General features: G+C 41.5%; 3 protein-coding genes and 1 pseudogene across 8 annotated transcripts; 2 read left to right on the forward strand and 2 right to left on the reverse strand.

Moving 5' to 3' along the window:
* Positions 1-52,617: 52,617 nt before the first annotated feature.
* LOC132496117 (thymosin beta-4-like) lies at positions 52,618-52,761 on the reverse strand (annotated as a pseudogene).
* A 6,908-nt stretch (positions 52,762-59,669) lies between these two features.
* NFE2L3 (NFE2 like bZIP transcription factor 3) lies at positions 59,670-88,922 on the forward strand. Its single transcript, XM_060107721.1, has 4 exons — positions 59,670-60,251; positions 81,719-81,883; positions 86,869-86,952; positions 87,669-88,922. The coding sequence occupies exons 1-4, from the start codon at positions 59,670-59,672 to the stop codon at positions 88,920-88,922; spliced, it is 2,085 nt and encodes a 694-aa protein (XP_059963704.1).
* Positions 88,923-93,450: 4,528 nt separating this feature from the next.
* On the reverse strand, positions 93,451-103,624 carry HNRNPA2B1 (heterogeneous nuclear ribonucleoprotein A2/B1). Of its 4 annotated transcripts, XR_009533403.1 has the most exons (14): positions 103,409-103,623; positions 100,626-100,661; positions 100,418-100,528; positions 100,104-100,250; positions 99,577-99,787; positions 99,321-99,422; positions 99,166-99,246; positions 98,392-98,454; positions 96,992-97,111; positions 96,625-96,747; positions 95,852-95,934; positions 94,770-95,695; positions 94,339-94,474; positions 93,451-93,787 (listed from the first exon to the last, which is right to left on the reverse strand). XR_009533403.1 is itself a non-coding variant. In XM_060108734.1 (12 exons), the coding sequence occupies exons 1-11, from the start codon at positions 103,412-103,414 to the stop codon at positions 95,873-95,875; spliced, it is 1,062 nt and encodes a 353-aa protein (XP_059964717.1). In that variant the 5' UTR covers positions 103,415-103,624; the 3' UTR covers positions 93,451-93,787; positions 95,852-95,872. The 4 variants fall into 4 exon arrangements, 1 of the variants encoding a protein (XP_059964717.1); XR_009533404.1 differs by lacking the exon at positions 94,770-95,695 and having other exon boundaries at positions 103,409-103,624; XR_009533405.1 differs by lacking the exon at positions 100,626-100,661 and having other exon boundaries at positions 103,409-103,622.
* A 717-nt stretch (positions 103,625-104,341) lies between these two features.
* Positions 104,342-115,022, forward strand: CBX3 (chromobox 3). 3 transcript variants are annotated; one of them, XM_060108736.1, is made up of 6 exons: positions 104,342-104,401; positions 105,872-105,923; positions 108,832-108,974; positions 110,402-110,564; positions 113,251-113,345; positions 113,695-115,022. In XM_060108736.1, the coding sequence occupies exons 2-6, from the start codon at positions 105,900-105,902 to the stop codon at positions 113,819-113,821; spliced, it is 552 nt and encodes a 183-aa protein (XP_059964719.1). In that variant the 5' UTR covers positions 104,342-104,401; positions 105,872-105,899; the 3' UTR covers positions 113,822-115,022. The 3 variants fall into 3 exon arrangements, with proteins under 3 accessions (XP_059964719.1, XP_059964718.1, XP_059964720.1); XM_060108735.1 differs by lacking the exon at positions 104,342-104,401 and adding an exon at positions 104,580-104,689; XM_060108737.1 differs by lacking the exon at positions 104,342-104,401 and adding an exon at positions 105,755-105,773.
* Positions 115,023-143,677: the final 28,655 nt, after the last annotated feature.

Consider the following 143,677-nt stretch of genomic DNA (forward strand, 5'->3'; position numbering starts at 1 on the left):
TAGTAGTTTGTATCTGCTGATCCCAAACTCCTAATTTATCCCTCCCCCACCCCCTTACCTCTTTGGTAGCCATAAGTTTGTTTTCCATGGCTGTGCCAACTCTTTCTCTTTTGCCTGACCTTTGAAGGTTACCAAATTTCTATTCCCCATCCCCCCTTACTACCACATTTGCTGGGATGCAACATAATTCACCTTGGCAGATCCAAAATCATCCATTCCCTATATCCCTCTTAAAGACACTTCCACCTCCTGTGCCTAGGGTTGCCATATGCTCAGGATTTTCCAGTACAACCCCAGTGTGGAATCTCTCTTCCATCAGTCTTGTGAACTCACTCATATTTTCCATACTACCCCAATTTGGGGTTCTGAAAACATGGTCCATACTCATTCCAAAAGAGGCCAGAGCAATTTTCCCATACAAAGAAAAGGGATGGATTTACAGAACCTCATCACAGTTCCCTGCTATTCCCTAGGGTGGATATTGAAAAGCCCACTTTGTGAACCCAGCTGGTCAGAAAATCAAACCAAGAAACCAGAGTATTTAATTTACTGAGGTGTGAACTGGAGCATAATGAGTTACTTGGTGCTTTTCGGTTACCCACAGACAGAGCCGGCCTCAGCAGACAAGGCATCATCCCTCGCCAGTAGCTCCTCTGTGAGCAATGGAATATTGCACCAGCTGACTTTTCTTTTCCATCAAATGGGGCCAACATGGCTGTTATAAGACATAATTGCTATTTACAGAGAACCTCAGCAACTTCGATGAAAGGTGTCAGAGCTGGGTAAAGCATGTCCAAGACGAGCTACCAGTTTGATTAGTGGAGCCCAAGGAGGAAAACTATACCCCATGTCATCTGAGAATTATCCTGCCTGCTGGGAGAAGCAAGGTTTCACTTTACAGAGGACTTGCAGGGATTTTTTGTTCTCATTTGAATAGTGTTTACAATCCTTGAATTTCACTCCAGGTCTGAGGTTAGAGGAAATCCTCCAACACAAAGGGAAATCCAACTCATTAGAACCATAAGGCATTCAAATCATTCTTTCCATGTAGCCAAGCACAGAGTAAGTGCTCAGTAAATATTTACTACATGGTCCAATAAATTATTTACTCAAATTTGTCCTAACATCCATGAAACAGGTCCCTAGAACCAGCTTGGCGTAACAGTTTCAAATCACAAAACGATGAAGAATCCTATGAAATTACATGATTATTTTGAATTATAGAAAATGTTCATGCTCCATTAAGAATAATTTAGAGAGCCACACATGTATTCCTTCAGGCTGAAGACGGCGTGCAAACAACAACAAGCTGATACGTGGTTCAGATTATATTTGTGTCTAGAGACGCTGAGTCATGGGACAGATGTTTAAACAAATCCATCCAAACTTACACATCCTCATGAGTGCAAACCTGAGGAGTCTACCCTCTTCTTCCAACAACAACACCATTGCTCAAAGCATTTAAAAGTTCCTCTTTAGAGGGGCTTCCCTGGTGGCGCAGTGGTTGAGGGTCCGCCTGCCGATGCAGGGGACACGGGTTCGTGCCCCGGTCCGGGAAGATCCCACATGCCGCAGAGCGGCTGGGCCCGCAAGCCATGGTTGCTGAGCCTGTGCGTCCGGAGCCTGTGCTCCGCAATGGGAGAGGCCACAACAGTGAGAGGCCCGTGTACCGCAAAAAAAAAAAAAAAAAAAAAAAAAAAAAGTTCCTCTTTAGAAACTTTATATGGAGCCTGAGGCCTAGTCTTTTTAATATCTGTTACTGTGACAAATCTTCATATTTGGAGGGTAAATGTGATTCTTTTAGACAGGTAAAAGGCATTAGGAACGGATGGGTGATTGAGTATTCTAGGTTTAAAGCCAAAAGGAGGATGTGATTACCATGTAACGACAAATTTCTAACGTAGCTGATAAACTGGCCCTAAAAGCAGATCACAAGGAGCAGGTCCAGAAGTGGTTTCTGAGTGTTGATTTAGTCAGTCTACTGACTTCCAGAGAGGGGACAAAACCAGAACAAAGAACACATCAAAAGTGTCATTACACCAAATACCCATGTGTTAGGATTTATCATTTACCATGAGCTTCAGCATAACAGACCCTCCTTCACCCTTCTTAACTCCCCCGTCCCAGGTCTCAGTACAGGTCCGTGATGTGTACAGCCTCAAAAAGCATCTAGGATGTATAATGTTGATACCATTTTTTGTAACGTTCTACAATTAGTAAAGTATATTTTTAAATACATAACAATGAAAATGTATCAGTAGTCCTCAATTTTGGCAAGTCCCTCTAGCAGTTAAGCAAGTCCCTCCAAATCCACAAGAGCTTCAAGGTAAAGTATGTAATTTAGAGATAAAGGTGGCAACTCAGTATCAGGAACAGGGATGTGATCTTTCAACTAGGTTATGTAGGCGTGAGTGAAACCTCTGTATCCCACACAAATGCTAAGCCAACAGAACAAAAGAGGAAAACAGGAAGTTAAAATACCACAAGAAATGTAAAACCCTAATTCCAAATTATCTTTGTTACTATCATTAGAGTCATCATTTCTTTTTTTTTTCCTAATATTTATTTATTTATTTATTTGGCTGCACCAGGTCTTAGCTGTGGCATGGAGGATCTTTCAGTTGCAGCATGCAGGATCTAGTTCCCTGACTATGGATCGAACCTGGGTCCCCTGCATTGGGAGCTTGGAGTCTTAACCACTGGACCACCAGGGAAGTTCCGAGTCATCATTTCTTAACAGTTCTTACCTCCCATCCTTTTCACCCAGACATCATTGTGGCATCAAATATCTACAACCTACAAGATACCTGTGAGCAACCAGAAGAACTTCTAGGCCACCAACACTCCCCGAGGACAATTTTGGAAACTATTGGAGGTGAGGATTTAAGTAGTGTTTTCTGGTGGCACCAGGTAGAGTGGTGCACATGGGAAAGTCTATGGCACTGGGTTAGTATTACCTTGAAGAGGCAAGTCATTCCCCAGTGGTTGTCAAAATACATACCAAAGATCAAAATAATAGCTCTCTTCGTGCATATAGCCGTTTGCACATGGAAGTTAAATGGCACCCATTCCTTTTCCATGAGTGATAGGACATAAATGTCTCCTACTGTGACTAACCGTCCCCGTTTGCCCGAAACTGTTCTGGTTTTAGCACTGGAAGTCTCACATCCCAAGAAATCCCTCAATTCCAGGCAAATTAGAGCAAATCATTGATCACAGGAAATAGGTGCCCATCTGAGGCCATAAGATATATTACAGCTGCCCATGAGGAATGGAAGATAGTTCTCCTGACATCATCTGTTAGGTCATCTCGTCTATTTGGCTGGTGCTCACCTCCAAAAACTAATCTTCCCAAGCTTGTGACCTAGCAGGTTAAGAGAAGAAAACGAAGGCAAGTTCCAGGCCCCAACTTCACCGTGATGCCTGGGCCATACCGCACTTGCCACCCTGGGCCTCAGAGCCATCAAGTGTAACTAAGGAACTTACACATCATAGTTTTCAAACACCAGACGATAATTTGATTTTCATGGGTCATGAAATCAATTTATTGGATTACAAACAGCATTTTTTTTCTTTTCTGGAACTATTATTTTTTTTAACTTTATTGAAGTATAGTTGATTTACAGTGTTGTGTTAATTTCTTCTGTACAGCAAAGTGACTCAGTTATACATAAATATATTCTTTTTCATATTCTTTTCCATTATGGCTTGTCACAGGATATTGAATATAGTTCCCTGTGCTATACTGTAGGACCTTGTTGTTTATCCATCCTATATGTAATAGTTTGCCTCTAGTAATCCCAAACTCCCATTCCTTCCCTCCCCCACCCCCTCCCCCTTGGCAACCACAAGTATGTCCTCTATGTCTGTGAGTCTGTTTTTGTTTTGTAGATATGTTGATTTGTATTGTATTTTAGATTCCACATATAAGTGATATCATATGGTATTTGTCTTTCTCTTTCTGACTTATTCACTTAGTATGATAATCTCTAGGTCCATCCATGTTGCTGCAAATGGCATTATTTCATTCTTTTTGATGGCTGCATAGTATTCCATTGTATATATGTACTATATCTTCTTTATCCATTCATCTGTCAATGGACAGATTGTTTCCATGTCTTGGCTATTATAAATACTATAAACCTAGGGGTGCATGTATCTTTCTGAATTATACTTTTGTCTGGGTATATGCCCAGGAGTGGGATTGCTGGATCATATGGCAACTTTATTTTTAGTTTTTTGAGGAACCTCCATACTGTTGTCCATAGTGGCTGCACCAATTTACATTCCCACCAGCAGTGTAAGATGGTTCCCTTTTCCCCACACCTTCTCCAGCATTTACTTGTAGACTTTTTAATGATGGCCATTCTGACCAGTGTGAGGTGGTACCTCATTGTAGTTTTGAGTTGCATTTCTATAATAATTAATGATGTTGAACATCTTTTCATGTGCCTATTGGCCATCTGTATGTCTTCTTTGGAGGAATGTCTATTTAGGTCTTCTGCACATTTTTCAATTGGGTTGTTTGTTTTTTTATTGTTGAGTTGTATGAACTGTTTGTATATTTTGTAAATTAAGCCCTTGTCCATCACATCATTTGCAAATATTTTCTCCCATTCCGTAGATTGTCTTTTCATTTTATGGTTTATGTCTTCCTTTGCTGTGCAAAAGCTTGTAAGTTTGACTAGGTCCCATTTGTTTATTTTTGTTTTTATTTCTGTTGCCTTGGGAGACTGACCTAAGAAAACATCAGTACGATTTATGTCAGAGAATGTTTTGCCTGTGATCTCTTCTAGGAGTTTTATGGTACGAACAGCACTTTTAATTTTTTTTTAATAAAACAGAACAAAACAAGTATTGGGTTGGCCAAAAAGATCATTTGGGTTTTTCGTAAGATGTTACAGAAAAACACGAACAAACTTGTTGGCCAATGCAATAGAAACTACTAGAGGACATTGCACATGGCAAGGAAGTGTTGTTTGTAAAGCATGTTTCAGTTATCTATGTCCATGTCTACCAGGTCTCAGTGTCGAATTTATTGCTTGATGTGGGTTGCAGGCAAACATTTAAAGCCAACAGATTAGATCATCTCCAACTTTCCTGCTGGCTCTAGAATTTTGCAGTCCTACAGAAGTCATTTTTTTAAAAAGTGTATACATATTTTATTGGATCTCATTTTCTTTTTTTTCACAACTCATTTTTTTAATATTATTTTACAATCTACTTTTTTAATTTTTAATTTATTTATTTTTATTTTTGGCTGCGTTGGGTCTTTGTTGCTTCTTGCGGGCTTTCTCTAGTTGTGGCGAGCAGGGGCTACTCTTCGTTGTGGTGTATGGGCTTCTCATTACGGCAGCTCCTCTTGTTGCAGAGCACGGGCTCTAGGTGCGCAGGCTTCAGTAGTTGTGGCACATGGGCTCAGTAGTTGTGGCTCGCGGGCTTAGTTGCTCTGCGGCATGTGGAATCTTCCCGGACCAGGGCTTGAACCCATGTCCCCTGCATTGGCAGGCTGATCCTTAACCACTGCGCCACCAGGGAAGCCCCAGAAGTCATTTTTGTAAGTGGTTTTTCTCTTTTATTATTGTAAAAGATCGTAGAATAAAAGTTATTGTTGCCCTATTCATAGCACCCAGCATGGGACCTTACACTTAGTTCACTCCCAATAAATGTTTCTTATATTCCAGCACACTCAACAGGAACACACTCCAACATGAACTTTGGTGCTATCTTTCATCTCTAACAGAAGCGGAAGTCCCAGAGCTGGGTGATTGTACCAACCAGCAGGCAAATAGCCTCTTGAATATCATTGCCTTTCAGCTTGAGAGAATTCAGAGAGCTCCATAAATGCCACAACCATGCTGGCAGCAGCCTCTGCAGATGCAGACTTTGACACTGAGATACAGTCCTGGTTTCGGGAACAATCTGGTTCAATTTCTAGAGGGATGAGCACTCTAGCAAGGGAAGAGGGGGTGGGAAATGGGGAACAGCTACATTCTAGAATCAACAACAGGTGCGCACTAACTACACATCAGCAATCACTTCTAGGAGCATGAAATGTGACAGGTACCTGCAAACTGCTAAGGAAAAGAACAAGTATAATGTTATGGATTGTCACTTTGCAATAGCAGGATATAGAAAGCGTGAAAGTTAGTAATTTTTACATCAGCAATCACAATTAGGGAACCATTTTGTTTTCTAGTCCCCCCTACAAAAAAAAAAAAAAAAAAAGCTGTGCCAGAATTTTTACATAATTAGGGCTTCAAGTAAAAATTTCGGCCTCCTGAAAGAAAAATGTCATTTCCTTTTAAATCACATTTCTTTCCGCAGTTAATTCTGATGTTAGTTGAAAAGACGGAAATAGAGGAGGTCCAGTCTTTAAAAAATTAGGAAGTGATATTTCTTTTCTAAAAAGCAAGAATGGATCAGAAATTAAAACTTAACATTTTACTCTGAAGTCTAAACATAGGCTACATCAGGAGCACGGCTGGTCATGGGATAAGCTCCTCAAATGAGGCGCCTGAGACCCTGGGGCCACGCCCCACACAGGTGAGGGCAGTCCATCTGAGTAAGAGCAATAAAGTAATACGGAGTGTGCTGACGGAGGTTGGGAGTCGTCCATTCAGGTAGGGAGGGACCCACAGAATAGACACAGGTGAGATGCACTGGCTCAGGGTGGCAGGCAGGTGGGCTGAGCTAGTCAGGACTTGTGGTCCTGTCCACAACAAGGCATATGGACAGGACACACATGCCCAGGGTCCCAGGAAAGGCAGCCAGATCTCAGGACGTTTGGAATTGCCACAGCTGAGAACTGACCACTCTTCTTTCTACTGTCTGTCCTTTTGATTATGTTCCTCAAATCTAGGCATAAATTAAACAACTTCAAAATTAATCCAACAAATCTACAGAACTGGCACCGAAGTTCCTCATCCCAGCTCGTCTCTCCCAGCAACACACACCTCCAGCCCAAGCAGAATGGTGTCCTTGAGTCACTTATCCAATGGGCCGTGGCTGAAGAGGGAACAGAACCCGTGGGACTGGCGTGGCTCCTTAGCCAGCGGGGCTCAGGACAGGCAAGTTCCCCAAACCTGAGAGGCTCCTGCTGCTTCAGGAAATTCCATCCCAGAGGAACAAAGAGACAAATAGCAGCACAGATTCTGGCACAGGGGAACAATACAGGTAGCCAGTGAATAAAACCAGGGCACAAGAGGGAGGCTTAATTACAGGAAAAAGACAGCAGTAGCCCAGTGTGGGGCGAACAGTGAGGGGAGGACTGGGGACATGGTTGAACAATCACCTCTTGCAGAGACAGCCCCAGAGCCCAATCAGTAAAGATTGGCTGGTTGTTTAATTAACTCAGGAGCTTATTTAGCTAAACCAGGTCTGCCTGTGCCTTCAAGGAACTGGCCCGCCCACATCAGAATCACGTGGGAGCCTGTTTAAAATGCAGATACCAGGCTCCAGAAGAGCCAGACGGAATCCTGAGCTCTAGGGTTGGGCCCAGGAATCACCCTTTGGGCTGCACTGCTGTGGATGTGGGCCGTCTTGACATTCTTCAGAAACTGTTGCATCCTGTATCCTGTTTGCAGGGAACGTCAGGTTAAAATGAATACTTCTCCAGTTGAACAAAATAGAGGCACTGACAGTCTTCATATAAAGGTATCTTGTGTGGTTTGTCCGCTGTTCAGTGAGATGTGGTCCATGAGTGGAGGTTCTCTCACTCCCTACCTGCACCCTGGACGAGTTTTCTCAGACTCTGTCTTACACACGGGCCCCAGCTGCAGGGCTAGCAGTCCCAGTTTCTGCCGTAATCCCAACAGCAGGATCTCAGCCCCACCTTCTACCCATGGTGGCTGATAATTAGGTCATCCTTTCCAGACCTGACATCCTGGGCCCAACCAGCCCAGCTCCTACTTGTTCCCTGAAGATGCCCCAAGCCAGAGTGCCAGAAGTGAGCCCTGTGGGTCCACTGATCTCTAAGTCCCAGCATCTTACCCACCTTGCCATATCGACCCAGACCACAGCAATGGCTATTGCCTTCATTTCCCTTACTAGTCTCTTTTCCTCAATCAGACAAATATTTATTGAGTACTCACTGTATACCAGGCACTGAGTAACCAAAGTGAGAAAGTCCTTGGACTCCCAAGACTCTTCAGTTCTCCAAATGAGTGTTGGTTGTGGTGGTTTTTCAATTTTCTGTTTTCATTTTGATAATCTTTTTTTAATTGATATTCTGCCATATAGAGTTTATATTTATATTCGTAAATATATTCTCATCAAGTGAACGCCAAATGTTACCATGTTATGATGAACAATGAAGGATCCAAAATAATTTGAATAATCTAAATAGTTAGAATGCCAAGTGTTTTGGTGTCCAAACTGAAAGCAAGCTTGTAGTAGTGAGAACCACATTCTCATTCTGTTCATAGAGTCTATTTTGCACCTACGAGCTTGTAAAAGTTCATTTATTGTGAATGTAGCAGTAAATGAACAATGAAGAACTTTGCTGTTCCTCACTGTGGCAATAATGCGATTAGACATTCACTTAATGCAGATTTCCAGGACGTGGCAGTGCTAACCTTACTTATGAATGAATGAGATGATTCCACAGAGTTATCAAGTGGCATTTCATTAAAATTGACATTTCAGGAATGCTCAAGGGTAGAATTTTAATTAACTGTGAGGTCTAATTATTCTGCACTAGCACATAAGGCCTGGTTAACTGGCATTCTCTGCTTTAGCATTGAACCCAAAGGCCAAAATAAATACAGACCTGGACCTCAGACCACATGTTCCTACTGTTAAACCCAGCACAACCAGTTAGTTTCAGAACAATAGCAGCATCTGTTATGTTAAATGACCATGGCTTACTTGAATAATATTGGTTTTGCAGATGTGTTTGTGCTTCACTCATACATGGGCTCTTTTTTTGTGATAATATAATAGCTAGTACTTATGGAGAGCTTACTGCAGGCCAGGCACTGTGCTGAGCACTTTACATGGATTAGCTCATTTAAGCCTCACAACAACTCTGAGATGGGTCCTATTACCCACATTTTACCAATAAGTTAACTGAGGCACAGAGAGATTGACTTGCCTAAGGTTACCACCAAGGAAATGGTGGCTCTTGGATTTGAATCCAAGTGGGTCTGGCTCCAGAGCCTGTGTTCTTAACCACAGCAGTGTACTGTTTTATAATTACATCATAGAGGGACTAGCATGGCATGGAACATACAGTTGACCCTTGAACAATGTTGGGATTAGGGGCACCAACCCCCTGCAGAGTCGAAAATCCACTTATAACTTTATAGTCAGCCCTCTGTAGATTCAACCAACCTCTGCTCATGTCCTAAATAGTAATAAATGCTGAAGTGAGTATTTATTGAAAAATATCTGTATAGTGGGCCAGCACAGTTCAAACCCATGTTGTTCAAGGATCACCCATATATATTACATACATAAATAGAAATATGGAATTATGTAAACACTGTGTGCAAAAGTTTACATAGCTTCGTATTTTTACATACTTAGTAGTTACAATAAAAACCATTTAATCCAATACTCAACTTCTGAGAATTTCTTTTCTTATTGAGGAATAATTGACATATAACATATATCACTTGCAGGTATACAACATGATTCGTTATTTGTATATATTGCAAAATGGTCACCACAATAAGTCTAGTTAACATAGAATTTCCTTCTTGATTGGCAAAAAGAAAAAAAAAAAAGGTCTATAGTCTATCCAAGTGAAAGAAATCCTGGTCTAGTGGTTTCTGCTCAGGGTAACTGGCATCCAGCCTAAATCTCAGTGGTGACTTTGCATGAGGAAGGGGCTCTGATACCTAGCTTAGTTCTGCAAGTCCCCCTGTTCCCCACATGTCCCTCTCCTCACACTCCGGCCCCTAGTCCTCCCCAGGGAGGTCCTGCTGTGCACAGACCCCTGAACTCATCTACTTACCCAAGTCCCAAACATTCCCAGTGCCTCGACTCCTGTGAAGGATTCTGCTCTTAGGTCAGATCTCCTGGTGTAGATGGAAGCCGGAGTCACAGCTGACTTGGCAGTCTTTGAACCCAATGTGTTGCTCAGCCCAGCCCTGCCCCAACCACTTCTGCAGTGCCGGTGAGTCCCCCCACTGTCCCCCACAGCTGACCCCTGACTGTGGGTTGTCTAGCAGGATCAGCTTCCTCACCCTCCTTCTCTCCTTCCTGCCACGTTCACAATGCTGTAGTCCAGGTGCTTCTCCTCTGGCTCAGTCGAAGCCTCAACCGCATCTGCTATTGCACCCCTGAAGTCTCCAGCTCACCAGGCCACTCTTACAAAAGTGAATTACGGGGCTTCCCTGGTGGCGCAGTGGTTGAGAGTCCGCCTGCCGATGCAGGGGACACGGGTTCGTGCCCCGATCCCGGAAGATCCCACATGCCGCGGAGCGGCTGGGCCCGTGAGCCGTGGCCGCTGAGCCTGCGCGTCCGGAGCCTGTGCTCCGCAACGGGAGAGGCCACAGCAGTGAGAGGCCCGCGTACAGCAAAAAAAAAAAAAAAAAGTGAATTACGCTATTAGAACTGCCTTTTAAGGGAGTCAGGAAGAGGCAAGCAATAAAAGCTTCTGTTCTGCTGAAGGGCCCATGAATTACCATCCTCCCTCTTTGCAATACAGAAGATATGAAGCATAATTACAAGTTAATGAAACTACTTTTTTCATGTGACCTGAGAATTATGAAATTACAGAGATGAAAGTGTCCTCAAAGTTAGATCATTCGGTTACAAGTTACACACTTGTTTACAAATGCAAGCACTTTTACTAGCAGCCATCGTTTCAAACTTAAACCTTGGTGATCTTCATGTACTTGGGTAGAGTCCTATTCACTGTCCAGTCCCCAACTTCCTGAGTGACGAGAGGTGGGCACAGTAATAGCCAAGTGCCATCCTGGTCCCTGGGTCACAGCTGTGGGACTGAGTGCTTGAAGTCAGCAGTCCTTGTGATGGTCCAGTGGTCCGCCTTCCTGATGGTGGCAGAAAAGGCAGCTCCCTGGCAGGCCAGTTTGGAAGTGTGTACCAGAAGCCATTCCTGCAGCTTGGAGCCTGCTGCTCTAGCCTTTCATTGATTTTCATGTTCCTAATTCCATGCATCAAATTCCTTTTCTGCTTCAAATATGCAGAGTGGTTCTTGTTTCCTGACAAGAGCTCTGTCTGATACACTTGCATTGATTCATGTAACAACCCTGTGAGGAAAGTACTATTACCCCCTGCTTACAACCTGACGAAACTGAGGCATAAGGGGGTTTATTAGCTTAGAAAGTGGCAGAGCTGGGTTTCTCACTCAACCTAGCTCCACAAACCATACTCTGAAGGCTACACTGCTTCCTCCATATGCTACTTTAAGTAGTGGGAATTAACGGTGCCTCACTGGACTTGAATTGATTTCCTGACCTGATGTCATTTCACTCATGATCCAAACTCCCAGAAGAGTCTGATTGGCCCACTTGGGTCTCAGATCCTGCCTCCCTACCACCCTTGATTGACAGTGGGCAGAGGAGGAGGGTAGATTCCCCCCCAAAAGCGAGTCTGGTGGTGAGACAGGTCACCTGCAAGTGATAAGTGAACAGCAGGACCAGTCATGCTGGTATAAACTATAACCATAGTGGCAGCTTTGGAAGCTCCAAAGGGGAATCCTTCCTTAATGGGATTTCATGCTCAGAGTTGTGCCTAGCCTTGCTGTGCCAGAAACTCAATTCATTTGCTTGGAAATGCCAATAAGAAGTCCTCCCTGACTTGCTGTCTTAAATGTCTTATCTATGTGTGACCTTGAGCCTGGGAACTTCCCTTCTCTGTATTGGGCATTAAAAGGAAACAAGAAAATATATTTCCTCTTTTCATGTCAGGATTTCAAAAACAATTCACTTTGCCATCTCTTTTTAATTTTTAAATAAAATATACTGATGTAATATGAATATTAAAAAGATGTTTGAGGAAAACCCATCACTTTACCAAATTGCTCTACCAAAACTACTTTATCAATTTATTCCTCCTTTTATTTTTGCAAAGTTAAAATCATATTCTATATGTGATCTGTTTGTCTGCTCTCTTCACTTATCATTATGGCAGGCATTTTCCCATTTCAAGTTTCATAATCATATAATTTTTGCAAAAGTGTATGTCATCATATTGTTGGCCCTAACTTAGTAATTCATTTTCCTTTTGTTAATTCAGGTTGCAAGAGCCCCTGTTAGCACAAAGCCAAAGAAGCTTCCATTTGCTATTAAGAATGGAATTGGGAATTCTATTTGGAGGACAGTTACTATAAAAGCTCTACATGACTCCCCGAGAGTGAGGCCAACTCAGCTGGAATAGGCACCCACTGCAGAGGGCTTAGGGGCTTGTGGAAAATTCCAGAAGCTGGAGCTCCATCCTAGAACTGGGACTAAGGTAAGAGGAGAGAGGTGCCCACCTCACATGCAAAAACAAAACAAAACAACAACTAAAAAGCACAAAAACAAAAACCTCTACATGACAAATTTGACCCATAATGAGTTATGTTTAATATTGCTTATCCTTCGCCTTTTAGTTACTAGCATTTAAACCTTTTACATGAACAAGAATTTTTTTCTTTTTTTTTTTTTTTTTTTTGGCCACACTGCATGGCTTGCGAGATCTTAGTTCCCCAACCAGGGATTGAACCCCGGCCTGTGGACTACCAGGGAACTCCCTTTTTTTATTTTAAAATAACTTTAATCATTACTTTTTTGTTATTGTTTTTTTCAATGAAAAAGGAATAATGCTTATGGGTTTTTTTTAAATTGAAACACAGAGCATATTATCTCAGATCCCCAAACATGTATCCTTCATCAAAAGCAGACATATCTAATAGTTCCTTCCACATCCTTCCAGAATTTTCCTTTGTATATACATGCATATTGATATGTGCATGTCCTTTTTTCTTGTTTACACGAATGAGGACACACACTATATTGTGCTTGCTGGTTTTACTTGATTTCAGACGGCAGATTGACCCATCTTGGCATATATAATCTACTTCATTATTTTTTTAAGAGGTAATTCATTTTCCACTATATGAAAGTGGTATAATATATTTAAACATTTCCCCATTGAGAGACATTTTCACAGTTTCTAGATTTTTGTTTTTGTGTTGTATGACAAGCAATGTTGTCACAACATTTTTTTGATAGATTCAGGGCAATCAGAAGTCTTAAATTTCCTGGGCAATCTTAATTTAATATAAAAAATTATTTTTAATAAATAATTTATATAGATTCCTGAAAGGCATTTGATAAAACCTAACATTTTATGTCCAATTTTTAAAATTCTCAGTAAAGAAAATAAAGTTTCAAAATTTTCATATTTAATAAGGAAATAATAGAAGTTTTCCCATTAGAGACAGGAAAAAGACAAAGACACCCACTCTCCCCATTATGGTTTAGTATTGCTCTAGAATTAGTAGTCATTGCAAAAGAAAGAAATAGAGGTATTAAAACTGGAAATAGGGCTTCCCTGGTGGTGCAGTGGTTGGGAGTCCGCCTGCCGATGCAGGGGACACGGGTTCGTGCCCCGGTCCGGGAAGATCCCACGTGCCGCGGAGTGGCTAGCCCCGTGAGCCATGGCCGCTGAGCCTGCGCGTCCGGAGCCTGTGCTCCGCAACCGGAGAGGCCACAACAGTGAGAGGCCCAGGTACCGCAAAAAGAAAAAAAAAACAAAACTGGAAATAAGAAGGTAAAATTATCCTTATCTGGGATGATGAACTATATAACTGGAAAAACACAGAAACAGAAAATCAACAGAAAAACTATTACAGACAATAAGAGCATTCAGTAAGGTGACTCTCATATGCTCTCGGTGACTGGTAAACTGGCACAACCCCCGGAGGCGAGGGGGCGGCAGTTTGGACCATTTCTAGTAGATACATTTATTTTCACGAAATCCTTGATCAAATAGATGGATGAGCTTTGTTCTGTAAAGAAAAGCCTATTGATCGACAGGAGGGGGAAAGAAACAACACTAGCTATTTTAGTGTTTTTGTTGTCACGGTTGTGCTTGCTCTTGTTGTGTGTGTGTTTTTTTTTAAGTGTATAATTCAGGAGTTTTTATTCACAGGGTTGTGCAGACATCACCACTATATAATTCCAGCACATTTCTTTTTTTTTTTAATACAGCAGGTTCTTATTAGTCATCAACTTTATACACATCAGTGTATACATGTCAATCCAATCTCCCAATTCATCACACCACCACCACCACCACCCCTGCTGCTTTCCCCGCCTTGGTGTCCATACGTTTGTTCTCTACATCTGTGTCTCAATTTCTGCCCTGCAAACCGGTTCATCTGTACCATTTTTCTAGGTTCCACATATATGTGTTAATATACGGTATTTGTTTTTCTCTTTCTGACTTACTTCACTCTGTATGACAGTCTCTAGGTCCATCCACATCTCTACAAATGACCCAGTTTTGTTCCTTTTTATGTCTGAGTAATACTCCATTGTATATATGTACCACATCTTCTTTATTCATTCGTCTGTCGATGGGCATCTAGGTTGCTTCCATGTCCTGGCTATTGTAAATAGAGCTGCAGTGAACATTGGGGTGCGTGACTCTTTTTGAATTATGGTTTTCTCTGGGTATATGCCCAGTAGTGGGATTGTTGGGTCATATGTTAATTCTATTTTTCATTTTTAAAGGAACCTCCATACTGTTTTCCATAGTGGCTGTATCAGTTTACATTCCCACCAACAGTGCAAGAGGGTTTCCTTTTATCCACACCCTCTCCAGCATTTATTGTTTGTAGATTTTCTGATGATGCCCATTCTAACTGGTGTGAGGTAATACCTCATTTGATTTGCATTTCTCTAATAATTAGTGATGTTGAGTAGCTTTTCATATGCTTCTTGCCCATCTGTTTGTCTTCTTTGGAGAAAAGTCTATTTAGGTCTTCTGCCCATTTTTGGATTGGGTTGTTTGTTTTTTTAATATTGAGATGCATGAGCTGTTTATATATTTTGGAGATTAATCCTTTGTCCGTTGATTCATTTGCAAATATTTTCTCTGATTCTGAGGCTTGTCTTTTCATCTTCTTTATGGTTTCCTTTGCTGTGCAAAAGCTTTGAAGTTTCATTAGGTCCCATTTGTTTATTTTTGTTTTTATTTCCATGACTCTAGGAGGTGGATCAAAAAAGATCCTACTGTGATTTATGTCAAAGAGTGTTCCTCCTACGTTTTCCTCTAAGAGTTTTATAGTGTCCGGTCTTACATTTAGGTCTCTAATCCATTTTGAGTTTATTTTTGTGTATGGTGTTAGGGAGTGTTCTAATTTCATTCTTCTACATGTAGCTGTCCAGTTTTCCCAGCACCACTTATTGAAGAGACTGTCTTTTCTCCATTGTATATCCTTGCCTCCTTTGTCATAGATTAGTTGACCATAGGTGCATGGGTTTATCTCTGTGCTTTCTATCTTGTTCCATTGATCTATATTTCTGTTTTAGTGCCAGTACCATATTGTCTTGATTACTGTAGCTGTGTACTATAGTCTAAAGTCAGGGAGTCTGATTCCTCCAGCTCTGTTTTTTTCCCTCAAGACTGCTTTGGCTATTTGGGGTCTTTAATGTCACCACACAAATTTTAAGATTTTTTGTTCTACTTCTGTAAAAAATGCCATTGGTAATTTGATAGGGATTGCATTGAATCTGTAGATTGCTTTGGGTAGTATAGTCATTTTCACAATATTGATTCTTCCAGTCCAAGAACATGGTATATCTCTCCATCTGTTAGTATCATCTTTACTTTCTTTCATCAGTGTCTTATAGTTTTCTGCATATAGGTCTTTTGTCTCCCTAGGAAGGTTTATTCCTAGGTATTTTATTCTTTTTGTTGCAATGGTAAATGGGAGTGTTTCCTTCATTTCTCTTTCAGATTTTTCATCATTAGTGTATAGGAATGCAAGAGATTTCTGTGCATTAATTTTGTATCCTGCAACTTCACCAAATTCATTCATTAGCTCTAGTAGTTTTCTGGTGGCATCTTTAGGATTCCCGATGTATAGTATCATGTCATCTGCAAACAATGACAGTTTTACTTCTTCTTTTGCAATTTGTATTCCTTTTATTTCTTTTTCTTCTCTGAGTGCCGTGGCTGGAACTTCCAAAACTCTGTTGTACAATAGTGGTGAGAGTGGACATCCTTGTCTTCTTCCTGATCTTAGAGGAAATGCTTTCAACTTTTCACCATTGAGAATGATGTTTGCTGTGGGTGTGCCGTATATGGCCTTTATTATGTTGGTAGGCTCCCTCTATGCCCACTTTCTGGAGAGTTTTTATCATAAATAGGCATTGAATTTTGTCAAAAGCTTTTTCTGCATCTATTGAGATGATCATATGGTTTTTATTCTTCAATTTGTTAATATGGTGTATCACATTGATTGATTTGCATATATTAAAGAATCCTCGCATCCCTGGGATAAATCCCACTTGATCATGGTGTATGATCCTTGTAATATGTTGTTGGATTCTGTTTGCTAGTATTTTGTTGAGGACTTTTGCATCTATATTCATCAGTGATATTTGTCTGTAATTTTCTTCTTTTGTAGTGTTTTTGTCTGGTTTTGGTATCAGGGTGATGATGCCGTCATAGGATGAGTTTGGGAGTGTTCCTTCCTCTGCAATTTTTTGGAAGAGTTTGAGAAAGATGGGTGTTAGCTCTTCTCTAAATGTTTGATAGAATTCACCTGTGAAGCCATCTGGTCCTGGACTTCTGTTTGTTGGAAGATGATTTTTTTTGTGTGTGTGTGGTATGCGGGCCTCTCACTGTTGTGGCCTCTCCCGTTGCGGAGCACAGGCTCCGGACGTGCAGGCTCAGCAGTCATGGCTCACGGGCCCAGCCGCTACGCGGCACGTGGGATCCTCCCGGACCGGGGCACGAACCCGTGTCCCCCTCATTGGCAGGCAGACTCTCAACCACTGCGCCACCAGGGAAACCCTGTTGGAAGATTTTTAATCACAGTTTCAATTTCATTACTTGTGCTTGGTCTGTTCATATTTTCTGTTTCTTCCTGGTTCAGTCTTGGAAGGTTATACCTTTCTAAGAATTTGTCCATTTCTTCCAGGTTGTCCATTTTATTGGCATAGAGCTGCTTATAGTAGTCTCTTAGGATGCTTTGTATTTCTGCGGTGTCTGTTTTAACTTCTCCTTTTTCATTTCTAATTTTATTGATTTGAGTCCTCTCCCTCTTTTTCTTGATGAGTCTGGCTAATGGTTTATCAATTTTGTTTATCTTGTCAAAGAACCAGCTTTTACTTTTATTGATCTTTTCTATTGTTTTCTTTGTTTCTATTTCAATTATTTCTACTCTGATCTTTATGATTTCTTTCCTTCTGCTAACTTTGGGTTCTTCTTTCTCTAGTTCCTTCAGGTGCAAGGGTAGATTGTTTATTTGAGATTTTTCTTGTTTCCTGAGGTAGGCTTGTATAGCTATAAACTTCTCTTGTAGAACTGCTTTTGCTGCATCCCATAGTTTTTGGATTGTCATGTTTTCATTGTCATTTGTATCTAGGTATTTTTTTATTTCCTCTTTGATTTCTTCAGTGATATCTTGGTTAGTTAGTAACATATTGTTTAGCCTCCATGTGTTCGTGTTTTTTACGTTTTTTTCCCTGTAACTGATTTCTAATTTCATGGCGTTGTGATCAGAAAAGATGTTTGTTATGATTTCAACTTTCTTAAATTTACTGAGGCTTGATTCGTGACCAAGATGTGATCTATCCTGGAGAATATTCCATGCACACTTGAGAAGAAAGTGTAATCTGCTGTTTTTGGATGGAATGTCCTATAAGTATCAATTAAATCTATCTGGTCTGTTGTCTCATTTAAAGCTTATGTTTCCTTATTAATTTTCTGTTTGGATGATCTGTCCATTGGTGTAAGTGAGGTGTTAAAGTCCACCACTATTATTATGTTACTGTCGATTTCCTCTTTTAAAGCTGTTAGCAGTTGCCTTATGTATTGAGGTGCTCCTATGTTGGGTGCATCTATATTTATAATTGTTATATTTTCTTCTTGGATTGATCCCTTGATCATAATGTAGTGTCCTTCCTTGTCTCTTGTAACATTCTTTACTTTAAAGTCTATTTGATCTGATATGAGAATTGCTACTCCAGCTTTCTTTTGATTTCCATTTGTATGGAATGTCTTTTTCCATCCCCTCACTTTCCATCTGTATGTGTCCCTAGGTCTGAAGTGGGTCTCTTGTAGACAGCATATATATGGGTCTTGTTTTTGTATCCATTCAGCAAGCCTGTGTATTTTGGTTGGAGCATTTAATCCATTCATGTTTAAGGTAATTATCAATATGTATGTTCCTATGACCATTTTCTTAATTGTTTTTGGGTTTGGTTTTGTAGGCCCTTTTCTTCTATTCTGTTTCCCACTTAGAGAAATTCCTTTAGCATTTGTTGTAGAGCTGGTTTGGTGGTACTGAATTCTCTTAGCTTTTTCTTGTCTGTAAAGCTTTTGATTCCTCCATCGAATCTGAATGAGATCCTTGCCAGGTAGAATAATCTTGGTTGTAGGTTCTTCCCTTTCATCAGTTTAAGTATATCATGCCACTTATTTCTGGCTTGTAGAGTTTCTGCTGAGAAATCAGCTGTTAACCTTATGGGGATTCCCTTGTATGTCATTTGTCGTTTTTCCCTTGCTGCTATCAATAATTTTTCTTTGTCTTTAATTTTTGCCAATTTCATTACTATGTGTCTTGGCGTGTTTCTCCTTGGGTTAATCCTGTATGGGACTCTCTGCACTTCCTGGACTTGGGTGGCTATTTCCTTTCCCATGTTAGGGAAGTTTTCGACTATAATCTCTTCAAATATTTTCTTGGGTCCTTTCTCTCTCTCTTCTCCTTCTGGGACCCCTATAATGCGAATGTTGTTGTGTTTAATGTTGTCTCAGAGGTCTCTTAGGCTGTCTTCATTTCTTTGCGTTCTTTTTTCTTTATTCTGTTCTGCAGCAGTGAATTCCACCATTCTGTCTTCCAAGTCACTTATCCATTCTTGTGCCTCAATTATTCTGCTATTGATTCCTTCTAGTGTATTTTTCATTTCAGTTATTGTATTGTTCATCTCTGTTTGTTCTTTAATTCTTGTAGGGCTTTGTTAAACATTTCTTGCATCTTCTCAATCTTCACCTCCATTCTTTTTCCGAGGTCCTGGATCATCTTCACTATCATTATTCTGAATTCTTCTTCTGGAAGGTTTCCTATCTCTACTTCATTTAGTTCTTTTTCTGGGGTTTTATCTTGTTCCTTCATCTGGTACATAGCCCTCTGCCTTTTCATCTCGTCTCTCTTTCTGTGAATGTGGTTTTTGTTCCACAGGCTGCAGGATCGTAGCTCTTCTTGCTTCTGCTGTCTGCCCTCTGGTGGATGAGTCTCTCCAAGAGGCTTTTGCAAGTTTCCTGATTGGAGGGACTGGTGGTGGGTAGAGCTGGCTGTTGCTCTTGTGGGCAGAGATCAGTACAACTTTAATCCACTTGTCTGCTGATGGGTGGGGCTGGGTTCCCTCCCTGTTGATTGTTTGGCCTGAGGTGGCCCAACACTGGAGCCTACCTGGGTTCTTTATTGGGGCTAATGGCGGACTCTAGGAGGGCTCAGACCAAGGAGTACTTCCCAGAACTTCTGCTGCCAGTGTCCTTGTCCTCTCAGTGAGACGGAGCCACCCCCTGCCTCTGCAGGAGACCCTCCAACACCAGCAGGTAGGTCTGCTTCAGTCTCTTACGGGGTCACTGCTCCTTTCCCTGCGTCCCGATGTGCACACTACTTTGTGTGTGCCCTCTAAGAGTGGAGTCTCTGTTTCCTCCAGTCCTGTTGAAGTCCTGCAATCAAATCCCACTAGCCTTCAAATTCTGACTCTCTAGGAATTCCTCCTCCCTTTGCTGGATGCCCAGGTTCGGAAGCCTGACGTGGGGCTCAGAACCTTCACTCCAGTGGGTGGACTTCTGTGATATAAGTGTTCTCCAGATTGTGAGTTACCCACCCAGCAGTTATGGGATTTGATTTTACTGTGATTGCGCCCCTATTACTGTCTCATTGTGGCTTCTCCTTTGTCTTTGGATATGGGGTATCCTTTTTGGTGAGTTCCAGTGTCTTCCTGTCGATGATTGTCCAGCAGCTAGTTGTGATTCTGGTGTTCTTGAAAGAGGGAGTGAGAGCACATCTTTCTACTCCACCATCTTGAGCCAATCTCTTCTTGTCGTGTTTTAATTTTTTTTTTTTTTTTTTTTGGCTGTGTTGGGTGTTCATTGCTGTGCATGGGCTTTCTCTAGTTGCGGCGAGCAGGGGCTACTCTTCGTTGCAGTGTGCAGGCTTCTCACTGTGGTGGCTTCTCTTGTTGTGGAGCACAGGCTCTAGATGTGCAGGCTTCAGTAGTTGTGGCACATGGGCTCAGTAGTTGTGGCTCACAGACTCTAGAGTGCAGGCTCAGTAGTTGTGGCTCACGGGTTTAGTTGCTCCATGGCATGTGGGATCTTACCGGACGAGGGATCGAACCTGTGTCCCCTGCATTGGCAGGTGGATTCTTAACCACTGCGCCACCAGGGAAGCCCTTTTTTTTTAAATTGAGATTTAATTGAGTGTTTTAGTCTGGAGAGCTTTGAAATGGTCTGACTGTGTCTCTACTCATCAAGTGACTTTACAGGTCAGTATTCTTCAAGTCCTGTGTCCAGGTACCAATTCACATCACTGAACATGGTGAATTCCCCTGGCACATAACCTGGGACCCACCTAGCTTTCCCGAGGATCTTTAGGGATACAGTGTAATGGAGCAACACTGACCCAAAGAGCTTAATCCAGCAGGAGGGAGAGAGAGAGCCCATGAGGTGGCTGTTCCACTGGTTTGGGCTGCCTTCTCACCCACACTCGCTACTGCCAGTGACAACATGGCTCCACTCTGAACCTCATTCACCTCCCTTATCCTCCTCCTCTGAAGTTCACTTCTAATATACTGAGGGGTGCTTGAGTAATTCCAGTGAACGGGAAAATGCAAAGAAATAAGAACGTGTGCTACCAGCAGAAAATTCTACATAAAGTCAGTAACATTTTAACCTTAAAATTACCCAAGACTAAACTGTATTGAACAATTCCCAAACCCTAGTTCATCAAGAGGGGCCTGGCTACTGCCCCTGAATCACTGGGGAGCATCTTTAAATGGAAGAATGTCCCAGCCGCACCCCCAGAAATTCTGATTCACTGGCTCTGGGGTGAGACCTGGGAATCTCTATTTTTAAGATATTCCCCAAGGGACTTTCGTGGCGGCGCAGTGGTTAAGAATCCGCCTGCCAATGCAGGGGACATGGGTTTGATCCCTGGTCCGGGAAGATCCCACATGCCGCGGAGCAACTAAGCCCATGCACCACAACTACTGAGCCTGCGCATTAGAGCCTGTGAGCCACAACTACTGAGCCTGCGAGCCACAACTACTGAAGCCTGCACACCTAGAGTCCATGCTCTGCAACGAGAAGCCACTGCAGTGAGAAGCCTGCACACCACAATGAAGAGTAGCTTCCGCTCACCGCAACTAGAGAAAACCCACGCGCAGCAACAAAGACCCAACGCAGCCAAAAAAAAAAAAAAAAGTTAGAAGATACTCCCCAAGAGGGGCTTCCCTCGTAGTTCAGTGACTAAGACTCCACACTCCCAATGCAGGGGGCCCAGGTTCCATCCCTGGTCAGGGAACTAGATCCCATATGCCACAACTAAGAATTCGCCTGCCAGAAGTAAAGATCCCGCATGCAGCAACGAAAATCCCATGTGCCGCAACTAAGACCTGGCACAGCCAAATAACTACATAAAAATGAATATTAAAAAAAGAAAAGATATTCCTCAAGATAATTCTGATGGGCAGTCAGGCTTGGAAAACACAGGCATAAATTATTCAGTTACACACAGATTATTGTGAACCATGTAACAGTCTAATAAACTTGGATGTGACCCTTTGGGCGAAAAAAAAGTCCCAGGAAAAATTGCCATCATAAAAGAATTAAATTAATCCTCAAGAGTGAGTAAATTAATCCCAGTAAACAGATTACAGTCACTGCATTAAGTAAAAATTTTGTCTGCCTAATCAATAATGAAATAAGCAGAGAAAGGACATTTTAAAGCCTGCAGGAGACGACATAATTCAAACAGTAGCCTAGATCTGATAAATATTTTATAGACAATCAATTTTATTTCATTCTACTTGAGAAATGCATAAGGGCCTACGTTCCTGTTTGGCAACATCAGGTTTTTTGAATTGAATTGGAAGCATACAAGGTTGGTTAAACTGATGGGAATTTCTCCCTCAAGGTGAGTATTAGCAACCTCTTAACCAAAAACACCAGGGCACGTTTTCTCCCCGGGGTAAGCCACTTCATGTGGTCTTCCGGCTCTGGCTCCCATGCGCAGTTCTGCGAGTCTCTTTTGCTGAGTCTTGGTCCTGTGAAACGTCCGGCTCTCCAGAAAAGGCTACGTCTGTGGATCTCGGGTGCAGGCAGGACGGAGTTCAGGTCCTTCTCAATTTCCTCCTGCAGAAAACCTTGCAAAACCTCAGGTTCTTCTCTTTCATCAACTCATCAAGACCACAACAAAAACTATCTGCAGACAGTAGGTGAGTTTATGAAAAACGCATCCATGCAGTGTGGATGTTTTTCATGGTTTTTTTTTTCTCCCATCCTAAATTGCGAAAGATTTTTTGTAAAGGATAAAATCAAGTCAGCCTAGAAAACCTGGATTTGACCAACTTATAGAGGGATTCATACAAACAAGGAATCTAGACTGAAAATTAGGCGTTTGGGGGTCTCAGTTTCGGGACAGGGCAGACCAACTTCACGCGAAAATGTACTAAAGAAACTGGGAGCTGTCCAGAGAAACTGGTTGTCAGAGATAAGACCAAGATTTTTCTTCTAAGAGAAACAGCGACTTTAAAACGTTTTCCCCATTTCCCTGACCCATTTCACCCCGGGCTCCTTACACTGGGTTTTTCATTTGGCGTCAGGATGTAGTGAGAACCTCCGCGGGATTTAACTGGCATGCCACAACCGGCCTCTAGAGGGCGCAGTGCATTAAAGACCTTGGGCTTCCCGGGAAGAAAGGGAAGGGTGTTGGGGATGAAAGATCAAGCCCCCAGACCCGAGGTTCGGCCCCTGAAAGCCACTCTTTTGGAGAGAGTGTCTCAAGAAGAGAGAAAACTAAGATACAGAAAATTTGAAATCTGTGTGCTTTATTTCAAGACAAAAGAGAAAGAGAAAGAGAAAGACACCTGCATGGGGTGTGTCCTGCCACTGCCCCCCGCCCAGCCCCTTGGAACAGTGGTCACGTTCAGTGCAGACTGTCCACTGCTGGCTGAGAGCACTGTTGCTTGAAAAGAGTGTCCTTCTGGGTTTTTTTTGTTTTTTTTTTTTTTCGGCACACGGGCCTCTCACTGCCGTGACCTCTCCCGCTGCGGAGCACAGGCTCCGGACGCGCAGGCTCAGCGGCCATGGCTCACGGGCCCAGCCGCTCCGCGGCATGTGGGACCCTCCCGTACCGGGACACGAACCCGCATTGGCAGGCGGACTCCCAACCACTGCGCCACCAGGGAAGCCCTGTCCTTCTGTTTTGGGGTGGAAAGAGAAGGGTCTCTGAGCAGGCTCTATCTCGGAGTGGGGCCACAGAGGGGCAGTGACACCGACATGACAGCCGACCTGCCCGGGGAATTGTTCTCGGGACCCGCAGCTGACGATGAGGCAGGGGAAGGGGGAATGGAAAAGAAAGAGAAATTCTTGAGACTCCTCTAAAGAAGAATTTGCAATCAAAGACAAAAAAAGGGAAAAAGTTTAAGATGCTAAATCTACAAGGTTTTTCAAAGGGTGTCCTCAAGCATCAGAATCTTCTCTGGAGCTTGTTAAAAATACGGAGCCCAGGGAACACCTACTGAGCCTTGGGAATGGCCAGGGAGTCTAAATTATTTTTTACAGTCCGAGAAGTTTATTAGGAATGTTTTTATTCAGTTATTAAGTGTTTATAGATTGTGTCACAAATGGACCTACCACCTGCTGATCCTCTCCCCTGTTTTTTTAATTGAATTATAGTAGATTTATAATATTGTGTTAGTTTCAGGTGTACAGCAAAGTGATTCAGTTATTTTTTCTGATTATATTCCATTATAGGTTATTACAAGATATTGAATACTTCCCTGTGCTATGCAATAAATCCTTGTTGCTTTTCTATTTTATATATAATAGTGTATATCTGTTAATCCCATACTCCTTATTTATCCCTCCCCCACCTTCCCTCTCCCCTTTGGTAACCATAAGTTTGTTTTCTATGTCCATGAGTCTGTTTCTGTTTTGTATATAAATTGATTTGTATTATTTTTTAGATTCCACATATAAGTGATATAGTATATTATTTGTCTTTCTCTGACTGATTTACTTAGTATGGTATTCTCTAGGTCCATCCATGTTGCTGCAAATGGCAATATTTCATTCTTTTTATGGCTGAGTAATAGTCCATATATACATATATGTACCACATCTTCCTAAAGCAACCATCTGTTGATAGACACTGGGTGGTTTCCATGTCATGGCTATTGTAAATAGTGTTACTGTGAACACTGGGGTGCACGCATCTTTTCAAATTAGAGTTTTTGTTTTTTCCAGATATATACCCAGGAGTAGGATTGCTAGATCATATGGTAGGTCTCTTCTTGGTTTTTTAAAGAACCTCCATGCTGTTTTTCATAGTGGCTGCATCACTTTACATTCTCACCAATGGTATATGAGGGTTCCCTTTTCTCCACATCCTCTCCAGCATTTATTATCTGTAGACTTTTTGATGAAAGCCTTTCTGACCGGTGTGGGTGATACCTCACTGTGGTTTTGATTTGCATTTCTCTGATGATTAGCAATGTTGAGCATCTTTTCATGTGCCTATTGGCCTTCTGTATGTCTTTGTAAAAATGTCTATTTAGGTCTTCTGCCCATTTTTCGATTGGGTTGTTTGGTTTTTTTGATATTGAGTTGTATGAGCTGTTTGCATATGTTGGATATTAACCACTTGTCAGTCACATTGTTTGCAAATATTTTCTCCTATTCTGTAGGTTGTCTTTTTGTTTTTGGATGGTTTCCTTTGCTATGCAAAAGCTTTTAACTTTGATTAGGTTCCGTTTGTTTATTTTTGCTTTTATTTCTTTTGCCTTGGGCGACTGATCTAAGAAAATATTGCTACAATTTATGTCAGAGAATGTTTTACCTGTGTTCTCTTCTAGGAGTTTTATAGTGTCATGTCTTATATTTAGGTCTTTAAGCCACTTTGAGTTTATTCTTGAACGTGGTGTGAGGGAATGTTCTAATTTCATTGATTTACATGTGGCTGTCCAGCTTTCCCAACATCATTTGCTGAAGAGACTGTCTTTCCCATTGTATATTCTTGCCTCCTTTGTCATAGATTAATTGATCCTAGATGTGTGGGTTTATTTGGGGCTCTCTATTCTATTTCATTGATCCATATGTCTGTTTTTGTGCTGATATCACACTGTTTTGATTACTGTATCTTTGTATTATAGTCTGAAGTCTGGAAGAGTTATACCTCCAGCTTTGTTCTCTTTCCTCAGGATTGCTTTGGCAATTCTGGGTCTTTTGTGGTCTTTGTGATTTTTCTTGTTTCTTGAGGAAGGTCTGTATCACTGTGAACTTCCCTCTTAGAACTGCTTTTGCTGCAAACCATAGATTTTGTAAGGTGGTGTTTTCATTTTCATTTGTCTTGAGGTATTTTCTGATTTCTTTGGTTTCACTGCTGACCTGTTGGTTTCTTTTAGTAGCATGTTGTTTAGTCTCCACATGTTTGCTCTTTTTTCATTTTTCTTTCTGTGGTTGATTTCCAATTTCATTCCATTGTGGTCAGAAAAAATGCTTGAAATAATTTCTGCCCTCTTAAATTTGTTGAGGCTTATTTTGTGACCTAGTATGTGGTCTATCCTAGAGAATGTTCCATGAGCAATTGAAAAGAATGTGTATTCTGTGTTTTTTGAATGTAGTGTCTTGTAGATATCAATTAATTCCAACTGGTTTATTGTGTCTTTTAGGACCTCTGTTGCCTTGTTGATTTTCTGTATGGATGATCTGTCCATTGATATTAGTGGGGTGTTAAAGTCTCCTATTGTTATTGTATCATTGTCAATTTCTCCCTTTATGTCTGTTAGTATTCGTTTTATATATTTAGGTGCTCCTATATTGGGTGTATATATGTTAACGAGTGTAATATCCTCTTCTAGTATTGATCGCTTTATCATTATATAATGCCTTCTTTGTCTTTCTTTATGGCCTTTGTTTTAAAGTCTATTTTGTCTGATATGAGTTTTGCTACTCCCACTTTCTTGTCATTTCCATTTGCATGAAATATATTTTTCTATGCGTTTACTTTCAGTCTGTGCGTAACTTTTGCCCTGAAGTGAGTCTCTTATAGGCAACATATTGTAGGTTCTTGTTTTTTTATCCAATCTGCCACTCTGTGTCTTTTGATTGGAGCATTTAGTCCATTGACATTTAAAGTAATTATTGATAGGTATATACTTACTGCCATTTTAATCCTTGTTTTCCAGTTGTTTTTGTAGTTCTTCTTTGTTCATTTCTTCTTCTTCTTCTTGTGATTTGATGATTTTCTTTTGTATACTTGAGTTCCTTTCTTTTTTGGTTTTTGTGAATCTATTGTATGTTTTTCATTTGTGTTTACCATAGATTTCAAGTATGTTGACCCATAACTATATCTACTTGCTTTAAATGGATAGTCATTTAAGTTCAGACACATTCTAAAAGATCTACATTTTATACTCCCCTCTCCTACATTTTGTGATTTTGACATCCTATTTTACATCTTCATGCTTATCCTTTTACTGTTTATTGTGGTTATAACCTCTTTTATAATTTTAATTATTTTTTAATCTTGGTACTGGCTTATTTAAGTGAGTGATCTTCAATACTTTCATATATTGCCTTTTCTATTGTGATTTTCCCTATAGAGTCTTGCTTCTTCCCTTTTTTTTTTTTTAGGACTGATTTGTAGGTTTAATGAGATTATATCAACATACTTTATAATCTACAAAGCATAAATTTATATGATAGCTACTTTGTGTTGAGCATCCTCAAATTCTACTACCCTACAATTCTAGGAATAGTAGTGGAAGCTTTACATATATAATTAATAGTATCTCTTAATCCTCAACACAACCCCCCACTGTTGTTATGATTATATTCAATATATAAATCAGTTAATACTCAGCTCAGAGAGGTTGGTTGGATTGGTTTGCTAAGGTCAAACAAATAGAAAGGGGAAGAGAGTTAGGATTCAACTTAATATTACTTCCAAATAGAGGCCTTCCTTTCCTTTTAGCATAGCGCTAGGAAAACATCTTATGTACTTAAGAATAGCGGGTGTGATTAAGAAAAAGGGGAGGGCTTCCCTGGTGGCGCAGTGGTTGAGAGTCCGCCTGCCGATGCAGGGGACACGGGTTTGTGCCCTGGTCCGGGAAGATCCCACATGCCGCGGAGCAGCTGGGCCCGTGAGCCATGGCCGCTGAGCCTGTGCGTCCGGAGCCTGTGCTCCGCAACGGGAGAGGCCACAGCAGTGAGAGGCCCGCATACCGATTAAAAAAAAAAAAAAAAAAAAAAAAAAAGAAAAAGGGGAAATGGGGTTGGGGGAGGGTGGGTGGGGGTTGGGGGAAGAACCACTGAATAACCTGCCCCTAGAGCAAAGGTAACAAAGAAAACACCCTGATAAAATTTGTGCCTGCATTTTACAACAGACCACCTGAAAATCCCTGGACTTCATAATACATTGTGTTTTTATATCAAATATAAGGTGCAAAGTAAAAAATAGATGTTTTTGAAGCTAGAAGAGCCATCCCAGCCAGATCCAAACTTAGTTATCACGCACATACACAAATCAAAAATGACATGAAACAGGAACAAACGGACTTCCTTTGCTTTCAGAAAAGCCAAGAAGCAAAGAAAATTCTTTTTAGAAATTCAGAAAAAAAATTTTTTTCATAGTAGCTAATATGCCTTCCTTAGGCATTAAGACACATTTCTGTTCATAACCTTGATATAGCCATATTTTTAGTCTTTATAAAAATCAAGTCTCCCAGTAAAAATGGTATTTTACCACACTAATCTTTAAATTCCATCACTGAAAATGTAATACACACCAATTTCTAACCTCTTGGAACATTCTGCAAAATGGATTTTAGTCAGTGGAATGAATAATTGCTCAGAAAAGCAGCACTGCCTCAACTGTGGTACGATTTGGTAGGCAATATTCTTGTTTTCCAGTAAAAAGGAGATCTCATAAGCAGAAACACTGGACTCCTTGTGGTTCCATCGATCGAGAGAACGTTTCTGAGCAGCTTCTAAGCAAACATTTCTTAACAGGTTGATCACAGATCTGGGGTCTTCACTCCTCATAATGACACTGCCAGATACAATCACGTTAGCTCCTGCCTCTGTGCATTTATGGATGGTGTCAAGACCTACTCCACCATCAACCTCAATGTCCAGAGACGGTAACTGGGTCCTCAACCAGTGAACCTTTGGCATCATATCTTCCATGAATTTCTGCCCTCCAAACCCAGGTTCCACTGTCATAACCAAGGCCATATCTATCTGATGAGCCCATGGTGCCAAATATTCAACTGTAGTTCCTGGTTTGATAGCAAGGCCAACCTTCATTCCATTCTCCCGAATGTCTTTGATCAAAGCCCCCAGGTTCTCAGTAGCCTAGAGATGAAAAGTATATTGATTGGCTCCTGCTACAGCCATTGGTTTTACCCACTGTTCTGGCCTGGACACCATCATGTGCATGTCAAAGAAAGGGTCCTGGCCTAGCTGCTTTCGGAGGCTTTCTACCACAGGGTGACCAAAGGTGATGTAGGGAACAAAATGCATCCAGGTGCAGATAATCGGCCCCAGCGTCCAGCATCCGGAGGCACTGGGCCCCTAGACTGGCCAGGTCGCTCTTGAGGATGGACAGGCCAATCTTGCAGCCAGATGCCCCTCTTTCCTATTTAGAGAAGACCCTTCAATATTTCTTTTAGTGTAGATTTAGTATTGCTGAATTCTTTTAGTTTTTGCTTGTCTGAGAAACTCTTTACCTCTCCTTCTATTCTAAATGCTAATCTTGATGGGTAGAATATCCTAGGTTGCAGGTTTTTTGAATATATCATGCCACTCCCTTCTGGCCTGCAAAGTTTCTGCAGAGAAATGAACTGATAGCCTTATGGGGGTTCCCTTGTAACTGACTCTTTGTTTTTCTCTTGCTGTCTTTAGAATCCTCTCTTTAATATTTGCCATTTTAATTATAATATTTCTTGGTCTTTTGGGGTTCATCTTGTTTGGGACTCTCTGTGCTTCCTGTACCTGGATATCTGTTTCCTTCTTTAGGTTTGAGGAGTTTTCAGCCATAATTTCTTCAAATACATTTTTTGATCCCCTTCTCTCTCTCTTCTCCTTCTGGAACCCCTATTATGCATAGGTTGGCATGTTTTATATTATCCCATAGATCTTATATGTTGCTTTCTTTCTTTTTTTTTTTAATTTGTCTTTCTGTCTGCTGTTCTGATTGGGTGATTTGCATTATCCTATCTTCCAGATCACTTATTCATTCTTCTGTGTCATTTAGTCTGCTATTCATTGCTTCTAGATTGGTTTTTATCTCAGCAATGGAATTGCCTATTTTTTATTGGTTCATGTTTATAGTTTCTAGTTCCTGTTACAGTGATCTGTGTTTCTATTGATAATCTTTCTTAATTCAGTTAGCATTTTTATTACCACCTTTTTGAACTTGGGGTCTAGTAGACAGATGAGCTCTGTTTCATAATTTGTTCTTTCAGAGGATTTCTCTTGTTCTTTTGATTGGGTGTAGTTCCTCTGCCTTTTCATTTTACTTAACTTTCTCTGTCTCTATGAATTTAAGAGAAACAGTTATCTACTGTGGTCTTGAAGGGGTGTTTTTATGTGAGAACATCCCTGTGTAGACTACGTATGTCCCGTGTTTCATGCAAGGGCTGGTTTCGGTACGGACACCAGTCACGTCTTTCCTCAGGGTGTGCTAGCTGTTATCCCCTGGACGGGGGTGTCGTAGGTGTTGTAGTATCTAGAGCCTGTGCAGGATATGAGATGGGGCTTCCTCTCTTGCCACCCTGGCAGGGGTGGGGTCTGCCCCCCCACCAGTTGTTGGATTAGAAGCCCTGAGGGCTGGGTTCAGTCAGGATCCATTGCCCTTGAGTGTGAGCCCTGCCTCAAAGGAGGTGTTGCTGAAGCAAGTGAGGACCTATGCACTGCCTACACAGGCAGCTGCAGTTCCGCTCAGAAGCTGCCCAAGGTCACAACCCTTTCTCTGTTGTGTTTGTCCCAGATCTAGTACAAGGCTCTGGTGTGGAGTAGCCTGGGGCTGGGGGTTGGGGCGTAGTGGCTGCAGGAACTGAGGTGGCTGTGCTGCCCCCTGGGATCTGGGCTGCCTCTGTGGCAAACTTCTCCCAGGATGCATCTGCCCCAGACATAGCACTAAGCAGCGGTGTGGAGTGGGCGGAGCCAGGGCTCTCTGGCTGGGAGAGAACCCATGCAGACTCCTGAGCACACTGACAATGGCCATCACTGCAGAGGGAGTCTAAATTTTTAACAGGCTCCTGGAGGGTCTCTGATATACACTGCAATTTGAGAACTGTTGAATTGTACTTGTTCCAGAAAAACTCCTCACAAGCATCTGTATTTCCCTTCTTGCAAATATAACTCTTTGTCCCATCTGCTCTAAATGGCAAACAGTATTCACCGTTAGCTTGTAAAAATACTTCACATACGTCTTGGAAAATCTTTTAATCACTTTACTTTCTTTTCTCTGAGCACTTCTCTTTATCTTTGAGCTTTGGAGTGCCAAACTGAGGTCAGTCCTAAATACTTTTTTTTTTTTTTTTTCTTCTTTTTGCGGTATGCGGGCCTCTCACTGCTGTGGCCTCTCCCGTTGCAGAGCACAGGCTCCGGATGCGCAGGCCCAGCGGCCATGGCTCACGGGCCCAGCCGCTCCGCGGCATATGGGATCCTCCCAGATCGGGGCACGAACCCGTATCCCCTGCATCGGCAGGCGGACTCTCAACCACTGCGCCACCAGGGAGGCCCCTAAATACTTTTTTGACCAACATTAACATCAAAAGGACTTCACTGTAATCCAGCTCATCTAAGCCATTTTCACCATTTATCTTCAGCCCAGTATTACCAAGGAGCTGGTCAGTGGATTGAGAACAGTTTATCACACTGACAAAAATCAGGGTTCACTGAGCCACCAGACATGTTTGGGGGCCACAGGCACTCAACTTCTTCTCCTGCCTGTTCCCTGGGAAAGGTGGACATGAGGAATCCCTAAGTCTTTGGGCAGTGAGGGGGGCCCAGGCACTTGCCCCTGACCTAGGGAAAAGCTTTCGCATCTCATGCCTTTTCCTCTGAAGTTCAGCCTGCCTGGAATGGCCATCCCCACTAGCCGTGCCCATAAACTCCTATCCACCCTTCAAGTCCCAGCTCAGAAATGTGTAGTGATAATAAAAACAATCATCATAAATCAGGTTTCCCTCTTCTGTTCTATCCTAGCATGCTATAATTTCCCTTTATAGCACTCATCAAATCTGTAATGATATATTTCTGTGAATATTTTATAAGCATATGTGTATCCTGGTTGACCAAAAGCTACATGAGAGCAAAGACCATTTGCCTTCTCACACTTGTACTTATAGCCTATTACCATGTCTGGCACATAGTAGGTACTCAGTTAATATTATTGGATGAATGAATTGATAGGTGTACATTTATTGAGTACTTCCACTGTGTCAGGCCCTGGGCTAAGTGCTCCTGATATATGGTTTGTTTTAATCTTCCCAGCAACCTTCTGAGGTAAGTATTATTATTACCTCTGTTGAATACATAGGAAGTTGAGGCTCAATGATGTCTTGAGAATTTTGCAGGGTCACACAGCTAATAAGGAGAAGTGGGATTCGATAATAAATTTGTGTACCTCTAGACCTCAGCTCATTTGAAATGGTCATCCCCCTGTTACCTTCTTGGACACCCAAATACTAGTTAGTTGTTTCTTCACTGTTTTTTTCTCATATCATGTCAGCTATTCCTCTATTACCACACTTACCACGTTACATCATCGGGATTTAAATATGTGTCTCTTTGAGCTCCATGAGTGCATGGACTTTATTCAACCAGCAGGCCAATTCCAACCACCTCGTCCATAGCCAGGTGCAATTACAATGTCAGACAGTAAGTGCCCAATTAACCCAGGATCAGTCTCTCTCAATACCTTATTGTCCCCTCCTGATAAAGAGAACAGATGCTATTAACATAGGTTGACAAAGTAACCAAATGAACAAACAGCTCAGAGGCAGACCAACCATATATGGAAACTTGACATATGAGATAGTAGCTATGGGAAATGGATGGAGCCAGGACACTTGGTTATCCACATAAAAAGGAGTGAAGGGCTTCCCTGGTGGTGCAGTGGTTAAGAATCCGCCTACCAATGCAGGGGACACGAGTTCGAGCCCTGGTCCGAGAAGATCACGCTGCGGAGCAACTAAGCCTGTGCGCCACAACTACTGAGCCTGCGAGCCACAACCACTGAAGCCCACATGCCTAGAGCCCGTGCTCCTCAACAAGAGAAACCACCGCAATAAGAAGCCTGCACACCGCAATGAAGAGTAGACCTTGCTCACTGCAACTAGAGAAAGCCTGTGCACAGCAACAAAGACCCAATACAGCCAAAAATAAAATAAAGCAATTTTAAAAAAAGAGTAAAATTAGATTTCTATCATACACCATACACAAAAATTAATTCTTAATGGATTAAAGACTTCCATATGAAAAACAAAACTTACAAACATGTAAAATGAGTAATTGCAGTGGTAATTAGGGAAATAAAAATTAAGACCGTGATAAAATAATCATTTTAAAACCACTAAATTTGCCAAAATTAAGAAATCTGATAATAGTGTTGGCAAAGATTTGGGTCACTGCTGGTAGGGGTGTGTGTGTGTGTGTGTATGTGTATAATTTTAGAAAAAAGTTTGGCAATATCTAATAAATTGTTATAGTTATACTATAGCATATGCAGTAAAAAAAAAATGATCATGTGCAGTTCCTGTGGAAAACAGCATAACAGTTCCTCAAAACATGGTGTTACCATATGATCCAGCAATTCCACTTGTGGGTATATACCCCACGGAAGTGAAAGCAGGGACTTGAGCAAATATTTGTACAGCCATGTTCATAGCAGCATTATTCACAAGAGTCAAAAGTGGAAGCAGTCCAAGCATGCATCAATGGACAAACAGATGGACAAAATGCTGTGTGTATATATATATATATATATATATATATATATATATATATACAATGGAATATTATTATCTCTTTTAAGACCATTGGTTAATTGATGCCAGCTAGTGCTGGATCTCCAGGGTGGTGAAAGTTCTGGAAACTCTGAAAGGGAGGAAAGGCTGAATGAGGTGGGATGCTGGTCTAGAAAATGCTCATGGGCTCTTTGGACAGTCTAGTTTAAAAGCACAGCTAGTACTCTTTGCTTGGCTGAAGCACTATTCTCTTCTCTCCAGGAAGTTCATTCTCTTTGATTAAGTGAGCCACCTCACGAAGGATCCAGATCCACAGAATCAGCCTGAAAAAGGAAAAGCCAAGTTGGAAGACACATGAGACCTAACTTCAGGTATTATAGACGTCTTATAAAACCTGTTTATAAAACCTTATTATAAAACCTGTCTTATAGACATGCATTCACTCTGGGCCATTCAGAGAGGAAGCTGGGTATTTAGAGGCCACGGGGAAACCATGTAAGCTTAGATCTGGGCAAGCATCCATGAGGTAGGCTGCCTGTGAGGTCCTGGGCAAGGTCAACCATATAGGCTGTCAGAGGTTCCAGGACTGGAGGCTGGGGAAAAGAGAGAAGATGACGGCTAAGGTCCTCTCTCACTCTGTGACGATAATTCAAATGCATCCAAATGTTAGACACCCCACCTGCCAGTAACAGCGCTCAGTCCTAGAACCACTCAGTCGACATTTATTTTGAGTTGAATTTTCTCTCTAATTGTTCCGTAACCCATTCTGATCTTAACATGAACCATCCTAGCCCTTTGAACAAAATCTGTGCTCCCTGGAGAATTAAAACTGCTGCCAAGGCTTAGGTTTTACTATTTATAAAGCAAGCCGTGCATTTCACTAATAAAAAGCTGCTTCAAGCAGATGCATACATTTTTTTTTCTATGTTCCAGAAAGGTCATTGTTTGCTGCCTCTTCTATAAACGAGTCTACCATCTTTTCACGGTTTTCTCCCACATGCATTTATAAAGCACTACCATATTCTGCCAACAAAAGTTCTGGAAGCTCACAAGATACTGAACTTGAAGATTTATATAAACAGCCACAGGCAGGTGTTTTTTTTGTTTGTTTGTTTTTTGTGGTACGCGGGCCTCTCACTGTTGTGGCCTCTCCTGTTGCGGAGCACAGGCTCCGGAGGTGCAGGCTCCATGGCCATGGCTCACGGGCCTAGCCGCCCCGCGGCATGTGGGATCTTCCCGAACCGGGGCACGAACCCACGTCCCCTGCATCGGCAGGCGGACTCTCAACCACTGCGCCACCAGGGAAGCCCCAGGCAGGTCTTTTTTGATACTGTCCAAGACACAGTAATGAAGAGGGGATCACAAATAAGTCAGCTAAGTACAGTCACTTTAAAACCACGGATGGAAACGAGAGGCCACTGCAAGGTTTTGATCGATGCTGATGCCAACTTGAACACCGTGAGAAATGTGATGCCGATGTCTTTTCCATCTGGCAGTTTCTTTTCTTAGCAGTAGTTAAATCAGTGAAAATTGAATATAGTCATGCAAGTTGCTCACATTATTTTAGCAGCAATCATGAAACCCAAACCCCATTGATACACTTTGAAAATCTACAACTGACAAATTTTTAAATGTCAGGTCCATGCTAGTTTATTTTGCAGGCTACTCCAGGGAAGCCAGGCATCAGCCCAAGTCTTTCCTGCAGGCAGGAGGAAGGCTTCTCCTCCAGAGCTGCAGGCAGAGCCCACTGGGCTCTGTGTCCCTTTCCTGGCACCATCTGGGTGGTGTCACCGTGAAATTTTCTGTGTGTGCTTCCAGCACTGGCATCCTGTCAAATCCTGGCCCAGTACTTCAAGTATGTATACGTATAGCTGATTCATTTTGTTATACAGCAGAAACTAACACAACATTGTAAACCAATAATACTCCAATAAAGATGTTAAAATTAAAAAAAGAAAAAATACTTCAAGCATGTGCTGAGTCAGAACAGGTGCAGGAATTAAGTAACCGCTTTGTACCCACATTTACATATTGCAGCTCGTGAGCAAGTTGGCTCAGGTGTGCTTCCTCCTTTCTTTGGCCATTGGTTTCCCCTGCCCAGGATCAGTTGGCTGCCAGGCATGACCTGAAGGGTTACTTCATCACTGTCATTTGATGAGTTACTGACAGCATGTTTGAAGTTGTCCTTTCATTCTTGTGAGGCCACTTCTTTCTGTTGTGGAATCACTTCTCCCCTCAGAACATACAAACCTACACTACCTACACGTGCCCCTGAACCTGTGTCTGGAGACCCTCAGGAAAGGGAAGCAATCATGACTTTGGTCTTAGGAACATCTCACTACCTTCCTCCTCACCCAGAGTGTGAAGCCAGGGAGAGAAGCAGAGGCCACCTTTAGAGACGGAGTAGGGAAAGTAAGGAGCTGACTCAGACTCACAAAGAACTTAGCAGTGAATAGTGCAGACTTCAGCACCTCGTGCTGAGTGGGCAGTGACAAATCTGGACCTACTTTTTAAAGTTAATAGTGATTATGAAATAGGGGCCGGCTCTCAGTGTGACACAGGGACTGAGGCTGCTGCTGACGAGGGAACATCAAAGCAGTGTATGGGGAACCTAGATGCCAGTGAGGTTTGCCCTTAATACTCCAAGCTGCCGTGTGACCCCAAAACAGAAAGGTTTGAACCAAGGGCTGGGGTCCACCGAACTGGTCCAGAGGTGGTGCTGAGAGAAGACAGAAGGACACAAGTGGAGGTGAGAGGTGGGAAGACCTAGATGCCCAACGTCCAGGATGCTTTCATGCCCAAACACAGGGCTGAGGACACGACCTAGAGAGGAAATGGCACAGGTAAGAAAAAGAGGCGGGAGGGTGCTGGCAAAGTTAGAGAGTAAGGTGGTCGCATTGATATTCTTAGAAAACAATGTTTAAACAAAACCAAATATATATTTCTGGACCCTGAAGTGGAAAGGAAGATCCTTCCAAAACAAAAATGGGAGTGGGTAACATCAGGAGGCAAAAGGGCTGTTAAAAGCAGTGACTTGGTCTAGTTTTAGCTAATTATATACTGAGATGAAACAGATCCCACGTCACCATGGGGGGATGGAGCTGGAGCCCCCACCGGGCTGGCTGTTGGGGACCTGGTTCTGAAAGCTGGGCCAGTGAACACGCAGAGCCCCCTGGAGCCGGTGCCGACAGGCCAGGTAGCAGGGGACATGGGGACACGGAAGCCTCTGGACACTGTGACGTGTGGACAGCCAGCTCTACTTGCCTGGCAGTTTCCGGGCACTGCCCCCTACCCACCTTCACCAGGCTATTATCAAGAGAAAGGAAGACTGTGTTCAGTGATCCTAGGGAAAGTTTTCCCTTTTCTCATGCAGAAAATAAAAAGGAAAACCAAGCTGAGTCATCAGGAAAAAGAATTATAACCTGATACTAAGTTTAGTTGAAACTTTTGTGACTGTTCTAAAGAGAACAGGTGAGAGACACATGGGAACCACTGGAGAAGGAGGCCAGGAGGGGAACTCAGGTAACCTAGGGACAGGGATGTGAACATGGCCATGACCCCCTCTTTCCTAGGGAGACAGGAGCAAACTGTGATCTGGGCCTGTTGGCACGGAACGGGGCTCTGCAACCTTCCCTGTTCCAAAAACGGTGGGGTGTCTGGTGAGTTCAAGATCCAGCTCTCCCCTCCCTGGCTTGCCCACAGGCAGAGTCCCTTCCCTCTCTCCTTTGCTCCTGCCCACCTGCCCTGGAGCCCCCCTCCTACCCACTGCTTACCCAGCACCCCAACAGCTCTCAGTGCCCAGCAGCTCACAGATCTGTCCTCTAAGCCCACCATTTAATCATAACAGGTAAATCTCAACACTTTACTAGGTGCCAGGCACAGTTCTAAGTGCTTTTGCATATCTTAACTCCTTTAATCTTCATAAACAACCCTATAAGGTAGGTATTACTTTTATTCCTCCCTGGGAAGATGGGGGCACAGAGAGGTGGAGTGACTTGCCAAGGTCACACAACTAGTGAGCCACAGAGCTAGGATTTGAACCCTGGAAGTCTGGCACTGACATCTGTGCTCTTAACCGCTCCATTATCCTGCCTCTCAATGCCAGCCTGTCCTAGGATGCTGGATGTTAGGTTGTATAAGTTAATTTTTAGGTTAGGCCAGTGAGGCCTCCTGCAAGCATACTCGGCCCTGCTTAGCTCCTGAGCCCATCAGGACCAAGGCAGATGACTTCCAGGGTGCTGGCACCCTGCCCAACTCTGGCCAGGCCCCTTCCCCTGTATCCCCAGCAAATCTCTGACCTGGAACGACGCTATACTCCGGCTGACCTTCATTACCGCCTCTACCTAGAAGCCCCAGTTACAACACACACTTCACAGAGCTGGGTCCTCTCTTTAACAGTGAAGTGGCCCAGGGTTTCCACTTTCCCTGCACTGGATTGCTCACTACTCTTCCTCCTACCAGCCTCCTCCCACTCCCCACAAGCCCCTGCTACCCTGCTGAGCCCACCTAAATGGCGAGGGCAGGCACCACCTTTGTGCCATGCTTCTGGCCTCGAAGGTGCAGATCACAGCATTTTACATGGCTGCTTGACTGGTTAAAAACTTTAAAAAACAAACTAGTAAGTGAAATGCATTAAAGTGGCCACGGGAAAGGAATTCTGTCAAATCCCTGACCTTAGAAAGTCAACCAAGGAGTCTGCTAGACCCTCTCTCCACGTGACCTCTGTGTTTAGCATTATCTAACCACGCCGACGTGGGGGTGGTGGGACAGAGCCCCCAGCAGTGTGACCCAGGGAAACATGAAGGGGGACCTCGGCATGGTTTGGGGGCCGTGCAGAGTAAAGCAATGAAGAGCAGAGAGGAATGATAAGCAGCTCTGGCTTACACATCAGTATGGTGCTTCTCTAAGGTTTATCACAGGTGTCCATCAAACACTTAAGATTGAGGTGATGGGTGAAATTGATATTTGCTTCTTTTAAATATATTTATTTATGTATTTATTTGGCTGTGCCGGGTCTTAGTTGCGGCATGCGAACTCTTAGTTGCAGCATGTGGGATCTAGTTCCCTGACCAGGGATTGAACCCAGGCCCCCTGCACTGGGAGCGTGGAGTCTTAGCCACTGGACCACCAGGGAAGTCCCGATATTTGCTTCTTTGACTCAAAAATTCATTCCCAAGGACATAATCTCAATTCAGAGTTTCCAGGTGAAGCTTTGCCAGAAATATTGCCAACTCTGGTGTCCAGGGATTTTGCAAGAATATGGTTAACTTATGGCCGCTAAGTGATAATAGAAGCTTCCGGGGGCTGTCAGGTCAGTTCCAAACAGCTAAGAAACATAGGTATAAATTAATCAGTAGTATTTTAAATAACCTAGACACTAAAACAATATTCTCCAAAGCATGTTCCAGTGGATAATTAGAATAAGTATAGAGAAAAAAATATTTATAGTCAAATAAACTTGGGAAATACAGAGTTAAAGCTAATCAGGCTTTTTGACTACACAGCTTCCCAGGGGCCTTAGCATGTGAGTGAGCACTGCAGTCTGCAGCAAAGACATCCATCATATGCAGTTTTTCTCACACTTTTTGGTCACCAGCCCTCCTGCCCCCCATTTTCTTCCCCTCATAGGAATGCATGAACTTGGTTGCCCAGAACAGTGCTGCTTTAATGTTAACTGAAAGTAAAATGGTTAGACCACCTCGACCTCTATGAGAAGTGTGCTGTTGGAACCCTATTGGAACAGGCAGTGGTCATCAATAGTGGCTAAAATCAATAGATGAAAGGCCCACAGGGAACATTATCATATGGATCAGGCTGAGGCCAACTGAACCCACCGATGAGTCCTAACACCACAAAAAGAGAAGCACTCTTAGGGATTAAAACAGGTGTTCCAGCAAAATGGTACATGAATGTTCATAGCATCACTGTTCACAGAAGTCAAAAGGTGGAAACAACCCAAATGTCTATCAACTGAGGAACAGATAAGTAAAATTCCACACAATGGAATATTATTTAGCCATAAAAAGGAATGCCAGGGACTTCCCTGGTGGCGCAGTGGTTAGGAATCTGCCTGCCAATGCAAGGGACACGGGTTCAAGCCCTGGTCCAGGAAGATCCCACATGCCGTGGAGCAACTAGGCCCGTGTGCCACAACTACTGAGCCTGTGCTCTAGAGCCCACGAGCCGCAACTGCTGAGCCCGTGTGCCACAGCTACTGAAGCCCGCGCACCTAGAGCCCATGCTCTGCAACAAGAGAAGCCACTGCAATGAGAAGCCCGCACACCATAACAAGGAGGAGCCCGTGCTCACCGCAACTAGAGAAAGCCCGCATGCAGCAACAAAGACCCAACACAGCCAATAATTAATTAATTAATTGTTTTCAAAAAGGAATGTAGTACTGACACATGCTACAAACATGCATGAACCTTGAAAACATTATACTAAGTGAAAGAAGCCAGATACAAAAGGCCACGTATTACATGATTCCATTTATATGAAAAATTCAGAGAGACAAAAAGTAGATTCATGGCTGCCAGGGGCTGGGGAGAGGGAGATGGGGAGTGACTACTTAATGGGTACAGAGTTTCTTTTTGAGGTGATGGAAAAGTTCCGGAATTAGATAGTGGTGGTAGTTGCACAACATGGTGAATGTACTAAATACCACTGAATTGTACACTTCAATGTGGCTAAAAGGGTAAATTTGATGTTATGTGTATTTTACCAAATATAAGAGAAAGAGAAAGCGAGGCAGGACATACCTCCTGATGGGGTGTAACAGGAAGTTCACAGCACCTCCCATGAGGTAGTCTTGCCAAAAAATCCAACTTGGTTATGCCTCTAGAGCCAACTACCAGTTTACAGGAAAAACAAGGGGAAAGAGGAACATATTCACAACTCCATGGGGAGGCACTCAGCAAAACCCAAAATGAGGGACAACTAAGGAACAAAAGACCAAGTTTCTTCAGAAATAAATGACAAGAAAACAAACAGGAAGGACGAATGGTCAGATTTTAAAAGATTTACAAGACCTAACACCCAAATGCAACGTGCATCTTTGGATCCCAATTTAAACAAATCAACTATTTTTAAAAAGCATTAATGAGAAAACCAGGAAAATCTGATGACTGACTGGATTTTTTATGATCTTAAGGAATTACCATTAAATTTGTAGGTGTGATAAGGGTCTTATGGTAAAGCAAAACAGATTTTATTTTCAGAGCTATATACTGAGGCATTCACAGATGAAAAGATATGTCTGGGATTTGCTGTAAAGTAATTCATTGTGAGGAGGGGGAGGAAAATAATAATACAGAAGAAACAACATTAGCCATTAATTGATAATTGCTTGAAACTGGGTATTCTATCTAATTTTGTATTAAGTTTGAAAATGTCCATAATAAGAAGTTTTTTAGAAAATAAATTGCCAAGGAGACTTCCCTGGTGGCGCAGTGGTTAAGAATCTGCCTGCCCACACAAAGTAGTGTGTGCATCGGGACCCAAGGGAAGGAGCAGTGAACCCAGGGGAGACTGAACCAGACCTACCTGCTAGTGTTGGAGGGTCTCCTGCAGAGGCAGGGGGTGGCTGTGGCTCACTGAGAGGACAGGGACACTGGCAGCAGAAGTTCTGGGAAGTACTCCTTAGCATGAGGCCTCCCAGAGTCTGCCATTAGCTCCACCAAAGAGCCCAGGTAGGCTTCAGCGTTGGGTTGCCGCAGGCCAAACAACCAACAGGGAGGGAACCCAGCCCCACCCATCAGTAGTCAAGCGGATTAAAGTTTTACTGAACTCTGCCCACCAGAGCAACAGCCAGCTCTACCCACCACCAGTCTCTCCCATCAGGAAACCTGCACAAGCCTCTTAGATAGCCTCATCCACCAGAGGGCAGAGAGCAGAAGCAAGAAGAACTACAATCCTGCAGCCTGTGGAACAAAAACCACATTCACAGAAAGAGAGACGAGATGAAAAGGCAGAGGGCTATGTACCAGAGGAAGGAACAAGATAAAACCCCAGAAAAACAACTAAATGAAGTGGAGATAGGCAAGCTTCCAGAAAAAGAATTCAGAATAATGATAGTGAAGATGATCCAGGACCTCGGAAAAAGAATGGAGGCAAAGATCGAGAAGATGCAAGAAATGTTTAACAAAGCCCTACAAGAATTAAAGAACAAACAGAGCTGAACAATACAATAACTGAAATGAAAAATACACTAGAAGGAATCAATAGCAGAATAACTGAGGCAGAAGAATGGATAAGTGACCTGCAAGACAAAATGATGGCATTCACTGCTGTGGAACAGAATAAAGAAAAAAGAATGCAAAGAAATAAAGACAGCCTAAGAGACCTCTGGGACAACATTAAACGCAACAACATTCGCATTATAGGGGTCCCAGAAAGAGAAGAGAGAAAGGACCCAAGAAAATATCTGAAGAGATTATAGTCAAAAACTTCCCTAATATGGGAAAGGAAATAGCCACACAAGTCCAGGAAGTGCGGCGAGTCCCATACAGGATAAACCCAAGGAGAAACAGGTCGAGACACATAGTAATCAAATTGGCAAAAATTAAAGACAAAGAAAAATTATTGAAAGCAGCAAGGGAAAAACAACAAATAACATACAAGGGAACTCCCATAAGATTAACAGCTGATTTCTCAGCAGAAACTCTACAAGCCAGAAGGGAGTGGCATGATATACTTAAAGTGATGAAAGGGAAGAACCTACAACCATTACTCTACCCGGCAAGGATCTCATTCAGATTTGATGGGAGGAATCAAAAGCTTTACAGACAAGCAAAAGCTAAGAGAATTCAGTACCACCAAACCAGCTGTACAACAAATGCTAAAGGAACTTCTCTAAGTGGGAAACACAAGAGAAGAAAAAGACCTACAAAACCAAACCCAAAATAATTAAGAAAATGGTCAAAGGAACATACATACCAATAATTACCTTAAACGTGAATGGATTAAATGCCTGAACCAAAATACACAGGCTTGCTGAATGGATACAAAAACAAGACCCATATATATGCTGTCTACAAGAGACCCACTTCAGACCTAGGGACACATACAGACTGAAAATGAGGGGATGGAAAAAGATATTCCATGCAAAAGGAAATCAAAGCTGGAGTAGCAATACTCATATCAGATAAAATAGACTTTAAAATAAAGAATGTTACAAGAGACAAGGAAGGACACTACAAAATGATCAAGGGATCAATCCAAGAAGAAGATATAACAATTATAAATATAGATGCACCCAACATAGGAGCACCTCAATACATAAGGCAACTGCTAACAGCTGTAAAAGAGGAAATTGACAGCAACACAATAGTAGTGGGGGACTTTAACACCTCACTTACACCAATGGACAGATCATCCAAAATGAAAATAAATAAGGAAACACAAGCTTTAAATGACACAATAAACCAGATAGATTTAATTGATATTTATAGGACATTCCATCCAAAAACAGCAGATTACACTTTCTTCTCAAGTGCGCACGGAACATTCTCCAGGAGAGATCACATCTTGTGTCACAAATCAAGCTCAGTAAATTTAAGAAAATTGAAATCATGTCAAGCATCTTTTCTGACCACAATGCTATGAGATTAGAAATGAATTACAGGGGAAAAAATATAAAAACCACAAACACATGGAGGCTAAACACTACATTACTAAATAACCAAGATATCACTGAAGAAATCAAAGAGGAAATAAAAAAATACCTAGAGACAAATGACAAAACACGACAATCCAAAACCTGTGGGATGCAGCAAAAGCAGTTCTAAGAGGGAAGTTTATAGTTATACAAGCCTACCTCAGGAAACAAGAAAAATCTCAAATAAACAATCTACCCTTGCACCTGAAGGAACTAGAGAAAGAAGAACAAACCCAAAGTTAGCAGAAGGAAAGAAATCATAAAGATCAGAGTAGAAATAATTGAAATAGAAACAAAGAAAACAATAGAAAAGATCAATAAAAGTAAAAGCTGGTTCTTTGACAAGATAAACAAAATTGATAAACCATTGGCCAGACTCATCAAGAAAAACAGGGAGAGGACTCAAATCAATAAAATTAGAAATGAAAAAGGAGAAGTTAAAACAGACACTGCAGAAATACAAAGCATCCTAAGAGACTACTATAAGCAGCTCTATGCCAATAAAATGGACAACCTGGAAGAAATGGACAAATTCTTAGAAAGGTATAACCTTCCAAGACTGAACCAGGAAGAAGTAGAAAACGTGAACAGACCAATCACAAGTAATGAAATTGAAACTGTGATTAAAAATCTTCCAACAAACAAAAGTCCAGAACCAGATGGCTTCACAGGTGAATTCTATCAAACATTTAGGAAAGAGCTAACACCCATCCTTCTCAGACTCTTCCAAAAAGTTTCAGAGGAAGGAACACTCCCAAACTCATTCTATGAAGCCACCATCACCCTGATACCAAAACCAGACAAAGATACTACAAAAAAAGAAAATTACAGACCAATATCACTGACGAATATAGATGCAAAAGTCCTCAACAAAATACTAGCAAACAGAATCCAACAACATATTACAAGGATCATACACCATGATCAAGTGGGATTTATCCCAGGGATGCAAGGATTCTTCGATATATGGAAATCAATCAATGTGATACACCATATTAACAAATTGAAGAATAAAAACCATATGATCATCTCAAAAATGCAGAAAAGGCTTTTGACAAAATTCAATGCCCATTTATGATAAAAACTCTCCAGAAAGTGGGCATAGAGGGAACCTACCTCAATATAATAAAGGCCATATACGACAAACCCACAGCAAACATCATTCTCAATGGTGAAAAACTGAAAGCATTTCCTCTGAGATCAGGAACAAGACAAGGATGTCCACTCTCACCACTATTATTAACATAGTTTTGGAAGTCCTAGTCATGGCAATCAGAGAAGAAAAAGAAATAAAAGGAATACATATTGGAAAAGAAGAAGTAAAACTGTCACTGTTTGCAGATGACATGATACTATACATAGAGAATCCTAAGGATGCCACCAGAAAACTACTAGAGCTAATGAATGAATTTGGTAAAGTTGCAGGATACAAAATTAATGCATAGAAATCTTTTGCATTCCTATACACTAATGATGAAAAATCTGAAAGAGAAATGAAGGAAACACTCCCTTTTACCATTGCAACAAAAAGAATAAAATACCTAGGAATAAACCTTCCTAGGAGACAAAAGGCCTGTATGCAGAAAACTATAAGACACTGATGAAAGAAATTAAAAATGATACGAACAGATGGAGAGATGTACCATGGTCTTGGATTGGTAGAATCAATATTGTGAAAATGACTATACTACCCAAAGCAATCTACAGATTCAGTGCAGTCCCTATCAAATTACCAATGGCATTTTGTACAAAGGTAGAACGAAAAATCTTAAAATTTGTATGGAGACACAAAAGACCCTAAATACCCAAAGCAGTCTTGAGGGAAAAAATTGAGCTGGAGGAATCAGACTCCCTGACTTTAGACTATAGTACACAGCTACAGTAATCAAGACAATATGGTACTGGCACAAAAACAAATATAGATCAGTGGAACAAGATAGAAAGCCCAGAGATAAACCCATGCACCTATGGTCAACTAATCTATGACAAAGGAGGCAAGGATATACAATGGAGAAAAGACAGTCTCTTCAATAAGTGGTACTGGGAAAACTGGACAGCTACATGTAAAAGAATGAAATTAGAACACTCCCTAACACCATACACAAAAATAAACTCAAAATGGATTAGAGACCTAAATGTAAGACTGGACACTATAAGACTCTTAGAGGAAAACATAGGAAGAACACTCTTTGACATAAATCACAGTAGGATCTTTTTTGATCCACCTCCTAGAGTCATGGAAATAAAAACAAAAATAAACAAATGGGACCTAATGAAACTCCAAAGCTTTTGCACAGCAAAGGAAACCATAAACAAGACAGAAAGACAACCCTCAGAATGGGAGAAAATATTTGCAAATGAATCAGTGGACACAAGATTAATCTCCAAAGTATATAAACAGCTCATGCAGCTCAATATTAAAAAAAAAACCCAATCCAAAAATGGGCAAAAGACCTAAATAGACATTTCTCCAAAGAAGACATACAGATGGCCAAGAAGCACATGAAAAGCTGCTCAACATCACTAATTATTAGAGAAATGCAAATAAAAACTACAGTGAGATATCACCTTACACCAGTTAGAATGAGCTTCATCAGAAAATCTACAAACAACAAATGCTGGAGAGGGTGTGGGGAAAAGGGAACCCTCTTGCACTGTTTTTGGGAATGTAAACCGATACAGTCACTATGGTGAACAGTATGGAGGCTCCTTAAAAAACTAAAACTAGAATTACCATATGATCCAGTAATCCCACTACTGGGCATATACCCAGAGAATACCACAATTCAAAAAGACACATGCACCCCAATGTTCATTGCAGCACTATTTACAATAGCCAGGTCATGGAGGCAACTTAAATGCCCATCGACAAACAAATGGATAAAGAAGATGTGGTACATATATACAATGGAATATTACTAGCCATAAAAAGGAACGAAATTGGGTCATTTGTTGAGACGTGGATGGATCTAGAGACTGTCATACAGAGTGAAGTAAGTCAGAAAGAGAAAAACAAATATCATATATTAATGCATATATGTGCAACCTAGAAAAGTGGTACAGATGAACTGGTTTGCAGGGCAGAAATTGAGACAGATGTAGAGAACAACCATATGGACACCAAGGGGGGAAAGCGGCGGGGATGGGGGGGGTGGGATGAATTGGGAGATTGTGATTGACATGTATACACTGATATGTGTAAAATGGATGACTAATAACAACCTGCTGTAAAAAAAAAAAGGTACTAATAGGGAAGGACGCTAAGACACATCAATAAGTAAGAAAAATAAGGTGTAGAACGGAGAGTTATAATATGCTGCATTTGCATAAAAAATAAGAATGATTTTCCTGCTTTTTGAAAAAAAAAAGAAAAAAGAATTCGCCTGCCAATGCAGGGGACATGGGTTCAATCCCTGGTCTGGGAAGATCCCACATGCCGCGGAGCAACTAAGTCCGTGCGCCACAACTGCTGAGCCTGCGCTCTAGAGTCCACGAACCACAACTACTGAGCCCACATGCCAAAACTACTGAAGCCCACATCCTTAGAGCCCGTTCTCCACAAGAAGAGAAGCCACTGCAATGAGAAGCCCACACACTGCCACGAAGAGTGGCCCCCGCTCGCCGCAACTAGAGAAAGCCCGTGCGCAGCAACAAAGACCCAATGCAGCCAAAAATTAATAAATAAATAAATTAATTTAAAAAAAGAAAGAAAGAAAATAATTTGCCAAGCAGCAGATGAAAAGAACCTAGTCCTGTACATGAGGTAATTTTCTAATCATCAATCCTCTTTGTAAATGTAGGATGTTAAAATTGGACCTAAAGTTTGTAAGATCAGGATTTTTCAATATTAATGAGGTTTTTTCTTCCAGTTTTATTGAGGTATAAGTGAAATACAGAACTTATACAGATAAGCTTAAGATACATAGCATAATGATTTGATTTACTTACATGGTGAAGTGATTAACTCAATATGTTTAGTAAACATCTCATATGGATACAAAATTAAAGAAATAGAAAAAAATTTTTCCTTGTGATGAGAACTCGTAGGCTTTACTCTCTTAACAACTTTCATCTATAACACACAGCAGTGCTCATTATATTGATCATGTGGTACATTACATCCCTAGTGCTTATTTCTCTTATAACTGGAAGTTTGTACCTTTTGACCATCTTCCTCCAATTCCTCCTCCCCTCACCCCTGGCCACTGGTAACCACAAATCTGATCTGTCAGATCAGGACTTCTCTCCTTTGTGCCATATTTTAGGCTAAAAATTATCATTCTCATAACGCAGAATGGAGGTTAGTTACCTTTAGAGTCAGGAAAAGTAAAAGCAAAAGCTAGAATTTTCAGTACTTACTGTGCACAGTGTTTGAAGTGTCTTACATGTATTAATTTCTTGTTCAAAATCTTCTGCTGGCTCCCCATCCCACTCAGAGTAAAATACAATATCTTCACCATGCTATGATGTCCAGCGTGAGCTGGCACCGGATACTGCTCTCCCTTCTACCACATGGCCTCCCCTTATTCCTTGAACACAGTTGGTGCTCTTCTGCCTCAGGACCTTTGAACTTGCTATTCTCACTAGCTGGGTTATGCTTTTCCCCACTGAACTGCCTGGCGCTCTCCCTCACCTCCTGCAGGTCAGACTTTCCATGTCTCCCTCCTTATGTAACACGGGTGTGTGCACCGTACACCCACCATCACTCTCCTCCCCTTCAACCCTTTTTCCCTGCTTTATTTATTTATTTTTCTTAGCATGTATCACCCTCTGATAAATTATTTATTGTCTGTCTGCCCCCAGTGGATTACAGACTCCAGTAAACCTGGGGCTTTGTTTTATTCACAGAAACATGTTCTCAGAACAATGCCTGATGCATAGTAATTTTCACTAAGTATTTATTGAATGAAAGCATAAATTTAGTCCATATAAAAAGCCATTAGAGAAACATACCCTCGTATCTTTGGGGGCTGAAATATATGTTTCCATAGTGGCCAAGACCCTCTGGTTTAGCTGGATCTAGTTAACCTGGGCCAAGATGTCCAAGATGCAGAGCAGTGTGGGAAGAGCTGTCCTCTTGGTTCATTCCAGCCTACAGCAGAGACAGCTAGAGGAGGTGGTCTACAGCCCTCTTAGGGCTGGGGTGACTGCTCTTTTCCTGAGAAGAATGAGATTAGGTGAAGGTCCCACTGAGGGCTGGCAGCATCTGCTGGAAATAAACTTGGAAGAAGTGACATAGCTGGATAAAGTGGGGAATCATAAGAATGTTATGGAATGTTCGAGGTTCCCAAATGAATGTGTTCTCAGGGGAGAGCTGGACAATACACAGATGGACTGAAATTCTAAGTGGCAAACATCCCACTGAGCAGTACTCTGGAGGAGGAGGACTGGGCCCTGAAAGCCGTCGAATGTATTTTGAAGAATTTCATTCCGACCTGAGATGATCTCTTCAATTATTCTTCAGGTTGCTGTTCAAAGGAATCTGGGTTTTCTCCAAAGCAAGCCCAGGTGACCAGGTTTCATTTGGAACCCAAGTCAGGCAACTAACCATACCTCAGAAGCTGGACTCTGTGTCTTATGCCTCCACCCTAAAACTGCAACAGAACTGAGCTTCCACATGTGGTAGAACAAAGTAGGGAGCTTATCTGCTTAAGAAACAGCATAGTTGAAATAATGAGACTCTGAGAAGGAAGCTGTGTCTCATCTTACCAGCTGCTTACTTCCTGAAAAGCTGTACAAGAAAATAACATGTTCATGACCAGAATGTTTAAATCAGCTAGGTGATCCTGCTGATTAAAAGATTCCTAAGGGAATTATTTTGGTAAAGTAAATAATCCTTAGTTTATAGATTCAAAAATGAAACACATTTCTAAACTTCCCGTTTTCACACAGCAAAGTCTCTCTTTACATCAGCCTGTTTCACCTCTGAAAGCCACCTTGCTGAATTTCAGTATCAGTTTTGCCAAATAACCATCTCTTGGCCGTGACAGGATTTTCCTGCAGCCTCTCAAAGACGGACAGATGGCGCTCCATTGGGGGTAGTTCCAGCTCTTTGTTTTAGCAAATATTGACACTTCTGTAGGAAACAGATCCAGATACTGTTTCTTCCTAACTCAAACCTGAAGGTTTGGAGATATGTAGTGCAATGGAATTGGGTGCACTTACCACTGAATTAAGAAAGACATACATCAGGGTGAGTCATGTTCATGGTTAATTGATGCTTGTAAGAGTCACAAAGTAGTAAATAACACACTGTGATCACAAAGCACTTTCAAACAGAAATAAGACAGACAGGGAGAAATGAGACAACTGAAGGAAAATGCGCGCCAAAAAAATTCCAATTACTGTATGAAACCCTTTTTTTTAAGAGCCTTTCTAATCTAGATGTTAGTAACAGCAAGGTTATGATAGTTTTATTCAGAAAATTAGGGAATATTTACTGTAACTCAAAATTAGGGCATACTGATGAAAAGGACTGAAACTCATCATACATGGTCCTTTCTGGAGAGTAATTGGCTGACTATATCTAACTCCTCCAAAAGTTTATATTCTTTCACTCAAAAATTTTGGGGAATTTATGCTATATAAATAATCAGATATGTGCCCAAAATTATGTCTAAAAGAAGTTTATTGTAAAGTTGTTTATAATAGTGAAAATATATGACAACAACCTAAACATTTATCAGTAGTAAACTCTTTAACTAAATCAAGGCACATCTGTGTTCTGGCATATTTTGCAGCTTATAAAGATGACAATGTGGAACTATATTTGCTTATAGTGGTTTTTAAAAAGCAGTTACAAAACAATTTGTTACAAAAACAAATTATTTTTATAAAAATTGTTATATAAATTACATGGTATTATATAAATTATAAAAATTATTTTTATAAAATAATATAAATACAGGTGTGTATACTACATTAGAAAAGTAGTTATCTTGGGTGGGGAAATTCTAGGTGATTTCAAGTTTCTATTTCCTTTCTCTCTTATCTGTTGGTGTTGTTTTACAAGGAGCACTTATTACTTCTATCATCAGGAGGAAAACTGAAAATTATTTCAAGTTTGTAGGAAGGAAGTCACAGATAAGTTTTTATCAACTTCTCTTACAAAAGCCTGATGCAGCGTTTTGCTGGGGCCTCCCAGCAGGTGAGAGGTGGGGAACAGGACAAGAGTCAGTGCAGATGGAGCCTTGAAGGTAAGACACAAGGATAAGGCCCAGGGTTCAGGTGGTTTCCAAGACGAGCCACCCACCCATCTGCCCTTCCCTGAACAGGCCTCCTGAGTGCTAATGTCGTAACTCCTGTTTCAGCGACGCTCCTTCCTCTGTCCTGCCTCTGAGGTTGCCATGAACATGACAGTACCCAGAGTATCCCCGTCTTTACGCAGGGACAAAAATCGTTCTTCTAAATAACAAGAACAAAACAAAAAGAGAAGGAAAATTGTAAAATATGTGTATTACATTCCTAGAAATGCCATAACAAATTACCACACAAAAACTTGGTGGCTTGGGCCTCCCTGGTGGCGCAGTGGTTGAGAGTCCGCCTGCCGATGCAGGGGATACGGGTTCGTGCCCCGGTCTGGGAGGATCCCATATGCCGCGGAGCGGCTGGGCCCGTGAGCTATGGCCGCTGAGCCTGCGCGTCCGGAGCCTGCGCGTCCGGAGCCTGTGCTCCGCAACGGGAGAGGCCACAACAGTGAGAGGCCCGCATACCGGAAAAAAAAAAAAAAACAAAACTTGGTGGCTTAAAACAACAGAAATGTGTTCTCTCACAGTTCCAGGGACCAGAAAGTCTGAAATCAAACTGCGGGCAGGGCTGTGCTCCCTCTGAAGGCTCAAGGGGAGAATGCTTCCTGGTTTCTTGCAGCTTCTGGTGGCTTGTTCAGCATTAACTCCAATCTCTGCCTCTGTCTTCGCATCACCTCCTTCTCTATAGGTGTGTGTGTCCTTGTCTGTCTCTTAAAAGGACACTCGCATTGGATTCAGGGCTCATGCTAATTCAGTATGATGTCACCTCAATCCTTACCTTAGTTACATCTGCAAAGACCCTATTTCCAAAAAAGGTCACAGTCTGAGGTTTTGTGTGGTGACATGAAATCAGGGGGTGTCTATCCAACCTACTACAATATCATAGACAACATTTGGTCAGCAAGCAGAAACTATGACTAGTATATACCTTTTTAAAAGGTGGGCGAAGGCAGGCAGAGGTTGGCAGGGGCTTAGAAGCAGATCTAGATGGCCCAGGAAGCCCTGCCTTCTATTCTTTTTTTTTTTTTTTTTTTTTTTATTTTATTTTATTTTATTTATTAGTTTCTGCTTTATAACAAAGTGAATCAGTCATACATATACATCTGTTCCCACATCCCCTCCCTCATGCATCTCCCTCCCTCCCACCCTCCCTATCCCTCCCTGCCTTCTATTCTTGTATCAATAGTTTGGCAATCAGAAAGCTGCTGCTGAGTTAAGATCAGATAGCGATTCCAGAATTCAGGAAGATAAAACTAGGAATTAGAGAAAACCAGCAGGGACAAAGAAACAGTTAGGCAGGAATTGGTTAATGATGTGAATTAGTAAAGAGAACATTATAGCTGCTATCAAAAATACAAATATGCTTAAGGGAGATGATTAAGCAAATGAGAGAGTTCAGGTGCTAAACTAAACCTCCATTAGATAATTTTTAAAAACCGTCAAACTTATTAAATAATGATCAGGGTCACTGGCTTCAAAACGAATTTCTTATAGCAAAGGAGCAATACATCAGTCCTCTGTAAACTGCACTTATATTAATTCTCAATGGTGGTTGCTTGGGTTTTCTACTTTGTGAATGATCAGTGACTTTCCCCACAACCCAACTTATGTGCTGTTTCCCTATCATCAAAGAGTGTAAAGTTGGAGAGTGAAGATCAATGGGAGTGTTAGAATTTCAAAATGTCATCAGATGGGGCATGTGCAAAAAAAGTAAGGAAGATGCATCACAAAGATGCAAACTTGTCAGAGAGAGATGCCTTTCAGATTCTTCTTCTAGTTGGAGATGGTTAAGAGTGGAGTGTATTATCTTTTGCTTTCTTTTCTAAAGTTGTGTGGTGGTGCTTTAGGTCTGATAGCCTCATAGTTAAGTGAGAACACAGACCTGGTAGTAATTTTTTTTTCAGGTTTTAAAACTTTTTATTTGCGTATTTTAAAAAATTGTGCATTCCAATAATTAAACTCATTTGAACAACAACAAATGGCACTCTGATTAAACTGCATTTTACAGCCCGCAGGACACTGTGGACCAGCTTGCTCTTTACTCTAGATTTCACTGTCGTCCCACCCAGCCTCCTCCTTCGCCAACATGCAAGTTCTTTTCCTTCCCTGCCAGCCAGACAGGCGGGCAGATGGGAGAGGCAGGCACCGCCTTCGTTGTCAGTAGTTCTCCATTCTTTGATGTGAAAAGGGGCAGCACAGTCATTTAAACTGGATCCAACCTCTTTGCATCTTACAAAGTTAAACAGCTAAAAGAAGTAAAATAAGGAGGCAACGCTTGTGGAATGTACAGTGCATACTGGCGGCGCACGCCTCACTATGACTCGCCCGCTTGCTTCTCCCATTCAATCGTTTCTTTTGAAGGCAGTGGATTTTTCTCTTGCGTTTCTGTTTTCTTCAACTTCGACTTATTGAATTTCTCAATCTAACCCATATCGGGTTTGTCAGACACGGTTGCAGAGGAAGCAGAATGAGTTGCGAGCGAGCCAAAGTCCGGTCTGCGCAGTGGTCACCGCCGAGTGCCCGAATTTGGTAGTAATCTAACATAAGTCATCAGTGGTCACCAAGACTTTCAGGGACACTCAAGGTGAGAAGGGAACTTAGAAACCTGTCCAGTTCAAGTTCTGACTGTGCAGGTGAGAGGCACAGCGTCCAGAGATGTAGGTGCCCTTCCCAAAATGACTTGCTTGGGCCAAGCTGGGACTAGACTGTGGAATCCCAAGCTCTCACCACGTATGCACCATCGGCTTTGACCATCCTCATCAGGCATCATTTCTGTTTTCTTTTTAATTTAATTTTATTGAAGTATAGTTGATTTACAATGTTGTGTTAATTTCTGCTATACGGCAAAGTGATTCATACATATATATATACATTCTTTTTCATATTCTTTTCCATGATGGTTTGTCACAGGATATTGAATGTAGTTCCCTGTGCTATACAGTAGGACCTTGTTGTTTATCCGTTCTATGTATAATATTGATAGTTTGCATCTGCTAACCCCAAACCCCCTCCCCCTTGGCAACCAAAAGTCTGTTCTCTGTGTGAGTCTGTTTCTGTTTCATAGATAAGTTCATTTGTGTCATATTTTAGATTGCACATATAAGTGATATCATATAATATTTCTCTTTCTCTGTCTGACTTGCTTCACTTAGTATGATAATCTCTAGGTCCATCCATGTTGTTTCAGTCAGCATTTCTTAAACACTCAGACTGTCAGTGTGAAGTGCTTCTCTACCTTGAACAAGCCATTCTAGTTTTGCATTTGTGTGTCAATTGCCTATGAGTGGCTAAAATGATATTTTTAGTCAAAAAGAACTAGATACCCAGTAGTGCTGAGTAGATGGTTTCTGAATGAATAGAATGCAAAATAAGACCAAGGGACAGATGTGCCAAAGACAGGTATCCACCCTTTCCCTTTGGTCTTGGGAGGACAGTTAGGCCCACCTTCCAAGCCTCCGTTGCACTTAGGTGAGGCCACATGGCCAAGTTCTGGCCAATGGCATGTGAGCGGAAGTCACGGGGGCCACTTCTGGGTTTGGCCCATAAAATCCTCCTCTGCTTGCTCTTTACTCTCTTTCTCCATATGCCAGCTGAATGGAGAGGATGCTGAGGACCCAGAGGAGGACAGAGCCACATAAGAAGAGGGCCTGTGTCCTCAAACAACCCCAAAGAGCACAGACTCCCCTGATCCTAACCCCTCTTCTGGACTGTGAAATAAGAAAGTAAACTTTCATCGGGTTAAGCCACTGAATCTGGGAGTTGTTTATTATAGTGGTTCACCATGCTGACTAGGTTTGTGGTTAAACAGAACAGGCCCACGATAGCTTAGGGGTCCAGCATCCTGGATGTGATAGACAGGACGAGGGTTGGCAGTGGCAGTTCCCCTTTGCTCCCAAATTTCTCTACTGCAAACTTGTAGATTTCTCATTCCCTGCCGACCGGCCTCACTCCAATGTCCCCTAGACCTCTCTTCCTCATTTCCTTTCTGTCCCTGCAATCCCCTTACACACACACACACACACACACACACACACACACACACACACACACACACACACACACACACACACACACACACACACACACACACACACACACACACACACACACACACAGCAACTGCAAACTTTGGAACCTTGACCTGAATGTAAGAATTCACACCACAGAGACTAGGTGGGGGGTAGCAAAGCTGTTTAGCTTGTGAGTTCCCTGGCACAGGCCTGGCCTTAAACATACTTCTCACATGAGGAGCCTTATGCCCCCAGATCAGTGGCATGCATTTCACCCTGTGCACATCCTGCTTCCCTAATAAGACTGTAAGCTCTTGTCTTACATGTCTTTGTATCCCAATGACTGTCACCAAATGGGTGCCTGCTTTGTCACTGATGGTAATTGAGGCTGACATGGATCCATAGGAGTCAAAACTGTGCAGGGATCACCAAAGAGACAAACCACACAGGGTGCTCTAAATACAGAGATGGTTATTTTTGTGTAGAAGATCAAGAAGGTGGAGCATCGTACAGAGAGACAAAACCAGTACTTCATTTCCCCTGAAACTCTGCAGAGAAGATAAACTGTGAGCAGATTTTACGCTTTCAAAAGCTGTGGGAAGAATGCAGTGATTGAGGAAGGGCATTCTCTCCTGCAGGAGCAGGAGGTTGAGTCATGAATAAACAAGCCAGACAGCCCAGAGGAGGTGTGAACTGCAGTGGAAAGTGGAGAGACTGTGCATTTGAATTCTGACTCTGCCATTTACCACCGGCATGTCTGTGGGCACAGGGTGTCATGACCCTGAACCTCAGTGTCCTTATCTAGATAATAAAAAATGGAGGTAATACCTATTTCGTGGAGTTGCTGTGAGTGGTAAATGAGATTGTGCCTGGAAAGGTCCCAGCACAGAGCAGTGTTCAGTACATCGCAGCTCCTTCAATGAATGCCATGTGTGAACATACAGATGGTGATCATCACCATCCCAAAGTCCAGAGCAGCTTTCAGAAGATTATAGACTAATAAGAGAATGAGGATAAACTCTTCCTCTTCATGAAGTATCAGTTGATTCATCATCACCAAAACTGGTAGATATTAGATTGCAAATTAGGCCATTCATGAACCGATTTTGCAGAAGCCTTTGGCAAAATGTCTCGACAGTTGCAGAGTCATTTAAATTCTAGTGACTAGCTATGCTTAATTCTTCCTCCTAGATAATATGACATATCTTAATTTATGTCTTAGATTTTTAATACGCTATTAATCCTGGAATTTTTTTTTTTTTTTTTTGCTTAACCCTGGAATTTCTACCACGAGTTTAAATTTCTTGTAGCTAATATTAGCAGAAACTTTCTAAAAGAAGGATGCCAATATTCGGACCTGTTTTCTTTCTTGCTTATTTTGGATAGATAAAAGAAATTGCCGTGGGAGAAGATACTGATACTTGTGCTCACCTCACACCAGCTGACAGTGCCAATGTTTTACTGATATCTTTCATGCCAAGTTACAATCTTATATTTATAGGGGTAAGCCAGATTATTGCATGAAGGGCCCAGAATGTACTACTGTAATGTTACTTCACAGTTATAAATTATTCATGGAGAATATCACTAACCATGCTACACAACTGCAGTTGCATCTTTAGTTTTTCCTTCCACTTGTCTGATGTCCACTTCTGACACAGGTTATTCGTTAACTAGGCTGTGTAACAAATTAACTCCACAACTTAGTGGCTTGAAACATTTATTATCTTAGAGTCATTTCTGGGTCAGGAATCCATGTGCAGCTTAGATACATCCTTTGGCTTGGGTCTTTCACAAGGCTGCGATCAAGGAGTTGGCTAGGGCTGCCATCATCTCAAACCTCAACCAGGGAAGGATCTGCTTTAAGCTCGCTCAAATGGCTGTGGCAGGCCTCAGGTTCTCACTGGCTGTTGGCTGAAGACACCAGTGCCTTGCCACATGATCTTCTATATAGGGATCCTCACAACATGGCAGCCCTCTCCAAGAGGGAGAGAGCAAGAGATGGAGAGAGAAGGTAGTGCTATGGTCTGAATGCTTTTATCCCCCCAAATTCATGTGTTGACACCTAACCTCCAAGATGATGGTATTACAAGGTGGGGCCTTTGGAAGGTGATTAGGTGATGAGTACAGAGCCATCATGAATGGGCTAAGTGCCCTTAAGAAAGCAGCTGAGAGAGCTCCCTTGCCCCCTCCACTCTGTGAGGATACAATCAGAAGCCAGCAGTCTACAACCCAGACAAGGGCTCTCACCAGAACCTAACTGTGCCGGCACCCTGACCTTGTACTTCCAGCCTTCAGAACTATAAGCAATAAATTTCTGCTGTTTATAAGCCACCCAGTTCTATGGTATTTTGTTATAGCAGCCTGACTAGGATAGTAAGCAAGACAGAAGACACTGAGTTTTTTTGTAACCTAATCTTGGAAATGACATCCCATCACTTTTGCCATATTCTATTTGTTAGAAGCAAGTCACCAGGTCCAGCCCACACTCGAGGAAAGGGGGGGACTAGAAGTCATCTTGGAACCTGCCTACCTCACAAGAATGCATTAAGTGCTTCTTAAACTAATCCTGGTGAAGGACCAGCTTTTTTCCCCCAATTTGTTATAGGTCAGTACTTCCGTACAATTAAAAAAAATTAATTTCTAGAAAAATTAAGTAACAAAAGTATACAAAAGCAAACCCACTGATCATGGCTTGGTTGTTACAACCATGTCAAATTACTACAAACATTTCTAAACACTCTCAATTCTATTTCTCTCCTCATCTGGACCAGAAACAAACAGTTTGTGGACTGATCCCAGTTTTGGACTCTCCTTTGAGTAGCACTGATTTAAGGATTTTAATAAACATAGATGACTTTTCAAGACTTTTACAAGGCAATGGTGGAGGTATTCTAGAAAAAAAACAAAACAAAAAAGAAACCCCAACCAAACAAAAAATCCCATTCTCACTCCAGTCTCTCTGCCTTCCTAAAAATGGGACCTTTTGTTATGTTGAAGGCCAAAGGTGTGTAGGACTGATTATGAGTCTCCTGTTTCATATTTGGCCTCAAGGTCCTTTCTGGGCCCCCCTTCTCACCAGTCCATAATCCACACATTTGAATTGAGCAGTGTGACAGATACTATGATTATCAGCTCACATTTTAAAGGTGGAGGGTCAGCCTCTTCGCCAAGTACATTAGGAAGGAAGTTTGAAGGTCCTTCCTGTTCCTAGTCTATTCGGATCCCTCAAAACACATCTCAAGTGTAAATGCCTCAATTCAACTGAAAAAAATATGTCTTGAGCTCCGACTGCATGCGAGGTTCTAGGAGATACCACCTTAAAGAAGGTACCATCTCTGTTCTCACCTGGTTTATGGCACTTCTTGTATAGTCATTTATATCTCCAAAATATTTAGGCATTTGAGAACATTCCTTCCATCCCTAATGAAATCATGTCCTATCCTTCACAGTGTCAGGCAGCTCAGTGGGTCCTCAGTAAAAACTGAGGTAAATATCTGAATTCAGCAGATGTTAACCGAGCCCAGAACCTGAATTCCTGTCCAGGGACTAAATGCTGTGAACAGGGCTGCTGTCCCAAATCTCACTAACCCTGCACTCAGTGTCTCTCTTCCAGCCTCTTCACCACCCCATAACCCCCCCACCCAAGGCTTAAAGCAGAAGCGACTTTGAAGAAGTCTGCTTCAGCTCCCCTGGTTCTCACGGGGCAAATTGACATCTGGTGTGAAGTTCTCATTACAGTAGGCCCAAGACAGAGGAGAAAACCAGGTGGAGGAAGGGGCCTTTAAAAACAAGTCTTGCTCAACTTCTTACACAACTGCCAACCCTCAGGTAGGCATCACCACCTTCTCCCTCTCTGCCCTCCCCACCCCGCCCCGGAAGGAAATGAGAGTTAGTAAAAGCTACAATGGCAAGGCCCAGTGCTGGGTACCACGCGGGCACAAAGGTGAGCCAAACAGGTTTTTTGCCCTCAAGAATTCATAATGGGCAAATCAGAACAATTTCAACTACAATGCAAAGTGAAAAGTGCCAAGTGTTGCAATGTTGGCATATGGAGAAACCACTGTGGGAGAACAGATGGGGGAAGAGAATCACAAATGGTGAAAATTCAGAGGATGTATCTTTGGGTTAAGCCTTGGAGGATAGGTAATACAAATAATGGGTAATACTCAGAGACTGCTTCCTACCTACCAGGTACTGCAGTTGGTGGTATACACACAGCTCATTTGGGGCTCACAACAGGTGTGTTGAGGGGGTGCTCTTCTTATTAGTCCCGTTTCATAGTGAGGAAACTGAGGCACAGAGAGTGACCAATTTGTCCAAGGTTCCAGGCTAGTAAGAAATGGAGGGGGATTTGAAATCATGCACGATAACTCTAACGCTGGTGCTCTTAACCGTCACTTCAGGAGCAAAGGAGACCATGAGGGCAGTCATAGCCTCGTGCAGGGGTAGCCCAGGACGCAGGGAGGAGTCTGTGAGGCTGGAGCACAGGGTCGGGAGTGGGGGGAGGCGGGAGGGAACAGAGAGCAGTGCTGTTTGATCCTTACGGCAGCAGTGGAATCTATATGTCAAACTCTGGGCTTTACATATAATATTTCCTCTGACTTCACCACATCCCTATTGGACAGGTACTACTATCCCCATTTTACAGATAAGAGAACTGAGGCACAGAGAAGTAACTTATTCAAGGTCACACGACTGGTAGTGGCGCTGGGATGCGAACCCACTGTGCCAGCTCAGTGTTCTCGTGGGGGTGGAAGCCCTTTGCGTGCTGCCCAGTGCCTCGACTCCCCCCACCCCGCCCCAAGTCTACACATCCTGTCCATTCCCACCCACCTTTACCCCGGACCCCCTACTCCCACCCCGCGCATTCAGCCACAACCGCCCAGCCCACGGCCACAGGGTTGGAGGCCACTTGGCGCCCAGAACAACTTCTGCTCCCAGAAAGCTTTGCGTTCCCCCCGAATAAAGAGCCTTTGAGCCCGGGAGCCCCGCCCCGCGCGGGCCTGGGGCGGCAGTGGGCGTGTCCCCGGCGGCGGCGCCCGCGGCCCTGGGCGGGGCCTGGTTGCAGCACGGGGCTGCGGGGCAGCGGGGCGGCTAAGCTGGCTCGCTCTGCGCGCAGGTGGCTCCTCCTCCTCCGCCTCTCCCGAGCCGCAGGCACCTGGGCGGCTGCGGTGGGACTGTTTTTGTGCCCGGCTCCGGGGGCCCGCGACGGCCGCTGCACGCCTGGGTCCATTGTTTCTGTCTCTTCCGGGCAGGTGCCGGCGGCGCGCAGGGGCCGCACGTGCCCAAGCGGCGGCCGGCGCGCAGGGACCCGCGGGCGCCGGCAGGGGCGTCCCCGGGCGCGCGGCGGGGGATGAAGTACCTGAAGCCGTGGTGGTCGGACGGCGGCAGCCTCCTGCACCTCACCATCCTGCTGAGCTTGGCGGGGCTTCGCCTGGACCTGGACCTGGACCTGGACCTCTACCTGCTGCTCCCGCCGCGGACCCTGCTCGGAGATGAGCTTCTGCTCCCGGGCGGCCCGACGAGCCCTGCCTACGCGCTCAGCCCCTTCCCGGCCTCGGGAGGGTGGGTGCGCGCCGAGCTCCTACACCCCAAGGGCCGGGAGCGGGACCCCGTGGCGCCGCCGGAGGGCCGGCTGCTCCGGGAGGTGCGCGCGCTTGGGGTCCCCTTCATTCCCTGCACCCGAGTGGACGCGTGGCTGGTGCACAGCGTGGCTGCCGGGGACGCCGACGGGGCCCACGCGCTGCTCGGCGCCGCCGCCGCCTCTTCGGCCGGAGGAGTGGGCGCCGGCGTGAACGGCGTTAGCCAGGCTGCGCCGGGTAGCGGCGGGAATCCCAGAGCGGCTCCGAGTAGCCCCTTGGCCGCCGGGGAGGAGGAGAAGGCTCCCGCGGAACCGACGGCTCAAGTGTCGGACGCCGGCGGACACGCGAGCGAGGTAACAGGAGAGCGGGACGCGAGCGGGGTGCTGGGGGACCTGGCCGGGAGCCCTGGAGGGTAGCGAGGGACCTGGGGGGGGCACCCCGGCGTTCTTCCACCCTCCGCCCCCGGGGGTTGCGGGTTTGCGGACGACTGTGCGCCTATCTTTTTTGTGAATCCGAACGAAGCCTCTTAGTGCTGTCGCTGTGGCTCATAGGCTTTTGGGAATGAAGTGCGTGAAATCATCCGTTAGGTTTTAGAGAACACCTTTCCTGTGTTTGACGGCGATCAAGGGTAGTTCGGGGGTGGGGAGGGGAGACGGTATGCTGGAAATTTTCTGGCCCACTCTCTTCGTTCGGTACCTCGTGTAAACTGAGATGTCTTTTTCTGGAACTGAAGGAGGCCTTGGCCTCCGGGAGGATTCACGTTTCTCTTAAGAACCACGCACCCGGCCCACCACGGTGGCCCCCTCTGGATTTTAACCCATTGCAGTTCGTTTTTTGATGCGTCCCTGGATTAAGCAGCTGTGGTCAATGCTAGCGCACAAACGGACCTGCTCGTGCCTAACCATCCCCCACGCCTAACAATCCTCCTTCCCCCGGAACTTGTGTAACCCCTTTTTAGCATAAAGAAAACAGGTACCCTGACAGTCACCTAGTGACTAACAAGTCCCCTTTGGTTTGTAGGTTCAAACCTTTCAGTGTAACTTTCTTTTAAAACAAAGTTCACCGAGATGTGTTGACTGAAGCATCTGGTGCTCCCAACGGCAAGTTGGAGTCTAAAGCCGCAGCACAGCAATTTCCACAAAATGGCCTTATCCAAAGTTCCCTCAAAGGGGCCTTTTTCATTCTCTCTTGGCCCAAACCTTAGTGTTAACAATCGGTAGTGATCAACAAGAGTTCCTTGGACGTTGTTTTTTGTGGACTGCAGTCTTATGCAAAATGGGAATTGGGGCCAGACTGGTTTGTTTGCTGCTCTTCAGAATTGCCCTGTTTGTGTAGGCAGTTGCCAGATGAGCTTCTCCACCCTCTCCTGGAGGGGTCATTGTGCCGAAGTGCTGGGTGATTCAGTGTTATGCAGATCTGATCCCTTCCTCTTCCTGGGGCCGGAACTAATGGCGAGGGGGTTGGTGAGATTCTCGGTGGGCTCCTTTCTGTTCAGAACACCAGGAGGGGAAGATTCTTTCAGCTCACTCGTCCACTCTCTCTCTACCCTGTGGGGTGGTCTCACCTGGATCCCCTGCCCCTGCAGGAGTGGTATGCGCTGCACTGCTACCTTTCCCGATCCTGCGACATACATGGATGAAAGCCAGTGCGGGCTGCCGGCCCAGATGGCACCCTGCCCTTATCACAGCTGAATGCCAGCCGGCCTGCAAAATGTGCAGGGAGGGAGATGAGGCTGTTCGCTCTTCAAGGACTTCCCTCTCCGGGAAGGACTTCCCTCCCTCCTCCTCTCCTGGTTGATACCTAGTTAGACCAGCAAGCCTGCCTTGGGGGAAGCTCTGAGGACCTAGGCCCAGCCAGACCTTGGATGCCCTGAGCCCAGATTTCCTAGGGGAGAGGGTGAGGTTCACACCGGGCCATTCTTCTGGTGTTGCCTTCCCCAGCTGGCATGTGTGGACCTGCTGGACCGTGGTAGCTGCTGGGATGACCTGATTTTGTTAATTCTGACGATGATCAGCTGTCGCGCACCTTACAGTTTTCACAGCCAATTCACCTTTATTGGTAACACCTTTTACATGCCCTTATGCAGTCCACAGGCCAGGCATCCTTATATCCAATTCGTATTTAAGGAAAATAGAGGCCCAGCGAGGTTGGGGGGCTTGGCTAAACCAACACAGTTAATGAGTGCCAGAAGTGGGTCTAGACCCTGAACTTCCTGGCTCCCAGGCTGGCACATTAAGCATCTACGCTGTACTCAGGTTTTCTGTGCAAGCTTGCAGCCGGAATGGGGCAATGCGCCCCACTCCTGACCCCAGCACCACTGCTCTCCAATGCTGGATTGACTTTTAAAAGCAGATTGTACCATCCACAATGCCAAAGTTACAATTTGAAACCATGACTCTGGAGAAAATGAGCTGAAAAAACAGCACTGGTTTTTGCAGTCAGCAAAGCTGCATGTTGGGGCATCACATAATAATCTGCCCTCATATAGGTTACTTTAATCTCCCCAGGTCTCAGTGTTTCATCTGTTGAGTGGGAAAGTAATGCTTACCCTCAAGGGTGTTGTGCCAGTTAAGTAGGAAAAGCACGTGCGAAGTGCCAGCCCAGTGCCTGGGCTGTAATTGTTGTTCTCTTCTTTTGCTCCCATCCTCAGCCCACCCTCCTTAACCTGTCCCCACTCACATTATTCCCTTTTGTCTTGTTTGTCTATATGTGTGGCTTGGTTGGTTGTTTGTTAAGGGGGTGGGGTGTGTTGGAGCCAGACTGCCTGGTTTGGGATCCCAGCTCTACCACGCATTGCTGTGTGACCTCGGGCCATTTCTTAACCAGTCTGTGCTTCATTCGCACCTGCACGATGGGAATAATAATGGTGCCTACCACAGGGGGTTGTTGTGAGAATTAAACAATTCATTCCATGCAACAGGCTTAGAACTGTGCCTGTCCCGTCTTAAATGCTCAATAAATGTTAACTTCGAAGAGAGTGAGTGCTGTACCCCATAGGAACATCATAGGTTTGTTTTGTTTTAAAATAGATAATTCTGGTGGCTTACATTTGAGTTGTAGGAGATTCCAGTTTTATAGTGTAACTTTCCATAATTTTTGTACATGTGCAAAAATATTTTGGAGTAGGGGATTTTCCAAGTATCAAAAGAAGTACTGCTTTGGTTTGTTTCACTTCTTAGTGGGGCTAATCATTAGCTGCAAACAGTATGTGGAATTCCCCAGGATAGACAAGCTTCCCTTCTTAACCACAGCCATTTACTCCCAACCCATGAAGCGCATGTTCTTCAAACTCACGCATGGGTTAAACAAAGAAATGAACAGTTGTTGCAGAATTGTGTGTGTTAGCATATTTGAAGATGGGGTGACTGCTAAAAGCCAGCATCCGTATTTCAGAGAACTGTTGCCACTTTGAAACTGAGAGGGGTTGTGGTCATGATGATGTGATTTCATGCCCTGGGACAGACGGGGACCCTCTGCTGGGTGAGGGGTACAGCAGGACCTCAGATTTACTGTCCTTTGGACTTGGTTTCTTCAGGTCACAGGAAGAATCTGATACAGTCAATATTTGCTTCTAAAAGTAAAGGGGGGCTTCCCTGGTGGCGCAGTGGTTGAGAGTCCGCCTGCCGCTGCAGGGGACACGGGTTCGTGCCCTGGTCCGGGAGGATCCCACATGCCGCGGAGCAGCTGGGCCCGTGAGCCATGGCTGCTGAGCCTGCGCATCCGGAGCCTGTGCTCCGCAACGGGAGAGGCCACAACAGTGAGAGGCCTGCGTACCGCAATCAATCAATCAGTAAATAAATAAATAAATAAATAAATAATAAAAGTAAAGGGAAGGGAAAGAAGGTCCTTGATTGATAAAGTAAAAGTTGGTTTTTGTTTCAAAATCAAAGATAGTCCCTGATGCCCGGGCAATTGGAGAGATGAAATATCAAACACTTGCCAGTTCTCAGCTCACAGCCATGGTACAGAGATAGTCTTATATGTAATTACATCCGTTGCAGTACAAGGTTTCACAGTAGACTTTGTTTTACTTACTAAAATATGCAGTGAAGATGCACTTATGGTCTTCTTATTGGAAAGGATGGCATGGGTCACTGCATTAGTGTCCTAGAGCTGCTGCAACAAAGTACCACAAACCAGGTGGCTTAAACAACAGAAATATATTGTCTCACAGTTCTGGGGGCAAAAAGTTGGAGGTAAGGTCTCAGCAGGGTTCCTTCGCTCCTAGCTTTGGCAACCCTTGGTTTCTACTGCATCACCCCAGTCTCTGCCTTCTGCATGTGGCATTGTCCCTGTACGCATGTCTGTAGCCAGCTTTCCCTCTTTATAGGACACCAGTCATATAGGATCAGGGGCCCACCCTACTCGTCCTAACTAATCACGTCAGCAATGACCCAGTTTCCAAATAAGGTCACATTCTGGGGTACTGAGGGCTATGACTTCAACATATGAATTTCAAGGGACTCAATCCAATCTGTTATGCAGTCACCATCTCTCTTTCCTGGCACCTTTTGGGGTGTTCAGCTTTGCTTATCAAGTATGCTCCAGTTGTTGAAAACTAAGTCAGCCGTCCTGGAAGCAGCTAGGCTATGCGTAGTGGCACTTGCAGAAGGACTTGGTATAAGTTCATGAGGAAATCGGGGTTTTTTGCTGGCTTGATGTGCCACAACCCCCAGGAACCTTATTCCAGACTTCTTCCAGTCAGCCCCCTTCACCTGAAGCGGTAGGTTACAGAGAGGTCATGTCTGCGGTGTATTGAGTCTCCTCTTTGCTCCCCCTGCTTCTCAGCTCAACTCAGAATCTGCACCAGCGAGCAGACCCAGGCAGGCTGTTCTAGTGGTCAGTGTGCCGGGCCTGGAGTTAGACCAGCTTGGGTAGCTGTAGGGCTCAGCTCACCGCTAACTTGTTATATGACCCAGAGCACAGTTCTTGACCTCCCCGTGCCTTGGTTCTCATATCTGTAAAATGGGATGGTAAGGGTACCTTCACGAGCTGTCGTGGGGGTTAAAAGAGATCACACAGGTTCAACAGGGTTGGTACATGGTAAGCCCTGGATAATGTTAGCAGCTGCTGTTAATTCAGCAGGGCCTCTCTAATGCCCCTTCCCAACTTACTCCTGTGTGTTCCGTTGCCACGTGCAGGTTTCCAAAGCACGCCTTGGTCCTTACCATTTTCATCTGGGGAGCTTCCACTAGCTCCCCCTTACCTACCAATTTGATATTTTGTCATTCAAGGCTCCCCGTTTGGCCGGTGTGGCTCCCCTAGCTGAGCCCATCTCCCTCTGATCCTCCACCTGTAGCCTACTTTCCTGCTATAACTTTCTCCCTTCCTTTTCCCCAGACAGCAGTGCTTTCCTGCCTTCTACTTTGTTGCCTTTGCCCAGAATGCCTCCTTTCATTCCTCTCAAGTCTTTTACTGTTAAGTTCTGACTTCTCTCCACTATCACCTCATCTACAAGCACTTCCTGTCCCTTCCTTTGAGCCCTGTTGCACTTTGTGACATTTCTTCTGTGGGACTTGCATCCTCTACTTTGAACCGCAGTGTCTTGAGTGTGGAAACTGGATCTTTGCTTTTAACCTGCAAATGGCGCCCAGGGACGGGGTTGGGAGCACAGGCCGGTTCAGCCAGCGTCTGTTGAGCGCTCCTCATCCATCCTCCACGTTGGCTCTGCAGAACTTCCAAGATGCTGTGAGCTTGAATATGTCTTGGGATCTTCAAGGCCAGAGTCCCAACCAGAAAGTAGGTCATATCCGAAATCCTGATGGGCCATCTGACCACTTAATGCCAATTTGAGTGGATGGGGCAGTGGAAAGCAGACTTGCAGGTTGGCATCCTAATTAATCAGGTGGTGAAACTCAGGATTGCCTAAAGTGATATAGCAAGTTAGTGACCTTGCCCAGAATACACAGGTCACTGTTCTTAAGCCCTGAGTAAACCATACCTCCCTCCCACCCACTACAAAACTTAAAACGTAAAAACAAGCTTCTCCCATTTGTGGCAGCCTTTTGATATGAATAATTTATTCTCAAAATCTAGTTAAGGATCTGCGTTAATATTCAAATACACTTCTGGAGAGCTGGAGCAGGCTGAGGCTCAGGTACACAGCTGGGTGGTTTTTGGTTGAGTTGCAGGTGGTGGTTGGCAGAGTATGGGCAGTGGCTAGAAGCAAGGCACGGCCTTTTGAGATTGGGTGCACCCGGGTTCCCACTGGCATCAGCCAGCGTTCTCTAGAGAACGCAGCCAGCATGAGAGATTGTGTGTGTGTGTGTGTTTAAGAGACTTATTTCACGGAATTGGCTAGCGTGTTTGTGGAGGCTGGGCACATTCAGACTCTAGGGCAGCTGGAAACCACCAGCAGGAGCTAATGCTGCAGGCTTGAGGCAGAATTTCTTCCTCAGGGAAACCCCACTTTTGCCCTTAAAGGCTTTCTTTCAACTGATTGGATGAGATAAGGCCCACTCAGATTACAGAAGTTAATCTTTTTTACTGAAAGTCACCTGGTTGGTTGCAGCTGTTAGCCACATCTACAAAATACCTTCACAGCAACACCTAGGTTAGTGTTTGATTGACTTCTAGGTACGATAGCCTGGGCACGCTGACACCTAAAACTAATCGTCACCCCATCCCAGCTCCGTCTCTTCCTGGGCAACCTCCATGGGCCGTGGTATCCAAATTGTAAAAGGAGAATATTAACCTCTTTCTGGGAGAGTTTGAGGATTAGATAATGCTGTATGTTAAAGGACTAGGACCGTTCCTGGCATGTTAATAAATATTCAACTGATGATTTGCTCACAGTGCCCCTGAGCTGGGGGTTGAATCCCCAGGAAAGTCCTGTCTTCCGGAGGACATAACGGAAGACTGCTAGGTCATGAAGGAGGCCTTGGGCGTGTTGGGGAGGCAGAAGCCTGAAGGCTCATCTGAAGGAAGACCTTCTCAGCCTTTCTTTAGAGCTGAGTTTCTCATCCCAGTGACTGTATCAATTACCTGGTTGCTTGTTACAATGTAGATTTCAGGGCCTACCCCTGACTGGCTGAATCAGCCTCTCAGGTGAGGCCTGGGTTGGGTTCTGCAGTTTAGAAGACCTCCAGATGATTCTTGTGCTGCCCAAGCTTGACCTCAGCCATGGTGTTCCTCCCCCAGGGCCTTTGACTACCCAGCAACGTGTGAATGGAGGGGGTGCCTGGCTGAAAACTGCCTTTCTATGAATTGAAGGCCCAGAAGAGCTCATGGACTGGGCCAGAGTTACCTGCTTGGGCAGCAGGACCTGGGCTAGTGCCCTGGTTTGCCAGCTGTTGTTTTCTTTTACTATTTTTTTTAACATCTTTATTGGAGTATAATTGCTTTACAGTGTTGTGTTAGTTTCTGCTGTACAACAAAGGGAATCAGCTATATGTATACATATATCCCCATATCCCCTCCCTCTTGCATCTTCCTCCCACCCTCCCTATCCCACCCCTGTAGGTGGTCACAAAGCACCAAGCTGATCTCCCTGTGCCATGCAGCTGCTTCCCACTAGCTATCTATTTTACATTTGGTAGTGCATATATGTCACTACTACTCTTTCACTGCATCCCAGCTTACCCTTCCCCATCCCCGTGTCCTCAAGTCCATTCTCTGCGTCTGTGTCTTTATTCCTGTCCTGCCCCTAGGTTCTTCAGAACCTTTTTTTTTTTTTTTTTTAGATTCCATATATATGTGTTAGCATTCGGTATTTGTTTTTCTCTTTCTGACTTCACTCTGTATGACAGTCTCTAGATTCATCCAGGTCTCTACAAATGACCCAATTTCATTCCTTTTTATGGCTGAGTAATATTCCATTGCATATATGTACCACATCTTCTTTATCCATTCGTCTGTCGATGGGCATTTAGGTTGCTCCATGTCCTGGCTATTGTAAATAGAGGTGCAATGAACATTGTGGTACATGACTCTTTTTGTTTATTTTTTAATTTTTTTAATTTTTTGCCTTATAACAAGTTTAATCAGTTATACATATACATATGTTTCCATATCCCCTCCCTTTTGCGTCTCCCTCCCACCCTCCCTATCCCACCCCTCCAGGCGGTCACAAAGCACCGAGCTGATCTCCCTGTGCTATGCGGCTGCTTCCCACCAGCTATCTACCTTACGTTTGGTAGTGTATATATGTCCATGCCACTCTCTCACTTTGCATGACTCTTTTTGAATTATGGTTTTCTCTGGGTATACGCCCAGTAGTGGGATTGCTGGGTCATATGGTAATTCTATTTTTAGGTTTTTAAGGAACCTCCATACTGTTCTCCATAGTGGCTGTGTCAGTTTACATTCCCACCAACAGTGCAAGAGTGTTCCCTTTCCTCCACACCCTTTCCAGCATTTGTTGTTTGTAGATTTTCTGATGATGCCCATTCTAACTGGTGTGAGGTGATACCTCATTGCAGTTTTGATTTGCATTTCTCTAATAATTAGTGATGTTGAGCAGCTTTTCATGTGCTTCTTGGCCATCTGTATTTCTTCTTTGGAGTAATGACTATTTCGGTCTTCTGCCCATTTTTGGATTGGGTTGTTTGGTTTTTTAATATTGAGCTACATGAGCTGTTTATATATTTTGGAGATTAATCCTTTGTCCATTTATTCCTTTGCAAATATTTTCTCCCATTCTGAGGGTTTTCTTTTCATCTTTTTAATGGTTTCCTTTGCTGTGCAAAAACTTTTAAGTTTCATTAGGTCCTATTTGTTTATTTTTGTTTTTATTTCCATTTCTCTAGGAGGTGGGTCAAAAAGGATCTTGCTGTGATTTATGTCACAGAGTGTTCTGCCTATGTTTTCCTCTAAGAGTTTTATAGTGTCTGGCCTTACATTTAGGTCTTTAATCCATTTTGAGTTTTTTTTTGTGTATGGTGTTAGGGAGTATTCTAATTTCATTCTTTTACATGTAGCTGTCCAGTTTTCCCATCACCACTTACTGAAGAGGCTGCCTTTTCTCCATTGTATACTCTTGCCTCCTTTATCAAAGATAAGGTGACTGTATGTGCATGGGTTTATCTCTGGGCTTTCTATCCTGTTCCATTGATCTATATTTCTCTTTTTGTGCCAGTACCATACTGTCTTGATTACTGTAGCTTTGTAGTATAGTCTGAAGTCAGGGAGTCTGATTCCTCCAGCTCCGTTTTTCTTTTTCAAGATTGTTTTGTCTGTTTGGGGTCTTTTGTGTTCCCACACAAATTGTGAAATTTTTTGTTGTAGTTCTGTGAAAAATGCCATTGGTAGTTTGTTACGGATTGCACTGAACTTGTAGATTGCTTTGGGTAGTATAGTCATTTTCACAGTGTTGATTCTTCCAATCCAAGAACATAGTATATCTCTCCATCTGTTTGTGTCATCTCTAATTTCTTTCCTCAGTGTCTTATAGTTCTCTGCATACAGGTCTTTTGTCTCCTTAGGTAGGTTTATTCCTAGGTATTTTATTCTTTTTGTGGCAATGGTAAAAGGGAGTGTTTCCTTAATTTCTCTTTCAGATTTTTCATCATTAGTGTATAGGAATGCAAGAGATTTCTGTGCATTAAATGTGTATCCTGCTACTCTACCAAATTCATTGATTGGCTCTTGTAGTTTTCTGGTAAGCATCTTTAGGATTCTCTGTATAGTATGTCATCTGCAAACAGTGACAGTTTTACTTCTTCTTTTCCAACTTGGATTCCTTTTACTTTTTTTTCTTCTCTGATTTCTGTGGCTAAAACTTCCAAAGCTATGTTGAATAACAGTGGCGAGAGTGGGCAACCTTGTCTTGTTCCTGATCTTAGAGGAAATGGTTTCAGTCTTTCACCACTGAGAACGATGCTGGCTGTGGGTTTGTCATATATGGCCTTTATTATGTTGAGGTAGGTTCCCTCTATGCCTACTTTCTGGAGAGTTTTTAATCATAAATGGGTGTTGAATTTTGTCAAAAGCTTTTTCTGCGTCTATTGAGATTATCATACGGTTTTATCCTTCAGTTTGTTAATATGGTGTATCACATTGATTGATTTGCATATATTGAAGAATCCTTGCATTCCTGGGATAAATCCCACTTGATCATGGTGTATGATCCTTTTCATGTGCTGTTGGATTCTGTTTGCTAGTATTTTGTTCAGGATTTCTGCATCTATGTTCATCAGAGATATTGGTCTGTAGTTTTCTTTTTTTGTGACATCTTTGTCTGGGTTTGGTATCAGGGTGATGGTGGCCTCGTAGAATGAGTTTGGGAGTGTTCCTCCCTCTGCTCTATTTTGGAAGAGTTTGAGAAGGACGGGTGTTAGCTCTTCTCTAAATGTTTGATAGTATTTGCCTGTGAAGTCATCTGGTCCTGGACTTTTGTTTGTTGGAAGATTTTTAATCACAGTTTCAATTTCAGTGCTTGTGATTGGTCTGTTTATATTTTCTATTTCTTCCTGGTTCAGTCTCAGAAGGTTGTGCATTTCTAAGAATTTGTCCATTTCTTCCAGGTTGTCCATTTTATTGGCATATAGTTGCTTGTAGTAATCTCTCATGATCCTTTGTATTTCTGCAGTGTCGGTTGTTACTTCTCCTTTTTCATTTCTAATTCTATTGATTTGAGTCTTCTCCCTTTTTTTCTTCATGAGTCTGGCTGATGGTTTATCAGTTTTGTTTATCTTCTCAAAAAACCAGCTTTTAGTTTTATTGATCTTTGCTATTGTTTCTTTCATTTCTTTTTCATTTATTTCTGATCTGATCTGATCTTTATGATTTCTCTCCTTCTTCTAACTTTGGGGGTTTTTTGTTCTTCTTTCTCTAATTGCTTTAGGTGTAAGGTTAGGTTGTTTATTTGCGATGTTTCTTGTTTCCTGAGGTAGGATTGTATTGCTATAAACTTCCCTCTTAGAACTGCCATTGCTGCATCCCATAGGTTTTGGCTCGTCATGTTTTCATTGTCATTTGTTTCTAGGTATGTTTTGATTTCTTCATTGATCTCTTGGTTATTTAGTAGCTTATTGTTTAGCCTCCATGTGTTTGTATTTTTTTAGTTTTTTTCCCATAATTGATATCTAGTCTCATAGCATTGTGGTCGGAAAAGATACTTGATACGATTTCAGTTTTCTTAAATTTACTAAGGCTTGATTTGTGACCCAAGATACGGTCTATCCTCGAGAATGTTTCATGAGCACATGAGAAGAAAGTGTATTCTTTTGTTTTTGGATGACATGTCTTATAAATATCAATTAAGTCCATCTTGTTTAATGTGTCATTTAAAGCTAGTGTTTGCATATTTATTTTCATTTTGGGCAATCTGTCCATTGGTGAAAGTGGGGTGTTAAAGTCCCCTACTATGATTGTGTTACTGTCGATTTCTCCTTTTATGGCTGTTAGCATTTGCCTTATGTATTGAGGTGCTCCTATGTTGGGTGCATATATATTTACAATTGTCATATCTTCTTCTTGGATTGATCCCTTGATCATTATGTAGTGTCCTTCTTTGTCTCTTGTAATAGTCTTTATTTTAAAGTCTATTTTGTTTGATATGAGAATTGCTACTCCAGCTTTCTTTTGATTTCCATTTGCATGGAGTATCTTTTTCCATCCCCTCACTTTCAGTCTGTATGTGTCCCTAGGTCTGAAGTGGGTCTCTTGTAGACAGCATATGTATGGGTCTTGTTTTTATATCCATTCAGCCATTCTTTGTCTTTTGGTTGGAGCATTTCATCCATTCAAGTTTAAGGTAATTATTGATATGTATGTTCCTATTACATTTTCTTAATTGTTTTGGGTTGTTATTGTAAGTCTTTTCCTTCTCTTGTGTTTCCTGCCTAGAGAAGTTCCTTAGCATTTGCTGTAAAGCTGGTTTGTTGGTGCTGAATTCTCTTAACTTTTGCTTATCTGTAAAGGTTTTGATTTCTCCCTGGAATCTGAATGAGATCCTTGCTGGGTAGAGTAATCTTGGTTGTAGCTTTTTCCCTTTTATCACTTTAGATATGGTCTGCCACTCACTTCTGGCTTGTGGATATTCTGCTGAAAAGTCAGCTGTTAACCTTATGGGGATTCCCTTGTATGTTATTTGTTGCTTTTCCCTTGCTGATTTCAATATTTTTTCTTTGTATTTAATTTTTGATAGTTTGATTAATATGTGTCTCAGTGTGTTTCTCTTTCGGTTTATCTTGTATTGTATTCTCTGTGCTTCCTGGACTTGATTGACTATTTCCTTTTCCATGTTAAGGAAGTTTTCAACTATAATCTCTTCAAATATTTTCTCAGACCCTTTCTTTCTCTCTTCTTCTTCGGACCCCTATAATTTGAATGTTGGTGCATTTAATGTTGTCCCAGAGGTCTCTGAGACTGTCCTCAATTCTTTTCATTCTTTTTTCTTTATTCTGCTCCCTGGCAGTTATTTCCACCATTTTATCTTCCAGCTCACTTATCCATTCTTCTGCCTCAGTTATTCTGTTATTGATTCCTTCTAGAGTATTTTTAATTTCAGTAATTCTGTTGTTCATCACTGTTTGTTTGCTCTTTAGTTCTTCTAGATCCTTGTTAAATGTTTCTTGTATTTTCTCCATTCTGTTTCCGAGATTTTGGATCATCTTTACTATCATTACTCTGAATTCTTTTTCAGGTAGGTTGCCTATTTGTCTTCATTTATTTGGTCTTACAGGTTTTTACCTTGCTCTTTCATCTGTGACAAATTTTTTTGTCATTTCTTTTTTCTTTTTTTTGATGGTGGTGCTGTATTCCTGTCTTACTGGTTGTTTGGCCTGAGACTTCCAGCACTGTAGTTTGTAGGCAGTTGGATAGAACTGGGTCTTGGTGCTGAGATGAGGACCTCCGGGAGGCCTCACTCCAACTGATATTCCCTGGGGTCTGAGGTTCTCTGTTAGTCCAGCAGTTTGGACTCGGAGCTCCCACCACAGGAGCTCGGGCCCGACCTCCGGCCTGGGAAGCAAGATCCCTCAAGCGCACAGTCCAGCAGCAGCTCCAGCCTCCTTGCTCAGTGTCTCACTGCGGGATGCCAGCTGCGGGATGCCAGCTGTTGTTTTAAAGTTAAAGCCAGATCTCTCTAGTTCCTTGCTGGGGGTGGGGAACTAGCTTGCCCCCCAAACTAATTATGAATGCAGAACTAACTTGCAAATAAGTGCAGTTTAAAATTAACTCGTGCTTAAGTTCTAGAACAGGTAATGCTAAGGTAAAAATATAAGAACAGCAGAGAACTTTCTGGGGAGGTAGAAATGTTCTACCTCACAGTTGAGGTGGAAGTTAAATGGGTGCCTGCATTTGTCAGAATTGTACAGCTAAAGTTTGGGATTGACATGTGCACCCTGCTATATTTTAAATAGATGACCAACAAGGACCTACTGTATAGCACAGGGAGCTCTGCTTAATATTCTGTAGTAACCTAAGTGGGAAAAGAATTTGAAAAAGAATAGATACATGTATATGTATAACTGAATCACTCTGCTATACACCTGAAACGAACACAACATTGTTAATCAACTATAATATATTGGGTTGGCCAGAAAGTTCGTTTGGTTAATAAATACGTTGTTCGATAAAGTTCTTGGTGAAAATGAAGTGTGTTTTATTTTTACCTAAAAGCAAATGAACTTTTTGGTCAACCCAATAAAATAAAAAAATTTTAAAGCTGTTTACAGCCCAGTAGGAAAGAAGAGACCCAAATAATTGTAATTTTACATAGAGTAGAAGAAATATCATAGGAGAAACCCTAGAAGCCATGGGATTTTAGAGACAAAAGAACCCAGTTTTAGCTAAGGGGCCCAAAGGGAGAAGGTTCTGTATCCATGCAGAGGATGGGGTGGGTCAGCTCCCAACAGCCAGGGCTGTGGTGGGCAGGGCCTGCCTTACCAGCAGCTGTCAGTTCAGTACAAGTCCCTGGGTGTTTAGTTGTGATGAAGCACCCCAGCTCACAAGTTTACTATGGCTTCCTGTGGTGAGCATGGAAACTTTCTTTTTCTCCTTTTTTTTAATTGAGTCCCAGCCCCACGAGAGTAAAAATCACCTACGTACACACAAATAAAAAGTAACTTAATAATGGGTTTAGCTAACCCATTCTTTAAGGGCATGGGCCATAAATCTCCAGTATATACAACAGTGCTTATAAAACACATGTCTATTTCAGCTCCATGTCATTGAGTTGAGGAAGACAGGAAAAGAAGAGAGCAAAGTGGTAGTAATTACTGGCTACTAGGGGCTGGACTCACTTTCTCTTGGGGTTTTGATTGAGTTGTCACCAGTTAGTCGTTAATGGCAACTCTTCAGAATCAAAAAACAGTAGAAAGGAGTAGTGATTAATGTCTGTACAGCATCTTGAAATGTATGAAGTGCTTTTTCTCAACTAATTCCTTAAAATGTGAATTCGAAATATTACCCTTTCACATCACAGACAAGGAAACTGGGGGTCAAAATGGCCCAAGGTCACATAGCTGGTATGAGTAGGATGGGCCTCTTTTACTCAGCCTGTTTTGGACCTGAGCCTTCCTAGCCACGAGGCTTTCGTGGGGCCTTGCAGACTGTGCAAATTATACTAGAAGTGCAATAGGCCATTTTCACTTTCTAAATAGAAATATTATAATGTTGGACCCTCCACCCCTCCCTGCCTTGAGATCCTGGTGTCTGCACCCGTCTCCCCACTGCAGGTTGCTAACTGTCACAAATTGGGTTCTCTGGGAAGGGGACTCTGAGCCCAAGTTTAGTGGGCAGGATGTTTCTAAGGGAATACCTTTGGGATTTACAGCTGTGGAAGGAAGTATAAGAAAGCACATTGGACAGAAGCAGAAGTGAAGCCGTGGAGCAGGCTGACAAAGCCAGGAGCTCTGGGGCTAAAGTGGCATATCACAGTTATCCTATGATGGGCCGAGGTGGCCAGGCCTTTGGGCCCTCCCTGCTCAGTCCTTGGATGTAGGTGCCCTGGGAAGTGTGTGGCCCTAGGTGAGGTGGCCCTGGGTAGGTGAGGCATTCCGTAAAGGCCCAGCTGAGGGCTGTCTGCCCGCATGTCCCGAGCAGCCACCAAGAGTCCATCCTCGAGGGCTGTCTGCACAGCACCATGTGCGTTACACTGACCTGGGGAAATTCTCGTCCATCACTTCTTACTACACCTGTTTCTGTTAGCTTTATGGTAGGCTCTCAGTAAATGATCGTTGAATGATTAAGTGAAGGACTAGCTAAAAAAAATACTCACTGAATAACTAAGGCTGTGCAAGTTAAAGTATCTGTCTTCCCCAGGGCTTTGGCATTCAGTCATTGCTTTTTATTCGTCCATCAACATTCTTGATAGTCACGCAGTCTTCTTCCCCTGTGCCCTCGTAGATAGGGTGGCCATTGGGACAGTCTTGGTTTATGCCTGTTGTCCAGCTTAATTGTTAATAGCACCCTCTTACCTTCTCAGAAACGGACTGGTTTGGGTGATATATCATATAGCCACTTACTCACGGACGCTTGGAGGGTCAGAAAGGGCCCTCTTCTGAAACCAGGCTTTCAGCACTGGGGTGACTCGCCCCAGCTGTCACGCTGCCTCTTCTGCCCCTTGCTGTGTGGCTGCAGAGGAAGCTGAGATTCCTGCTCTGACTGTGACTTTCCTCCCTTGGCCCTTTTGCTCCTCATGCCTCCATCCTTAGGCATACTCAGGCATTCTCTCCCCTACTGTCTTCATAGTCACCACTTGTTGCATATGTGCATCCATCAGAGACTGAATGGGAGAAGGTGAGTAAAAATTTTATGCTACTACTGATCAAGACTAAGACCTGGATAGGAAAATGGACAAAGACCACAAATAGTTCACAGAAAAGGAAATAAAAATGCTTTCAAACTTGTGAAAGATGTTCAACCTCATTCATAATAAGAGAAATAGAAATTAAAACTACAACGAGGTGCCAGTTTTCATCTATCACATTGGCACTTTTGTTAGTAGGATTATTGTAAATTACCAGAAACATTTTTGGAGGGCCATTGGGTAGAATCCATCAAATGAAAAATACAAGTTATCTGTTGACCTAGCATACATTCTAGGAATTTATTCTACTTGCACGTGAGTGCAAAGAAGTATGTGTGAGGACATTTTAATATCTTTTTTTTAAAGAAATGATTGGAAACATCTAAATATCCATCAAGAAACTAATCAAATATGTTATGGTAACAGGAATGTATTCATTTCTCTCCTCTGTACACAACTCTTTCTTTTTTTAGATCTCAGCTAAAATAGCACCTCCCCTGAGAGGCCTTCCCTAACCAGTCTTTCTAAAGGAAAGACCTCTTCTCTCTTTCACTTGCCATAACTTGCAGTAATTTTCTTAGTTCACTTGTATTTTGAGCTCCCTCTCCCTTTAGAATGTAAGCTCTGAAGGGGCAGTCTAGAATTCTTTTTTCACTATTGTATCTCCAGCATCTATCAGTAGCATAGTATTGGGCTGGCCAAAAAGTTTGTTTGGATTTTTCCATAACATCTTACAGAAAAACCCGAACAAACTTTTGGCCAACCCAATATTTGGCACTTAATATGTATTGATTGAATGAACGACTTTAAAAAAAGACTGTTGAATCTCAAATAAAACTGCATGTTATCCTTATTGGTGAAACATTAAAATAAAAATAAAGAATGTCAGGTGTGGTAATGTGATTCAGTGTGTATTTGGTCCTCATCTCCCCCTCAATCCCCATTTGGCAGAGCTACCAAAGACCTTGGAATTTCCTAAGCATTAAGAGCAATGGGAGCAACTCTTTCTTTTTTTTAAATTTTTATTTATTTATTTTTGGCTGTGTTGGGTCTTCGTTTCTGTGCGAGGGCTTTCTCTAGTTGCGGCAAGCGGGGGCCACTCTTCATCGCGGTGCGCGGGCCTCTCACTATCGCGGCCTCTCTTGTTGCGGAGCGCAGGCTCAGTAGTTGTGGCTCACGGGCCTAGTTGCTCCGCGGTATGTGGGGTCTTCCCGGACCAGGGCTCGAACCCGTGTCCCTGCATCGGCAGGCAGACTCTCAACCACTGCGCCACCAGGGAAGCCCGGGAGCAACTCTTGTTACAATATTACTGAAATAGCTCCAGAGCCATAAAAGTGAAAGGAGTGTCTTCGTATTCATAACATGCCCCTTCTAACCACACCTGACTTATGTTAATGAGGTGACTTTTGGAGAGCCCCCTAAGGATGGGGGCTGGTTGCCAGGGGAACCAACCAAGTGATGAGAGGGTTGGAATTTTAAACCCCACCTCGCAGACCTCTGGGGAAGCAACTGAAGACTGAGTGAAGTCACTAACAGCCAATGATTTGATCAACCATGCCTGTGTAATGAAGCCTCCATAAAAAACCAGAAGGGCGGGGTTTGGAGATCTTTCAGGTTGGGGAACACATGGAGGTGCTGGGAGAGTGGTGCAAGGCATGGAGGCTCTGTGCCCCTTCCCACAATCCTTGCTCTTAGGCATCTGTTTGTTTCTGAGTTTTGTCCTTTTGTAATAAGATGGTAATCTAGTAAGTAACCTGTTTTCCTGAGATCTGTGGGACACTCTAGCAAACTAAACTGGAGGAGGAGGGATTGTGGGGACCTTCTATTTATAGGCACTTGGTGGGAGGCACAGGTGACAACCTGGACTTGGAATTGACCTCTGAAGGGGGAGGCGGCGTCTTTGAGACTGAGCCCTTAAGCTGTGGGATCTGATATTATCTCCAATTAGATGGTGTCAGAACTGAGTTAAATTATAGGACACCCAGCTGGTGTCACAGAATTGCTAGGTGTATGGAAAACCCACACATCTGGTGTCAGAAGTGAAGTAGTGAAGTAGTAGACTATTGAGAATAGAGGGGCGACAGAGTGTTCTCTTTTACGTCAGGTATCACCATTGTTACTGAAGAGTATTCTGGAAGCATGATCAAAGCAACTGGACAAGAAAATGAAATGAATTTAAATGTTGGGAAGGAAGAGGTGAAAATAATCAGTAAAGCAGTTGATATGACTATATATACTTCGGGAGAAAAATACAGATTAACAGAAATTATAATGGAAGAATAGTTTTCCTGAGTCTACCTTTTGCTGTTGCCCTGGCCAAAGTGGTTTTGCTATGTAGGGATTTTTGGGATAGCTTTAATCAGATGTAATTTCAAACTTTAAAGTTGCAAGAATAGTATATATCCCTTACTTAGATTTACCTATTGTTTACATTTTGCCCCGTTTGAGTTACCTATTTATAATTACATCTATATACACATCTTAATTCTTTCATTCTGAAACATTTAAGGATGAATTGAAGCTATTGTGTATAGTATTTCCTACAAAATGATTTTTTTCTATAACCAATTAATCAAAATCAGGAAAATTTAACATAAGTTTAAGACTATAATCTGTTGTCCATATCCAAATTTTACCTATTGCCCCAGTAACGTCCTGTGTAACTACTTTTTCTCCTGGGTCTGCATCTAACCCAGGATCACACATTGCATTTAGTTCTCAAATCTTGTAAGTCATCTTTAATTTGGAAAAGGTATTTCAGTTCTTGACCTTTAAGTTTTGGAAGAGCATCAATCAGTTATTTTGTGAAGTGGCCCCCAGTTTTGATTTATCTGATGTTTCCTCATTACATTGAGATTATGAATACCACAGACGTGGTATTGTATCCTTCATATCGTATCAGGAGGCATCTTGGTTTATCGCCATATTGTGATGATAGATTTGACCACTTGGTTTAGATGGTGTTTGCCAGGTTTCTCCTAAAGTGTTATTTTTCTCTTTGTGTTTAAAAAGTAATCTGTGGAGTGACGCTTTGAGACTGTTTATCTTATTTTCATCAAATTTTTATTCCCTAGTTTTAGCGTTCATTTATGATTTTTAAAAATTTTATTTTTCGGCTGCGTTGGGCCTTCGTTGCTGCACGCCGGCTTTTCTCTCTAGTTGTGGTGAGCGGGGGCTGCTACAGTTCATTGCGGTGCGTGGGCTTCTCATTTTGCAGTGGCTTCTCTTGTTGTGGAGCATGGGCTCTAGGCATGTTGGCTTCAGCAGTTGTGGTGCATGGGCTCACTAGTTGCGGCATGCAGGCTCTAGGGTGTGTGGGCTTCAGCAGTTGTGGCGCATGGGCTCTAGAGCTCAGGCTCAGTAGTTTTGGAGCATTGTCTTAGTTGTTCCGCGGCATGTGGGATCTTCCTGGACCAGGGCTCGAACCCGTGTCCCCTGCATTGGCAGGCGGATTCATTACCACTTGCCACCAGGCAAGTCCTTTAACCTATTTTCTGCTTCTTGCCATGTGATTTGTAGTCATACAGAATTTCTCTACCTTCTGTTCTCCTCTTCCCAAGTTTTTAGGCAGGCCCATCTTGCATACTTTTGTTATCAAACACTCATACACTCTAAAAGTTTGATCGGTTTCCTTATGGGCTTGATGTAGTTGTGTATTAGCCACCTGTTCCACTATTATTTATGTATTTATAGATAACATTCTTATGTGTGCAAGTTCATGTATGTCTCCACATGTGTTAACTCAAATATTAGATTAAGGGGACCCTGCTTCATGGTTCTAAAATAGATCATGTGATCTAGAGAGTTCCAGTGCCCACCAACAGCAAATTTATTTGTAAACAAAGTTAGCTGCCTCAGGAATCTAGAATTTTGAATTAGATTTTAAGGTTTAACAAAAGAAACCTTCCCTTGGCAAAAGACTGAGGTTAAAAGAGTGATGAGCAGTCTACCTTTTCCTTCCTTCCCTGAATTTAGGTAGGAATCAGTGTTTTAATTGCAGGAAAGAGCAAGACTTATGTCACCCATCAGAAATCCCCACCAAAGTCTTAGGGTGTTGTGTTTGGGAGTTCATCTATTCAACAACTATTATTAAGGGTCTACTGTGTGCCAGGCTCAGGGGTAGGCAGTGGGCATACAGCAGGAACCAAGCAGACAGAGTCCCTGCCCTCAGGGAATTTGCATACTAGACAACAAACAAATAAATATATCAGCTGGCACTAAATGCTATGGGGGAAAAAATAAAGATAAAAGAGACTGATATTAATGGGAGGGGGTTGCTTTTTTTTTTTGTGGTACGCAGGCCTCTCACTGTTGCCGTCTCTCCCGTTGCGGAGCACAGGCTCCGGACGAGCAGGCTCGGCGGCCATGGCTCACGGGCCTAGCCGCTCCGCGGCATGCGGGATCTTCCCAGACCAGGGCACGAACCCGTGTCCGCTGTGTCCGCTGCATCGGCAGGCGGACTCTCGACCACCGTGCCGCCAGGGAAGCCCCGGGGGGTGCTTTTTTATAGAGAGTACTTAGGAAAGAAAAGTGAGATGGTGATATTTGAATAGGGACTTGAAGGAAGGGGTGCAGGGGCGCTGGGAGGGGTGGAGATGGGGGGAGGTGAGCAGAGGGAGCGCCTTACAAGCAGCAGGAACGGGGAAATTGGAAAGTTGAGAGAGTGCTTGCTGTGCCTAAGGCTGAGCGTTGGGGCATTTGCCATGTTTATATGGTGAAGATGAAGAATCAGCAAAGGAGAAGTAGTTGGTGAGGCAGGAGAGTAGAGAGAGAAGGTACTTGGATGCCAGGTGAAGAACCCGTTTCCAGAAAAAAGGGAGTAAACTCAGTGAAATGTTGCTGATGGGTCAAATAGGTTGAAGATGGAGAACTGTAGCCTTGGGGGCACTGATGTGCTGCTTCAGTGGAGGGGTGGAGACAAACCCTCATTGAAATAGGTTCAAGAGAGAATGCACTGAGTCCGGATGACTCTCGAGAGGATTTTGCTCTCCAGCAGCGCAGAAAAATGGGATGGGATCTAAAGAGTAATGTGGGACCAAGAGAGGGACTTTTCAAGATGGGAGGTGTTATTGTGTGTTAGTAGGCTGATGGGAATTAGCCGATAGACAAGAAACACCTGTTGACGCAGAAAAGAGGATCGGGTAGCAGAAGCAATGTGCTTGAGCACACGAGCTCCTTGTGATCAAGTACTTGAACGGAGAGATCATTTGAGGCAGGAAGACTAGCATCCACAGTGTCAAGAGGGAGGCTGAGTTTGTTGTATAGTTTGGTGCAGTAAACAGAGCAGGTAAAACCAAGTGGGCCACCAGCACATCAACTTCCTTTTCTGCTCTTGCTTTGATTTCTCTCCTTGTTTCTGGCATCTGTGGATTTCCATTTCTTTGACCTTCACTTTTTTTTTTTTTGAAGATGAACATTTCTGTGGTTTAGAGTGGGGGGCAGTGGTGCTGTCCTTGAGTTAGTCCAGTGGTGTTTTGTTGCTGGAAGAGAGAAATTAAAAATAGATCCTTTGAAAGGATTTAAGAGGCCTTGATGTTATGTTACAGGGGAAACATACAGAGAACTTTTAATATCATAATTGAAAGTATCAGAATATACACTATATGCTAAATGATAACTATTTGAATGTTCAGAAAAATTCTCTTGCCTTTTGTCTCCTCAGTTAAAGGTGGAAGGACTCATCTGCGTAAATAAGCATAGTTGAAAATATCAGAGATGTTAGTTTAAGCTTTATTGTTAACTTTTTTCAAAATAATAATATATTTACCTTTTTCCTGATTGTAAAAGAAATACATGTTTGTTGTAAAATATTCAAACAGTACAGAAATGTATAAAGTGAAGTCAGCTCTTCTAACCCACCCTGAAGTCCAGGGGCTTTATAAATGCATATAATTTTTAAATTATCCAGATCAGAACAGCCTGTCTCACAGTGAGTTCTTAAAAAGGACAGGACACAAAACTGACCTTTGTTTCAGAATTAAATGTTTGATAATGAAATGCCAGTCTTAGCTTTTGACTTGTGGGTTTTCCTGATCACTGAGCAGTAAGTACAAAACAGTTTTAAAGATTTGACTTAATTGATGAAACGCGGATTTGTACTTAGCACATTTTGGGGTCCTTTTATAGGAGAATGAGGTACTAAGAGCTGTGGATCACAGTTCCCAGCATGAGGAAAATGAGCAAACAGCATCAACCCAGAGGGAGAAATCACTACAGCAGAATGAAGATGAAACTAAAGTAGCAGATAAACCTGCCTGGAAGGCAGAAAGGACCTCTGAACCTAGAAACGAGGTAAGCAAGTCACAAGTCAGAATATCCTGGCCGTATCATCTTGGCTTTAAGGTAGATTTTACGGCTTTGGATAGTTTGTGTTGAGAATGAATTTTGTGTATGTGGGCCTTACCGTTAAGTAAGTCTGATATATGAAAATACATGTTTTTTTAAAATTGTGGATGTGGTTATTTGGTTGACAAAGGAATCAGCCCACAGAACATTATATCTGGTTAAACTCAGACACCCATCCAGGAACTTGCTAGCGGGTTTTGTTGTGTTTGCAAGGGATAGAGAGATGGCTGGCATCCTGAACCCAGGAATCCTCAACCAACCAACCATTTGCAGAAGCAGCCAGGTTGGCTAAGTCTGGCAGGGTAAGCCAGAGGACTCTGCAGGCCTATCACCCTCAGTCCATCTGGGACTCGGGCGCAAGTCCTCACTCAGTCTCCTGGTACGCCATGCTGAAGGGGCAGTCCCGGAGCCCACTTTGCATCTTTGACCAGGCCCAGTAGGATAACCTCCTTGGCTCCTCTCTATAACCACACTCATAAGCAGTGAAAAGGGTACGTAGAAAGATGAACTCCAGAAGCTAGACTCAAGGGATGGATTCCTCCTGTAGCCTGTGCTTCCTCCCTTCTTTCACTTGGAACATAATCTGGAACATAATTCTGCTCTGAGGTCCTAGCCCACAAGCCTGGCAAACAAATGCTCCAGACGGGTCTGGAGGTTCCACAGACCTTTAACTTGACACTTCCCTTGGAAGGTGGCATCCTTGCAGGTCTTGCCCTGCTGGGTCTCTCAGCCCTGAATTGCCCCAGGTGGCATTTGGAGCTGGGCCTTGAACACTGTTGGGAGGGTAGAGTACCATGCCTTGGCCCTTCTCAGACAGCCCACCATCATTGTGGCCTTACCTATGTAACATCACACCGAACATCACGATTGACAGTGAAGTCAGAAAACAGATCTGCTCCTTTTGCCCACCCACCACGCCCCCACCCCCTCCAGCCTGTTCTAACCTGTTCTAGGGAACACGCTGGGTGAAATCTGGGACAGACCCTGTGACTTCTAGATAATCAGACAAGAATTTCTCTCCGGTCACGTCAGTGCAGCAGCTGATAAATACAGCCAGTGTAATTCCCAAAAACTCTGAAATGAAACTTAGTTTGTCCTCCTCCTATCCCATCCCTGCTGCAGCCTCAAAGCCTGGCTGAGTGGAAAGGGGTGTGTGTGGCCAGCTTCTATTTCCCCAGTTCTTCCTCCTTTGCTTGTACAGCCAGTTAGTTGTCTTCTCTGGAGCTGAGGGTGTGATGGGTGGTTAAGAGCTCAGGAAAGGTGTTCCTTGACTGGTGCCAGCCTGAAACTGTTTTCCCTGGACCGAAGGACGTTATTTAAAACTGCTTCTCTGTTGGATGGGCTCTTTCGTTTCATAGGTTCTTTGGAGACCCCACCGCCCAGCTGGGAGTCCTTCACCTGCCCTTCTCTTCACAAGGACCCATGCACCTCCACAACCACGTGCTGGTCCTGGAAACCTGCACCTCACCTCCTTTATCAGTCCAATCACTTCTCTAACAAGCCCTTGCTTGGCCTCTTGCCCTTATTTTTCAGGCAAGCTCTGGATGCATATCTGCTGTGTTCCCTAAACACACCATGTTTCTATGTGGTTTCTAAGTCCCTTTTTGCTAGTCTCACAGTGGGGAGCTCACCCCAAGGAACGCTCCCATTTTCACTTTACCTCTCAGGCTGTTCAACACTTTTATGACCTACAGTTGAGGATCCCATTGCAGCTTGGCATTTCACTGTGAAATGCAGGTGTTTCCACCTGCCTCTGCTCTTACCCACTGTTGTTCTCCCCAGGCCTTGTATTTTCCTTGTAATTCATGTACCTTCCTGTGGCTTTACCACCTGCTCACACACACACATCAGCGCCAGTGAACACTGAAAGAACCGTATTTGTTTTGAAGGAGACATTTCAGCTCACTTTCCTGAGTGCCTCCCAAGTTATCTTTTTTGAGGCAAAAGATGTTTTTACCAGTCTCTTTACCACTTCGTTGTGTATAGATCTATGCTCTTGGTTCACTTTTCTCCTGGGTATGTCTTCACCAGACTTCCCAGAAAAGTAGCAACTGTGTTCTCTACTTTTTTGAATTACCTATAGTAACTAAGGTAGTTACTGTCACTGCTAGATAACAGACACTTGTTAAATAATAATGAAGCGACAGATGAAGTAGGGAGCTTTCCTCAGAGAATTTAAAATTTGACTTGAGACAAACATCAATTTGAACAAAACCTTCTAGAAACACATCATTTAGAGCATGGCATGACAATTATACATTTCTTGTAGGAGCATCTAACAACGTGTCTGCTCTCTTACTGAGATGTTACTTAGTAGGGAGTTGTCTGTGACCAAAATGAATCACTGGCATATGAAAATACCTAGGATGACTGGCATAATTTACTCTTTAACAGTTAAGTTCTTTCTAGCCCCACTGCAAGCCTGGACTTAGCTAGCTGTTAATGAAGACTAAATACACAGTATATATAGGTGTATATATATATATACTGCTCTGAAGATACTTTCTTCTCACTAAAGACAAGTTGAATTTATATAGTTTCATCTTTTAAAAGGTATAAAATTAAATGTGTCCACCATATTTTTTTAAATACTCCTAGTGATCTCTGTTCAAAATGCAGTGAATTCTTGACGAAAAATAGAACTGTTTGTGTTTTATGTGAAGATTTAGGAAGGATGACTGCAAACAGAATGCTGTCCACAGTTAAAGCCCTCAGGTAGAAGGCATCAGCCCATGAGATTCTGAAGAGAAGTGAATGAGGGGATTTTTTTTAAAGAGGTGAAGGCAGGTTTAAGGTAAACACGAAGGAAGAGGGAGGCCCCCCGCCCTGAAGCCAACACCACCCTCAAGAGCAGAAAGGAACCTGGGGAGAAATACAGCTCGATGAGCTAAGGGACTCTATCACACCTTGCACCCTCCCATCTCTTGCCTCTGTCTCCTGTGTCACCCAGGGGGCTAGCTCCACAAACCTCTATCTATCTCCACGGGCACTGAAAAAGAGGAAACAGGTATCTAATGAAACACATCTTTGACTAGCTTGAAGGACCAGTCCATAATTCATTTTAAGCAGAATGATCTTCATACATAAGAACATAATATTTCTATGTTCTACATATTAAGGGTTCCTTTTCTGCAAAGTGTTATTTACCCAGTTAAGGATTGTTTTTGCAGGAATGCAGATTTGTGCTGATGTTGTTATTCATTCTCACACACTTGTGACCATCAGGCAGATTTTGGTCAATGGTTGGCCAGGACTGATGAATCAAGTTTATGAAATTTCTTAACTAGGAATCATTTTAAATAATCCAACTGGTGAGGAAGTTGCTACCCACTAAGAATGTGTCATTTGCCAGTTAAAGAAGAACAAGAAATCTTATATTCACCAGTTTACCTTAAATAAGTCCTATATAGCATCCACAAGAACAGACAGAAACCTTGAAAACATGGCTTCATAGAACCCAGGTATTTTGCAGAAAAAGGAACCAAGTATATTTATACCCACATATACAAAATCAGTCCAGCTGATCTGAATCTTCAAAAAAGTTGGGGATGGGAGTTACACACAGCACAAGTCAGGAATATGAACTTGCTAACATGTAAAGACATCCCTTTGACACATCAGATACAGAAATCCTGGATAAGACAGAATGGATAATATCTTCAAATGCAAGACACAGAACTCTACAGATACAAGCAGCAAAGAGGGAACTCAAAATCCAGAATTTTAAGACAGTCAGGCACCAAGGCTGAAGAGTCTCCAAGAAGAACTGTATCCAGATGCTGTGACAGAGGCTGGAGTTGAAGAGTTCCCTGCTTTAAAGCTCAATGTTGAAAGGCTCTTCTGGTTCAGGAAATGAGGAATAGAACAATTCTAGCCACCAGCGAGGAGACATAGCAAGGAAGCTGTCCATCCAACCTTTAGAAATCAGAACACTAAATGGTGTGGATTCAGATTACCATCACCATCAGGAATCCTGAGTCAAGAAAAGGTCTAGAAAATGATACAAAAACTGGCCCTTGCAGAGAAAAGTATAAAACCTAGTTCGTAAACCCTTGGTATGTGTCATTCCTATAGAAACTGTTTTCAACAAAGATGAGCTCACCTTTACATATAAAAAGAAAAGACAGTTATAGAATACAAAAATCTAAATTATTTCTAATAGGAGTCCCAGGAGAGGCTGGGAAGTATGAAGAAGCAGCAGTATTCAAAGAGTTTATGGCAGAATATATCCAAAATTAAAATGATCTTATGGCTCAGATTTGAGGAATACACAGAGTCGCAAGCAGAGTAAATAAGTTAAATCCCAGACATATCACAGTGAAATGGCAGGCCAACAAAGACTAAGAAAAAAATCTTTAAAACTACCCAAGGGAAAAAAAGATTAGCTGTTATAAAATGACAGACCGATAGCAAACGTATCAGTAGTAATAAATGCCGTAAGACAGGGCTGAGGGAAAACATTAAGCTTGATAAACTTAAGAGGTTACAAATACTAAAGAGTTCATGGAGCCACTCTAGAGAACTATCTAATTATTTCAACAAACTAAACCCTTAAGGCAGGAGACAAAGCAATAACAAGAAGTTGATAGAACTTTGGTAACTCTAAATATGTATTTGAAAACTGCAACATCTTGTAATCAATTTGCAAAGTTGGCTGGAGAGGAACAAAGTAAGGTGGAACTAAGCATATAAGCTAAAAACATAAGATGAAGAAGTTAGGGCAGGAATGGAGGAGTCATCAAGTTGAAGGTTGTTTACAGCAGGATGTTAAAATACTGAGTACTAAAAAAGGAATAAGAACGTAAAAATTTCAAACTAGAGATAAAAATCCAGCATGGATTTAACACCTGGTTACCCTTTCCAGATTAAGCCTAAAAGCCTCAGTCAACCACTTCAGTAATTTAAATGAATGATGCACCTTCTTTTTCTAGAGACATCGAAATGGAACAGACACATCTTTCTCTCTGGAAGACTTATTTCAGTTGCTTTCATCACAGCCTGAAAATCCACTGGAGGTAATGGGAATCTTGGCTTTTATCCTTGCAGGAAAAATACCTGCAGTGACCTCTCTGTGAATAAACACAACCTTATTACCTGGGATACACAGCAGTTTAATACTTAGATAACGGTTTCTAGTGCATTATTTAAGCACAGACTTAGGATTTACTTTTTATAGAAATACTTCTTTGGAGAATTAACCAAATATGTATAGTTCCCCCTTCAAATAATCACAAAGATATAATCAAATTCATAAAATCCATATTGAATCAAAATGGAACTACATAACTTGACAAACTAAGGCACACCTTAGTTTTTCTGGCAGCATTACACTTTATGCTGGTCCAATTTGCTTTAAGACACCTCTCCCCCCACAGTAAGACTGTTTCACTATTGCTGATTATCCATGACAGTCCACAAGGTGGACTTAGATTGCCAACAGCTAGGGTTAAAAAAGATATCTGAATTTTTGAATAACAAAAATTTCACACTAACATCATCTTTCTGATTTCCCATGATGTTCAAAGAACAAATCTTTCCCGGACATAGCATATTCTCACCTGGGCTCACATCATGTATTCTACTGCCTGCATTATTTAACTAAGGGAAGTTATTTGTAGCCAGCAGCATATCCTTACTTACATAGAGGAATTAACACAAGAGAGGAACAAGAAGTATTGTATTAGGTACTAGTTTTGTTATTTATATAGTACTTTTTTCCTTCCTTTTTCAGGGCATCTCACTGGGAGACAGTCCTCTCCCAGGAAGTATCAATGATGGCATGAATCCTCCTACACATTATAATGCAAATTTTAGCCAGGCTGTAAGTCACGATGTAAATCTCCATGAGGCCATGTTGTTGTGTCCTGAGAATACATTTAGAAGGGATCCAGTAGCAAGGACTTCACAGCCACAAGAACTATTTCTGCAGTTAAATTCTCCTCTTAGCAATCCTGAACAGACCCTTTCTGGAACTAATTTGACAGGATTTCTTCCATTTGACAATCAGATGAGGAATCTAACAAACCATGATCTTGATGTAAACATATTTGATGACATAAATTTAATGTCTTTGGCCACAGAAGGTTTTGATCCAATGGAAGTTTCTCAGCTTTTTGAAGAACCAGATTCTGATTCTGGGCTTTCCTTCAACTCAAGCCACAATAGCACCTCTGTCACCAAGTCTAACTCCTCACGCTCTATATGTGAAGGTGCTTCACGTTCTAGTAGTGACCTTGAATCTCTTTCCCACCGTGACTTAGAAGGGGCTGTAGGAGGCTGCTACCCAGAGCCCACTAAACTTTGTCACATGGATCACAGTAGTGACTCTCATTTTCATGGGGACCTTGCATTTCAACCCGTATTACATAACCACACTTACCACTTACAGCCAAGTGCACTAGAATCCACTTATGAATCTTTTTCATGGCCTGGGAAGTCACAGAAAATAAGGCATGGGTACCTCAATGACACAGACAGAAACTTAAGCCGTGATGAACGGCGTGCTAAAGCTCTGCACATCCCTTTTTCTGTGGATGAAATTGTCCAGATGCCTGTAGATTCTTTCAACAGCATGCTAAGCAGGTACTATCTGACAGATTTTCAAGTGTCGCTCATCCGTGATATCAGACGAAGAGGGAGGAATAAAGTTGCTGCTCAGAACTGCCGTAGGCGCAAACTGGATGTAATTTTGAATCTGGAAGATGATGTATATAACTTGCAAGCAAAGAAGGAAACTCTTAAGAGAGAGCGATCCCAGTGTCACAAAGCTATAAATATAATGAAACAGAAACTGCACGATCTCTACCATGATGTTTTTAGTAGGTTAAGAGATGATGAAGGTAGGCCAGTCAATCCAAACCAGTATGCTCTTCAGTGCAGCCGTGATGGAAGTGTTTTGATTGTACCCAAGGAATTGGTGACCCCAGGCCAAAAAAAGGAAAACGAAAAAGTGAGAGAAGAAATTGAAGATGGATTCCATCCATAAAGTCGTAATGTTCAGAAACTGATTAAAAAACCATTGAATCTGCTTCAAAGTTTAGCTCAAGTGAGTGTTATCTACTGTTACTTGAATCACTTCAGTTAAGGCTACATTTTGAAGCTTATATGGACCAGTTTAGGACTTCAATATCAGACTGGGGGGCTGAAGCCAATGTTTCAAGAACTCCTAATAGTATGTAGAAATAGGGTGACGTGAAAACTTGGTAACTGTCTTTTCACTAGCCATTTCAAAACATGATAGAGTTTTCAAGGACTGTTTTAGCTTAATTGATGGAAACTTATGTAGTAGCTTTTTCTGTGGAAATAAATTTTGTATTTGATTTTATAAAGTACTTTCCCCTTTTATACAGAAATCCTAAGCAAACTTCTCTTTCAAAATACCCACATTTAAAAACACCAGGTGAGTATCTAGCAAACCAGGCAGCATAGTGTTAACTCAAGTCAAACCAAATATAGTCAACACTGAACTGACAAACGAAATTCCCCCCTAGACCTGACACACAAAACATGACATGAAACTCTACACCACCACCAGGATGCCCAAACAAAACATTACTGCATTAGGCTTTAACACCTGAGGACAAAGAGCCTCCCTCCCTCCCATAACTAGAGTTGCCTGCCTGCGTATACAGAAATACGACTAATTCCCTGGCAGTAAAGCCAGCCCGTAGGCATAGCTCCACATCTGGAACACTGACAGCTCACACCAAAAAAACCCCAACTTGCTTAAATATGGATTTAAGCAAGCATGTACAGGAGGCCATACAAGAACGCAGACCACCACTAAGGGATGAGAAGCACAGACTTTGCAAAGAAATGAGAATACTGAAGCAAAATGAAAGATATTTAAAGAGGCAAAAAGACAGCCATTTGATAAAAAGGACAACAGAAATGGCACTTGAAATGAAACCTCAAGAATTTTCTGAAAACAACTGCCCTGTCAAGGTTTGAGAACATTAACATGAATACTGTTAGTCTAATTTCAAAATTAGAAGAATCAGGGGTGTCATCAGATGTTTTCTGCGGTTAGAATAATTGCCCAAAAACAAATGTCACAAGTCAAAGTTATTTTGGGTTACAGAAATGTAGGGTGTGGGTTTTTATAGTAAACCTTTATACTTTAAATTGGAGCTAGGAATTTGTTTCAAGCCCCACGTAGTAGCAAAAGGCTTCTAGATGCAAGTTTCACTCTTCTGACCAGTTTTGTGCAATAACCACTTTTTCAATGGTGACAGCCTGGCTTTTTGCAAGGAAGCCCACCTCAAATGTCTTAGCTTCCAAGTCTACATACAATGTAAAATGCCACGACCAATTGTAAGTTTTGAAACTGCAGGTATCCCGAATGCTCAATTTCAGTGCTTGCTCGTCAGGCTCAGCATTCTCCCCAATCCCTGAAAATATCAAGAACATCAAATGGGCAAAAAAGAGGCGCATGGCAGAAACAGCTGGGATTCAAAACATTCACAGCAACTGAAATTTTGAGATCCATGAGATATTTGGTGCACTGTGACCAAAGGTCAACGAATGCAGCTTTCACCAGCCAGTTTCTGGACACTTTGTACAAATACCACACTGCTCTTCAGTAGTGCTGAAGCTGCTTACTCTCCATCATTGATGTCAGCAGTGAAAATTTCACACCACTATTTTAGCCTAAGCACTTACAGATTAAGATACACCAAGATTGACTATTTCTGTTAGTTCAATAGTCTTTTTTTAAAAAAATGCCAGGTTTTATATCGGTTGAAAGGAATAGGTGGTGTGTTGAGAAAATTTGATTCTCAAGCTTTTATAAACAGATCAAAATGTCAAGTTCTAATGAAAGCCATATGCATTTTAATTTTACTGTGACTGTTGAACAGCTGTTAGCTATCTGGCCCATTCCTTCAACAGTGAAATCAGACTTAAGCTAATCTGAACAAGACATGGATAAACAGTCAAGACTTACTTGAATTGAGAAACAGTTCCAGCAATCAAGGTTAGGGGGATGATAAACTTAAGTTCCCAACTGTCTCCAGGTATTTGGGGTTTTAAATACAGACTGTAGCCGCAAAAGGACCCACAGAACTAGGTAAGATCAGCAGTGTTTACACCTATAAATCTGGTAGTCTGTATAATTGGCCTTCAGCCTCTTTGAAGCATGTTTTTTGCTAGGCATCATTTTCCCTCCCGATTTCAGTGACTGGCCCAAACTTACATTTCTTTTTTAACTACTCCCAACATAAAAGTAGTCTCACTTTCCTTACCTATAGAAAATAGTTACTCCTGAAATCACCCCTTTGTCATAGAATTACATCAGTTGAAAATTAAAAGTAAAATCTGGTTCCGACAGGCGCTCAGCATCTCATTTGTCCTTTTCCTATTAAAACCTTATTTCCTTTTGAGAGCTAACAACAGGCCATGATGAAATCCTCACAGGGAAATTAGAACTATTGCGTGTAATCTTCAAGCAACGTGTGCTCAGTAAGATTTGTCTATCTGGGTTCCATTTCTAGGCTGGCTCCAGTTCAGCACTGACCTTTAGAATACAGGAGCAGTTAAGAAGTCAGCCCAGCTGCCAGAACAACAAAGTGAACAACAAAGTCATCCTATGGAGTACATATTAGTGCTTAATAATTTAAATATTTTTCACTTAAATACCTTAGTTGCAGTAATAGCAGAGCAACATTGAAATCACTGGGTAGGGGGACTTCCCTGGTGGCGCAGTGGTTGAGAGTCCGCCTGCCGATGCAGGGGACACGGGTTCGTTCCCTGGTCCGGGAAGGTCCTACATGCCACAGAGCGGCTGGGCCCGTGAGCCATGGCCGCTGAGCCTGCGCGTCCGGAGCCTGTGCTCCGCAACGGGAGAGGCCACAACAGTGAGAGGCCCGCGTACCGCAAAAAAAAAAAAAAACAAAAACCACACTGGGTATACCACCTGAGGATATTTGTTCCAAACTTTAGACTGATTTAAAATATAACTAAGCCACAACGTACACACGCACTTTGGGTATACTGAGATTAGTGATGTTTTCTACCTTCTGCAAAGGCACCACATATCCACACACGTTTGAACTAGTAATTGTCATTATTAAGGAACCAAGACATGATTCTTTTAAAGCCTCCCTTAATTGCCTCAGTACTTTTAAATATTAAGAATCACTTCAGACCAACTTTAACATACTCACGCACTTAATCGCAATATTGAAAACCACACAGAAGATCTAGTTTCAAAAACTTTTACCAAAGAGGAAAACACTCCAGGTATGGGAACCATCCCCCAAGATGGCTCCCAGTAACTCTTGCTTTTTGGTCGTCATGTGAGTAAAACCCTCCCCTCCCACATTGTGATGACAAAATAACTTACAAAAAACACTGGTTGTATTTTGAGGATTCTTTTGTTGCTTCACTATGGGTAAAGGAAATAGCCAGTACCAACCTTCAGTCCTGTCAGTAGGCCATTTTGGATTCAAATATTCCAGCCCCAGTCATGTTTTCCCTGACTTACATAAAACCCTAAGCTTCAGCTAGAAATCGCACAGCTAAGCTGCTTCCAAATTGCTGACCTACAAAAACAGTGAAGTGAAAATGTAACAGTTCTTTAAAATATTCCCTTTTAGAACAAAAACGTCCTTAAAAAGAAAATTAGCAGCTCAACACACACACAAAATACTCAACATTACCTATTGCATGTTTCAATAAGCTAGGTCATTTTGCCCCATTAATACGTAATACAGATGTCTTCCCCTATTTGTGCTGGTGTTAAACGCTGGGTATTTTAGGGTCGTATTATACCAACTTGATTTATCTTCAAAAGTTAACTTCTTTGTAGAGCTAGACATTTTTAAGACATTAAGAATTATTTTTTCCTAGTAAATCCACAGCCAAATGTAAACAAACTTATAGCTGACAATGGACGCAAAGCTCATCTTCCGTTAGCCTTCATTAGTTTGACTTACCTGTGAGATACCTCATATCAAAACCAAAAGAAATAGTTAGAACAAGTCAACCTTTACTCTTTGTCCCCTATTTTTCTGGTTTTTCATTTCAGGTGAACATCCAAGTAAGAAACTCACTGCTTGCTATTAAATTTTATCCACCATGTTTAACCCTTTAAGACAACCACCTGATACTAAGTGTATAACGAAACAGAGCTAATTCACATTTGAGAGAAATGACAGATTTTGTCTCAGTGCCTTTTGCACAGCCACTTAAACTTGGTTGGACCACTTTAGCTGGTTAGAATCTGTAATGACTTTAAAAACACCACCAGCAATGTTAAACATACAAGGCAAAGCCAGAAATCTGTAGCATTATTCAAACGCTGAATATACAGTGTATAAAGAATGGCATTTTATTAGGGACAGCCAATAATGTCCACAGTGCTTTTCTCGTTTGTCTATCCATATTGAAAGGAAAATGGCAATATGCATTGCTTTGTGAAACTGCTTTAGAAATCTAGTGGATGGCAATCCTTTAGACAACTTAATGTTCATAGAACAAGATTCACATTTTATGTGTAAACATTACACCAAGTATTTGAATACAAAAGTATTTATTTTAATAAACTTTAAAATAGAATTTTAATCTGTCTACTCACAAAACCTAATTCAAAACACGATACATTTCTCTCTCTAGCTGATCTGATGTTACTCCGTTACAAACAATACTCAATTTGTAATTGTTTTATATTAAGAACCTGTACTAAATGAAGTCTGTTATTTTATCAGAAAACATTTCCCTTTAATCTTAAAGAGTGCTTTTTAAAATGAAGGCACCAACAAGAACTACTTTCAGATGGTACAGAATTTCTTATTTCTTGAAGATTCTGTGGTTGACCACTTCTTCATTAGTTACCTGCAGCAAGACACCTTCCTGCCAAAGGAAAAAAAAAGTATCTGAAGAAGTTTATCATGTTTGTCCAAAGAACCTAAATAATTTCAGTGGTGGTCTTAGGATCAAAGAAGACTCACAGGTGCATACAGTAGACTATGCCCTGATTATCACATTCCTGAAAAGGCGATAAAGCCAGGCAATCAATCTCTGATGACATCTAAGAAATGAAACTTCAGCAGCCAACCTATGTCTCTCCTATAGGTTAGGGATTGGGAAAGAATTACCACATTTAAACCTAAGTATTTAGAATTGGATACTTACAAGATTTATAATGTAGACACTTTTATTCATAAATATAAATTATCTGAAAGTAGATTTAACCATCTTGCCCTACCTTCTCCTTAGCCTGATCCTGATAAGCATGTAAAGCTAGAACCGTATCAAAATAACAGAACAACACGTCTTTATTTTTAATAAAAAAAAAAACCCTAGTTCACTCAAAACACTTGATCCAAGAAATGTGAATACACAAGGGTGTAACGATGGGAAATTTCATGATTCATTCAACTTGCAGCCTAACTTTTACCTACCATTTCACTACCAACACCACTGAAGGAACCAAGAAAAGCTTTATTAATGATCACTTGGCTTGCCTCAGCTGTTGAAATGAAGCACTTTACAGTCTTTGTGGCAGCAGAATATACTTGTCCATGGTTCATATCAATGCTAAAATTCCAGCAGGGAAAAAAATGATATGTTAAGCACCTGAATCTTCATAGAGGGGGAGGGGGATGGGAAAGAAGGAAAAAAAGGGGGGAAAAAAACAACCAAAATAATTTAAGTAAATGACAGATTGGAAAACAGGGTTTATAAAATTATTCTCTTGAGTTTATAAATTGTTAAACTCAATTTATAGCTATGTTAAACTACATGAGAACCACTATACTGAAAGACCATTAAAGAGTATTAGTTTATCTTTTGGGGAGGAAAATTAAGAAAGGAAAAGTAAATGAGATCTTACCTAAAGAAGTTTAACTGAAGCTTAGAACTATTTTGCTCTACACCCTCAGCTTTCGTTGGCATCCTTATAAACTACTGTAGTTAAAGCTTTGTAGAAACAGCACAGTTTCTTAAGACTGGCTGAACTTAGTAGCCGTCAAGAGTTCTCTTGTACTAGACCTGTATCCCTGAAGAGTACCTCGCTGGGGTTATTTCCTTTCCTTGCATTGAAGAAGCAGCATCTAAAAGATCTAAAAAGGTGTTTCTCCTTGCAGAGATATCCCTTAAGTTATCTAGATAATTTAATCCTGATGAATTGCAGACAACACACTTATATCTGACCAGCATTTATCTTACACAAATATAACAACAGCTTTGCAACGGACCTTAATTATACTACCCACTCCTTAACTTATTTAAAATAAAAAGTCTATAATTACACAATTTCCTTTAGAATTATTTTATTAAATCATAAATGTACAACAGCTTCTTAACTCTACACACGCACTTAAATTTTTTTTAAAGGAAAAACGTTAAGTCTTATTACACCATGATCCTGGCTAATAGCTTTTCAAAACTTTGAGAAAAATCTTAAAAAAGGTTTCACATGTCACCTGAAACTTACAAATTTAACATTATCAAAGAAGGAATGCTTCTACACTCTTACAAAGACCACTAGAAAGAAACAACAATTAAAAAGCTAAGAAACTGTCTCAAAGGCATTTTTTTTTTTTTTTTTACAATCCTTCCTCCACAGTAAGGTAATGTTATTAAATAATCCAATCCATTCACAAAATGGCTCTCTGCATCTGCTCTGGTGTCTTCTGCCATATCACTGCATATTTATGCATGACTGAGATAAGAGTTTCCTTAACATTGTTATTTCGATAACCTGAAGCTGTTCTGTTACCTCTGGGCTCTCATCCTCTCCTATTTATACAGTGAAGCCTGTTTCAACAGAAGTAAAGAGTAAAAAAAAAATAGGTTATGAAATTATCCATCTAACCAGATTTTAAGGAAAGATAACATGATCCTAAAAAGCTTTAACTCCTGGCAGCTAGGTCTCCCAAGACATTAATAACGTGAAACTTAAAAGCTACTTACCCATGGTAAATAGGAAGAAGCTCAATATCGGCTTCTCCCTCCATAACCCCCACTTCCTCCACTGCCTCCTGGACCATAGTTTCCTAGAATTATTGGAACAAGAGAAAGCAAACTTATTTTGATTTCCCAAGTTCTACAGCTGATTTTATTTTACAGCCATACACTACTTAAAACATGCAGATCAGAGACCATTACTTGTTTCTCCTTAGCCTCGTTAACTCAGAAGATTAAATTATCCAGATTCACAGATTTTTCATTTTTTTCCTTTAAACTGGAAAACATTTTACTACTGCTACTCCTTTAGAGAGCTCTCTTCCATGATCATTTAAAAGATGTTTTAAGGAAGTATACCCAGCATAAGAAACACAAAAAAATCTATACTTCTGTCCCACTAACGACTCTCAACAATGATCTGAACGAAAAGTTGAGATTTACTAAATTAGCTTTCTGAGAGTCATACAAAATTTATACCACTTGCAATATGCTCAGCAATTTTATCTGGCTTTTTCTTAATCAGCCAAAGCCACTGAAAACATCTAATCCACTTCACTAATAACCCCAAAATATTTTATACCACTGAACATCCCACCCCCACCACAACAATCCCCCCCAGTGATGTTACATTTTTATTTTCCCAAAATTTTACTCTTAATAACACTGTGTATTTGATGGGAAGTGTTACCAAAGCATAAATAAACTTGAAAGTTATCTTTCTTCGAAGTCATGCAACACTTAATATTTTCATCACAAATTTGAAAAATCGAATAAATTACCTCCACCATATGGTCCTCCCATGTTTCTGCTACCACCAAAGTTTCCACTCTTCATTGGACCGTAGTTAGAAGGTTGCTGGTTATAATTTCCAAAATCATTATAATTTCCACTTCCATAATTTCCTGTAAACAATTTGGAAATTTCTGTACAATAAACCCCATAACACAACCAAATATTAAACCAGTGATACATGCTAAGTACTTAAAATTCCCCACAAATCAGAGTAAATGCAAAACACCTATCTACAATTCTACATTTTTTTAAAAAAAGACAACCATCAACAACAATGAAATGAAAAATCTCACGTGTTGAGAATCATTAATTCCAATCCAAATTCCCACATAAAGATGCAGGTGAATTTATTACCTCCTCCATAGTTGTCATAACCACCTCCGTAGCCCCCACCCTGGTTGCCATATCCAGGTCCTCCACCACCATATCCTCCTCTTCCTCCTCCATAACCAGGGCTACCTCCAAAATTGCCACCTATTATAAAATAAGCCTTTAAGTAATTACTTAATATTTTCAATGCCATTTGAACACCCACTTCCAGCTTTCCAAAACACGTATTTTTTAAGTAAGATATTCGTTCTACAAAATCTCTAAAATCCTCAAGGGCACATTCTGATATCCAACCTTGGTAAACGGTTGGGGGTGGGGAATGCCTACCCACTAACAACTGGATAAAACCTTTGAAACAAATACCTGTAATGCCACAAGTCTCCCCTAAAACTAAACACACATCATGGATTCTCTGCAAGGTATCCTGAAATCCTTTTTATGTTTTGTGTAAGGTTGTAGGTGGGGTGGGGCAGACAAAATGTGTAGACTAATAGAACAAAGTAGAAGTACCACATCTTCCTGCTGGTCCAAAAGATTAAGTTCCCAACTCATGTTTCCTTGCGAATTACCATGTCTCTTAAATAAAATGCCCACCACCCTTCTCCTGGGGGGGGAGGACCAGAAATTAGCAAACTTGCATGTAATTAAACTTAAATTGGTATTCTCAGATTACTTGCACAGTAAGTACAAAAACTCATCTTTCTCAAACCAAATCAATATTTGGATTTCAAAGCAATATTGGAAATAGTGAGACTTATGTGACTCCTAAGTCATGCCTGAAGAGGGCAAAACCAGAAATAAGGCCTATTATTTAGATCAGTTTTAAATGTCTTGTTCCTTTCTATTAAGACATTTGTCAGCAAGTATCACTCTTTTCTGTACCTCAACAAAACATATCACTTGATATTTAACAGTGGCTCACCACCTTAGCTAGACACAGGAGCACACTTGTGTATGTTTTGGAAAAGTTCCTTCGGGGACTTTTGGAACATTATCTTCCTGGACTCATCTTGGTAAGAGCTAAGATAACACAGGGCTCTTATATACATTCCCCTTACATGTTGATCTTGCTCATAACCACTTTTCTATACTTTTTTCAGGAAAACAGTATACAAAGCATCACATCTATCTTTAATCCTCTTGCTTGAAAAACAACAGGACAGCTTTAAATGGCATTTTTAAATTCTCATTTAAAATCTACCCAACTGATTTTGCAAGAGTACACAAACACCTACAACCATATTTTTCCTTTTATAATTTACAACAGGTAAGATGCACATCAGAATAAAAATCCAAATAACTGAACCATTATCACCTAATCCCTTTACAAAAGGTAAAACATTAAGAAAAATTTCATGTATACACTCAAAAATGGACAACACACAGTGGGATTAAATCTTAAAAGACGCGTAGAAGAAACTGACCTCCAGGTCCTCCTCCATACCCATTATAGCCATCCCCAAATCCACGACCACTTCCATATCCATCTGTTAAGGGCAGGAAAAAAAAATGATTATTTTCCTGTGGTTCATGCCACTCAATTCCTTACCCTCCCTTCCTCCACATTATCTATTAGTATCTATGAATAAGAGTTATTAGGAACTCATTCCCCTTATGCTGTACACTGGTGTTACTGTGTATTTTATGCTGTATTTTAGTGTTAAAAATACACTAAAGTATGTGATTCAATTTCATCATCAGGATAACTGCCTGATTTGGGGCTTGGACTTGGCAAACCTCCACTTAAGATATTAATTTATAAAAAGGAATGACAATGGACAAAGGCAGTTTTTCTGCTGGCACCACACTACATTAATTCAGATTAACCTACATATAAAGCCCAAAGCAAAAAAACAAAGACACAGACCTCTTCAAACTTACACATATAAGCCTCTACAATATTTCCACCAACTATTCAGGAATACCTCATAAATTTAAGATGGCTGCACTATCTTAACTTTTCCAGAAACTGAAAACCATAAAGGATCTAGTCAATTATTTGTCCTTGACTATAACTACAGGACTTTTAAAATGTTACCTCTTGCCTAGCCAAATCAGAATATCCCATCAGGACAGAACCTACATTAGATCTTAAGAATAACTTTTTAAAAATTACACTGGATTTCCTAGATTCTAATTAAAACTCACTCAGAGTTTTCAAGCACATTCACCCTTCTAAACTTAGAAGGCAGACTTACCAGATCCTCCTCTGAAGTTACTTCCTGGTCCTGGTCCAAAATTTCCACCACCACCACGAGAATCTCCAAAACCAAAGTTGCCTACAATAAATACCCTGGTTAGTAACAAACACTTATACAAATAAATCTTAAGAAAAAAATGGAATTGAAGTTACCTCCTCTTCCACTTCTAGAACTTTGGACTTCCTGCATTTCTTGTCTAGATAAAGCCTTCCTTACTTCTGCATTATGACCATTGATAGTATGGTATTTCTGCACTGTAATGAAAAGTTCAGAATCCATTAAGTCAGCATCCTATAATATTAACTAAGTTACAAGTTAAACTTTACTTTTTAACAAAGTTTTAGGTGTTAACATACTCAAAACTTAAAATGTGAAAGAGCCACACCCCTAGCACTTATGGACACTTACACACAATCTTATCCACAGGATCATGGTCATCGAAAGTAACAAACCCAAAGCCTCTTTTCTTTCCAGACTGCCTATCGGTAATTATCTCAATGGTATCAATTTTTCCATATTCCTCAAAGTAATCTCTAAGATGATGTTCCTCAGTATCTTCTTTAATTCCACCTACAAACAGCTTCTTCACAGTTACATGAGCCCCTGGCTTTCCAGATTCCTGAAACAGAAAAAATCATCCTGACTGAAGAAACCACAAACATGAATGAAGGCACACTACCTGAGTAACATACATGGCTCCTATCCTATGACCAAATACTAAGGCACCTTATGAATAAGAACCTAGTCTTTGAAACAACTTAGCCTAAGAAATTGTAAGTACAGAAACCCAACGAAGCTCTGTTAAAGAAACAAAACCACTTTGAGCTAAATACAGATAACTTTGTTCTTTCAAAAGTCACTTTCTAATCTTGAGCAAGAGCGAAATGGAATTTTCCTCAAAACTGTTTGAACAAACAAGTTATGTATTTGCTCACCTCTCTTGCAACAGCACGTTTTGGCTCAACCACTCTCCCATCAATTGAATGAGGTCTTGCAGCCATGGCAGCATCAACCTCAGCCATGGATGAAAAAGTTACAAAACCAAATCCTCTTGATCTTTTGCTTGCAGGATCCCTCATTACCTTTAAATCCAAAGGAGTGATGTTACTATTTAATCTCATCACTTACAGCATTTTAAAATAATGAACATGAATTTTTAAGTGATTTTCTCCATGATTCACTCATTTTAAACAGAGAAACCCAACACTTGAAGGACTACTATCCCTAAGCACTTCCACACTTAACGTACCACACAATCTGTAAGTTTTCCCCATTGCTCGTAGTAGTTCCTCAAACTTTCTTCTGTAGTTTCAAAGCTCAAGCCACCAATAAAGAGTTTACGGAATTGTTCCTTTTCTCTCTGGAAAGGAAAACATCATTTCAATTTTTATTTACATTTTCTCTTTGTATTCAGGAAATTAAATTCTTAAATATGAGGTGACCTGCTGGCAGAGTACCTTTTTCCTCTCCAAAGGAACAGTTTCTAAAGTTTTCTGGGGGGGAAAAAAAAAACTTACATCAAATTTAAACCATATGTTAAACTGCATTAGTTGTGTTACACCAAAAAAATTGCCTCAGCTGAACTACACACGTTTCAAAATCATTAACGCTTGATCTAAATTTACTTCACATTAAATTATTTTAAACAAATCTAGCATAACTTAGTTAAAAAACTTTCTGAAGAAAAAGGAGCAAATCTACTCCCTGGTGACTGAAAAGCTAAGATTCTTATCAAAATCTGAATCCAATCCTATAACCCAGAACAGAGAACTTTAAAATATTCCGTTTAAATATAAAATTTTAAAATATAAAAATTGTTGCCTTTTTATAACCAAGAGTTGCCATTTATTTCAGGATTCAGTTATTTGAAAAGTGAGTTTCCCTTCATTTCTCCCTCTGGTGGTGATTCTAATGTAACGCAATTTTCAAAAACCTAGTATTCTCTCCCCATATACCAACTCTCCATTACAGAAAACATTAAGTGTTCAATATATGTACCAAAATATCCTTAAAATTTACCTCTCTTCTGATCAAGACAGAATAACTTTCATAATTAACGGTATAAAACTTTAAAAAGTTTTAACATAGCTAGTTTTTGACATGTAGACAACACAGAAACAATCTGAACCGTTACTGAGCATAAAAGCAGAAACATAGTAAGACACTGTGATCATCTCACTTTTCAAAACCATAAAAATATTTAAATGACCACTGTGACTATCCCGTAGCTACAAAGTACTACAATTTACACTTCACCATGTTGAACTTAGTGGTCTTCTGGCAAATTACACAGCATAAACAACTTTCACATGTGAAAAGAAAAAGAGCCTGGGCTGAAACCTCAATCCTTACAAACAAATAAGTTGCATTAACAGCTCTGTATTTTGGGCTATGAGTTAAGGCAGGATGGGTCATTGTTTTCAGTTGACTAGGTTAAAAAACTAAGAATATTCAGAAACGAAAGTTAGTCACAATGTCCGTGACCAACTTATCAAACAGCATTACAACTCTCAACCCATAGTTCTATGAAGTTCCTCTCTCCATGCATGACATTCTCCCAACAACTCAGAAAATACAGCGATAAGCAATTCAGTTTTTCCCCTATATAGTTAACTTTTCAGGATTCTGAAAATTTTGAAAACAAATTATCAAACTAGCTCCTGAGACAATTAAAAAACAATTATAGAGGTTACTTAGCATACTGATATTTGGACTCTTAAGCAAATTTTATTTACTCCAAATATTGTCAGTTAATAGGCCTTTTAAAACCGAAATAAATTAAATAGATTAAAAAATGCATCTACAACAACTTTTACAAATCACTAACAAAGGCAAAAACTCATTACTTACCTCATTTTCCAAACTTACCCGCTGTCCACTATCGATTACAAACAAAGTTATTTTATAAGCGTGCTTAGGGTCAAGGAAAATACCCAGGTAGACCCCCTTCGCTTGAGACCTTATGCTTATCAATGTAATCATCAACCATGATTGCAAACATAAACGAGAAAAGCAAGTGACAAAGTTCAAACACACAGCGGACCAGCCTAAAAGTTTTGTATATAGCAATACACGCATTGAAGGACTGAGCCATGTTTTAACCAGTGTACAACTATAAAGTCATTTTTATTTCATTTTCATCATGATTTCTAGCTTATCACTAATAAATACCTGTGGTCTTGCCCAGTAAAGATTAAATTTCCCAGTAAAAATAATATTTAAAATACAAATACTACGTTTCAAAGAGAATCCTTCAGGAAAATAAAGGATTCTGAACCGGAATGCCGCCCCCCCACAGACCTCCTTCCCCCACGGCCTCCCACATAGTTGGTAGTAAGCCGATGGCTCTAAATCTTCTAAACTTTCCTACGATTCAACTTCATTTTTAAAATTACCGCAGACCCAGATAAAACCGTTACTCAAATAAACAAAGGCTGGAAAACAAAATGTGGTCTTCATACTACCGCTCGCCTCAAACCGAGCCCGACACCCTATACGGTTTTACCTCCTCCTAAGCCGTGCGAACCCGCCCTGGAGAACGCCGCCCCCTCCCCCCGCCCTTCGGTGCGGCTCCTGAACGCAATGGCGCCATTTCATCGAGGGGAAGGGAGCGAGCCTCTAATGAGGTGCGCAAGACTTTAAAGACCCGAGTTCACAACACACTCGGAGTCCACCTCGAAACGGCATGAAAACAGTCCGAAAAAAAAAAAGTTAACCACTTCTATTCTTTGTTAAAAGAGTAAAACTAGTTGAACTTAGAGAGTTAAAAGGAAAACACTGCGAGGAAGGAGAGAAATGAAAATGGCGGCCGCCAAATCCGGTTCCCGGGAGGGGGGAGGGGAAGCTCCGCAGTCCCGCTCGCGAGGACCCGAAGCCCGCCGAAACGCTCAAGCGCGGAGACGCCGGGGCCCCCAAACCAGCGTGCTGTAAAAAGGGAGTAGGAATTCCTGCCTCCGCGCCCCATTTTCACTAAAGTGGGGCTGCGTCCGCCATGTGGAAGCTTCCCATCCCCCACCCCCAGCAAAGGGAAATGGCGCCGGGAGACTGAGGGTGGGGAAAGCGCTGTACCATCAGGCCTACACTAAACGACCCCTCTTCAAAAATATCCTGAGACCAGCCGCTTCTGAAGTGGCCCAATTTCGCTGCCGCTCTCCCACGGAGGCGGATGGCCGACTTCCAATGAGGAGCCAACGGCCTCGCCATGCCCTTTCCAACAACTCATTGATTTCAAACCCGTTACCTCCATCGCGGACTCAGTCGCTTCAGCCCGATTTCCCGCAGCCGAGCGAGATGAGAGAGATCTCCGCGGACGAACACGAACCGGACTCGTCCTGGCGCTGTAGTGAGAACTGCCGCTGGTCGAGAAACAACACCGCTAGGAGCACCTCCACTCTGGACCCGGCGCTGCTGCTACTGCCGCTAGAGCCGCTGCCGCCGCTTTTCTAGAACCTTCCCCCCGACTAACGCGTCCGCCCCTACGTCAGGCCGTTGCGTAAACGCCCTAACCGCCGCCAATGGCGGGAACGCTCTACGACCTCCTTGCGCCAAGTACGTGCCCCTCCCCCTTGCGGCCAGTAGTGGTGCTTGACGTCAGTTGCGTAAAAGGGCTCTGTGAATGTGGAAGGCACGAGTTCTGCGTATTTGACTCTCGGAACTGGGTCCAGCCCCCGCCTTAGCGCAGGGCAGGTGAGAAACGGTCGCGCATTTTAAAATTAACGCTGTTGGGAGGAGCTTAATCTTCAGCCCAGAGGTCCAGCCCCCTCAACCCCGGAGGTGGTCCTTATAGCAACGCTTTGATAATCTCCCCCCACCCCCGTCTTAAAAAAACCTAGTAGCTTTCTCTACTGCCTTTTCCTTCCCCCACCCTTCCTTCTCTGCGCGGAGCACCAACTCGGCCCCTTCCGGAAACACCCGAAGCGACTTCTAGTCAAAAAATTACACTTCACGCTCCACCAACCTAACCCTGGCCAACGGTTTTGGGGTCGACCTCGCGGGTAGTCGAAAGGGGCGCTCGTTTTTATTTCCCGATTCCCCCCCCCACACCTACCCCCAGCGTTCGGAGGCACCCAACCCCAGGGGCAAGGAAGTGGGCGGAGTCCTGTTTTGGCGCCAGCCACTACTGCTGCAAAGCAGGAAAAACCTCCGCCGAGGAGACTTCGGTCACGGCCCTCACCCACCCCTTCCCTCTCCCTCCCCTCCCCTCCGAGGACCACCAGGCGCCACGCCACGAACGGTAAGCGCCACCGTCACCGCCCGCTCTCCAGCTCCCTCTCCCTCTCCCTCCCGGGCTCGGGCTCCCGGCGGGCACTGCGCGGCGCACGATCCCTCCCCGCCGCGGGGCGCGCGCCCACCCCGCCCCTCGCGGCCGCCGGGCGTGGGCGGTGCCACCTTCCCCTCCCCCCAGCGGCGGCCCCGCGCGCAGCTCCCCAGCCCCCTCCCCTTCGGATGTGGCTGGAGCTTGAGGCGCGCAGGGCCGGAGACGGTGCAGACCCGGGACCCGGAGCAGCTCGGAGGCGGTGAAGTCGGTGTCTTTCTTTTTCTCTAGCTTTCACTTGGTGGTGTTGCTTAAGATACCACATGCGCCCCAGAGGCCCCCAGTTCCCCGCTTCCCATCCCTTCCCCGCCCAACCCTGAATCAGGAGCTGGTGGGAAGGAAAGGAGAGGCGAACAGAGACCCCGCGGCGGGCCTGGCGCTGGGCCGGCGTCTGTAGTTGGTTTAGGGGACGAGACTCTTCTCCCCAAGGTTGAAAGCTGTGGCGACAACTGCCTTATTTCTAGACAAAGCGCATTTCTTTCTCCCCTCCCCCATCCCGGATCAAGAAGAGGGGCTCTCCTTCCCCTCCCGGCCTCGGTCGGCGACTTGGGCCTCCAGGGAGGGCGGTGCATTCTCCCGTATCCGCGCGGCCCGATGTCCGGAGGCTGCGGCGGGCGCTTCGTTACGTGGCCGCCGCCTGGTCGCGGGAGGCGCGGGCCCCGTGGCGCAGTGCCCTTGAGCCCCCACGCCGCGGCCTTTGTTTCTCCCCGCGGATGCGCTGACCACGAGGCCCGCGCTCCCGTGGGGGGGAGGGGGCGGGGCGGGGGCCGGGCGCTAAGGCCTTGTTAAGCCGGGTGGGGCAGGGGCTTAAGGGGAGCGGATGAAAGTGCAGAAAAGAAGTGATTTGGTTTCAAAAGTGGCACAAAATGGGACTGGAACATCTCGGTGTGTTTTTCCTTTAATTTTTTAACTAGTGATTGGAAAGGGAGGGTTGCTAAGAAGAAACCAGGTTGGGATTACATTACATAGGCGACTGTTTGGACTGTTAAGTGTAGAGGAGAAATTCACAGTAATTGGTTATTGTGATCGTTTGGGCAGTCATTTGATTTTGAACCAAACTATTTGGCCATTTTAAAAAAAATTCTGACTATGGTTATAAGTGGGATTTGGATAGGGGAAAAAAAAAATTGTCTATTTTTTACCCTGTAAAGCTTTCTCGGGTACTAACGTGCCCGGTAAGGTTATCTAGGTACACTTGGTTACAACACTGATATACTCTTAGGCATGTATCACTACTTCGTGCAGAATCTCAAAACTGCTTCTCTGTGGATTTGTATACATGTTTGATAACGTGAGTTACCTAGGTGGGGGTTGGAATCCAAACAAAACTTATGTTTAGCTACTTTTTTGTGTCTTGCAAACTTTTTTAACTGTCACGCATTTTTCTAGTAATAGCTCTTCAAGTCTGCAATAAAAAATGGCGTCCAATAAAACTACATTGGTAAGTTAATGACAACCTAAAATATTTAAGGATCTAACACAAACTTTTTTTCTCCAAAAATTATAACTTTGCATCTCTGTGGTTGAGAAATTTACATCCATATATAGTTTCCAGTCCCTTCTCGCCCCACTGTTATTACGGGGAGAGTTAGGAGCAAAAAGGAAATTACTACATTGAGATATTTATTGACTTGGCTTAATAGTGTCTTGATTCGTTTAGAGAAACCTAATCTTGGGAGAGTAGCACGAAATAAATTTTTACCAAGTATTCTTATCTTGAAATAAAGATACAAAACTTATGTGACCTGGAAGAATGTTACAAGCATACACAGACAAAGCAATAAAGCCCTTGTTGATTGGCATACTATTCTCTAAATCACTCTACTGAATTCTAGGGGAAGCAGGTAGTTTCAGCATTGCCCTGTTTAAAGCACAGTTACCTTGTACACTTAGATGGAGACAAAAGTCATTGAATGTTTCGAATTGGTCACTGTCATATTTCAAACTTGCTTATTCTAAAATACAGAAGGGTCTTAAACTTAAATCATTGCAGTGCGGTTTTTTTAATACACGACATGAAAAAACATCACACATACGTTCAGGAAAGAGGAAACTAGATATTCTGGATCTTTTGAGCAATTAAGTTTTTTCTCTCCAGCAGTTTCTTAAACCCACAGTTTGCATTCTTAGGCTTCATTAAAACTTCTATAAACCTGTAGACATGTATGTATTCAGCCATGTCAAGTTTGGAGTTTTAACATAGCCATTGGAATATTTACATAAAAATCACGAAATTCAAAGTTATGGTTCCCACAGTATTTAATTCTAACACATTGCGTTAATAATTGCAAGTATATAAAGGTGAGTGTAAACATCTAAATAAAGCAAAACGGTTTTGGTTTGTGTGTTCTCCCCTTGGGTTTCGCAATATAAAGGGCATGTTGGTGATTTTTAATTTGTTTCATCATTAGATTGCACTTTTAAGTCAAACATCCTGAGAAACATTTAAATATAAAGCCTGTCTGGTGGCATAATTTATTCCCATCAAAGCCATCAATAGAAAAAGCACAAAGCATAATCTGTGCTTCCTCAGGATTGAACTGTCCTTCAAATTTCATAATCAGTAAACCAAAATGTAGATAATTAAATTGGCTTTACAATCACCAGTATCAAAAGTATTGGATGGGAAATGAAATAGCTGTCCCTGAGACTGAGGATGAATATAGATAGAGAAAGCAAATAGATGCTTCTATTAAAATTAAATTGCTTTGCATACAGTTTGATAGTCTTCAGAATCTACCTAACTTTGCATTTTAAAATAATTTTGTTAGTGTTGTGAGATAATGGGTGCTGTAATTTAAATGGGAAAGTGGGTGGATTTTCTTTTATAAAGAAAAGGATGAGCATTTGAAACTAGTTTATGGGTGCCATAGTAGTAAATACTTCATTTCTTGGACCAAATTTTTTTTATCTTTCATTTTCTGTGTTTATTTTTGTTTTCCTGTTTACTCTGTTAGCCTCTTAGTTTCATGGACATACTTTTTTTGTTTTTCGTTTAGGATCAGTGTCTGATAAGCTTTGGTCTTTACCAGTTTTTCTTCACTCTTTCCACTAACACCATCATTACCTTCCTTGTACTGTACGGAGTCAGAAGGCTATTTAACTGGGTGCAATACCCAAGTATCTTGACTAATGAAAGTTATAAGATATGACATGGGGAATGGTATCCAACAAAATCAGGTGTTTGCTGCATTATTTAAGTTTCAGAGGATTCTTATTTCTTACATGTGTGTGTACACCTCTAAATGATTACGAATTTTTAAATGTCTTTCGCAGTCTTGAGCCATTGCTGTTAATTTTTCTGCTTACATGCTTTAGGAGGGATGACTTTAGTGACTGAGCAATTAATTTTTTTTAATAGCACCTGTTTTAAGGTGAAATGATTCCAAGATGAACATAACATGTGGGATTTCCCCCCTTAGTCTCTTAATAACCATTTCCGGGTTTTTTTGAAAGTTTATCCATTTTCAATAACAAATCTGTTTTGAGTTATTGGTCTGTTGAGCTTGGTCTCCTGCTTCTCTCAAAGAGTGTTATACCAAAAAAAAAAAAAAATCTAACCTAAAAACTTGTAAGTTAGTTTCATTGGCTACCACTTTAGAGTCTTTCTCTTGAGAAGCCAAGAAAAGGATTTTTTCACATTAGATAATTAAAATGATCCAGCATTTTGGCCTCTTGAAGTGACAGCATTATAGGTTTGTTCCGGGTGGTCAGTGACATTATATAGAGAGATTATGGGGAAATGATCTTGTCCTTTTTAACCTATTTATGGTCTCATTGGTTGACCCTGCAATTGATATCAGGGTTCTGAACCATGTTTTTGTTGTGCAGTTATCTTTTCTCTTAAATTGTTGACGCTTTTAACATCAGTGTTTCAATTGGGAAAGGGGGTCTTAGTGTTTGGGGGCTGTAGTTTTAATGGGTCTATGGTTCACTAATAAGACCTGTCACTACTAGTTATTCTCCTTTGTATCATTCTCTAATAGTTTCTAATAGTTGTTTGTTGCTGTCCTGTGGTTAAAATGAGTGAAAACTCTACTAAATTTGGGCTTGTAGACTACATAGAAATAAGACCAGGAAAAGATAAAACAATGCTTTCAAAGAATGTTTTTGATTGTATTATTTCAGTGAAGGGTGGTGGGTGATAGTTTTGAGCTAAAGCCACAGAATCAAGAATTCCTTTGTTTTATTATCTGTTAACTTTTACTTTTTCAGAAGGTATCTGCTCTGGGATATGGAAGTGGAAATTTAGGTGTCAAATGCAATGGTAATATAAGTAGTCTAGCCTTTAAAGTGTACTAAAAAAATCAAAAAAAGATATTTCTTAAATCTCTCTTGTTTTGTTTTAGCAAAAAATGGGAAAGAAACAGAATGGAAAAAGTAAAAAAGTCGAAGAGGCAGAACCTGAAGAATTTGTGGTAGAAAAAGTACTGGACCGACGTGTAGTGAATGGGAAGGTGGAGTATTTCCTGAAGTGGAAGGGATTTACAGAGTAAGAAATCTCAGTGCTTTTATTATACGTTTAACGGCACTTAAGTAACATTTAAAATTTGTTTTTAGTCTAAGATCTTTTTATCCATTTTCTGTAAGTTTCTTTAAATTTAAAAGCACCTTTAATCCAGGGTATCTTGTTTGAGGTAGGTTTAAAAAGAGCCATGTCTTTTGCCTACAGTGGTAACGGAGCAGATTTGAGTCTAGTTAATTACCTTGGAGAGTCAAATTTATATAATATAGAGTACAGTTTGCTTTTTAATGTAGTTGGATACTGTACTACCAAGAATAGCTAATGTACACGGTTTTCCTACAGAGGACATTAAAAAATAGTGACGCTATGTAAGGTATACTAGTGGGTCTTAAACAGAAGTGCTCATCATAATTCAGGTCCTACACTAGGTTTACTGTATCCTAATCTCTAAGAAGTAGAGTCTGGGCATTAACAGACCAAGTTGTAACCAGAGGTTAAAAGCATCTTTCCTAGCATCTCTAAAATGATTCATTCTGTCCAGTTCTGTAAAGGCTTTCTGGATCAGAGCACACAAAGTTAGCAATCTTGTAACTAGTGGTGTAGGGTGACCTTACTTTCACATTTGGTAATTGATATTCATTTTCTTTCCAGCCCTTCTGAAAAACACATGGAAATGGTCATCTCTGCCGTATATAAGGGATTGGCAGACTTTAAGAGTCACATAGTAGATAATCTAGGCTTTGTGGGCTTCTGTCACAGCTATTCAACTCTGAGAATGTAGTACAGAAGCAGCAATAGGCAATACATTAAACAGATGAACATGGCTGTGTTCTAATAATGCTTTTGTTTATGGGCCCCAAAATTCAATTCCATGTGACTTTTATTGTGACATTTTTTCCCAACCAATTAAAAATGTAAAAAACAGTCTTAGTTTGCCAGCCATACAAAAGGCTGGATTTGACTTGTGAGTTGCCAACTCCTGTTTTATATCACTTCCCAATTTGAGTACCCAGCAGAAATTGAAAATACTGTCTCACATTTGAGAGTGCCTCTGAATTGCTGTGTTTTAAAACACAGTATTGGAGGCCTCAACCCTAGGAACAATCTGATAAAGTAATTTGAGGTGGGAACCAGGAATCCACCTTTTTTAAAGGCTCTTCCAGAGGAATTCAAAAGTGAGTTGTCCGCATAACTTGGAAAAATACTGGTTCCAGTTGTTCTGCTAGAGCCAGGTTCAGTTAACCTTGGAGGTAATAACATTGCCCACGTAGTACGAACTGTGAAAGTAGACACAAAAGGAAGTATAGATTCCCTCAAAAGAATGTGAGGGGAGGGGGGAAATGATTAATATCTGCAGTACAGAGGACTTTTTGTCAGGTATGTATTAAATGGATCTGGATGATGGTGATGAACCATGTTTAATTGAATGAATTTTTTTTTTTAACCGAATACAGTGCAGACAATACTTGGGAACCCGAAGAAAATTTAGATTGTCCAGAGTTAATTGAAGCATTTCTTAATTCTCAAAAAGCTGGTAAAGAAAAAGATGGAACAAAAAGAAAATCTTTATCTGACAGTGAATCTGATGATAGCAAATCAAAGAAGAAAAGAGATGCTGTACGTATAAAACATTGGCCAGCAAACTGGCTTTTTGTAAAAGGATTTGATTTTTTAAATACTTTTTAAAACTCAAGTACTTTAAAAATATCATTAAAAGGCCTTTTAAAAATACTTAATATTTAATATTTGGGACAGAAAGGATAGGAGGCATGGTTTACCCTACGTTGTGTAAATGTCTAGTAAGTGCTTACACCACTTAAAATTGAGCTAGTGTTATTTTGGATAGATTGATGAATTTGACTTCAGATCAGACGATTTCCTCTGATGTAGACCAGCTGTCTTAAGTAAAAACAATACAAAATTGATCATTGAAAATCCCTTACAATACAGTGAAAACAATCTACATAGCACATTTTGATTATAGATCATTAGTGAGTGGTAGTGACCAAAACTTTGGCACATGATCCTTGTATTGCCAAACTACTTTGATTTTGAAGTATATAATCTTGGATAATAATTTTTTTATTAATTTTTATTAGCATAAAATGAGATAATTGGTTCATTCACTGCATGTGTATTTTGAGCCAATCTTTGCTTCATTGATTTCTTTGTGGCTTTGAGCAAATTACATAAATCCTTGCTTTTACCCTCAACTTTAAAACATACTTGTCCTGCCTTTTGGCCTAACACAGCAATTTGGGAAAAGGTCTTGGGTCTGAATTATATCTAGGCTTGGGGACTAAACATACAATACAGATTTATTGATCAGGACTTTGGATTTAAAATTTGATCATTTGGGGCTTCCCTGGTGGCGCAGTGGTTGAGAGTCCGCCTGCCAATGCGGGGGACATGGGTTCGTGCCCTGGGCTGGGAAGATCCCAGATGCCGCAGAGCGGCTGGGCCCGTGAGCCATGGCCTCTGAGCCTGCGTGTCTGGAGGCTGTGCTCCGCAACGGGAGAGGCCACAACAGTGAGAGGCCCGCGAATCGCAAAAAAGGAAATTGATCATTTGAACTAGATGCTAAGTACTTTGCAGTCCATTAACTTGTTTTGTTTTGGGCGGGGGGGCGCTGTGTTGGGTCTTCGTTGCTGCATGCAGGCTTTTCTCTAGTTGCAGCGAGTGGGGACGACTCTTCATTGCAGTGCGTGGGCTTCTCATTGCGGTGGCTTCTCTTGCTGCAAAGCACGGGCTCTAGGCACGTCGGCTTCAGTAGTTGTGGCGCACGGGCTTAGTTGCTCCGAGGCATGTGGGATCTTCCTGGCCCAGGGCTCGAACCCATGTCCCCTGCATCAGCAGGCGGATTCTTAACCACTGCACCACCAGGGAAGTCCCAGTCCATTAACTCTTAATGGCAGTTCTGTCAAGCTTATAGGTATTACCCTCATTTTTTACAGAAGGGAAACAGAGGTGGGCTACAAATTTGGTTCTGAACACTTTAGCAGCCAAGGCAAAAAGGTAACAATCTTAAGAAGCAGTTGTAAGTAAATTGGAAGTCAACCACATGCTCAACAGAAGCACTGTTTAATAACAATAGTCATCCCGTATTGAGCCCTCGTAATGTGCCAAGTAGTGTTCTAAATTACTTAATTTGCTTTTCATATACTTTACAATTTCTATGAAACAGATAGTATTAATTGTATGTATTTTATAGAAAATGAACCTGAATCACAAAGAGGTTAACTTGCCCAAAGCCACACAGCGAGTGAAGGTTAGAGTCATCATTATAACCTAGGCAGTCTGACTCCAGAGCTCGAGATAATGATGTAAAAAGTCTCATGGGGAGAAAGGATTTGTTATGTAAGCACTTCTCTTTTTTGGTCTCAAGTCCCCTTTACACTCTAGAAAATTATTTAGGATCCCAAAAAACTTGTTTATATGGATTATAACTATCACTACTAACTGCATTAGAAATTAAAGTAGAAACTTACACAGTTTTGTATATTCAGTTAAGAATGACGAAGACTATTACATGTTATTCATAACTTTTCATGAAAAATAACTTTAAATGAGAAGAGTGGCATTTTACATTTTTGCAAATCTTGTCAGTGTCTGTCTTAATAAGGCATTAGTCCTGTATTCGATTTGCTGTGCTATGTTGTTTGGTGGAGATATGCAGAGACAATGTAAAGTCACAGATACATGAAAAGAGGAGATCTTGCAGATAAACAGATACTCCAGAAGGTCTCAGGCATCCCCGGGAGTCCCTCAGACCACAGTTTTGGTTTATACGAAGTATTTTATAAGGTTTACTGTAATTCAGATTGATTACAATACTGATTAGTCTCATTTTAAAGTTTTTATTATTTTGCTGTTTATAGTTTCTGTGTGCTTTAAAAAATAACGTGGGTAATTTAGACGATTCCTAGAAGTAATTTGAAATACTGACTTTCAAGAATTTATAATTATTAATTGATTTAGAATTACCAAAAAAAGAGAGATTGGGGTTTTTTCCTGCCTTTTGGTGTCTTTGAATGAAGAAAGTTTTGTCTGTTTTCTAGATTTATGATTCAGAATATTTTAGACATCCAGATTTGTTTTTTCTACTTGTAAGTTTAATGGAAGTTAATATGTGTTTTAGTACTAAATATGGGCTCTTGCTCTGGTCATTTGTTTCACCATCAGAAGGTTTTTATTTAAAAGTTATATATCATGAAAACAAATTGGAAGTTAATAGTTAGTTTGCTCTCTGAAAAAAATGTGTGGGAACATTTATGTAAATAATCATTTAACCTCTTTTAAACAGGCTGATAAACCAAGAGGTTTTGCCAGAGGTCTTGACCCAGAGCGAATAATTGGTGCCACAGACAGCAGTGGAGAATTAATGTTTCTCATGAAATGGTAAGTGCGTGGGTAATTTGTTATATTTTAAAGTAAGACTAGATAATGTTTTTTAAAAACTTGTGAATTTTAAAAAAACATATCTACCTAGGTTTTATAAATAGTTGACCATCATTAGGTAGAGAGTAATTATCTGCTAAAAGGATGATTCTAGTTACTTTGCTAAAGCAACGAGTGGCAAACTGTGGCCTGTTTTGGAAAATTAGGTTTTATTGGAACACAGCCACAAGTAACCACATAACCCTGAAGCAATACCTTTTGATTGAGTTATGATCCTTAAGTGAATGGTTAACAGTTGACAAAAAACAGTTTAGACTTTTTAATTGAATATTTTTTTTCCTCACAACAGGAAAGATTCAGATGAGGCGGACTTGGTGCTGGCAAAAGAGGCAAATATGAAGTGTCCTCAAATTGTAATTGCTTTTTATGAGGAGAGACTAACTTGGCATTCTTGTCCAGAAGATGAAGCTCAATAATTGTTTGCATTGCTTTTTATATATATTTATATATATATATAAAATCTGGGTCTTGGTTTTTTGATTTATTAGTGTGAAGAAATAACTACATTCTAATGAAAATCCAGTTTGATATGTTCGTTTTGAAGTAGTATTGGGGAAGTTGTTGGGTTTTGGGGGGGTTTTTTTGGGGTTTTGTTTTTGTTTTTTTTGCATCTGTAGCACTGGTTACTTTGAATAAATAAAAGCTTTCTGTAGTTGCTTCCTTTAGCAGAAAAGAACATTTGATACCATGGTATATTATTTCCTCTGCATTAGAGAACAGCTTTTCTAAATGTTGGGGAAAATCTCCATAGTCATTACTCAATCAGAATTTAGAATTTGCATTTAACTCATATATGCCTAAGGACCATTCTGGGTTTTCTGTATGTGTATACATAAAATACATATGTAAATGGTTTGGGGGTTTTTTGGTTATTGTTTAAACACATTTACCAAAACAAAAACAGCTTTTCACAACCATGGATGAGCCCATGTTTCTGGGATTCTGTCATTTTGTGCAATAAAAGAAATCACTTCAACTTAAATTGAAAATTTAAGTCTTAACCTTTCAAATAATTTTGTAATTAATGAGACAAATTAAACCATTTAAATTGGATAATTTTTTAAAGCAGCCCTATCAGAATCTGCATCCATATCTACCATCATATAAATGCAGTTTTATATGTAAAAACCCCCCGAAAGGAAAAGTTTATCTCTGTCAACCCAAATGAAAAAAATAAAAGAATTCTGGTGTGTTTTAATTAGCCAAGCAAGACTTAGTTAAATGGACATTTAAAGCTTCCTTTTGGAAAACCATTCTTTTATAAGAAGTTGAAATCTGTGTGCTGTATTTACTGAAAGACTGATACATGGAATGTCTCAGACTTGTTAATGGAAACCTAATCAGGTGGTTAGAGATGTTGGCAGTTTAGGATCTGCAGGAATAAATGAGTGAACAAAGTTTTCTAATCTAAACTTGACCTGCATGTTTTTTCAAACTTTACCCCAGCCCATTCCTTAAATGTAGGCTCAGTCTTCTCAGTATTTTGGGTTACTGGTTCAGCAGAAGCCAGGAAAAACAATAACTTTGTAGTAATCAGAATGTTATTCAACTGTATATTGTTTACTTTATTGTAAATACTGGTGAACAGTGGTCAATAAATAGTTTTATATTCCTTTATGTGATTAGACTTTTTTTTTATCTGATGCCTTTATAGTGGGAGTAGAAACACATTCACTGTATTAACTTCATATTTGTAAATAGCGTGATATCACTAAGGCATTAGAGTACCTGTTTTAGATCCTTTGAGTTTAGGAATTTCAAGTAGAATATTACCACAAAAAGGTTTTCTTGTTAAAATGAGTTTCAGCGGACTTCCCTGGTGGCTCAGTGGTTAAGAATCCGCCTGCCAATGCAGGGGACACGGGTTTGGGCCCTGGTCCAGGAAGATCCCACATGCTGCGGAGCAAATAAGCCCGTGTGCCACAACTACTGAGCCTGCACTGTAGAACCGGGAGCCACAACTAGTGAGCCTGTGTGCCTAGAGCCCGTGCTCCTCAACAAGAGAAGCCACTGCAATGAGAAGCCCACGCACTGCTACGAAGAGTAGCCCCTGCTCACCACAACTAGAGAAAGCCCGTGTGCAGCAATGAAGACCCAATGCAGCCAAAAATAAATTTATTTAAAAAAATAAGTTTCAGGTGATGCCTATGAGGAGCTTGTTTCATTAAAGTGAAATTTTGATACTCAGACTCCAGTTTGTTGAAGCTGCCATCTAAAAAAACAAAAGGTATTCTGATAGGACTGATCCTGTTGTGATATATTTCTACTAATTTCCAAAATCTATACAGAAAAAAGGAAATCATCTATACTAAGCTGTTATCAATCTTTTTGTAGACCTAGCACTGCTCTCCACAGTGGTTTTTTAAATGATATAGCACCTTTTGTTCAGATCAGAAATTTATGACTGTACCTTGAATTTTAGCGTAGAGCATTTCTGGAAACTTGTCCATGTATTTTAATACCTCCTATGTTGTATCTGTTTCTTACTGGTGCTATAAAAAGTTGTCACAAACTTGAATGGCTTAAAACAACAAATTTATTATCTTATTTCTGGAGTCCAAAATACAAAGTCAAGGTATTGGGGCTTCCCTGGCAGTCCAGTGGTTGACTCCACACTTCCACTGCGGGGAACACAGGTTTGGTCCCTGGTCGGGGAACTAAGATCCCATACGCCATGCGGCGTGGCCTAAAAATTAAAAAAACAAAGTCAAGGTATTAGGGCTGGTTCCTAGAGGCCATCTATATTCCTTGGTTCCTGGCCCCTTCCATCTTCAAAAGCAGTATAGCACAGTCTCTCAACAAGTTACTTCACCTCTCTCTACCTCAGTTTCCTCATCTATAAAATAGAGGTAAATCAAGATGAAATATAAGCATATGAGACACTTAAAACGATGCCTTGTATGTGGTAATAAAAATGTGTTACCTATTTTTAGTAGGGACACCGTAGGCTGTTGTATCGAGGTTCCCCAACTTAATCAGTTGCTGGGTATGAACACTTAGGTGGTTTGTAGTTTCTTGCTGTTAGATTAATGTGGTGAACATCCATTTCTTTGTGTCTTTTCAATTTCTTTCTCCCGTGGCATATAGTTCTCAGAGTACAGGTCTTTCATCTCCTTGGTTAGATTTATTACTAGGTATTTTATTTTTTTGGCCATGCCACGGGGCATGTGGGATCTTAGTTCCAAGGATCTTAGATCAGGGATCGAACTGGTGCCCCTTGCGTTGCTAGCACAGACTTAACCACTGGACTCCAGGGAAGCAAGGTGGTGAACATTCTTTTACATAATGCATAGTGAAACTTAAGTAGATTTAGATGGATTTCCAGAAATTAATGAAGTCAGTCTTGTAGTGACTCTTCCATCAGTAGTCATTACCCCATATCCTCAGTTGTACTGCAGATTAATAATACTAAGACTGATTCTGTTGCCAATTCAATGGCATCTTGTTTTAATTTGCATGTCTGTGATATTTTTGTTGAACATTCTTTTCATGCTTACTATTTGCATTTCTTCATCTATAAATGAATTGCCAATTTTACACATTTTTTAATTTGTAGCAGTTCCTTATGTAATTATTAATTTTTTGTGTTGCAAATATTTTCTGCCAATGTTTTGTGACATGATTTATGATAACCATTTTGTCGTACCAAATTTTATGTGGTCAACCCTTGTCTTTATGTCTTCTGGATTTCATGTCTTGTTTGAAAATACCTCTCCCATTCTGAAGTTACATGGATAGTCTTTTAAAATTTCTTGTTTTCATTTTCTTCATTCCATTTCATTTTTATAGTCAGGTCTTTAATCTGAGATTTTGTTGAATATTTTTGTGAAGGTTTCTTTTTTTTTTTTTTTTTGCGGTATGCGGGCCTCTCACTGTTGTGGCCTCCCCCGTTGCGGAGCACAGGCTCCGGACGCGCAGGCTCAGCGGCCATGGCTCACGGGCCCAGCCGCTCCGCGGCATATGGGATCCTCCCAGACCGGGGCACGAACCCGTATCCCCTGCATCGGCAGGCGGACTCTCAACCACTTGCGCCACCAGGGAGGCCCTTGTGAAGGTTTCTGACTTTTGTTTCCCAAGATGGACATCAGTGCCTCTGAAGAAGTAGATGTGTAGGTGGCAGTTTCCCTAATCTCATGGATCAAAGATAATCATTATGGCACTACAAAAAGACTTGGCCAACATATAAAACTGAAGTTTTTCTTTTTCATAAAAGGCCTGAAATATGTTCAAATATCTGGATAAATATTGGCATCGAGCAAAAGATAAAAATCTCTAACATGAAGCTGAATATGAATAGTATGTGTATTTGTATGTAACCTATATGATACATAGACCCTTTCATCTTTTGTTGAAAAAATGAATTTGTACCTTTGAGTATTCACTGATCAAGGAGAGCAGTTTTAACAACTTAAAGCTCCAGTAGGTGATTTGGTATAATCAAGGAAATTGTAGTAGATGCCAATCTTCATAGCTTGATTCTTCTTATGGATGTAGTATCTCCTCTAAGTGTGTTGCACTATTCAGATACATGACAATCATCAGCGTATCTGCTAATAGGGAATAAGGAGGGGTAATTTAGGGCTGTTGGGTTTTTTGGTGGGGTTTTATGTGTGTTTTAAGAATTTATATTATGTTAAAAGATTTCTGCAGGCAATCATGTCACCTGGAAAATACAAAAATATGAAACTGTTCATTTGGAATCTTTATTTTCCCATTACAGCCCATGTTTTTACTGTAAAAGCAAACAGTATGAAAATCTCCATGATCACACATAAGAATTGTTTCATTCATAGAATAAATAACAGTTGATGAATACTTTTTTGTATTTTATCTCATTTAATCCTCAAAATAGCCTTCTGGAGTAGGCATGATTGACCCCATTTTACAGGTGAGGAAACCAGGGCACAAAAAAGCTGAAGAAGGTCAAGGTCAGTTGTATGAACAAGAGCATTAACTATGGGAATAAAGAGAAGAGGACTGGTTTGAGGGTAGGGTTTTGTCCATAGTAAGTCTCCAGTATGTGCTTGTAGAATAAAGTGGTTTTGGATATAAAATGAGGTGATGTGGAGGTCAGGAAGAAAGGGATCCAGAATGACTCCCAAGTTTTCATTTTTTCTGGGATGGATGAAAATGTGATTTAGTGAGAGAGGGAACCTAGGAGAAACCTTGAAGGGGAGGCTATTAAAGTGGCTTTGGACATATATTGAGGTATTCCTTTGATTAGTATATTAGTTAGTACGCTTACAACACATTACATAATTTGGCCAGAAGTAGGAGATACCCAACTCAAACCTGCTTTGATAAGGGAAATTACTGCTGGCCTAGAGACAAAATAACAGTGGTTCAGGACTTCCCTGGTAGCGCAGTGGTTAAGAATCCGCCTGCCAATGCAGGGGACACAGGTTCAAGCCCTGGTCTGGGAAGATCCCACATGCCGCGGGGCAACTAAGCCCGTGCGCCACTACTGAAGCCTGTGTGCCTAGAGCCCGTGCTCCACAACAAGAGAAGCCACTGCAATGAGAAGCCCATGCACTGCAACGAAGAGTAGACCCCGCTCGACACAACTAGAGAAAGCCTGTGCACAGCAATGAAGACACAAGCAGCCAAAAAAAATAAATAAATAAATTTATTTTAAAAATAATAATAACAGTGGTTCAGAGCATGGGCTCTGGAGTTTGACCCCATGGGTTTGCATCCCAGCTCAGCTATTTATTGTAGTTACTTAACCCCTATGCCTCAATATTCGCATCTATAAAACTAGGAGGATGATCTTGATGGTATTTATCTCATGGGATTTTCAAGGTTAAATAAAAAACACCCAGAGCTGAATCTCCAGTACTTAATAAGGACCAGATACATATTATTACCAACCTCCACTGTAAACCTCAGGATGACTGCAACCCTGGACTGGCACAACCCCAAGACTTGCCATCTCTGATTATCGGCTCTCTTCTCTGGAGCTGATCTCTGCAAATCAAAAACAGAAGTGCTGACAGCTCCCAGATCTCCAAATCTGCCTCTAAAGAAACGATGAGTTTTTCTTTCTCTGACGTCCAATTCAAAAATCCTTTAAGAGATCTGTTGGGCTTGGGTCAGATGCCCTCCCTGGAACTATCAACTACAACCAAATGTGTGGAGAAATGTAATTGGATCAATCACTGGAAGAGTGCTCTCCAGAAAAAAAGGTGGATATTTTATATAAACAAAATGTATAACTAATGCAAAGGATTTCAGCCAATTTGAAAATACCTTCTTAAAATACCCTCTGTCCTTGCCTTTTAGAAAACTTCTAATGTGAATATTTTCAGTGTCTTAGAACACCCTGGAACTTCCTACCAACTCTACTTTTCAAATGAAGGTTGAAATCTGCCCTTTTACTTAAATTTAAGTATTGGGGGGAAAATTGACCTGAGAGAGTAGGACAAGAACATTGATATTTAAAACTGCTGGGCTTCCCTGGTGGCGCAGTGGTTGAGAGTCCGCCTGCCGATGCAGGGGACACGGGTTCGTGCCCCGGTCCGGGAAGATCCCACATGCCGCGCAGCGGCTGGGCCCATGAGCCATGGCCGCTGAGCCTGCGCGTCCAGAGCCTGTGCTCCGCAACGGGAGAGGCCACAGCAGTGAGAGGCCTGCATACCGCAAAAACAAACAAACAAACAAAAAAACAAAATAAAACTGCTCTTGTAGCTCTATGAGTGCATAGAGAATTTTCACTTTTTTTTTCCAGCTCTATCGAGAAGTACTTACCATACATTACTTGTTTAAGGCATACAGCATGATGGTTTGATTTACATATATTGTGAAATGATTACCACAATAGGTTCAGCTAAAATCCATCTTCTCATACAGACACAGTAAAAAGAAAAGAAGAAAAAAATTTTTTCTCCTTGTGATGAGAATTTTTTAAGATTTATTTTCTTAGTAACTAACCAATATATCCTACAGCAATGTTAGCTATAACCATCATGTCATACATTACATCCCTAGTACTTATTTATCTTATAACTGGAAGTTTGTACCTTCTGACCCCCTTCCTCCAATTCCCCCTCACCCACCCTCCACCTCTGGAAACCACAAGTCTGATTTCTTTTTCTATGAGTTTTTTGTTTTTGTGTTTTAAGATTCCACATTTACGTAAGATCATACAGTATTTGTCTTTCTCTGACATTTCACTTAGCATAATGCCTTCAAGTTCTATCCATATTGTTGCAAATGGTAGGACTTCCGCATTTTTTATGGCTAAATAATATTCCTGTGTGTGTGTGTACTGTAGATAGATAGATATAGATATAGATATCACATATATATCACAACTTCTTTATCCATTCACCCATCAATGGACACAAACTGTTTCCACATCTTGGCTATTATAAATAATGCTGCTATGGGGATGCAGGTTACTTTTCTTTTTAAATTTAATTTATTTTATTTTATTTTTTTGGCTGCATTGGGTCTTCATTGCTGGGTGCGGGCTTTCTCTAGTTGCGGTGAGCGGGGGCTACTCTTTTTTTTTTTTTTTTTTTTTTGCGGTACATGGGCCTCTCACTGTTGTGGCCTCTCCCGTTGTGGAGCACAGACTCCGGAGGCGCAGGCCCAGTGGCCATGGCTCACAGGCCCAGCCGCTCCGCGGCATGTGGGATCTTCCCGGACCGGGGCACGAAACCGTGTCCCCTGCATCGGCAGGCGGACTCTCAACCACTGCGCCACCAGGGAAGCCCGGGGTTACTCTTCATTGTGGTGGCTTCTCTTGTTGCGGAGCACGGGCTCTAGGTGCAAGGGCTTCAGTAGTTGTGGCACACGCACTTAGTTGCTCCACAGCATATGGGATCTTCCCAGACCAGGGCTCGAACCCATGTCCCCTGCATTGGCAGGTGGATTCTTAACAACTGTACCACCAGGGAAGTCCCCCAGATTACTTTTTGAGTTAGTGTAGTGTTTTTGTTTCCTTTGGATATATTCCCAGAAGTGGAATTGCTAGATCATACTGTAGTTCTATTTTTAATTTTTTGAGGATCCTTCATATTGTTTTCCATAGTGGCTGCACCTATTTACAATCCCACCAACAGTGCACATGGGTTCTCTTTTCTCCACATCTACAACAGTATTTTTGTTATCTCTTGTCTTTTTGATGATAGCCACTCTAACAGGTGTGAGGTGATAGGTCATTGTGGTTTTAATTTGCATTTCCCTAATGACTAGTGATGTTAAACATCTTTTCATGTACCTTTTCATATATCTTCTTTGGAGAAGTGTCTATTCAGGTCCTTTGCCCAGATTTTAATTGGGTTATTTGTGGGGTTTTGCTATTGAGTTCTATGAGTTCTTTATATTTTTTGGATATTAACCCCTTATCAGATATATAGTTTGCAAATATTTTTATTCATTCCATAGGTTGTCTTTCACTTTGTTGATGGTTTCTTTTGCTGTGCAGAAAGGTTTTAGTTTTAGGTAATCTCACTTATTTTTTATTTTGTTGCTTGTGCTTTAGATGTTATATCCAAAAAATCACTACAAACACCATGTCAAGGAGCTTTACTCCTATGTCTTCTTCTAGGAGCTTTATGGTTTCAGGTATAACAGGATGGATTGGGAGTTTGGGATCAGCAGAGATGCACACTATTATATATAAAATGGATAAACAACAAGGTCCTACTGTATAGCCCAGTGAACTATATTCAATATCCTGTGATAAACCATAATGGAAAAGAATATGAGAAAATATATATATGTATAACTGAATCACCTTGCTGTACAACAGAAATTAATGCAACATTGTAAATCAACTATACTTCATATAAATTATACTTAAATAAATCTTAAAAAATATTAATCCCTCTCATTCATGAACACAGGATACCTTTCCATTTCTTTGTGTCTTCTTCCATTTCTTTCATCAGTGTCCTGTAGTTTTCAGAGTAGAGATCTTTCACCTCCTTAGTTAAATTTATTCCTGGTATTTTATTGTTTTTGGTGCTATTGTAAATGGGATCAATTTCTTTCATTTTCAGAAAATTCATTGTTAGTGTATAGAAATGCTACTGATTTTTTATGTTAATTTTATATCCTGCAACTTTACTGAATTCATTGATTAAAGTTTTTTGGTTGAGTCTTTAAGATTTTCTATACATGAAACCATGTCGTCTGCAAATAGAGACAATTTTGGGCTTCCTTGGTGGCGCAGTGGTTAAGAATCCACCTGCCAATGTAAGAGACATGGGTTCGAGCCCTGGTCCGGGAAGATCCCACATGCTGCGGAGCAACTAAGCCTGTGTGCCACAACTACTGAGCCTGCGCTCTAGAGCCTGCGAGCCACAACTTCTGAGCCCACATGCCACAACTACTGAAGCCCGCGCACCTAGAGCCGGTGCGCCGCAACAAGAGAAGCCACCGCAATAAGAAGCCCGTGCACCGCAACGAAGAGTAGCCCCCACTCACCGCAACTAGAGAAAGCCCGTGCGCAGCAACAAAGACCCAGTGCAGCCATAAATAAATAAATAAATAAATAAATAAATAAATAAATAAATTTATTTTTTTTAAAAAAGAAAAAAATTTTTAGAGACAATTTTACAATTTTTTTAGAGACAATTTTACTTCTTCCTCTCTAATTCTGATACCTTTCATTTCCTTTTTCTTGCCTGATTGCTCTAACTAGGACTTCCAGTACTATGTTGAATAGGAGTGGTGAGAGTGAGCACCCTTGTGTTGTTCCTGATCTTAGAGGAAACTCTTTCCACCTTGCACCATTGAGTATGATGTTAGCTGTAGGCTTGTCATATACGACCTTTATTATGTTGAGATATGTTCCTTCTATGCCTAATTTGTTAAGAGTTTTTATCATGAATGAATGTTGGATTTTTGTCAGATGTTTTTTCTGCATCAGTTGAGATGATCATATCATTCTTTTCTTTCACTCCATTACTGTGATGGATCACATTAATTAATTTGCATATGTTGAACCATCCTTGCATCCCAGGGATAAATCCCACTTGATCATGGTGAATGATGCTTTTAATATACGGCTGAAGTCAGTTTGCTAGTATTTTATTGAGAATTTTTGCATCAATATTCATCAGGCATATTGGCCTCTAGTTTTCTTTTCTAATAGTGTTATAGTGTTCTTTTCTGATTTTGGTATCAGGATAATGCTGGTCTCATAAAATGAGTTTGGGAATGCTTCCTCCCCTTAGATTTTTTGGAAGAGTTTGAGAAGTATTGGTGTTAATTCTTCTTTGAATGGTTGGTAAAATTCACCAGTGAAGTCATCTGGTCCTGCCTGGGCTTTTCTTTGTTGAGAGATTTTTGATTACTGATTCAGTCTCTCTGTAGTAGTAATTGGTCTTTTCAGATTTTCTATTTCTTCCTGATTCAGTCTTGGTAGTCTTCCAGTTTTTTGGTGTATAGTTGTTTATGGTAGCCTCTTATGATCCTTTGAATTTTTGTGTTATCACTTGTAATGTCTCCTTTTTCGTTTATACTTTTGTTGACTTGGGTTCTTTCTCTTTTTCCCTTGGCTAGTCTAGCTAAGGGTTTGTCAATGATGTTTATCTTTTCAAAGAAACAACTGTTAGCTTAGTTAATCTTTTTTACTGTTTTTCTGTTCTCTATTTTATTTATTTCTGCTCTAATCTTTATAATTTCACTTCTTCTGCTAACTTTGGACTCAGTTTGTTCTTCTTTTTCTAGTTCTTTAAGGTGTAGAGTTGGGTTGTTTATTTGGGATCTTTCTTCCTGCTTAATGTAGGCATTTATTGCTATGAACTTCCCTCTTAGAACTGCTTTTGCTTCAACACATTTTGTTCTGATGTGTTGTTTCCATTTCTCTTTGTCTCAAACTTTTTATTTCCCCTTTAATTTCTTCTTTGATCCTTTGGTTGCTCAGAAGAGTGTTATTTAATTTCTATGTATTTGTGAATTTTCTAGTTTACCTCTTGTAGTTGATTTCCATTTTAATGCCATTGTGGTCAGAGAAGATACTTGGTATGATTTCGATCTTCTTGAATTTGCTACGTAAGACTTGTTTTGTGGCCTAACATACGGTCTATCCTAGAAAATGTTTCACGTGCACTTGAGAAGAATGTGTAGTCTGCTGTTGTTCGATAAAACATTCTGTATATGTCTGTTAGGTCCATTTGGTCTATAATGTTATTTGAATCCTCTGTTTCCTTATTGATATCTGAATGAGCTATCCATTGTTGAGAGTGGGGATTAAAGTCCCCAATTATTATTGTATTACTGTTTATTTCTCCTGTTAGCTCTGTTAGTTTTTATGTATATTTATGTGTTCCAACGTTGGGCACATAAATATTTACTATTGTTATATCTTCTTGATGGATTGACACCTTTATCATTATATAATGACCTTCTTTGTTTCTTTTTTACTATTTTTAAAGTCTATTTTTTCTGATATAAGTATAGTTAACTGTGTTTTTTTGTTTGTCTGTTTTTTTTGTTACCATTTACTTGAAATGTCTTTTTGCATCCCTTCACTCCCAGACTACATGTGTCTTTAAGGCTAAAGTGAGTCTCTTATAGGCAGCATATTGTTGGATCTTATTTTTAATATACATCAGCCATTCTCTGTCTTTTAATAGGAGAAGTTAATCCATTTATGTTTAAAGTAATTATTGATGTGTAAGGACTTACTACAGTCAGCCTTCTATATCCACAGGTTCCACATCCACAGATTCAACCAATGTAGATCAAAAATATTTGGAAAAAATTTTTCCATAAAGTTCCAAAAAGCAAAACTCAACAGTGGACTGCAACTACTGACATAGCATTTACATTGTGTTAAGTAATCGAGAGCTGATTTAAAGTATACAGGAGTATGTGTGTACATTACATGCAAATACTATGCCAATTTTTAAAAGGAACTTAAGCATCTGCAGATTTTAATATCTGCAGTAGGTCCTGGAACCAATCCCCCATGATACTGAGGGACAACCTGTACTGCCATTTTATTAATTGATTTATCATCATTTTTGTAGATCCATTGTTCTTTGTTTCCTATCCAGTTGTCTTTCTTTGTGTGTTTTGATTTCTTTTAGAATAAGTATGCTTTGACTTGTTTATTATGTTCTTTTGGATAATTACTACCGGATTTTCCCTGTGGTTACTATGAGGCTTACATAAAACATCTTAAACTGATCGCATCCTATTTTAAACTGAAAAAAACTTAACTTCACTAGAATTCATAAGCTTTGCACTCTTACTTCTCCTTCCCCTCACATTTTAGGTTATTGCTGTTACAATTTACATGTCTTTTATATTGTGTATCTGAAGGACATCTTCTTTATCTCTGACTTTGGGCAATTTATTGATAATTACAATGTGTCTTGGTGTAGCCCTATAGAGGTTCAACCTACTTGTGGTTCTTTGGGCCTCATGGATCTGAATGTCCATTTCTCCCTAGGTTGGGGAAGTTTTCAGCCATTATTGCTTCGAATATACTTTCTGTCCCCTTCTCTTTCTCTTCTCCTTCTGGAATTCCTATAATGTGAATACTGTTTCTTCTTATTGTGTTCCATAATCCCCATAGCCCTTTCTTCACTCTTTTTCATTCTTTTTTCTTTCTGCTCCTCTGACTGGGTGATTTCTAATGTCCTATCCTCAAGGTCACTGATTCTTTCTTCTGCCTGATTGAGTCTGCTTTAGAAACTCTCTATTGAATTCTTCAGTTTAGTGATTGTATTTTTTAACTCTAGGACTTCTTTTTTTTTGTTTTCTGTTTTTGTTTGTTTTCTTGTTTGTTTTATGGTTGATATTTCTTTCTTTCTTTTTTTTTTTTTTTTTTGCGGTACGGGGGCCTCTCACTGTTGTGGCCTCTCCCGTTGCAGAGCACAGGCTCCGGACGCACAGGCTCAGCGGCCATGGCTCATGGGCCCAGCCGCTCTGCGGTATGTGGGATCTTCCCAGACTGGGGCACGAACCCGTGTCCCCTGCATCGGCAGGCGGACTCTCAACCACTGCGCCACCAGGGAAGCCCCCCTATGGTTGCTATTTCTTGGTTTACCTTCTTGTTTTGTTCATGCCTTGTTTTCCTAATTTTGTTGTATCTTCTTGCAGTTCACTAAACTTTCTTTTTTTTTAAGTTTTTTACTTTTATTATTTTAAAAATTTATTTATTTCATTTATTTATTTTTGGCTGCATTGGATCTTCGTTGCTGTGCGTGGGCTTTCTCTAGTTGCTGCGAGCAGGGGCTACTCTTCGTTGTGGTGCACAGGCTTCTCATTGCGGTGGCTTCTCTTGTTGAGGAGCATGGGCCCTAGGCACATGGGCTTCAGTAGTTGTGGCACACAGGCTCAGTGGTTGTGGTCCACGGGCTCTAGATCACAGGCTCACTAGCTGTGGCGCATGGGCTTCATTGCTCCGTAGCATATGGGATCTTCCCGGACAAGGGCTCAAACCCGTGTTCCCTGCATTGGCAGGCGCATTCTTAACTACTGCGCCACCAAGGAAGCCCCCACTAAACATTCTTAAAAGGATTATTCTGAATTATTTGTCCTACAGTTCATAGATCTTCATTTCTTCAGGGTCAGTTATTGGAGTTTCATTAGATTTCTTTGGAGGTGTCCTATTTACCTAATTTTTCATGATCAGCCTCCTCTTTTAGACTTTACTGGTTTGCTCTGGCAGAGACTGTTCTACACCAGTCAGCTCAGTATGGGTTTCTGGGTATGCCTGCTAGTAATGTCCTTTGGCAGGTGGGACCTGCTATTATGGTCTGTTTTGGGGCAAGGCAACTGTTCAAGCTCTGAGGATGGGGGTGGGGTATCTGGTGAGAACAGTTGAATAGGACTGCTGGCTTGGTTCCATACCCAAGAGATGCTGCAGCATGAACTCTGTGGCTGCCTGGATTCTCTGGTCAGGCTTACTACATGGTTGGGACTGGGCACTATATTCAGTAGTAGATGGGCTATGAATTAGCTTCCTTGCCCTTGCAGGGCAACAGGATAGGGTCCAGCTCATTGTTTGGGGACCTCAATCAGGCCAAAGTGTGCACTGAATTCCCTGGTTGGGTGAGGCCACTGGTTTTGTTTTGCAGACAAGGGAAGCCATAGGCTGTGTTTTCTTTTCAAGTGCCACAGTACACAGGGCTGCTGAATGGCCTATGCAGCTAACTGTGTTAGGTTCCCTGGTCAAACAGGCTGAAGGCTGTATTCAGCAATGAGTGGGGCTGTGAATTAGATTCCCTGCCCAGTGCAACAGGAGAAGTAGCTCTAAAGCTGAGGAAGAGTTTTGTCTGTTGTCTTAAGCCAACCCAAATCCCAAGTTCCCTGGCAGAACAAGGCCACTGGCTTTACTTTGCAAACTGTCTGTTCTGCCTGCCCTTCTCTGGGCTCAAGCACTGCTGGGCCACACAGCTTCCAGGAGTTGTCACCAGCCCTTCTGGTCAGGGGGCCAGAAGACACTCTCCACAGCGAGTGGGATTATGTCTCAGCTTCCTTTCCTAGGTGTGAGGGGGAGGGGTTGCTCCAGGCTATTCTCAATTTCCCAAACCAGCTCTCTGGTTGGAAGGGGCCAGGAGCTACCCTTAGCCTTGGCTATGGATTAATCTCCCTGCCTACTCATAGCATGGGAAGCCTCCCTGTACTGGCTTTTGCTCTGGAGGCAACTGACTGTGCTCCCCCGCCTCTCAGCTCCAACAGCACTGGGACACAGTTTCCGGGAATTGTCACCAGCCCCTCTGGTCAGATGCAGCTTCACAGTGCATGAGGCTCTTTGCCTGGGCATGGGCAAACCAGGCTCTATGGCCAGCAAAACTCCTCATTTGAGGATCCAAATCAGGCACAGCTGCACCCTGCTTAGTTCCCTGGTCAGAGTGCACCCTAGACTTGGTTCTGCATATGAGCAAAGCTGCTGGTTGGGATTACTACTTGGGCACTGCAAGTTTGAACTTGGTCTGCCAAGATCTGTGTACTGGTTATTGCAAGCCCTTCCCTCTTCTCCATCACAGATTCCCAGTGGTTGAGCCTCACAGTTGTTGAGCACTCCTCGTGGAGTGAATCAGAGTTGGGGGTCCCACAAAGCAACCCAAGGCTAGAGGGGTTAGCTCCCTCCACTAGCTCCCTGGGTTCTTTTTTTCCGCTGCAGGAACTAGAGGTTCAAGGGAGACCTCTCAGCATGGCCTTCTGGTGCAGGGGCCTCACTCTTATGTTCTAGGATTCTCTCAATGAATAGTTGTTAGTCATTCTTCTCGTGAAGGGGACCAAAGTCAGGAATGACCTATTCTGCCATCTTGGTGACGTCATTCCTCACTTTAAAAAAATAAAACCATACATTCAACCTTTTATCCTTATTCAGAAGTCCTGCATTTTCCTTCTTAAAGGAGAAAATAATGACACTGAAACTAATATTAAGTGACCTTGCATAGCAACCTTTTTCATTATCGTGATATTTCAGTGTGACTATACAGATCAAGCTCATTGGTATCCACCAACTCCTACCTACCTCTTCCCCTGATGCCTTTATTGGATACTGATAACACCCTAAAACAATGTCCTGAAGTGGTTGTTGTATAAGTTAAGCTTATATTTTTAGAGCTCCAAGGTCACTTTTAGTATCTCAAAGCTCTTAGCCATTTTGATGAGCAGTAGGAGGGAATCAAGCAGGAAGAGAAACGAGGGGCAGATATCCAGGGGAAAAATCTAGGTGAGAATGGGCATGCAGAAATTTGAGAATGAGATTAGTAAGCCAAAGAAGATTCATATTACATTCAGGATCCAGGCTAGCACTTAACAAGGCTTTTTCAGCATTTCAGAAACTGAATACCTTTGGATAGATCCCAAGGCAGACTCACTTTAAAGTGAATTCATCTTTCTAGCAAATAGTGTCACAATGAGGCTCCTATTATACCTCCTCACTCCTATGGTCTCTTTATTTAGCTTTCATGGATATCTGATTCCTCTGCCCCAGGAAAACTTTCGGAGTACTAGAAACTTAACTCTGATGTGCTGAAAGGGATAAGTGTTTGTAAATTTTGCAGAGCGAATGCTGTAGCTTTCTTGCAGTTTGCTATACAGAGTGGCAACACAATGAAAAACTCAGTTTTACTCTGAAATTTCAGTTGTTCTCCAGAGAAAGCCACTCTCAGCAACCTTCTAGCACCAGAGCATTACACCTAATAGGAGAGGATTCTTAAATTACACTTCTCTCATATTATCATAGATTAAATAGAATATTGATCTCTCTACAGGTGGGTGTTACACAGCTGAGGGCAGAGGAGGACTCTGAACTTTTACTTTCTCCCTTCTAGAATGTAAGTGCTATGGGAGCAAGTACTTGTTTTTTTTTTTTTTTTCACTGTAGTGTACCTAGTAGCTACAAGAGGGCCTGGCATCAATTTGAGGAAGGGAGTGATGGAGAGAGAGAGGACCCTGGATTTAAATTTGGGCTTGTTAATATAGTGTTTCTACCATTCAAAAACTGAAAATGGATCTGCCAAAAGAGTAAATCCCTAAACTAGGTGTGGAGAAAAGGGAACCCTCCTACACTGTTGGTGGGAATGTAAGTTGGTGCAGACAGTACGGAAAACAGTACGGAGGTTCCTCAGAAAACTAAAAATAGAACTACCATATGATCCAGCGATCTGGCATATACCCAGACAAAATTATAATTCAAAAAGATACATGCACCCCTATGTTCATAGCAGCACTATTCACAATAGCCAAGACATGGAAGCAACCTAAATGTCCATTGACAGATAAATGGATAAAGAAGATGCAGTACATATATACAATGGAATACTACTCAGCCATAAAAAATAATGAAATAATGCCATTTGCAGCAGCATGGATGCAACTAGAGATTACCATACTAAGTGAAGTAAGTCAGAAAGAGAAAGACAAATACCATATGATATCACTTATATATGGAATCTAAAATATGGCACAAATGAACCTATCTATGAAACAGAAACAGACTCACAGACATAGAGAACAGACTTGTGGTTGCCAAGTGGGAGGCAGGGGAGGGAGAGGGATGGACTGGGAGTTTGGGTTAGGAGATGCAAACTATTACATTTAGAATGGATAAACCACAAGGTCCTACTGTATAGCATAGGGAACTATACCCAATCTCCTGGGATAATGGAAAAGAATATAAAAAAAGAATGTATATATGTGTATAACTGAGTCACTTTGCTGTACAGCAAAAATTAGCACATTGTGAATTAACTATACTTCAGTAAAAAAATTTAATTTAATTTAATTTTAAAAAGGCAGGAACTTCCCTGGTGGCACAGTGGTTAAGAATCCACCTGCCAATGCAGGGGACACAGGTTCGAGCCCTGGTCTGGGAAGATCCCACACACCATGGAGCAACTAAGCCCGTGCACCACAACTTCTGAGCCCGCGCTCTAGAGCCCGCGAGCCACAACTGCTGAAGCCCACGCGCCACAACTACTGAAGCCCGCGTGCCTAGAGCCTGTGCTCCTCAACAGGAGAAGCCACCACAATGAGAAGCCGGCGCACCGCAACGAAGAGTAGCCCCCGCTCACCACAACTAGAGGAAGCCTGCACACAGCAACGAACACCCAATGCAGCCAAAAATAAATAAATTTTAAAAAGGCAAAAAAAAGTAAATACCTAAAATAGAGCAAGCTCAGTATATGGACCTCATATTAAGGCTGGAAAGGGCAAAATTATATATTTTAAAATTTAAAGTGCTGTAGTTTGGGTGGGTCAAGTGCCTGAATTAATAAAATACATCTGGGAATGTTCACTTTTTTTTTTCAGAATCATGAAGCCTACTTTAATTTACCCCCACGTAATTTGTTATGGCCTCCCTTGTGCTTATCAATGTTTTTAAACTGTTGATAATTTCTCCTTCTATTACTTCTCATTTGTCTAACTAAAGCGTATTTGTCTTCAGTAGCAAATATGCATTCCCCATTCAGCATATATATTCCAAGAAAAGTGGACTCAAATCGTCCTATTTTGACCTGAAAAAAGTAACAGGAAGGAGGAGAAGTGAGAAGAACTTAGAGATTGTGAGTACATGTTCATTTTCACGGATGAATTAAATCAATGGTGGAAACTGCCATGGTCTGAGCGCAGGTTGGAAAAGAATTTCCAGACATGAGGCAGAATGTAAGGAAGATAGAGTTTATTAAAGAGAATGGTCACTGCAAGAACAGTGGGCCAGCTTCCTGGTAACCAGGCAAAGTTGATGATGAGCATGGGTTGCTTGTCTTTTTATAGCCAGGGAACAAAGGGACTTGTGAGTCACCTGACGATTGGGTAGGGTCTGCATGTTTCCAGTGGGATGAATACCTTTCTTTATATGGGATGGGAAAGGAGCAAGGCATGCTGCTTGGGAGGGCTCTAGGACATTGCAGTGGTCTCATTGTGACAGAGCGATAGGAGTCCTGTAACTCTTTGTTCTGGCCCTTTGAGTTTATCTTATTCTTTGTCCTTGGAGCACATCACAGAAATCATTATCATCCCTTCCAACAAACAGGTTCCAGTTAAAAATGGTATAATTATTATGAAATAAGTGTTGTCCATTTGCTCTGTTCTTGCTTGGTACTGTCCTAGGTGTTGGACCCAGGTCTATTTTAGACAGACATACTTCTCTTCCTGCTGGCATTTACATTTTAAGATGAACACTGGTGAGAATACCCAATCATGTTGGCCTGAAAATAAAGCCTTGAATAAAAGACATGCAATTGTGACACCATGTTCAGCCAGCCAAAAGAATATGCCACATTTAAGAGTCATGCCTCCAGTTGAATATATTCAAAGCCATTGAATTGTACAATTTAAGCAGGTGAACCTTACGGTATATAACTTATATCTCAATAGTTTTTTTTTTTTTTTCTTTTAAAGAAAAGGCTGAGGTAGGCTTGACAATTCTTGAACTTTGGCAGCTTTTCAACAGAAAGTTAAAAAATAACCCATTTTTTACTGTTTGTTTACTGATTGATTTTTACTGATTTCTCCTTGACCCCCCCGAAACCAAATTCCAAAATCAACATGCAAAACAATTTCTAAAGTAACCCAAAGAAAAACCCTACAATAAAGTACTAAAAAATGCTGGTGAATTTTTGGAATAATTTCTCCTAATGTGTCAAGTTAACTATTACTACCAATTTGTTCCTATGCAGCAATAAGCCAGGAGTTTAATTCTCAAACACAAGAAATAAATCTCTTTAGGATAAAGGCTCTAGAAGTTTGCAAATCATAGAAGAGTCCTTAGACCTTGATTGAAATTTTCCTGAGAGGCGTCACATTTCATGCTCATTGAAAGGATTCTTGTACTAAAGTGGTCAACTAAATTTTAGATTTTTTTTTTTTTTTTTTTTTTTGGAGTACACAGGCCTCTCACTGTTGTGGCCTCTCCCGTTGTGGAGCCCGCGCAGGCTCAGCGGCCATGGCTCACGGACCCAGCCGCTCCGCGGCATGTGGGATCTTCCCGGACCGGGGCACAAACCCACGTCCCCTGCATCGGCAGGCGGACTCTCAACCACTGCGCCACCAGGGAAGCCCCCAAGAAGAATTTTTTTAAAGTTGTGATTGTCACAGTACTTGTATTTGTAGCATAGAAAGTTGCTAGAGATGCTAAAATAAATATGACTGCACTGAAGTCTGGCAGAATGGCTATCCATACCAATCGGTGAACAGACAATTCCAGTAAGGGGGTAGAAGGTGAAGTGAGTTAACTCTAAAATCATACCTTGGGCTTCCCTGGTGGCGCAGTGGTTGAGAGTCCGCCTGCTGATGCAGGGGACATGGGTTCGTGTCCCGGTCCGGGAAGATCCCACATGCCGCGGAGCGGCTGGGCCCGTGAGCCATGGCCACTGAGCCTGCGCATCCGGAGCCTGTGCTCCGTAACGGGAGAGGCCACAGCAGTGAGAGGCCCGCATACCGCAAAAAAAAAAAAAAAAAAAAAAAAATTATACCTTGATTTTATATCCCTTGATTTTCCCCTATATTTTAAATAAGGAATCACCCTAGATTAATAGTTCATATGTAGATTTATTGCATATTTTAAATTGTCTTAGCTTTAGTGATATGTTCTGTAAGGATTAATATGAATGTGAGTACATGAGAAAGATCTTTGTAAAATATCTCTCTAGTCCAACTGGTGTATAAGAAATGCAATGATCTGTTTTTATGAGAATAATTATTTCATTGATATTAGCTCCAAATAATTCACATCATCGCTTAGGTCTTCCGATGCCTACGAGCTTTATTTAAAGCAGAGGATGGCAAACTTTGCCTATCAAGGACCACATAGTACATAGTTCAGGCTTTTGTGGGCCATATGATTTCTGTGGTAACTACCAACTCTGCCACTGTAGCAGGAAAGCAGCCATAGATGAACGAGGGTGGCTGTGTTCCAATAAAACGCTTTATTGACACTGAAATTTGAATTTCATATATTTTTCACAAGTCATAAAATATTATCTTGTTGATATTTTCCCAATCATTTAAAAATGTAAAACCCGTTCTTTGCTTCTGGGTCACAGAAAAATGGGCGGATTTGGCCTGAAGGCTGTAGTTTGCCAATGCCTGTTCTACAGCATTAAGTGTGCGGATAAACCTTCTCTCTAAAAGAATGGTTAAGAATCTTTACCCTACATTATCAGCGTGGCATAGCTTTTTTTTTAAATCATCGTACACTATTACCTTCCAGGGCCAATGTCTGGAAAATCATGAGATTTCTATTTGAGTCCCTCCTCCTCACTTCCTGAGATTCCCCTTGCCTTCACTGGTTCCTCCACAGCTGCCCTGGGTCTCCTCCACTGGGCACTATCCACACCTGTGCTTTAAGCTGGGCCTTTTTAACCTGATGCCAGAGACCCCATGAATTTAATGCAAAACTGTGTATGTGGGTGTGTGTGTGGGGGTGCGTGCACACGTGTGTGTGTCTGGGGAAGTGGCCCATAATTGGAACATATTCTCAAATAATTAATTCTACAACCAAAAGTTGGTTCAAGACTACTGTTTTAGTTCTTTTCTGCAGCATTTTGCAAACCCACAGATCCCGTTTCCTATCTTTCAGAACCATATCTAAGTAATATTTGTAGGCATGTTAAATGAGATGCAGCCCTCCCCATAAAGGGGAAAGGTGGTTTGTGTGGGAGGATATGGACACAGCTGGAGCTGGAGCTGTGGATGCTGCAGCTACATCAGAGTGGCCACAGGGGGCTTCCTTGAAATCCGTAGAAGGAAGAAAGGAAGTCTCCTTGCAAAAGAAAGTATTTTTATTCAATTGTATTTGTTAAATGGAAAAGAGGGAAATAATCTTGCACTGTCTTCTGTGGTGGAACTTAATTACTATGTTAAAAAGAGTTATATATTCCCCACTCCCCTCCTCCAAAAATACTGTTTTTCCACAGTATTTAGACAAACTAAGGAAATACTTTGGCCCTCCTTCCTCATCCTTTAAATATGTGTGAACTTTAACAGTGTCATAAAAACGATACCCAAACACAAAGTTGGAATTACTGGTAGGCTAGAGGACTCAAAGTGCCCCTTTGAATGCTCATATAGACTTAGACATGGCCTGCCATTCTGTGATCTCTCCCTTCTTTTACTTACCTCCTCCATTTCTTACCAAATTCTTTCTGCCTTCAGTTACCCTCTACCTACTAATTTACACGTTTCCCCTAAAAAGAAATTTATGAGTTAGACTTCCTGCCATGAGCTTCCTGTCTCTACCCCATCACACCTCTTACCTCTCATGGTACTGTAATTGCTAGTTCATTTGCCTGTTTTCCTATGACAAGCTCCTAGGCGACAGGGACGGTGTCCTGGCCACTGTTTGAGCCTCAGTCTAGCACACACACAACTGGTTCTTATTAACCATTTGACAAAGATGTGAATAAAATCTCAACCAGTTACCTGTTCAAGCACCACACACATCCACATGCTCCCAGAGCCTAAAGACCATTTCCGTCTAAACTTACAGGTTTATTCTTCATAATGTCCTTACCAGCCTTTGACCAAAACAGTTCAACTCACTTCACAAACCAGACACTTCCAGCCCTAGACAGATGCAGTTCATGTATGTACACAACATCTTGTAAAATTCCAAATATGTCTAACATATTGTAACAGTACATCTATATCACACAGTGTTACTGTATCACAGCAACAAAGGAAGCACTAGTCTGATTATTTATTGACTCCATATCAATAATTCATAGCTCATTTGCTCCTATGTACAGAATCCATTGTTCATTATCTATAAGCATGAAATAGATGCCCAAAAAGGCTGTAAAGAAATCCACTCTTCAAGAAACAAATTGGGAGGGAGGACAAATTGCTTGAATTTATAATATTTTTAACTAGAGGGCCAAAAGCTCTACAATTTATTGTCATCTCCTGATGTCAATTCTGAAGCATCCTAACAGTATTTTAAAAGCTATAGTAAATAATAAGGTTTGGGGATTACACTATCTGATCTCTCACTCATTTTCAGCCCTTTTCTTTTAATTTTTCCTGTCTCTAAATTCTGTGTGTGCTGAGGCTGATCACTGCATTGATTCTGAAGGGAGATAGGAACTGGAATCACTAGAAACCAGGGTAGAGCATGTGAATGGAATGGCTGACTGGAGAGTTGTGGGGGAAGTGCCCAGGAAGACAGCAGCTCTGAAAGTGACTGCAGCCTGTACTAGGTGGGTCATTTCTACTTTTTGTCTACCTGACTGTTGCCTGCCTTCCCCCACCAGAAGGTAAGCTCTATTAGAGCATAACTGTTTTGTTCTCCACTGTACCTTTACCACCTAGAATAAGCCCAGGTAGAGCAGATGCTTAGTAAATATTTGATGAACGAATGATTACTGGGGAGATAGTGTCTCCAGTATGTAATTAACCCAACTTTACCTTTCCCTTCCTATCCTCCATGGATTAGACCAAATGGGCTTCACGATCCTCAGGGATCACAGCTAAGGATTCCTTAATGGGTTACACCCACAACTCAGCAACTATATGGAGCAGGTTTCTCAAACATTTTAATGGTAAATCTTAGTAAGATATAAATTTCGCATGAGCATAAGTACACACACCCACCCACACACATACCTGAAATTAAAGTTTCACAAAACAATATGTTTTCTAATTTTTATTATTATGATGATAATTATTATTTTGCTGGTCCCAGACCACCACTAATTTCATGTACAACCCACTAATAGATGGGAACCTGCAGTTTGAACAATGCTGCCATAGATCATGCTCAGTCCTGCCCGGCTGTTCCTGACTGGCAGTCAGGAGAGCCCTGCTCCAGGCAGGAGGTAGTAGAAGAATGACCATAGCTTTCCTAAGACGTGAATGCAAATTCTCCTCCCACCACAGGGTGAAACTAGGGCAAAAACTTCTCAGCCTCAGTTTCTTGGAAAAGGAAACTGAGGAGCGGAAAACCTCCTTATCTGGAAGAAGAGGATAATATCCTTGTGGGGCTTCTGTGAGGACTAAACGAGACAGTGTATAGCACTGTTTCTCAACCTTGCCACTATTGACATTTGGGGCTGGATAATTCTTCTTGTGGGTGCTGTTCCGTGCATTGTAGGATGTTAAATAACATCCCTTGCCTCTACCCACTAGATGCCAGTAACACCCCCTCCTGCTATGACAGCCAAAAATGTCTCCAGATGTTGTCAATTCTCCCCTGGGGGGCGCAAACAACCCCTGGTTGAGGATCACGGGTGTTATATAAAGTGTCTGCCACAGTCCCTGGCCACCATTATTCCCTAATGCTTCTTGCTTTGAAGAGACTGGTTTAGTTTACGGGAGAGGACACACAAGAAACACAGCACCAAGCTGTGTGTCCATCATAGTAAGTGAGGACACGAGCGCTGTGGTGGCGGGAAGACAGGCATGAACTGTGTCAGCTGTACCATAATGAGGGGCCAGACTGAGTTTGGAGGCAGAGGAACGTTATGTGGTGAGAACACTATTATAGGCAGTTGCATTTCAATGGAGGCTTTGGGAAGGGGGGATGAAGATCTGAGTTAGACTCAGGTGGGTTAGGATGGTGGGGCCTGCTGAGACTGGATGTGGAGGACGAAGGAGACCAAAGCAAAAGACCAAAGCAGGCACCCCCAGCTGGAGGATGTGGTGGAGCAGAAGGGCGATGAACTTGTTCATGTTATTTTGCGCAAAGTAGGAATGGGAGAGAGGCAGAAAGGCCACAAGTCAGTGACGGGTGTGGCTGTTTCTGAGGAGTGGACTGTCTTACTCGGCACCCCAGTGCAGAAAGCAGCACACTCCTAGCTGTGAGACAGAACTCCGGAATGAGGACAGCTTATTGTTTGAAAAGCAGTCAGAAGTTGTCATTTCTCCAATTTGTGTAACGGCCCAGAAAGGAATCCCCTCAGTCCTGCAACTGTGGGTGTACGTCCTTGGACAGTGTGCAGAAATACTTGAGTTGTGCAAAAATCTAATAAGCAAAAGAAAACTAAGCCATAAAACAAATAAAATGTGGATTTCTATCTATAATTCCTTTTTAACTGTAAAGAGCAGTTAAGATTACACCATTACACCATTACCATCACAGTTAATATCCTTTATTGGGCATCTGTATCCTTTATTGAGAAACAGAATGCCTATTACCCAATGACACAAGGAGAAAGCAAAAGTATTAGTATTTTTTCCATGATCTCTCATCCCTTTTTGTAGAATATTAGTTGTAAATACCTTTCATCCACAGATTTTTTAAAATATTTATTTATTTATTTATGTCTGCATTGGGTCTTCGTTGCTGCGTGTGGGCTTTCTCTACTTGCGGTGAGTGGGGGCTACTCTTTGTTGCGGTGCACAGGTTTCTCATTGCAGTGGCTTCTTTTGTTGCAGAGCACGGGCTCTAGGCAGGCAGGCTTCAGTAGTTGGGGCATGTGGGCTCAGTAATTGTGGTGCGCAGGCTCTAGAGCGCAGGCTCAGTAGTTGTGATGCACAGGTTTAGTTGCTTCGTGGCATGTGGGATCTCCCAGGACCAGGGCTCGAATCAGTGTCCCCTGCATTGGCAGGCGGATTCTTAACCACTGAGCCACCAGGGAAGTCCTCATCCACAGATTTTTAAGTTAAATTGTAGGTTAGCTAATAGAAGCTTTTATTTAGGTATAGGAAACTTTAAGAGTAAATTATATAGCTGCATGCCCACAATGTCCACAATGGTATGTGTGTTTCTTTTCTAAAACATGCTGGAATATGTGAATTTGAGCTCACAGTAAAACAAAGACTTTATGAAAAGATGTCATAATTATTAAAATAAAGGTGGAAAACTTCTGGGAAAAAAAACCCACCAGTAATCTTATAAGTAAAAAACTGGTAAAATGTTATATAAAGCTAGTTTCTTCAGTAGGGAAATAGAGACCTACGATAAAATAACGAATATCAACAGTATATTGTATACAACGTCCGGGTGTCAGATAAGCACAAAATGCCAATTAAATACCACCAAGAGAGCAAGGAAATTTCCACTCCCAGCAACATATGCCTCTACAAACCAGATAGGGCTTGGTGAACCATGGGTAAGCTTACAATTCCCTGGGTGACTGAGTAGGAAGCTCATTGTTTAAAAGTGAAATTATATTCCCCTGTTTCTACTGATCTTCATGAGGCAAAGGCAGGTTGCAGAGACAGGAAGCGTTGGTTAGGTGCTGTGGTAGCCAGCCTCCAAGATGGCCCCCAAGGACTCTGCCTCCTGGCATTCACACCCTTAGGTAGTTCTCTCTCAAATTGTACCAGCCTTGGTCTGTGTGACCAAGAGCATACAGCAGAAAAGATGGTATGCCACCTCCAAGATTAGGTTATAAAAGATTGCAGCTTCTCTCTGGGTGCTCTCAAATTACCCCTCTCCCTTCCCCCCTCAGATCACTTGCTCTGTGGTGAGCAGTCCTACGGAGCGGTCCTCCTGGCCAGGAGCTGAAGCTTCTAGCCGACAGCCAGTGAGGAATTGAGGGCTGCCAACAACCTCGTGAGTGAGCTTGAAAGCAGATTCTCTGACTGGACAGATGAGCCTGGAGATAAATGCAGCTCCAGCCAACACGTTTACTGCAACCTTCTGGAGATACTCTCAGAACCACTGTGCTAAGCCACTCCCAGATCCTTGACTCTCAGAAACTAGGATGAGATAATAAATGATGGCTGTCTTACACTGCTAAGTTTTGGAATAATTTGTTATGCAGCAATAGATAACCAATACAGATGACTTCCTTGTCTTTCACAGAGAGAACTCTAAGAAACCTGGATGAAGTTAGTTTTGCTAATCTAGCAGAACACCAGCATGGGAAAAAATAAATAATCCTAGGACAAAATATCAAGCAAGTGAATAATCCTTTAAGGAGGAATAGTACCTCATTAGATGGCTCCTATAGTGTTTATTCTTTATTAGTGAAGTATTAACATCTGTATAATCTTCAAAAATTTTTCATTATACCTATGAAACTATGCTAGGTTGAGCATGTCTGCTGAGATAAAGGAGAGAGAAAACACTTATATACTTCCCCTCATTTGTCTTCAGGGGGTTGGCGACTCACTCAATAATTGTACATTGAACTTCTACTTCTATAAAACTATTAAATGAGATATAAAAATAAAATTCAAATGGCACATGAAGAGCAAAATGTCAAACACCAGAGGAATGGTAAATTATGACACAGATATATTATGGACTTTTAATGGAACCATTTGAAAGAATTTCGATGAAGAACATTGAAATTGAGAAATGTTATGGATCTACTGCTAATATAGAACTATACCTATAGAGTATTACACTATATATATATAGAATATGTAATGTAATACTAAGTAATATACATTAAAGAAGAAAAGGGGTATGCATGAAGTTTTAATTGTGACTGTCACTGGAGTGAGATTATAGGAGAATTTTTTGGTAGGGCAGGCAGAGCAGGAGGTGTTTCCTCATAGGATAACATAACCAGTAGGTCTGGAGTTAAAAATTCTAGCTGTGCCACTTAACAACTATATAACTTTTGGCCTGCTAGTTAATCTTTACCTCTCTATGCTGTAGTTTCCTAATCTATGAAATGGGGATAATGTTAATAATGTCAGTACCTACTTCATAAGATTGATGTGAAGATTAAATGAAAAAATACAGGTAATGTATTTAGCACAAGGGCATGTTATATATTAAACAAGCAACGAGTTAACAACCATATTCTCTTCGCTGTGTTTTCTGCATGACACATATCATTTTCATAATAAAAAGAAACAAAATAAAAAATAAGACACCTTTCCTTGCCCACTAAACTATCACCATGGCAAATCACAGATAACTGACAGAAAGATGTCTGTGACACACCAAAGATATAATATAAAATACCGATCTTCAACTACGGGTTATGTCCTAATAAATCTATCATAAATTGAACATATCTTAAGTCAAAAATGCATTTAGGGCTTCCCTGGTGGTGCAGTGGTTAAGAATCCGCCTGCCAATGCAGGGGACACGGGTTCGAGCCCTGGTCCAGGAAGATCCCACATGCTGCGAAGCAACTAAGTCCATGCGCCACAACTACTGATCCTGCACTCTAGAGCCCGACATGCCACAACTACTGAGGCCCGCGTGCCTAGAGCCCGTGCTCTGCAACAAGAGAAGCCACTGCAATGAGAAGCCCGTGCAACGCAACGAAGAGTAGCCCCTGCTCACCACAACTAGAGAAAGCCCGCACACAGCAACGAAGACCTAACACAGCTAAAAGTAAATAAATTAAATAAATTAATTTAAAAAAATTCAGTAACTTAAAAAAAATAGAATGTATAATATATGTACATGTATAACTGAATCACTTTGCTGTACAGCAGTAATTAACACAACATTGTAAATCAACGATACTTCAATAAAAAAATTCAAAGTATGGTTTCTACTGAATCGTATCACTTTTGCACCATCTTAAAGTTGAAGAATTATAAGTTGAGAATTATAAATAAAGAATAAAGTTGAGAATTATAAGTCAAACCATCGTTAAGTTGGGGACCGTATTAGTAAATACATAACACTTATTACATAACCCCTACTTATGACTGCATTTTTTAAAATTTCTAAGTGATTTTAAGTGATTTTAATTTTCTTGCAAGGTAGGGGCCACACAGATAATTTAACAGTTGAGTTCATAACTATATATTTTAGTTTGGGATTGGATTTATGGTAAGAATGGGAGTATCCCATTGTATTGCACCCCCTAGGGTTGTGCAGAGCAGAATCTGTACAACCAAGCATGGTGGGGTAGGGCTGGGGTTGGTGGTATTAATAGGTAACTCTACATGATGGGGAGTCTTTAGAGAGGGTCTTAGAGGCAGTGGGTTTTAAGACCATTTCTTGAGGCAGAGGTAAATCAAGAGATGCAGGGACTACATGAGCCCAACCTAGGCCCTTGCTAGCCTCTCCTAATTGTGCTGATACTGGGACCAGCTATAGCTCCAGGTGTTAAAGGCCCTGCTTTGCAAGGGCATCTGGTATCATCTGGTATGTCCCATGTCATCATGAAGCTGTGGTTGGTCACTGGACTAACCCAAGAACATGCCTTTTAGGCTAATCCTGGACTTCAAAAACTAGCCAAAATGTTATTAGGCCTGCATCCACAGCAATGAAAATAGCATAAAATTGAAAGTTTGAAAACAATCTGAATATCCAACAATAAGGGACTGTTAAATAAAGATAGTGTTTCAAGCTGATAAACTAGTATACAGTCATTAAAAACGAAAATTAGAAAGAGTAGGTGCTAGTAAGTTATAGTAAAGTTATAATTAAAAAAAGACAGAAAAGTAAGTAAACTGTAACTATATAAATCATTTATGTTTATGGACGAGGCTTAAAAAGAAAAACATGGTTTCCCTGGTGGCTCAGTGGTTAAGAATCTACCTGCCAATGCAGGGGACACGGGTTTGAGCCCTGGTCCAGGAAGATCCCACATGCCGCAGAGCAACTAAGCCTGTATGCCACAACTACTGAGCCTGCACTCTAGAGCCCACGAGCCACAACTACTGAGCCCGCATGCCACAACTACTGAAGCCCGTACGCATAGAGCTCATGCTCCGCAACAAGAGAAGCCACCACAATGAGAAGCCCACGCACCACAATGAAGAGTAGCCCTTGCTCACCGCAACTAGAGAAAGCCTGCACACAGCAACGAAGACCCAATGCCGTCAAAAATAAATAAATAAATAAAATAATTTTTTTAAGTTAAAAATAAATAAATAAAAACAAAAAGATCAGAAAGTTTGTTCAGGTGGTAGAATTAAAATGACTATTTCATGAATTGCCTTTATTGATAAAATATGCTTGTGTAAGTAATTTTAAAATATATTCATATTTTTAAACCTAGAAATTTGACTCAGCAATACTATTTCTAGAAATGCAGTCTAAAAAAATAAAATAGAAAAAATATACATTTAAGATTATTCAAAATAAGCATTATTTATCAAAGAGAAATATTAGAAGTAACCTATGCTGCTAAAAATAGGGTCAGTTACATCAAGAGAACTGTGTGGTTACATCCTGAGACCTGTATAGTTATTGAGATGATGCAGATTTATGTTTATAAATATGGATAAATGTTGCTGATATGATGCTAACCTAAAGAGAATACAGCTATGCATATACCAACACAAAGTTTGAAAGGATGCAGGCCGAAATATTAACAGTGGTTATGTCTGAGCATTGCTGTTTCGGTGATTATTTGAATTTTTGCCTAATCTGGATTTCCAATTCTTCTACAATTAAAATGTACAGCTTATGTAATTTTAAAAAGGGGGAGAAACTTAGGCATACAACTGTGCTGCATATTCTTTCTTATCTTCTTGCCTGAAACAATCAGAGGCCAGTTTGATGTCCAGGTGGCATGTGGACAGTTGTGTTGAGCCCTAGTACACACCCCTGTCAGATGCACAGATGGGAGCAGCTATGGGAACCTGTGGCCCAGGGGAATGAGTAGCAATCCCAGAGTTAGTCTTAGTTCTACTCCTACTTCTTCAGCGCTTTAGACAAGTCCCTTAACTGCCACTTCTAATATTTTTTGAAAGCAGATTGAAAATAAATTCCCTGAGTCTTATTTCTCTGTTTACCAAATGAGAAAATAATGCCGGTCTCTCCTATCTTGCAGAGGGGCTTTAAGAATCAAGTGAAAGAATAGGAAAATATTTCTAAACATGTCAACATCATCATTTCAAAATGACAAATATGGACATTATGAAACAACATGGGAAAATGTTTTCAAAATAAGTGAAAAAGAAAATATCACATCCTTGCACATACACACTGATGACACTGATATCACAGTGAGTAATATTTTTACAGTATTTTA

The sequence above is a fragment of the Mesoplodon densirostris genome, chromosome 9 (genome assembly GCF_025265405.1).
Source record: "Mesoplodon densirostris isolate mMesDen1 chromosome 9, mMesDen1 primary haplotype, whole genome shotgun sequence".
In the NCBI taxonomy this organism is placed as follows: domain Eukaryota; kingdom Metazoa; phylum Chordata; class Mammalia; order Artiodactyla; family Ziphiidae; genus Mesoplodon; species Mesoplodon densirostris.

What these genes read in the sequence shown, in the direction of transcription:
- HNRNPA2B1 (XM_060108734.1), bottom strand. An exon ending in TAACTTCAGAGGAGGATCTG is followed by an intron (nt 98,455 to 99,165) that starts GTAAGTCTGCCT and finishes TGCCCTTAACAG; the next exon opens with ATGGATATGGAAGTGGTCGT. An exon ending in TTATGACAACTATGGAGGAG is followed by an intron (nt 96,748 to 96,991) that starts GTAATAAATTCA and finishes AATTGTTTACAG; the next exon opens with GAAATTATGGAAGTGGAAAT.
- NFE2L3 (XM_060107721.1), top strand. Translation starts at nt 59,670, where the DNA reads ATGAAGTACCTGAAGCCGTGGTGGTCGGACGGCGGCAGCCTCCTGCAC. An exon ending in CCGGCGGACACGCGAGCGAG is followed by an intron (nt 60,252 to 81,718) that starts GTAACAGGAGAG and finishes GTCCTTTTATAG; the next exon opens with GAGAATGAGGTACTAAGAGC. An exon ending in AGCCTGAAAATCCACTGGAG is followed by an intron (nt 86,953 to 87,668) that starts GTAATGGGAATC and finishes TTCCTTTTTCAG; the next exon opens with GGCATCTCACTGGGAGACAG.
- CBX3 (XM_060108736.1), top strand. Translation starts at nt 105,900, where the DNA reads ATGGCGTCCAATAAAACTACATTG. An exon ending in AAGTGGAAGGGATTTACAGA is followed by an intron (nt 108,975 to 110,401) that starts GTAAGAAATCTC and finishes AACCGAATACAG; the next exon opens with TGCAGACAATACTTGGGAAC. An exon ending in CAAAGAAGAAAAGAGATGCT is followed by an intron (nt 110,565 to 113,250) that starts GTACGTATAAAA and finishes TCTTTTAAACAG; the next exon opens with GCTGATAAACCAAGAGGTTT.